Here is a 144,179-nt window from a genome sequence, read left to right as displayed (position 1 = left end):
TGTGTGTGTGTGTATGTATATGTATGTATGTATGTGTGTGTGTGTGTGTGTGTGTATATATATATATATATATATATATATATATATATACAAACACACAAAGATGTGTGTGTAAGCATATACATGCAACATTACACTTTCAGCACAGCTCCACACAGTTTGTCTGTGTGCATATATATGTGTGTGTGTGTGTGTGTGTATGTATATGTATGTATGTGTGTATATATATATATATATATACATATACACAAACACACAAAGATGTGTGTGTAAGCATATAATGCAACATTACACTTTCAGCACAGCTCCACGCCGTTTGTCTGTATGTGTATATATATATATGTGTGTGTGTGTATGTATATATATGTATGTATGTATATATATATATATATATACACACAAACACACAAAGATGTGTGTGTAAGCATATACATGCAACATTACACTTTCAGCACAGCTCCACAGAGTTTGTCTGTGTGTATATATATATATATATGTGTGTGTGTGTGTATGTATATGTATGTATGTGTGTGTGTGTGTATATATATATATATATATATACACACACAAACACACAAAGATGTGTGTGCAAGCATATTACATGCAGCAATACACTTTCGGCTGCTCCACAGTTTGTGTGTGTGTACACACACACACACACACACACAGATGTGTATGTACACATATAAATACTGCTTCACACTTTTGTCAGTAACACTGTAAGTGTGTGTGTGGATATTCTGCACTTTCCTTGCCAATTATTATTATTATTATTATTATTAGACCTTGGCATCACCATGGGAGAGGTGCAGATCCCATGTATTCCTTCATAGCAGAAGGGGGTTGGACTGGATGGTCCTTGAGGGTCCCTTCTAGCATTTCTTGTTGAGGCTGGGCTTTTTTTCCCTTTTGTGTGTGTGCCTTCAGGTTTTTTTAAGCATAGGAATGTTTTTTAAACCTCTGCCAAACTTCCTTTTGACATGGTAATTGAGTTTGAAATGCAAAGTAATTAAGCGTAATTATTCGCCTTGTCTTTTATTGTCATTCAGAGAAATCTGTGAAAAATATTTCGCTAGTTGCTGAAAGGGAGAGAAGAAATCACCCTTTGAAAGAGAGATTTGTGGAACGAATATTTTTTTAAAAAGTTCTCCTCAAGCTCTCAGTTAACGAGGAGAAAAATATGAGTTTCTCCAATCACTAGGAAGAACTTCCTGATGGTCAGAACTGTTTGACAGTGGAATAAGCTGCTTTGGAGAGTGGTGGAAACTCTTCCTTTGGAGGTTTTTAAACAGAGGCTGGATGGCCATCTGCTGTGGGTGCTTTAATTGGTGTTCCTGCTTGGCAGGGATTTGGAATCGATGCCCCTGTGGTCTCTTCTAACTCTATGACTCTATGAGCTTTCATGGATAGAAACTCACTTTTTTCTGATTAAGGTTTGAAAACTGACAATGGCCTGTTACAGACAGCCAAAATAAAGCTGCTTCGAGTCACAGTGGAGCTATGCTGTTTCAATGATGCATGCGTCCTAAGAGTCCAGAAGTCGCACCAAAGCCATGCTCCATCCCTAAGGACTGGAGCGTGGCTTTGGTGCGGCTTCTGGACTCTTAGGACGCATGCATCATTGAAACAGCATAGCTCCACTGTGACTCGAAGCAGCTTTATTTTGGCTGTCTGTAACAGGCCTATGTAATGTTTCATTTTGCCAGACTTCAAAGTGACTTTTCATTTTCTTTTTTTCTTTCTATATCTATTCTTACTTTTTGTTTCTTCAATATTAATAATTTTTCTCTGTATACATCTATTAATATTTTCCTTTGCTTTCTTTGACGCATTTATTCAACCATTTTTCTCTCTTCTTCAACAGTTTATTTAACATAATAACTCCTTGGTTATTACATGTTACATAAAATAGATCAATATCACTTTGAGGAAGCAATACATAATTTGCTGTCTTTGACCCTATACAGACCAGCACTTTGTGTGGGCCTGTGGGTGCAGTTAGGGTGCAGCGTCCACACGCTGTATGTCCTAACCCCATCCCAGAGCACAATTTTGGTGTGCGCTGGTCCACACAGTGGACACCATCACAATGCCCTTCCAGTGCTGCATCCACATGATGCAGCATTGAAGCGGCATCATAAAGCCACACTACCATCCTATGGTGTCCCTTGGAGGACAGGACACAAAAAGGAGACGCCATTCTCTTGATAACTGTCTCAAGTAGGGGAATTTATGGCAGATTTTAAGGGCTTTCAGATTTAGCCTGTGTCCACTTTCAAATAGCCAATCAGAAACCAAACATAACAAATCCAAGATACAAAATAGAAGAAAAACATGCTGAAGACACACAGAGGTCTTTCAGCCCTTATGGAAAAACCTATTTTAAAAACATGCTAAGTGCTTTATTTGGTTTGACCCAAGAAGGAAATGCACCAGTACAGCCAAAGAGAAAACTCACTGCAAAAAAGTTATTGTGGCCTTAATATGGTTATACAACTGTAGTCCCATATTGTTAAAATATTAAATAAAGATTTAGAACAGAAATCAATACTGCAGTTCTGTTATTGGCAAAGGATGTGTTGAATACCTCAATCACAGAGATGAAAATATAATCTGTAATTGATGCTTTATGATAGAAATATTATTCCCCACTGGGATTTTAGTTCTTGGAGAAAATTACTGATGACATAAACAATGGGCAAAGTCTTTGCCTAATAATGACTCCTTACATTAACAATTCATACAAATTATCTATGGTTGGGAACCAGGAAACAAAGAAAAGCACCTAAGTTTTAATGAATCAACATCTCATACAGTATGTTCATGTGTCTGCACATACGCACACCCCCCCCCAAACACCAACCTGTTATTCTTGATAGGGGTAAGGTGTGGGAAGTGAAAGAATTTTCTTTAAAAAGCTTCCCTTTGATTTTGAAAGAAAGAAGAAACATACCTAGTTATTTTTAATGTTTTATTCATGTGTACACACCCGACTGTGGTCATCATTGTACTTGATCAGTAGTAAGGCTCTTTTACTTCTTCTTATAGCCTACCTTTTATCCCTTTAGAGAGAGGAAAAGAAGCCTCAGTCATCTTTTGAGCAGAAATCAGTGTATAATCACATTGTGAAAGGAAGAGGGATTTTGGGAGTGTGTTTTCCCTTGTGGTACATCCAATAGAACCCTCAATGGCAGTGATATGCCCCAGCTTTCTGTATGCCATTGTGCTGTGAAGCTGTGAAAAATACTTTGATCCAGGTATTCAGATGTTCTTGTTAAATAAGACAGCTATGATTTTGTCACAATATATATTTTAAATAACGCACTTAGATATTCACTGTTTGATTCCCTGCTCAGCACTGGAAACCCACTGAGTAACCTTGAGCAGGTCACATACTCTGTGTCCCATAAAACCCCATGATAGTTTTGCCTTAGGGTCATCGTAAGTCAGAAATAACTTGAATACACACAACAAAAATAGATATACTGAATATAAACACAGACACACATTCAACATCCTGCAGTATAGAAGAAAGATATTGCAGAGTAGACATCAACTGATATAAAGTAGCATGCACTTTGTCTTTTATTTGAAACTCATTGTTTTCTTTCTGTTTTTTGTTTAATTGCTGCTCTTTAAAATATATTTATACTAAATAGTTTTCCATTGAAGTGGATTAATGCTATCTTGGAAGATTTTTTTTTTCTCTATAGAATTCACAGAAGTCAGCACTTTCTGCAACAGGATTCCGATTACTTAGATAGAAAATTTTTAATGGTTTTTTTAAAATCATGGATTGTGCTCAGTCCTGACTACACCGTTAACATCATGAACTAGGAAGTGGAAATTATTGAACTTCAGCTCAGCTTTGTCATAATTTGCTGTCAGGAAGTCCTTCTTCATCTTCTCTTTTGTGGCATTGCAAGACTTCTGCCATGAACATTTTCTGTCAGGTGCTTTAAAGTACCATCTAGTGCTAGAGGGATATATCCTCCAACTGTCCTGATTTGACAGTCCTGATTAATCCTTTGTCATCCCATTTTTGGCTGCTTTTAAAATGGCACAATTTCTACCTCTTCCTCCACTTTCCCCATTTTGTCCTCAGCGTACATCAATTGCTGCAAACTCAGTTCAAAAAGTGCAAAAGTTGTTTGCACTCAATTAACTCAGCCAGGAGAAGAGGAGAGGAAAGGGCAGAATCTTGCCTTTCTCACTGTGCCCAGGAAAAATGTAAACTGCTTGTAGCTTCACCTGGTTTGTGTGTTTTTCTTTATTAACAACATTAAGCATCTTGACCACATTCTGATGTTGCTTGGCCACTCGTCTCCCAGTATTACTCTCTGAAATATTGGAAGGAAAGAACCAATGTTACATAGTGGCTTAAATGTTGGACTATGACCCTGGAGACCAAGGTTCAATTCCTAGCTCAGCCATAAAACCCACTGGGTGACCTTGGGCAACTCACATGGTCTTAGTATCAGGGGAAGGTGATGGCAAACCTCTTCTGAACAAGTCTTGCCAAGAAAACCCTATGATAGGTTTGCTGTAGGGTTTCCATAAGTAGGAAATGACTTGAAGGCACACAACAACAACAAAGCAGGCAGTATATTTAAACTGTAGGAACAATATTCTTAGAGGTACTCTGTCATTTCCTGTCCCAGCTCATTCCAAAAGAGTCATCAATCTTATTAGTTTCTCTGTATGTCTTATAGAACAAAAATATGAGCTGAGGCCTAGTAGATCAGTCCAAAGGCCCATCTGGTCCACCATCCTGTTTCCTATAGCAGGCAACAAGATCCACAAGCAATAGAATTTCTTCCAAATGACATCATGCAGATGGGTCTTCTCAGTAGTGATGACACCCACTCTTTCTGGAATTCTCTTATCCCGTATGGTTCAAGAGGCAGAGATGATGTTCAGCTTTAAAGACTTACACCCTAGCTAATAATGTGTTTTTGCATTGGTTGTTGGGGTGGTTAAACTATTTATTTTTAGAATGCTTTCCATTGCCTTATATTGCACAGGGAGTTTTATGGAGAATTCTTCAAGATTTTATTATATCAGGCAGGATATAGGCGCTACAATACACACAAACAAGATACCGTTGGGTAGTCCGCAAGCAGGACAGGAGGTCAATAACCTGTTTTTACTGTTGTTTCCCAGGAACATGTATTTGCAGTGAGATCCTATCAGACAAAATGACTGGTAGACACTGATGGCTTATCTTCCATCAACTTCTTTAAACCACTTGTAAAAAGCCTCCCCTTAAAGTAAACATGTATCTTTCAGCTTGATGAAGTGGCCTGTGCTTATTTGTGGCTTGATTTGCTACAGCTCTTACAATTCAGTCAAATCAAAATCACTTTTTGCTGCTGCAGGTATGCAAGCAGCACCTTCATGGCAAGTGGCTATTATCTCCATAACTCATAGATACAGGAATGCTGCTTAAATTCACAGCTGAACATAAACATGAGCTCAGGAGGGGAGAAAAGTTAGTTTCAGGAACTTGCCAGAAAGTGAATGCAAGAAGTCTGATATATTGTAATCTACTCTTGATTCCTGCAGATACAACTGACAAAGAAATAATGCAGAATGCTTCAAATTAACTGAAATTTCTCTCATTCTCTCTCTCTCACACACACAGAGATACACATGCACTCACATACTACTTGTACATAATTTCATTATCTGTCCAAAAGAATCTTGGTATTAATTTCCTAGGATTTGCAGCAGGAAAAATATGCAAAAGAACAAAACATTCTGCTTTCACAATTATAAATCAATACCTTTTTATTACAGAGAAGGAAATGATTTGATGTTTTTTTCTTTGTACATTTCTTTAAAACTCTCATAGCCTTGTATACAAAAGTGCAGTTTCAGGAAAATATTGACTCTTTTGGGATCACCTGATGACACAATTATCACAATAAGTCTTATTAGTCTTATGATCAGTGCAGCAACTGCTGCAGTTGTACAGCTTACCAACAAATAGTAGGGTAAGGGAAATAACAGGCATGGTGGCTTTCCCCAGTCCAGAAATTCTAATGCATTACAGTTTAGGACAGAAGAAACTACCATCTCCTGTCTTTCTTTCAAATTAACAACAGTTCAGAGACCTCCTGCCTTGATCTCTGTTTAGAAACTCTGTCCTTTTTTCTTTAAAATATTTAGTTTGAAATGGGTTTGATGACTGAACGAATCCCCCAACAGTTGTAGATCCTGATATAAGTAAAAGCAACCAAAGGCAAAGACCTTTTAAAGAAAGAAATCATGGGAAGCATTGCTATAGGTCAGCCTTAAGTGTTCATTTATGCCTTACTGCTCTGAAGACCACAAGCCAATTACGACAAATGAATTAGTTTCTGTGATAGTAAGAGATAAATATCCCTCACAGACTGCTTTGATCACAGACAGACACAGGGTTGCCTCTGATCAGTAACTACCAGTTAATTCTTTATCCGGGGAAGACAAACAATATAAACTTCACAGAGAATTGGTGACACTTTGATCTAACATGAAGGCACTATTTTACTTATATACAGGTTATACAGTCAGTACATATAATCTGGTTTTGGTTCCATTCATGCAGTGTGTGATGAACCTATTAACTCAGAAGTAAGCCCTACTGAGCCCAATAGTATACATTTCCTAGCAATACTGAGCCCACTAGTATATATTTCTGGAAGCTTAGGGTTGTATCATGACTTGCTACAGAAAATAATTTATAATCAGTCTTTAACTAGTGCTTGCTTATCACCACCTCCATCACAGGGACCATTTCAAATGCACATATAACCCCTGGACCTAGAAGAGTGGCTGGGAAACTTCAGAGCTTATTCTCATGTTAAAATGGGTCTGAACAGACAGGCCAAAATAAAGCTGCTTCAGGTAACTTTGGAGGTATGCTGTTTAAATGACATACACATCTTAAGAGGTCAGAAGCTGCACCAAAGCTGTCGCCCAGTCCTTAGGACTGGAGTGTGGTTTTGGCGCAGCTTCCGGCCTCTTAGGACACATGAATCATTTAAACAGCATACCTCCAAAGTGACCCAAAGCAGCTTTATTTTGGCCTGTCTGTTCAGGCCCAATATTCCCTTTTTTATATTGTCCCAATAGTCTATTTACCCATTTTTTTCAGCAGCTTTTAAAATGTTGCAGTTTCTCTCTTGTCCTCCCACTTTTCTCCTTGCCACTTAAATTGCTCCAAACTAAAGTGTAGAAGTAGTTTGCATTCAGTTAACTCAGCAGGAGAGAGAGAGAAGAAAAGAAAAATCAGAGAGGGCAGAATCTGCCCTCCCTATAAGACTTGGGCAAAAGCAAACTGCTGCAGCCTCTCCAAGTTTGTGTATTCTTCCACATTAATAACTTCTGTTATCTTGTCACTTTGGATACCATCTGGGATCCAAAGAAAGCAGGAGTATAAGTAAAATCAGGGTATAAATTCAATAAAGTAATAAAATAGATTTTGAGCACAGACTGATGTTACTTAATGACATGTGCCCTGGTTTTCATCCGAAAAATGTTAGAGGGTATGCTTTTCCCATCTTATAACTTTACTCCCAAACTTCAATGTCAGGGTTCAGGCAAGAGCTGCACTTTTTGGGATATCCTCTTTAATTACTGTTTTTAGGTGGTTATGTACAAGAAGACTATGGTTCAGTTAAAATTAGTGGGCTAGAGGAATGGATCTTGTACAATGTATTATGAGTCCCTTTATCTTCCTCCCCAGAGTTTGAGCACTGGTTTGCTTGCCTTAGGAAGCTGGGAATGTTCAAAGTAGAACTTCCCCAAATGTATAAACTGTGGACAGTGTAGCAATTCCCCTATTAGACACCAGAGGCCAGCATTGTTCTGTTCATTTAAAAAGTGAAAACTGATTACAACCCGGTAAACTAGAGTCTTTGTGATGAATTTAGTATTTAGCTTTATTAATTATAAATCATTATTAAAAATATTGAAGATTATTCAACAATCAATGAAAGAGGGGCAATCTGCTTGTTCCCCTATACTGACAACCTTGCTAATAATAATTAGATACAAAAACAGACTAAGGTCTTTCCCGCTTCATGCTGGATCTTCATTTCCCAATTCTGCTAACTGTCTTGATGACATTGCAATACCGGCTACAAGCAGGGTCTGAGGACAGTGTATCACAAACAGGGATGGAAATAATATTTTTTTAAAAAGAAAAACATTAAAAATTGTAAAACAAACAAACAAACAAACCACCTTTGCCTTTCAGTTGTTGAGAACCCCTTGTGAGAAGAATCTCAGCCTGGCAAGAATCTTTGCAGTTTGGTACTAATTCTGTGCAAAATCCACGCATGGTTATTTTGTGGAGAACACAATATTTTTCTGCATAGGAAATGATATTTCTATGCAGAAATATCATTTCAAGTGCAGAAAATGCTGCTTCCTGCTGTTTTTTGCACAAAACAACTGCCTGCACTTTTTGTGCAGAATTAGTCCTAAATTGCAAATAAGATTTGAACATTGCATAGTTTTCAGGATTCTTTGGAATGGAAAAAAAATTGCTAAAATTTCTCTTTGCTTCCTTGAAGAAGAAATTACATCCCTAATCACAAATAACTAAAGAGAATCTGCACTTTCCGAGGAGGACTGCCCATAAAGCCTCACATGATGTTTGTAAAAAGACAGGTATCCTCTTGCAACTCAAGGCCACTTAGTCAGTTCTGAATCATTTTATCAGTAACCCACTATTTCAGCTAGAATTCCAAAAGAAGTGCACATTTCAAGACACTTGAAGAAGAAAAAGTAATTTAAGAATTAGGCATGATTTCATTACCATCACCACCAATACCAGATCCATGCTTTTATCTCAAAGGCAGCAATGTTAAATATTCATTCAAAAGCAGTCTAAGCAATGTAATGTTTTGTTTTAAACGGAGGTAATTCTGAGATATCCCTCAGCAAATTGAATGAATGAATGAATGAATGATATTTTTCAGAAAATAAATTTGTATTCCCTCATGACTAGGTAAGGGATCATCCCCCAGCCTAAGAAAACTAAACTTAGATTATTCAAGCCAGCCATGAAAACACTATACAGAAGCAAAGAGACTTCACAATAATGGGTTAAAACCCATTGTCCCCTACCAGAAAGGGCAATAATAATAATAATAATGATAATTCATATAATTATATAAATAAGGACACAATCCCTGTCAACCCTGGCTAGTATGTCCATGCTGTCTAGGAACATTCGAAATTGTAGTTTGAGACATCTTGAAAGCACCAGTTCAGAGATAGCTGGTATAATACTTACTTGTGGTTATAGTGGCAGAAAGTACCAAGAAGTTTATTAACAAGCTTTCCCTCTTTCAGCATGAGCTTCAAGTAAGAAGGAAAACGATATTGGATTAGGGTTTTCTCAGATCATACCTAGCTCAGCTGGGGAACTAGGGTTGCATCCACACTGGAGAAATAATCCAGTTTGACATCATTTTAGCTGCCATGGCTCGATGTTATGGAATGCTGGGAATTGTAGTTTGTTGTGGCACTAGAGCTTCTCAACAATCAATAGTTCCCAGAATTCCATAGCACTGAGTCATAGCAGCTAAAGTGGTGTTGGACCAGATTTTTTCTGTAGTGTGGATGCAGTTGTAGGGCTGAAACAGACCAGCCCAAAGGGGCAGAGTGATGCCGCCCCTGAAAAAGCTGGGTGGGCACTGCAGCAACCACATGCCATGGCCCCACTCCATCTTTTTTCTGGGTCAAAAAGAGGTGGCAAAATGCTACTCCTTTTTGTGCCAGAAAAAAGGTGGCTTTTCTGTTACTGCATCACCTTTTCAGCACTCCTGCACCATGTGGTGTATGAACACCGCACCATGGGAACACCTCAACACTGCCCACCGTCTGGGTGGATGGGTGCCACAACACTGGCATTAGGGCATGTGTCACCCATACGCCACTACCCCACACTGCCCAGAAGCCAGTGTATTGTGCCTGTCTGTACTGGCTCTAAGTTTATTGGAAATTAAGTGGATGGAAGTTGTCCATTCAACTCTATATGTTAATGGTACAATGAAATAGAAAATGATGTACTGTTACTTTAATGAAAGAAGTAAGTCCATAGAGCCAGTTGGATAGGTTCTGTTGCCTACTCATATGGCACATTTTCCCCCTGTGCCATGAACCCAAATAGCAAGGGAGTGTACATGAAGAGGGCTAGACTACAATGTTCTCCAGTTCAGATTTACCAAGTTGTTGTCATTCCCTCAGCTTTAACTATATAATATTATCAGCAGTAAAAGTTACATTCTAGTGAACAATGCATATTTATATTTACCTCCATAAGAAGAAAAACAAGCCACAAAGACTCCTAGGCTGAAAGCTGTAAAATTAACTAATGCGATTAATGGATTACTTCTTAAAATGCATATTACAAATGTGGATTTTTAATCAATGATGCCCACTAGGGAAGGATATTTGCTCAAGGCACTGTTGTAAACATTCAGTCTGTGTCTCTGGATGGAGATATCACATGAAAGAAACTGCCCCAACCACTAAATTATCTATTAATTTTGATCCTCACATATCCTAATCAACTATTGCAGTTGTGGGGGATAGCAATACCTGTCCTAATATACAGTAATACTTTCTTGAACTGATTAAGTGATTAGGGCACAATTCATAATCTGTTTATTCTAATTTATTATTACTAAAGCAAAAGCACTGTGCAAGAAAAACAAACAAACAAAAACGGGGGAGATAAAGCCAACAAACTGTTATCAAACATATATGTATGTGTATTTCATCTGATAAACAACCAATTCCTGTGTACCGTTTTGTGTTCAAATACTAAGGGCACATTTTACATCATCCAAAGGAGTCTAGTTACATAGGAAATATTTAAAAAGGCAGAAGGCATGGAAAATAATTTTGTAAAACTTGAGATTCTCAATGAAAACATCCGTTTTACACCTCTAGAGGCTCATTATTTGTACTTAGAAAGCACAACTGTAGCAATTTGATATGACTGTAGCTGCCATGGACCCATCCTATGCAATCCTAGGTTTTGCGATTCTATGAGGTGTTTTGCTCTTCCATCTGTTTAGTTAAAAGAACTGTGCAAAAGAATTCAAAGAAATTCACCAATCAATACATTCCAGGATTCCATAGGATAGAGCCATGCAATGACAGTGGTATCAAACTGCTATAATTTTGCAGTATGGTTTCACATATTGTGAAACAAATTGTATTTTTCTTTTGATGGTCATTCATTTGTGAGTATACTGCAGAGGGGGAAAATATGCATAAAACCATAAATACATTTTTAAAAGGCCATTCAATAAAAATGCATACCACTCAGGGGGAGGGGGGAGCTTTGACCTTAATTAAAAGGAGAAATGTTCAGAAGAATGTGCACATTAGATTGTGCCCAGAAATGCTTACCTATTTTAAAACATGGCAGAATAAAAACAAAACCCCATGCTAGAAACCTCCATATGAATTCCCTTACAAGAACAAGGAGGAAAAATGTCTTACAGGTCTATATGAACCATGTAAGACCTCAGAACATTCATTGCAAGACCAGGACAATTGGAAGCTGGGCATGCAGAAAGAGGTTTGACTCCTGTACTTTTAAAAGTCATGTGATAAGGGCAAGTTCATCAGGTAATAAGAATCACCTGTTTGAAATGCCACCTTCCCCCATATAACTATTAAAGGTATTCATTTGCTGTTTAGAGAGCCATCATAGCGGAGTGGTTTGAGCTTTTGGGGACCATGGTTTGTTTATCTGCCCTTCAATGGAAACCCACTGGAAGACCTTGAGTCTCAGGAAACCCCATGATAGGTTTGTCTTAGGGTTACCATAAGTTGGTGATGACTTGAAAGCACCCAACAATGAATTTGCTGTATTTCCCACCTTTCTCTCAAGACTAAGGGACTCAACAGACTCCTCCTTTGGAGTGGCCTGCAGCTGCCCCTTTTCTTGCTAGATTGGGGGATGTAGCAACTACATGCCACAACCCTGATCTGGCTTTTCTGCAGCACAAAAAGAAGCCGCAAAAAGCAGCTCCATTTGTGCTGTGGAAAGAGCACCCTAGCCGCTGCAAAAGTGGATTTTCACTGTTTCTTTGGTGCCGCACATTAAGTGCTGCTCCGAAGATGTAATGTGACACCATCTGCCAACTGGTCAGGTGGGAGGCATAGGGGCAAAGTCGGGATGGGCGGTGTGCAGATACCATTCCCTCACTCTGCCCTGAGGCTGGCATATTATGCCAGTCTGTACAAAGCAGCTTACAATCAAATTAAAATAGGCACAGAGAAATTTAGGTAAAGTAGCGGCAGAAAAGAAGGTTGTGTCTTCTTTATCATTGTGCTTCTATTTTTCATCTTATTTCTTGTAAGCATCATAGTCATTGCAAGAAGTTCCTTTGCTAGACCTCAGAGATGAGCAAGCATAGATTATGCCGAGAAAATCACAAACAGTATGGTTTTTAACATTCCTGGGTTGTTGTTCTCTCTTGACTTGGGAAAATCTATCCTTGCAGGGCTTCTCTCCTTGGGGGATCTGGAAAAATGCTTTGGCTCATTTTCTTGTTAGTATTATTCTCATAATTACCAGGTTCTTCTCTCTGATACCCCAAATACCTGCCATAGCTACTTGGAGCTCAAAGAAAGAGATTCTTCTCTTGCTCAAAGTTCATATTTCTGTCATCGGACCATGACATTCAAAGAAGTTTCTTGTTTTAAATCACAACAAGCCCAGGCATCAATAAATCCCTTTCCTTGGGCTAGCTAAATGCACTATGGACTTTTTTAAAAAAATCTTTTTTAGTATTTTCAAAGTGATTTCGCAGAACACACCCTTAGGAATAAACCTTAGAGAAATAACTGAGAATTATATCCCAATAGGCAAGTGTAGGAAAAAGCTCATAATTTCTTCTCTGGTCAATATAACAATAATTTTAGTACAAGTACTTTGTGTGTTTTTTATTAATCACTTTTTTATGGCTATTCGATCCTGACACTTAGCTACATAAAGATGTCTTACATCAGGGGGACAGTCCAATTGTTTTTGACTGCAATTCCCAGTAGCCCTAGTCAATAGTGAAAATTGCTGGGAGCTGCAGTCCAACAATATCTGAAGGGCATCCACCCCTGGATTAGAAGGATAAATATGGCACAATTCTGAATTATATATGTCACCTTATGATTGAGGAGCACAAACTCTATTCATACTTTGGATATGTAGATCTGTCAGCACAGTTTTAAGTGTCTTTTCACACATAAACACTGTTTATATTCTTAATTGTTTAATTATAGTTTTTGGAAGGGGTCCCCTTATACTTACTTCCCAAAGTATATTTAAGGTAGCGCTAATAAAATCTAAAAACAATACAACCATTACTATCTTGTTCTAAAACAACTACTACTATGACAAAACACTCAGGTCATAGTTTTCCATGTCTTACCTGTAGCCCTTTCCTATAGAAAGTGGAAAAAAATACAGTTTAGTTATAGGTCAGCCTTGGAAGAGTTCCCATCTGATTCTAAATTACAGAGTGCATCAGAGGAGCAATTTGTAGTCACATTTTTAATGTTCTGGAATGGTGTTGCTGTTCAGATAGACTAAAACGCCCTGTTTTATGGAGAAGTGTGCCTTTCTAGGGTACATTAATGCAAGGAATAGCAAACAAATTATCTACTTTGCTTAATTACTACCAAAATTGAGTGTGTTTGGTTGGCAACTGTTAAAAGTCCATCTGGCCAGAGACAAACGATGACCAGGAACTGAACTTGGCTTGACAGAACACATTAACTGCAGCCTCAGAAAGGGCCTCATAAGCATTCCCTAAATAAAGCAAAAACCAATTGCCACTGTGTGAAGAACTGTACACAGATATAATAAGGAATGAAGACAGGAAGGATCAGGCACGTCCCATACACCATGTTTGCTTCATTGCATTGGGGAAGATGAAGGGAAAGGGGAGTAATCTGAATGAGCCTGCAAACCATTTCCGACAGATGGGAGTAATTAGACCATGATTTTCTCCTGAGGTTAAACTTTTGTGTCTTGGCTACATTGTGTAGTCAGGCTTATATTTTATGAAACTCTGAACCAGTATCCACCGAATAAGTTTCAGGTTTATTATGTAACTGTTCACAAATTTGTGACATGTTTGCTGGTTCCTTTCCTTCATCGAAGTCTTCCCTCTATCTTTTCAGCTGTCAGCAATGTTAAAGATTAGCTTCTTACATGCAGCAAAATCCCTTTTGTCTTCCCAGGGCCCTCTGGTGCCTGTGTGATTTCTGACAGAGGAACAGACAGAATACATTCATTTGCAAGAATAGATGCTTTCCTAGCCCACAGGTAACTGGACAAAGATTCTTCAATGAAGAAAGCATCTTCTTCATGATCATGTCTGCTGCCTATATTAAGTGAGATAACCAGAAAAATAATTAGTATGTAACATGAGTGGCTTAAGTTGTAGAACAAGTGGGGCTGGCTCCCCAGGGGTGTAGTTTTGGGAAATCAATGGAAATTCTGCCAATCTAATGAAATTTTCCTTTAGTCCCCAATTTCTAGGATTGCCCAAGAATGAGAATTTGAAAATTGTTTACATCTAGAACTCTTATGTTTGCAGTATCTTGGTCACTTTGTCCATTCCTTTTCTTTAAGTGCCTCCACTGTATTTCTCATTGCTCAACTGAAGTTTTAATTTTCTTTCTTTTTTAAAAAATTAAATGTATTAGTCTTAAAAACACATACATACATACATACATACATAACATCACATTAACATACTTTATCAATAAACAATATACTGATGTCAATCAAGCCTAAAGTACAATAACAACTACTAAAAGAACTACAAAAAAGACAGTAACTTCCTGCTATCACAGTTTAACCTGATTGTCATCTCCTTCTTTAATATCTGTTCTGTCTTATCAATAATTTTCCCCTGATCTTAATATCATGACTCGTGATCAAAGTAACATCAGATAATAATAGCGTCTCTTTATGCTGATCAGGATTTTTTCTTTTTTCCTTTATGAGTTTTGCCTAGTGACTGTATCAGTCTTTACTACCTACGAAAAAGAGAGAAAGCAAAACAATACATTGTTTGTTAAAATAGTATACCATGTAGTTTTTTCTCTATTTATACCATTCACCGTGCTATCTCCAACTACCTCTACTATATTACCAATTCCTTATAATAGTCTAATCTTGCCTCTTTTATTCATTCAATAATCTTTTGAGAGGCTAACTGCAGCTTTACCCCAGTTTTTTTCTATATAATCAAATACCTGTTTCCACTGTTCCAAGAATTGTTCTGATTTTTCATATCTCATTTTCCTTGACAATTTATCTAGTTCTGAAGTTTCTTGCAATTTCAATAGCCAATCCTCCACTTTTGGAATTATCTTATTTTTCCAAAATGTTGCGTATACTATTCTTGCAGTGCAAATCATATAGAATAGCACACACCCAAAATTCTTTTCTAGGTCTTCACTGACCACATTCAACAGACAAATTTCAGGTTTATTTTCCAGTTTTATATTTAATATTCTACCTATTGATTTACATATATCTTTCCAAAATCTTTTTGTACACCACATAAACCCACCACTAAAGCAATATATTTGATCTGTCTGGATAAGCCCTACATAAACCCATTAACAAATTGATCAGGATGAAGGGATGTTTCTGGGAAAGAGAAAATATTTTCCCATTTCAAATTTAGTGGTCAGCATGAATATGCGTACAAAACTAAAATGAATCCATTTGAGGTTTTTTTAAGGAAAAAGAAAAGTCTGTGTTCTCTATTTAACATGCATTAATGACAGGATGGAGTAGTCTGAAGAATATTCTGAAATTTAAAGTAGAATCAGTTTGATACATTATAATAAGTGGAGTCAACTTACATGCTTGATGTTTTCAAGAATCTGTTGTTCAATAAACTGTATGTTGTCATTATTACTTACATCTTTGACCAAGTGTCATTTGGTTAAGAACTGTGATCCTGGGATTTGCAGTTTATGGTGGGGTTTTCTCAGCCAGAGAACTCTACTGTCTCAACAAACTACAAATCCCAGGATTCCATAGGATGTTGCCATAGCAGTTAAAATCTAATTATGTAATGTGAAAGGGCTCTGGAAAGGGTGATCTGTCATATAGTGACTCTAAGCATCAAACCTGCTATTTGGCTGTTAAGTGTCTTCAAGTCAACTTTGACTAATGTTAACCCCATGACTGAGACATTTCCAAGTCCCCCTGTCCTCACCTGCTTTGCTCTGGACCTTCAGGCTCAGGGCCATAGCCTCCCTAATTGAATCTATCCATCTAATATACAGCCTTCCTCTCTTTCTACTACTCTCCACCTTTCCTAGCATTATTGTCTTTTCCAGTGACTTCTCACGATGTGGCCAAAATACAACAGCCTCAGTTTGGTCATCTTGGCTGCTAGGGAGAACTCAGGCTTGATCTGCTCCAGTACCCATTTGACTGACTTTCTGGCTGTCCATGGTATCCTCAGCACTCTTCTCCTGCACCACATTTCAAATGAGTTGATTTGCTTTCTATGTGGTTTCTTCACTGTCCAACTCTTGCATTCATACATGATGATGGGGAGTACAATGGCTTGTATGATTCTAACTTTCATACTCAGCTGTGTATTTTTACATTTTAGGATCTTTTCTCAGTTCAATGGAATTAACTCCATGCAGGCATGTATAATAATACAGTCTGAGGTTACAATCCATTATCACTTTAGCTTGAACAAAGAACCACTGGACTTACTGGGATGGATGCAGAAATTATTTCAAAAATATTTTTTAAAAAATGCATTAATTCATAGTGATGGGGAGTACAATGGCTTGGACTATCCTTACTTTAGTGTTCAGCTTTATATCTTTGCACTTTGAGATCTTTGTCCAGTTCTTTCATAGCTGCCCTTCCCAGTCCTAATGTTCTATTGATTTCTTGATGGCAATCTCTGTTCTGATCAATGATGGATCCAAGTCATGGGAAATTTTTGACTATTTCTATTTCTTCATTGTCTAGACTGAATTTATGTAATCCTCTGTGCTCACTATTGTCCAGCATTAAGCCTGCTTTTGCACCTTTTTCATGCACCTCATGATCCATAAAGGGGAAAGACCTGCAAGTACACATCTGCATCCAAGTGATTACATCTGAGGGATTCTGGTGCAAATATTTAAAACATGCCAGAAGAGTTCATTGAAACCTGTCCAAAGACAACATTTAAAGCAGACATTTCACAGGCAAGGAACACTAGGATGAAAATATGGCCGGTTCTTTAAGAAAGCTTGCAGTCTTATGAAATAGTAAGTCGTAGCAGCTTTCATAAGCATAACCACTGAGCAAGACAGACACTCAGAAAAACACAATTTGCCCATCAATGAGTTGCATAGAAAATCAGTCACTTTCCTTTTTCTTCATTTGATACTGCTGTTGTCAAATAGTCAGGAGCCAGAGACACTTGTTGATCTACTGCAAATCACCTGGAGATGTACAAACACATTCCAATCTATATTCTGCCCTGTCTTGTAATTGAGAGATTCTGTTTCCCAGTGCAGCACTTGTTAGGGCTCTGTATATTTCAAACAAAATTAGAAAGAGTATTAAAGCAATTTGGGTTGCTCCTGCCCAGCTTTGAAAGATCTTTTTCCAAGAAACTTGATGATACCATAAGCATATTTCTGGAAGTAATATGGCATACTCATTCTTTCATTGCCTAATTGATGGTCTAAGAGCAATTGCATTTATATCTGGTATGTAAAAAACAAAACAGTCTTTATAACAGTCATATATAAGAGCCACCATGGTTGAATGGTTTGAGTATTGAGATAGGACTCTGGAAACCAGGGTTCAAATCCACGCTCAGTCATGGAAACCTATTAGGTGACCTTGGGCAAGTCACACTCTCTCAGCCACAGAGAAATACAGTGAAAAAAAACCTCTGAAAAAAATCTTGCCAAGAAAACCCAGTCAGAGTTTCATTTTAGGATTACCATAAGTTGGATGCAATTTGAAGGCACACAACAACAACAACAAATGTACACTAAGAAAAACTTATGAAAGGTTGCAGCCTATAAAACTAACCAATAGTTGTTCATCATGTCCATTGACAAACACAGGACAATTACTTAACTATCTCCATCAGCATCCCACACAGCAACCAAGAGAATATTAAAGAGGAAATTTCAGATCTGTAACTACATATACAGACCCACTAGCCCTCTACACAATATGAATGAAGTTTTTCCTAAAAAAGAAAAACAACTATGAGATGTAGTTTGATTCTCTAAAGAAAGAAAAAAAAGAAAGGAACTCTTTCTTTTACTACAGGTCCTAATGGCCCACAACAGAAATACTGCCACTGGACAAAAATATTATAAATGGGGATTTCCCCTTGAATGGTTTGTTGCTTGAGCATTCCCATTTCTTCCCAGTATAAGTCCTTTCTAATTGTGATGTGTCTGAAAATCTTTGCCACAATCTCGCAACTTTGCTGGGAAAATGCCCTTTTAATCCAGGCTTAATTCCCTGGTGGTGCAGTGATTAAATGCCTGGACTGCAACCACTCACTCAAAACCATAAGGTTGCAAGTTGGATACCAGCGAATGAGCTCAAGCTCAACTCAGGCTTGCATCCTTCTGAGGTCACTAAAATGAGTATCCAGATTGTTGGGGGCAATTAGCGTACAGTTGTAAACTGCTTAGACACTGTTAGTTCAGTATGAAGTGGTATGTAAATGAAGAAGAAAAAATAAATCCTGGCTTTCCCCATGTGTGATAAAGTCTTTAGCCACTACGGATGTGGAAACCCCATATACCAACATCCCACACCAGGATGGACTATGAACCATCAAGAATACCACCCTGAATGGGGCTATAGCAGACCAAGCCACCAAACTCTGCCACTTTTACTTACTCACAACTACTTCACTTTTGCAAATAATATGTACCTTCAAGTCAGTGGCACTGCCATGCATACTCTCATGGTAAGACAGTATGCAAACATCTTCCTGGATGACCTAGAACCATGCTTCCTCAGCATGTTCAGCCAAAAACTTCTACAGTTTTTTAACATCTTTGTAGTTTGGAAAGCAATCACTTAAGAAGTTCCACCAGAAATTCAGCAGTGTCCACCTTACTTGAGCATGGAACAAGCAACACGGAGGAAAATTCACTTTCATTGCACCACTGTGCAACTGCACAATGGGCTTCTAAGCACCATGCTGTATTGAAAACCCACTGATTGCTACACATGCCTTCAGTTTACACCCAGAACACACTAACAAATATATTGTTTACAGCCATGCCCTCTGATACAACCGCATCTACTCAGACCCACAAGACAGTGACTCAAAACTGTTGGATTTACAACAGTCATTTCTTACATTACAATTCCCACATAAGGGGGTAAAGAAACAAATTGATTAGGCAATATTAATACCCAGGAACCTTTCACTACAAGATAGATGAAAAGCACAAAATGATAGAAGACCCCTAGTGGTAACCTATAGTCCCCAATTGAGATCACCCCAACACATCATCAGTGAGGTACAAACAGTTCTAGAGAATAGCACAGCCCTGTCACAAAGTCTTGGAGGCAGACATTTAGTGGCCCAGTAATAGCCTTCAAATTTTAAATAACTACTCTCACACAAAACAGGATGCGTAACATGGATGGTAATACAGGGACAAGACCATGCTACAAACCAAGATGCCAACTCAGTCCCCACATCAGCTGTGAAAGCAGTATTTCAGGGGCCAAATAGCATAATTCACAACTGAAGAGGTGCATATACTTGTCATTCCTCCAATGTGATATATGCTATCCTATGCCAGAAATGTTCGTCTATACTCTACATTGGACTAACAGGACAGTTTATGTGCAAGAGGATTAATGGACACAGATCTGACATTAGAAATGGCAGTACCCCAAAATCAGTTGCAGAACATTTTAACCTTTCTGGACATACAGTAAGAGTGATTTATAGGTTGCAGTCCTTGAACAAAGAAATTGCAAAGGAAGACTAGAAAGAGAAACTGTTGAATTGAATTATATTCACAAATTCTAATCCATTGGCATGAAGAGGCAATGGCTTCATGGTACACATCATATATTAAGAGTTCTCATTACTTCACATCTTTTAAATGATTTTATTTGTGAATCACTTTGGGTCCCCTCCTGAGAGAAAGGTGGCACAGAAATGAAATAAATAAATAAAAATTAGGTGGCACTGAGAACTTCAGCGAGAGAGTTTGGAATCCTTGGAAACTGACTTTTGGTTAGCAGATTTATTGCTTTCACACATCAACATTAACTGACCACTGTAAAGATCTGAAAGACTTGTATCACCTTATGGGCCCTTTGAAAATGTAAGGGAAGGATGATGATTTGCCTCTTTCTGAACCATATTACATTCCATCTCATTCCCACTACTGTGTAAATATGCTTTATACCTGAGTATTTATTAACATTCTGTACTGCATCCAAAGGAGTGTGAATATATTCACAAAAGCTGATATGAAAATAAAAACCAGTTATTCTTAAAGGTGCTATCACATTTATTTCTTTTTCCCCTCCCTTCCTTTCTCCTTTTTATGTCACCTTAAGTGGATCTATACTGTGACATTTCAGGAATAATTAAAATGTGTTTCAAAGCATGTATGCTATTCAGTGTGTAAAGGGTTACAGGCATTTAAGGAGCTGTGTGGCACTGTTGGTGCAAAGCAGCAGGCAGTGCATCTTGGAGATATCTTTACTTTTTTTCTTTCCCACAGAACAGAGAGAGACCATTTAGGAGCCCTATCGTTGCGCAGCTAGATTAAATCAGTCTCAGCCCATTACTTTAAATAATCAATACCCATAAGTACCAGGCTGCCGTCTCTCACTCCATCATGAAAGTGGGATGGCTACAGGAGGAGACGTGTAATTATAGACATTTTCAAGGTTCATTTTTAGGAAAATTAAACATCTAACATTATGACACTTGACAGGCTGCTTCTTTCAATGGTACTGGCACGTCCTACAAATACAGACTAAGGCAGATCAGAAAGAGGCAGAGAAAAGGCAATTTCTTCAGATCTTTTAACTTCTACCTTCAATATTCCAATAAACTTAACAACGTAGTGTGCACCCTATTGAAGACAGGAGTAAAAAAAACAAACCTATTAATTGTAATAGAGCAGAGATGTAACCAGAGAGTTTGACTACTATGTACCTTTACACCTCACTTCTCCATGGAAATATTTACCTTAGAATTTTTGTTTCTTCTTTAACATCATTATTGTGGCTTGGGCTGTGGGAGAGGTCACTAAAGCCAACCTGTGAGAATCATCTACAATAAAACAAATCATTGTATTGTAGGCAGTGGCACAAAGGATAATTCAACCACATAAACAGGCTTTGTTTCAAATTTTCAGTAGTTCAAAACCCCATAGGTTTGGAATGGATTTCTTCTGTAGCCGTTTTCTAACACAGTTAAAGCATTTGGCTCTTGTTTCACCATTACTATTACTCTGATGTAAGAGGAGATGACAATTCACATGGAAAATACCATAAAAATAATGGCTATGCTATACACCATAATTTATTATATATTATATGTATGGCACTCTATATTTCCTTTTATGTGCCTTCAAGTCAACTGCAACTTATGACAACTCTATCATGGGGGCAAGATTTTCTTGGCAAGATTTATTCAGAGGAGGTTTGCCATTGCCCTCTCATAGGAATGAGATTGTAAGGCACACCTAAGGTCACTCAGTTATTTTCATGGATGAACAGAGGTCTTAACACTGGTTTCCTAGTCCAATGCTCATATCACATCACCATTCTGGTTCTCAGCACAGTATAAAGTAACTTAATTTAGTGTTTTCTTAGGATGATGATTATCATCTTCATGCAGTTTAATTATCTTATTATAGAAATTAAGGTTCATTTACATTAGGAGTAAAATATGATTTGAAGGGTTAAACTTGGCCTTTATTTATTTATGTATTTAGGACATAACTTGAGGGAAAAGCAACCCCCCTTGGGTACACTTTTTGTAGTATCTATTTTAACTTTTGTAAGATCCTCTTGAGTTCTGGAGCTGAGGGAAAAGATGAGAGAGCTATAACACATACTTCTATGCTGTTCATCGTTTTCAGTCAACCCTTCTCTAACTTCAGCAGTATTGTTGGTTTTGCACCAAGAAAGAGAGACTAGACACTGAATTATGGGTTAAAGGTGATGGCCACAACTTTATTATATAAAATCCAAATTAGATCGCATTTGCAGGAAACATGGCAGCTCAGAGTAGGGAACAGCAATAGCAATAGACGCTTCATTTACATGCCACTTCATACTTCACTGATCAGCCTCTAAGCAGTTTACAATTGTTAGCTATTTGCCTCCATCAAGCTGGGTACTCATTTTAGTGATCTCAAAACGATGCTAGGCTGAGTCGACAATGAACTCGCAACCTTGTGGTTTGTGAGTAAGTGGCAGCAGTACTGGCATTTAACCACTATGCCACCCATCTGTACAGGGTGCTGCCATTTTGATGCCCTCGTCATGTGAGGGAAAATAGATGGGATGCAGAACTTTGTGGATTCCAGACCAATATCTGCTCAAGAAGAGCAGGTGAGAATTGGGGTGCAATAAATTAACACCTGACAATGCTGGCCAAATTTTTTAAATCTGTTGCATGTACAGTCTGTTAAAGGTGAGCAAAGCTGCAGATGCCCAGACCTGCAGATTAACCCTCTCCACATGCACATACCATCCATCTTGATGTCACAGGGCTTCCTACTTTCCAATTTCAACAATATCTTGCATTTCCCCCCTCCTTTCCCATATCTACCAGTTGTGATATAGCAGTATACACGAGAGTCTAACAACACAGAGAAAATGCATATCTACCATGTTTCCCTGAAAATAAGACACTTTCTTATATTTATAGTTTCTTGTGGGTTTTTCGGGCTGTATGGCCATGTTCTAGAAAATTTTCTTCATGACGTTTCACCAGCATCTGTGGCTGGCATCTTCAGAGAATGCTTGCCTGGAAAAAAAGTGGGTATATATATATACAGTGTGAGCCTGGCAATGGAGGAGTGATTTGCATGTGTATTGTTCTGTGCTGATGGTAGGCTGGCGAAATGTTCTGTGCTGATGCTGGCGAAACATCAGGAAGAAAATCTTTTAGAACATGGCCACAGAGCCCAAAAAACCCACAAAAAACTATGGATGAAGGCCGTGAAAACCTTTGACTTCACATTTCTTATATTTATTTTTCCTCAAGAAGACACACTATGGCTTATTTTCAGGGGATGTCTTATTTTTATTTTTATTATGTATGCCCAGTCCTCCTCTCCCCCCCCCCCCTTGCCTTTCACTATGTGTTATTTTTGGGTATGACTTATATTGTGCAAATGCTTAAAAGTCCTGCTTATTTTATGGGTATGTCTTATTTTGGGGGAAACATGGTATATAAAGAAAATCAATAAAACCCCAGGAGTAGCCGCCCCCCTCAATCTTTCATATCATAGAAAAATTCCTTCCTGGCCCCTTAAGGTGACCATACAGGAGAAAGAGTGGTATGCTCTGGAGAACTAACTAGTAGTCTAGGGTCAGCCCTGATTAGTACTTGGATGGAAGACTGCCAATGAATACCAGGTGCTGTAGCCTATATTCCAGAGGAAGTAACTGGCAAGATCACCTCTTGAGTATTTCTTACTTAAGAAAAACTTATGAAGTTCATGGGATCTCCATAAGTTGACAGATGACACACAAAGAGGGACATTTTATGGTTTTGGAAATTATTATTTTTTCATTGTATACTTATCTTGGAAGCTTGCTCAGAGAGATTTTTAGTCCTAAAAGGCAGCCTACATGTAGTTCAAAGAAATAAAGCAGAATTTCCAAGTACTTCCATCTTATATGCATAGCTGGTAATGCAGTTAGACAATGAAGGCCAGGAATGAAATTCTCAGTTGTTATCTCCCCCCCACCCCCCGATCATTTTCTCATAACTACAGATGTTGAGCACACCCTTAAAGCAGACAAGAGCAAAACAGGTGGAGGCATTTGTCACGAATGAGGAATAAAATATAATTGACAACAAGCAATATATCAAAAAGGGAATTGGGCAGAAGAGGCTACTAATGAGTTATCGGAATTCTCTATGGACCCTCATTGTATTCATTCCTTGATCAAAATGAAAGTGTAAAAGTGAGTTTTTAAAAAGAATTTTCTAAAATCCTGTAGGTGTCTAAAATCCTTCCTGTGCAACTGTAAGTGAATGTTTTTTAAATGAAGAAAATGTACATTCAGAATCTCTCCAGTGGCATCTTAGAATAACATTTTCTGTTCTAATTATGCCCTTTCTCTACTGCAACAGTAACAATAACACTGGAACATTTTAATACACATACTTCCTATTTTAAAAAAATATTAGAGGTAAAGACAAAATGTTTTAAGTGTACTGGCTGTATGCTGTAATAATAAATGATTGATTGACTGAATATTTTAAGATGAGTACAGCACAGTTAAATTGGTGCAAACTGAATGAAATCTTCTGAATTCATTCTGATTTTTTGTTCAGTTCTGGAATTTGCGCAAAGATTACTTTTGAAAATCCTTCAGCCACCATCACCAGCACCATAATTAATCATACTTGCTTAAATTTAGTTTATACCCTTCTAAAGATGTACTGATCAGTTTTAAAATGCAACTAGCTTTCTGAAGGATCTCATTATTGTTCCAGGCCTTTGTTGTTTAAAGTAGTGGCCAACAAGATCTGGTAAGGGGCTTCTGCAGTGCTCTACTTCCACACCCCCCAGCTCTCACCTGCTGCTGCAGAAAAAAACCCTCCTGCACAAAGCTTAGAGTGATTATCCTTTCTCCCAGTCTCATCCAACCAAGACTCTGTAATACAAGCCAGGTTGGCATATCCATCCAGAATCAAATCCTGAATGGCACTTGTTTTTCCATTCAGTGGCTTGACATTCAGCAGAAGCATTTGCAACCCAGGGGAGCTGTCACTAAGGAGTTTATTGGATTGACTTTGCCCCCATGATAGAAGCAGGATGTAACTTTAAGAAGGCAAATCTTATCACATTTCCCCATCACCAGGGAGTACACAGCCTGTTTGCAACCTGGGTTTCTGCTGCATCTTTTCAAGAATAGGAAAATCCCATTCTTGAAAAGATGCAGGAGGAGCCCAGAGAAGCCCAGGTTGCAAACAGGCTGCATGCTCCTCAGAGGTGGAGAAATGTGTTAAGATCCATGTTTTTACAGTTACATCCCACTTCTAAAGCCAAATGAAACAAAGTCCTAAGATTACCCACACTATTTAAGCTGGGGGAGGGGCAGTTTGGGAGCAAAAAGCACCCTGGTATGCTCCCCTCTTCCATGATATTATAACTGTATCCTCCATCCATATCTCCCTTTGCTCTGTATGATTCCAATGGCTGCTCACTGAATCCATGCAACCTCTCCCTGCTCTGAGGTTCCAATTCAACTCTGTGTGACTTTTCTAATCATACAGCATAATTGTAATCTCTTTGGGACAACATGAAGTCAATGAATATTCACTTGGTTAGTCCAAAGAGATTAGCATAGCCCAGGCCTGTCCAACATAAAAGCATCACCAAATGTTTGATTAAACCACCTGTTTTGACTACATAGCTCATGTCATCCAACTATCCCAGTTTCACAGGCACAGTTCTGATTAGGCACATAACAACAAGAGTGGAATCTTGCCCTTCCCAGTAGAAACCAAACTGCTGCAGCCTCTCCTAGTTTATGTATTCTTCCTCATTTATAATCCTTTTCATCTTGATCACAAACTAATCTTGCTTGTCCTGGTTTTCATCTGTGAAATGTTGGCGAACATGGTAGTCTAATATCCTTAAATACTGAACACCCCTGCATATGCTGCACTGCATTTTGGGGTCCTCATATTTGGATATCTCAAATTTGAGATAGCATGCTTTTGAGAGATCAGTGACCTTTCAGGGAAAAAAGGAATTACTTCTCTAGGCATGTGCATATCCAAGCAACAAACTATCGAATCTAAAGTCCTTCATTCTTCTCCCAAATATTCAGCATTTCCTCTTGAAACCTGAGATAAAAGAGCTCTTCCCACCTAAAGCAATAAGCCATGCTCTCTATGTGATCCCAGCCCAACTGCTCTATCAATCCTTCCCAGGGCCATCCTGGTCCCATTATTGCTTTTGTTAATACCATCAACCACTCCAGAATTCCTTTGTAGATTTCTGGGACAAATATTTGGCTTTTGTTACCTGGCTAGATAGCCCATTGTCTCGGGCTATTTTTAAGGTATATATCCTCAAATGTTAGGTGCTTCATACACAGCCCACCATTCACACCCGCTCACACTCTGTCCATGTTCTGTGTCACCCTCAGACCCTCCCCATCTGAGTAATTCCAGCCTTCCACAGTCTTCTCTTCAGACAGGTAATATAACCCCATTGAAACCCCTAAAACCTTTCCATTTCATTTAGCTCTGTATGCTATGTGTGTATGTGTTTGACTTGCTATCTCGTGTGTGTATGTTTGCACTCTGCATATTTTCTAAATAAAGATGCTTTACTTTACCAAGAATCTGGAGTCTTCCCAGTTAGTTCTGGTATCTATTGGTGCTACCTGCTCTAAAGATTACCCAAGCCTCTTGCAAAGCTAATTTCCCCAACATTCGATGCATTGGTGACATGCTGCAGGGTCCCCCAGTTCCCCCAACTTATTCTTTGAGTAACACTAATATCTCAAGATCTCTCCAATCTAAGAAGCAATCCTGTAACTTGTAGCCAAGGAAACATAATCTTTCTCAGTGGTAGATACACAATTTATCTCAGTAATTAGTAGATAGTGAGAAACAAAGCATTATGATGAGTCTTTTCTGCTTATGATCAGTCTTTTGCAGATTGATATAGACTAAAGTGTTTTCAATGATCCTGAAAAAAAATACTCTCTCACACACTCTCTCTCTTTCTCTCTCTCTCTCTCTGCATTCTCCACAGCAAACTTCCTACATAACAATTCCATTTTTTAGTTTGCAAAATGGTTTACATGATTTCTGTTCTATGACATTCCTATTGGTTTCATGTGCAAGCCCACAGTAAATACAACAGATTTAGACAAATGTAAGAATGGTGAGGATGGATGCAACCTGAAGCACACAGAGAGACTGATCATCTTTCAGTTAAAACAGAGGCTGAGTAGGAAGCCAAGAAGGCAAAGAAGGGTGAACAGTTATAACTTGGGTGTTACTGGTCTGTGGTTTATTTAATAAGGAGCAAATAGCTGTTTGTTTGTGTTTCTTTAGCTGCAATTCAAAGCCTGCCCAAAGGAGTGCTTGAACATGATGAGATAGTTCAGGCAATTTCTTAGGGGAGGATATGGCACTTGAACAAATTAATGATACGTGGAGAATGCTTACAATGGCACAGAGGTAGATTGAAAATAAGTAGCAGAAAGGTTATAACAGAAACCCTGTTAGTTGCTCCAGTACAGAATGGGTATCTCTTGTCTCAAATAAGGTCTAGCTTGAGCACCTATTCTTTATTTCAAGCAACAATTATATGTATTTTTATAACATATAACATATTTTTATAACATAAATATCTGATAGAAAGCCAGAGACAAAGGATGCCCAGGAAAGGACCTAGACACTGATGGTGAAGAATGTTAATGAAATGCATTTCTAGAAGAAAATGGTAATAATATAGATTTAAAAGACTGAGGATACCTGAGATCTTCTACGAAGACTCATTTACACAAATCTATTTCATTTTATATTATGCCCAGGTCATAGTGTTGTAGTGGATGTTGGACTAAGAATAAGGAAGCCTGAATTCATCTCTCTGCTTGGCCATGAAGCTCCCTGGGCAACTCTGTAAATACAGTAAATAATCATAGCAAAGTTGAAAGCTGTCCATTATGTAGAAGATGTGACGGGCAACATCCAAAAGATGTCACACATGCATCTTATGTAACCATATGAAGCCCATCAACCTAACCATATGGCCACAAAACCAGAACAGTGGCTGCAGTCCAACATCCCTTAATGTATCATAAATATCTCCACGCAGAGATATGTTATACCAGCACTACACAAGGCCCATTCAGAATAGCTATATTTCACAACATATGTCAATGATGGTGCTGTGCAACCTAACAGGCAATGTCAATGCACAATACTGCTGTATGTAACACTCAGCAAACTACATCTGTTGCACCACGGCCAATACTTCATCCTACATGCATAGCATGTACAGCACGTCTACACATTATGCGGGCTCGCAATACACAGACTTGAGGTCACATGGAGGGCGAGCCCGAATAAGGTGAATGGGTTGTGTGCCTGTGGTGCATGGCACACCCCACTCAAATGAATGGGACTTGAGCACACACAGGTTTTGCCTTACGCAGGGGGGTGCAGATCCCCTGCGTAAGGTGAGGGCACACTGTACTGTATATGTCACTGAGAGGATGCCAACCAATGTGACTACTGCAAACAAAATTGACTGAAACGGGCTGTGACTGAGAACCAGCTTGCTTTGTGTTTCCTATTAGTGGCATGTGCTTCAAAGTTCAAGATTTTAGGACTTATGTTTTCTATGGCTGAGGGTCCACTCTTTAGACCTGCTATATCATACCAGAATTTCTAAGGGGAAAAAATTAAACTAAGAATTAAACTAGATGAGATAATTCATATATTCACTCCATTTTCATTTAAAAGCATTACAATTTCTCCCTTTCCAGGTTCTTTTCTTCCTTCTTGATTGTGATAATACAAATGAACTAGAAACAGAGATAAAAGGATGGGTGAACCATAGCAAGTAGGATAAGTAGTAGAAAAAGGGAAATGGAACTCTCTTTTGTCACTATTAATATTGTTGTAAACTGACCATGAATCTTTTAATTATGGGGCAGCATATAAACATTATATGCAAATTGAAAAATGCAATTGGCCACTTCCTCTATGCACTGTGCATATATATGGGGTGGATATGTTGTTATCAAGGACCCTTTCTCTCTTTGTATATAGCACTATGATTCCAATAACAGTTGTGTTTCAGCTTATGGAATCCTGGGATTTGCAATTTAGGGAGAAATACTTAGAATTCTCAGCCAGAGAACTGGCAGAACACAGACCGTCCAAAAAGGGCGGTCTGCTGCTGTCTTCTTTTCTGTTGGCGGGAAGTCACAGCTGATATACCGCATGGCTTCCCACTGGCAGAAAAAGAACCCTCAAAAAGTGGGTTCTTTTTTCGTTGCGCTTGCGACGCCCAAGTGCGTAAATGGCGCACTTGTGACATCGCAAGCATGACACAACGTGCGGATGCTATGCGCCATTTTGATGACGCCGCAATGTGCAAAGTGCCAGTCTGGATAGCGCCCCAGTGACTCATCAAACAGCACATCCCAGGATTTCATAGATGCAGCCACAGTAGTTGAAGTGGAATCATAATGCATAGTCTAGCAGGCCTATCCACATGCTTTTTAAAAAGCATCTGAAGTATATGTTTCAATGTATGCAATGACTGTATTGGTTTTATATGCTGTTTAAATGATGTTATATATTTTAAAACTGGTGTTATGTGTTTTTATCTGATGTTATGTGCCCATCTATTGATGTATCTTAATCTGTTGTTGTTCCCTGCCTCTATCCATAGTTGACATATGTAATGAAGCCCAAGAAAGGAAGAAGTGTTTCAAGATTATATTTAACTCTAAAATATTTCAGTTACATATTACCTTGCTGAGGCTGCTTGCTTCTATTTGAACTGTTTTTCTGATTCAAATGTTCTGTTACTGATGGAGTTCTTTTCTGGTCAGGGATTTCACTTTTATTCAAACTGCTATCCTACCAGGCACCAGTATGACATGAAATACCTGTCTTCTAGCTTGGCCTAAACATGGAAATAAAAATGAGCTTGAAATGTGAGTTACAATTTCCCCCAAAATGCCTCTTTGACATTTGGCCTGTTTAAAGTCATATTGTGAAAGTTATTGTTGCTCAGTTATTTTTGAGAATAAATAAGTAACATAAAAGAACAGCGCATATGGGAAAGAAGCTGCTTTGGGGCCCAGGGCATCAGAACATTTGAGCCCATAGATAGAGATAACACAATCACATATTTTGTACCCTGAAGTGGCATGCCATCTACAAATAAATATTAATATGGTCATATGCACATACAGTCGAAACGTCTGTGCCTATCTCTTCAGTAAATGTGTGTCAATAAGGTTGTGCATGACTGCAGTTGTAGCTTTGTCACACAGCAATATTTTCAGATCTTTACATCTAAAGCAGTTGACCAAAAATGTTTTCATTGTCCATTCTAATTATGTGCATTAAATTATACAATAATTTATGATGTAATAAAGCATTCTTTATTAATGTGCATGTCTACTCAGAAGTAAGTTTCAACGAGTAGAGATGTCATCCTTCACTAATTTTCTTCTTGAAAGAAGCAATGCATAATTTTAGCAGTTTTTCTTTTGCTACCAGAAAGTTTCCAAAAACTGCTGTTCTCAAAGACTTTTGCAGTTCTAGACTTATTCTGTGCAGAACAATTCTATTTTTCTACACAGAAATGAACAGCCAGAAATACAAACAAATGGGTCCTAGAACAAATCAAGCCTGAAATCTCCCTGGAAGCCAAGATGATAAAGTTGAGGCTGGAGTATTTTGGCCATGTCATGAGAAGGCAAGACTCATTTAATGCCAGTAAAGGTGAAGATACAGAAAGAGAGGAAAGTCACATACTAAGTGGATGGACTCTATTAAGGAAGTCATGAGTGTGAATTTACAGGACCTAAGCAGAGCAGTGGAGGATAGGGAGTCTTGGAGATGTCCTTATCAACCGGGTCACCATGAGTGGGGATTGACTCAAAGGCATTTAAAAACAACAAAAAACTGTCAGGAGTTATATAATAATGATGAAACCAGAAGTGGATTGAGTCAGAGGTAAAAGTAAGTAAGACCACTGCCTGCTTGCCTGCTTGCTTTTTGCCTGGCATCTTATCTTCACATGCTTCCATTTCATCTCTATGTTCCTCTTCCTTCCCACATGGCCATGGGTAAGGGAGAGATCATGCCTACTGACGACCAAACTATTCACTTTCAGGGACTTAAAAAACCAAACAAATGCTATATGAGATCTAGCTTGACTCTGAGGGCTACAGGCTGCTTGCTCCTGGATTAAACAATTATAAGGAATACTTTAATAAGAAAAATTATAATGAAATGAGTTTGTTCCCCAAAGAAATCAGAAATTGTAATATTTGCAACAGTCAGAGAAGCAGAAGTGCGAGGAGCTAACAGTGTATTGCTTCTCATGGAGATTTGGAGAGGTGCCCATGATAACACCAAAGACTAGGCCCAAGTGGCATGGTAACCATGGAGATCCTAAAGTAAATTACATTGAGAAACAGCTTGGCATCCACATGGGATGAAAGATGCTGTTGGGTGTTTGTGTGACTGCTGTTGTGGAGTCTTAACAGATGTAGATCTGTGAGGCTCCTTTAATCTCAAGAGTTTCTTTAGTACTTCTGTAACTGCTTGGGTGTTCTGATTTGTGCATTCCTGCCCCCACTTTTTTAGCATGGACAACAGTATTTTACACAGTGAAATAATAACAACCACCATATAGTGTTTTGAAAGTAAGTACTCCTGTTTTTAAATGAAATGCCTGCAGCTAGATTCTCTGCATACAGTGAGAGCCATTTCAGATTTAAACCAGTGAAAATGAAGGCAGAGGGATAGCTCTGATGACTTTTAAATTCATTCAAGGCTGATCCATCTGCCAGGGATTTCTCTCTCTTCTTTCTGGAGCAGGAATGTGCACTGCTTGCCAAGACACTGATTTGGTGGGTGGAGATAGATTTAGCCTGTAAAAATGTACTTTGCTTAACTACGAATCCATTTCCTGAACCCTGTTACAACACTCCCACAGATCAAAACTAGCACTTCCTCAAAGCAGAGACATTTACATGTAAGTATTAATGTTTTCAAATTATGTCCTGGGAAGGAAAAATAGAAATCATCTGTCGCTATTTGAAATCAACAGTCTTACACTGTAACTTTTCCTCACCCTCGTATTTTGATTTAAAGTTCCCTGACAGAGCAATCCAGGTCATGTTTACACAGAAGTAAGTCCCTCTATGTTCAATGGCGCTTGCTCCTTGATAAACATACAGAGGATTGTAGGCCAAACAGGCTGTTTTGAAATACGATTTTATCCACAAAGGAAGGCTGTGTATGAGCATGGCTAACCGAAGGTCTGATTCTGTGATGAACAAAATCGAGCAGTTCCATTTATGTTATTGCAAAAAAAATTAAAAGCAGAACTGGCCCTTTTGTTTAGAAGAATTCCTAGAAAAAGTAAACAGCATGCACTGCAATTATATATTTGTTGTGAATAGACTTCACTGAACTCAGAGAGGCTTACATCTATGCACATCTATTTGCAGGCCTAAACTGCACAAAATCCCATAGTATAGCGCTTGGAAAAGTTTTATTTTTGAACTAAACCTTCTCAAATTATGCTGGCTGGAAAGTAGAGACAATCCCCCTCCCCCCTGCAAGCCCTTTCCATGCTCTCCTTCACATATTTGGATCAGCAATGTGTGACTTACATTACATTGCCATCCATGTTATATTGGAATGCTAGTGAAAAATTCATCTATGTTCTCATGGGAAGAATATTTGATGCACATTGTAGCTAAAACAGAGAAATAAAAGCCACTGTTAGGTCTATAAATACAATTATTACACACAATCCAGCATATATTTACTCAGGAATAAGTTCACTGGATTGTTACCAAAGCTTTGATATTTTATTCCAGGAAATTGGGAGAGCTCAATGTTTTTTTCAGATGTAAATGACCAAAGAACATAAAACATCTCAAATGCCAAGTGGTTTGAATTTTCCAGTTTTCTCCACAATACAAAGGGGGTTGGTTGGTTTGAGCAAAAGAATGTGTAAACTCTGGCAGTACCAGTCCTGAGAGCTGTGCTGAATATTTCAGTCCTGTTTACAGTTACCATTATCACATTTGTTTCTGATGTTGGTTCCACTGTTTTGAACTGGAGTTTTTCCTCTATTCTTGATCTTACAAAGAAATTCAACATTTTAAGCAAATTATGTAATGCGTGAATGCATCCTGTACAGTTTTGGAAGTGCTGGTGAAAATGTGAAACCTCTCTATTGTAGCCTCTACTCCACACAGTAAAGCTCAAGGAGGTCATGTACAGCTTTTGACCCATCAAGCTCACTGCATGATCAGTTAATCTGGAAAGCGGGACCACAAAAATGAGGTTTATCAGTGGAATGTCAGATACATGGCACTTGGTTTGTCTTTGGCTATGTGGACTACAAAGTCCATACTTAACAAGGAGAAAGAATAAACTATATGAACTCAAGCCTGTTAGAGACTGCCAAGATAAAGCTGCTTTGAGTCTCTTTGGAGGTATGCTGTTTAAATGATGCATGCATCCTAAGAATCCGGAAGCTGCACCAAAGCTGCACTCCAGTGCTTAGGAATGGTGTGTGGCTTTGGCGCGACCTCCGGACTCTTAGGACCCATGCTTCATTTAAATAGCATACCTCCAAAGAGACCCGAAGCAGCTTTATTTTGGCAGTCTGTAACAGGCCAAGGTATACATTTATCCAGTCTAAACACCATCAGTGACTACAAAAAGTAAATGTCAGTTATATTACTAGTGAAAAGTCAATTCTAGTAGCCGCTCTCTTCCTCTAAACTAAGCAATCACCACAGATTTCCAATTATCCCTTGACCCATTTGTATGAATGCTGACAGCCAGGTTGTCAATAAACCTCTGCACACATTGGGGGGTTGCAGAGTAGGGAATATTGCTGACCAACTCATTAATAATGAGACCAGACACAGAGAACTGGGTTATAAAATGGGCAACTTTATTTAACTCAACTTATTTAAACTTATTTCTTCGAGAACTGCAAAAAACCAGGGGGGAGAACCTTGTGTAGGAACAGCTGGCAGATGGTCTGCTCCAAGACCAATTCCCCAGCTTCCAAAGGGCGAAAACACCTGTGCCCCAAGGGCAATCCATACTTTGGGTTGCTCCCCGGCCGGCATCCGGAAGGCCAACCCAAGACTCCCCCACTTAACTCGCCAGACTTAAGTGAGGGTTTAAATCTCAAGCCAGCCCCAAGGCAAGTCTCTTTCCCTTCACGTTTACTCGCAAGACCTAAACGTGATTTCCAGAGACCTAGCTTCACCCTTTAGGAGGGTGCCGAGGTGTTCACCGAAACATCTATCTCCCCCCGCCTATGCGTGGAACCTATTTATGACCACACCCATGCCAACTGTCAAAGTCCTCAACCAACAGTGTGGGGTAGGTGAAAAAACCCTTGGAAAGGGGAGAAAATTCCTACCCGGCCCCGAGGCGACCAGAATTAATTTTCACACTGATGTCGAGGTGGGAGGGTGGGCCAGCGTTTGAAGCCAAGTGAGAGGAGTTTGGGCAGGGAAGCCCCAAGCAAGCTAAACCCCTTCCCCTCCTCTCCCAACAGCCAGCAGAGCATGCTGTTTTCCTTTAACATGCTGGTCTCTAATGAGAGGCCAGCAAAATCTCCTCCCCAGCCCAAATGGTCGGGGAGAAGCATTGCTGACCAACTCATTAATAATGAGACCAGACACAGAGAACTGGGTTATAAAATGGGCAATTTTATTTAACTCAACTTATTTAAACTTATTTCTTCGAGAACTGCAAAAAACCAGGGGGGAGAACCTTGTGTAGGAACAGCTGGCAGATGGTCTGCTCCAAGACCAATTCCCCAGCTTCCAAAGGGCGAAAACACCTGTGCCCCAAGGGCAATCCATACTTTGGGTTGCTCCCCGGCCGGCATCCGGAAGGCCAACCCAAGACTCCCCCACTTAACTCGCCAGACTTAAGTGAGGGTTTAAATCTCAAGCCAGCCCCAAGGCAAGTCTCTTTCCCTTCACGTTTACTCGCAAGACCTAAACGTGATTTCCAGAGACCTAGCTTCACCCTTTAGGAGGGTGCCGAGGTGTTCACCGAAACATCTATCTCCTCCCGCCTATGCCACAGATAAGGGGCAAGCGTCCGCTTAGCCCCTATCCCCCACAAGGCTGGCCAAACAGCCAAAACCCCTGCTTGCAGATCTCGAAGAAAGAGCTGGTTCCCCACTTCAAAAACGTGGATGCCATCCGCTCAGTAGAGCTCAGGCTTAAGCAACATGATATCATCGTGAACCAGGTAGAAACCCAATCCTCCATTCATAGCCTTGCAGATCTTATTGTTGGCCCTTTTACAGACCCTACTGTAAAGGCGTGGATCACCTCCACCGCCCGAAACTTGGTGTGGCAGCTTTGCCGACTCTAACAGCATAACAAAATGCCATCTCTCATGAATGCACCGCATGTCATGAATGGCTTGACAAACAAGGGCCCTGCCATTGAACAAAACCAAATCATTGCCTCCCAAATGCATCTCCAAAACAAGAGGGAGCAGAAACTGGCCTTCACCAAAGACAGTAGCCCGTGCCACCACAGGACACGTTTTTCTTTCCATTCAACAATGGCCTTATCTGATAGCCCCAGCTGGCTTCCAAAATGGCACCTCCTGGCTTGGCGGACCACACAGAACACCATGATGTGTCCGCAGATCCACACATGGTGTCTCATCACAGGGTGTACTGCATCTGAAACAGATCATACAAAAACACCATCAATAAGTCAGAGGTCGCAAACATGACCCATAGACCTGAGATTTCATCGACCGATCCTCTGCATATCTCGTTGATGTACGCCCAAGGCAGCCACTGTAGATGCAGCCCCTATACAAAAGGAGTATGTGGCAAATACAACTCCGTTAAGGCATAAACAATTTAATATTCTTGCTGGAACTGAACAAAACTGGAACCTGGTGATTGGTAGCCCATCCAAATAGCATAACAAAGGGCCAGGGGTATGTCCTTTAACTTGTAGGAATTTGTCTAAAGCTCTAACAGGACAGAGCTATTTATCACTGAATGATAGTAGTTGCAGCACCTTGTCATTTTTTGCCTGGTCTGATTTGGAGGAATGGATAAAAAGGAAAATAGACTGCTCGGATAGAGTAACATCTTGAAATAACAGGGCCTTATTGGAGAAATCTTGTCTTGAAGCTACCACTAGCTCGCTTATCCTCAGCATGCCAAAAAAGGCATTTAGTGCAGCTGCATGGAAAAGCATTGCCTTATAAGAGGAAGTGGATAGAGATGGCCAAATAACACTGAGACCCTTTAAAATATTGGGTGACAGAAGCTTGTGTGGGTCCTTAGTTATTATAGCTTCCCTGTACCATCATTCCAGTAGCTTATGTATCCTAAAATCACTTGAAGTACCATGGCTGTAGCCAAAAGGTTATAGCCGAAAGCCTGTTCTGTCTAGACAAAACTGTTAATCCTTTATCATGTAAGGACACACAAAACTGTAAGAAATGTATAACAGACACAGGGTACCGGTCAGCCAACCCTGAGCATCTTTGGACTGTCATAAATTCATTGGGCGCCCCAACACAGGTTTTCTTTGATGCAGGCGTCAATGACAATCCCAAAGCCAGAACTAATTTTCCCTGCCAATATTCCATATGTCCGTTAGCATCAGGTGTAGAGAATCTGCCACCTCTGGTGTAGAGAATCTGCCACCTCTGGAGCTAGTTGCCTGAATCGCTCCATCTGCATACAAGAAATAGAATCAGGAATCTCATTATCAATTCCAGGGAGGCTGCGAAGAGAATGTTATGCGACAAGCAATGCAATGTGAATGCACATTTTAATCTCATGACTTTATGTGATCTAGAGGTCAGTGAACTCACTACTTGTCCAAACACCATGTTGTCACACCAGAGTTGGCCAACTCGCTTGTCCATAAATGTACGACAACTAAAATGGGGAACAATTGCAAGAATGTTAAGTCTAAAGTAATATCTGATTCTAATTATTGCACAGGCCACCTGTGGGCATACCATCTTTTCAAAAAGTGGACTAGAAAGCCTATTGAACCTGTATTATCAGAAAATATGTAGCTGGGCCTCTAGCTTCTTAACCTCTCTCCAAATGGTTATACCACTGAACTTATCTAAGAATAGATCAAATGGTGGATAGTTTGCATCAACCTTGTCCTATGGTAAGGGTGTGAAATCCCACCAAAGGCATCACAGAGGCATCTTAAGAAGGCCCTACCTGGGGCCACAACCCTAAAGTTGAAATTAAAGTGGCCAATGAGCTCTTGAAATTCCCTTAGTGTTGCCTTTCTAAGGGAAGCAAAGCAGTTGACCCTCTACCAGCATTGGTTAACCATATCTATAATTTTACCTAGGAAGGTAAGCTATTGGCATGGCCCTCTGTCTTACTTTGGTGAGAAAGGAACCCCCAACTCTCCAGCTAATGTTTCAAAACACTGTAGTAATTGGAGACACTGTCCAGAGCTAGATGCCCCCGTGAACAGGAAATCATCTAAATAATGTATAACCCCTTTTAAGCCCAATTTGGTCTTAAACACCCATTTCAAAAATGTGCTAAACATTTGAAAATTTGAACAAGACATTCAGCACCCCATAGGAAGTGTCAGATCCATATAAAATGTACCACCAAAACTAAAACCTAACCAATCAAATTTGCCTGGGTGAACTGGCAACAGGAGAAAAGCTGAATATCACATTTTGCCAACTCTGCTTTCAATCCGTATTTGTTGACTTCCCTCATGGAAGTGCCAAAGAGATATATTTAACAGTAGCCAATTTGTGTGGAATGGCATCCTTAACACAGTCTCTCTTGGTAAAAGAAAGATGATGTCAAAGCTGGAATTTCCCCAGTGTCTTCTTAGGGACTATCCCAATGGAGAGACCCACAGGTCTGGAACAGGAGGTTCCTGGAAGAGTCCAATCAACCTATCTTCGGAACTTCCTTGATTATCATTTATATACCAGGTCTCCCATTTGCCTAACTAATTTTAAGTTAGGAGCCAGAAAGGGGGACGAAATATCACAAAAAGGGGATCTTCAAACCATAAGTAAAACCTTTTAACAAGAACAATGCAGCCTCTCTGATGGGATAACGTTTCAGCCAGATAGAGAAGGTATCAGCATCTAATGAGCTAGGTCCCTTTTGTAGCAGGGGTGGCAGGGCCACCTACCTTTCTCGTATCTTGGTCCTTATGTCCCATTTGTCCCCTTATCAGGGTGCAGTTATTAAAGGATTCATTCCCTCCACACAATGAGCATTCATGCTTAAACCTACAGGGCTTTCGGTTACAGACACCCTGTGAGCCAAACTCCCAGCATAACAGTTTTTGTTGTTGGCTTGTTGGTCCTGAACCATGAAAGGAAGACAAAATAGGCGTTTTCTGGACCAGATGTCCACTATGCAAGCGCTCACCTTGTGTAGGCCTAGCAGAAGGGGAAGATGGCACCCCTGTAGCCATGGAAGTCCCAGGTATGGGGTTAGGCTGTGATACAGCCTGCAACTGGCCTGGACCCCGTGGTCAAGTGACCAGTGATGAAAGAAACTGTTGCTCAAGTTCCTCACCTGGTGAAATGTCTGAAACATTACCATCCACTGTAGTTCGCTGACCCTCTGGAAGCCTCCTGACACATTGACTGCGAAGAACCCTCATCTTGGGCTTGTAACTGCTCAAGGGGAGTAAGACGAGAGCAAACTTTGTTAAATAATCTCTTTTGTTCCAACATCACAGCTGACATATGCCCAGAAGATGCATTTGGAACATATTCCACCCTCTCAGATTCCAAAGCCTGCAACCTGGATAGCACTGAATCGCAATAAATATCTTTATCACTATCCTCCTCTTTGGGGGCAGGGCCCTTCTCCCTCTATTCCTTTCTTTGGAGCTATTAGCAATTACTTCAACTGAGTAAATGATAGTTCCTATTATAAGGATGTGCTCCAAAAAACAAAGGCCATACTGAACAGAACAAACTTGAATTGCATAATATATCACCCATCCCAACATTAATGAATGTATATGTTTGTGTCACCAGCCATCCTTGTATTTAACGGTGGACTCCCCTCCAAATATCATCCATACTGGACCCAGCTTAGCATAAAAATTAATTTGAAAATGGCTGATTAACACTTGACATGTGGAACTGGGGTCCCCTGAAATTGTATGACGCCCCTTGTAGAAGCACAGACATCCTCTCAACAAGGCTGACAATGTGACAATAATAAATGGCTGGGGAAATAATAATAATAATAATAATAATAATAATAATAAATGGCTGCCACACTGATAGTAATGGAGGGTAGCCAGCACAGAATGCTGTTATAAAGGGAATTAAGCACCAGCTGCCCTTGCGTTTATTTGCAGACTCCCTCCCAAAAAATGTCCAGGCCAACCTGGCTTAGCATGAAAACTTTATTCCCAAATGACTGATTAGAGATTGTTATGCCAAACTAGGGCCCCCTGGAGATGCATAGCACCCTCACTGAGCCACAGGCCTCCCCAGAAGAAGGCTCAAATGCAGCTATATAAAATGGCTGCCAATAGAAAATGGCTGCCACACTTATCAGCAGCAAGGGAGGCAGCCAGCACTAATAAAACACCAGCTGCTCTTGTGTTTATGGGCACACTCCCCTACAAAAACCATCTGGACAAACCCAGCTTAGCATGAACCTTTTTAGCCTAAAATAAGACTCAGAGGTGGCATTGCCACTTCTTTCCTCTGAAATATAGCCTGCAGCACTGCCAGCCTCCCACCCAAATACTAACCAGGGCAGACACTGCTTAGCTCCCAACATCAGACAGGATCTGAGTCCTTTAAGGTATTAGTGGAATAGGTCTGATTGAGGATTGTTATGTAAAGTTGGGGCCCTCTGCAGTGGAAGGACCCTCCTCACTGAGCCCCAGGCCTTCTTCCCACAACAAGGCTGCAAGGCAGCTATATGAAATGGCTGCCAATACAAAATGGCTGCCAAGCCTCAAACCAAATGGCTGCTACTGAAACTATTAACAGTGGAGGAGGGTAGCAGGCACAGAACTGGAAGGGGATATTCTCTTATTCCGCCAGAGGCCCAACTGAGGGCTGCTGTGAAGAAGGACCCAAGCCCCCTTCCCAGCCCCATCACTTAGCCTCCAGAGATCTCTTGTCCTGCCAAGGGCTTCCCACAATCAGGCCAGCTGGCTTCCTGCTGGCTTATCCTGAATCAAGCCGGCTTTCAGGCCCCTCTTCTCCAAGGCCGGCCAAAGGAGTGCTGGGCAGGAACAGGCATCTCAGGCCTCCTTCCTGCTCCAGCGTTTGAAGCCAAGTGAGAGGAGTTTGGGCAGGGAAGCCCCAAGCAAGCTAAACCCCTTACCCTCCTCTCCCAACAGCCAGCAGAGCATGCTCTTTTCCTTTAACATGCTGGTCTCTAATGAGAGGCCAGCAAAATCTCCTCCCCAGCCCAAATGGTCGGGGAGAAGCAATTTTGTGCTTATTCACTGCAGTGTCTTTGGGTGTTGTTTAAATTCTGTTGGAAATCTTGCCTATGAAAATAGGGAAATTGAAAGGTGGGATCTTTCCAGTTAATAATAAACGCTGCTGTAATAACATTGAGTGCTGCTTTCTGTGAAATTCTAACCTTGGTGCTGGCAAGGGGAATATTGTTTCAGGAAAATTCTTACACATCAATTGGAGGTGTTAGACAAGTAGAGAAGATGATGACTGAGAGGCTGGGTGAAGAAAGAACCCAGGAGGAAGAAAAAATGTAGGAAAAACTCAGTCAGAGCCTAAATGAACACATGTATTCTGTCAACAGAAAACACAGCAAAAGAAGGACCACTTGGAATAGGCTGATAAGCTGTGGAAGGGGAAATGGCCAAGGAAGCAGATTTTCGTGTATACTAGATGGAAAAGCATAATGGATGTAAAAGGGAGATTGCTGATGGTTGTCAGGGCCATGGACTGGATGAAAACAATTGGAAAGGAAAGTGGGAAAGATTTAGAGATGAGGAGAGCTGCACACTGTTGGTGGTGAGTAGATAGACAAGGGCTGAGTGTAGAACCAGAGGCCAGAGGAAAGCTGAAGAAGCAGTTGTGATACAAAGTGATTTTCCCATATTAACTTGAATTAATCAAACAGTCAAATATTTTGATAGAAATAACTAGCTATTTGTTAAAAAATATTTTATATGAGTATAAGTAAAATTTGGAGTAAGTGCTTCTCTAAATCATTGTTTAATATATAGCAAGAGTAACATCTTTAGGAAGAAGACTGCCCCAATTTTTATTTAATAGAGTCCATTTTTTACAAGTTCCCAAAGAGGGGTTAGGATCAAGTTAAAGTAAAACAGAATACTAGCTTAATAAAAAGAAACATGCACTCCCACCCCCAGCCATCTTAATATCACCTTGAAGGTTCAGTGAAATTAGCCATTGAAATAATTTCTGATAGGAATTGCTTATATTGTTCTAATTTAAAACAGTGCCTATATTTACAAAGGCACAGTACTCCGAGCTTTCTGCTGACTGGCGAAAAAAAAGAAGAACACAGCCATTTTCTGCAGTCAAGATCTCAGTGCAAAGTCTGATAAAAATACTGATATGCTATTTTGACAAGTGCTTTCCCATTATGTCTACTTGCATAATATTGTTTGGAAGTTATATATATCTAAGCAGCTCACATTGACCTAAGTGAACTACTGGCACTATGCTGTATCATGATATTTCCTTTTCTGTGTTTTGTAACACCAGGGTGACCAGATGTCCTCCTTTTCTAGGAATGTCCTACATTTCAACCTTCTGTCCAGGAAGATTTTTAAAATGTCCTCCATTTTGAGCATGACAGAAGCATGAAATTACATTTACCGTATATACTCGACTATAAGTCGGCCTCATGTATAGGTCAAGGGCAAGTTTTGGAGCCAAAATTATGGATTTTGATCTGCCCCATGGAGAAGTCAAGGGTAAAACTTAGGGCCATGTAAGAAAGGATCTAAAGGATGAAGCAAAAGAAAGCAATGCCAAAGAACATGCAAAATTCCAGAAGGCATAACTGTTTGTACTCATCATAAAAGCTGGATAGATGAGAGAATAGAGGAAGGTCAGTGCTTCCAAGACACATTATACTTTGCCTTTCACCAATGCATGGTTCCTTTTTTAAAATAAGAGTTAAAGAACAGTACTAACATTGACCCATGGATAAGTCGACCTCTGTTTTTGGGGTCAATTTTTTGACTAAAATTTCTAGACTTATACCTGAGTATATACAGTATATTAGTATTTTTAGCTTTTATTTTATGTCCTTCGTTTTTCTTAAATGTCCTGCATTTTGTGGTATGTTGTCCTTTGCAGTTATGACATTTAGTCATCCTATGAAACACGCCCATATCATGCCCAAATAACATTAGTTTTGTTATTTTATTAGTGGTTTGGAATCAGCCATGACTATGAGGAGCTTGCTCTCTGATCACAGCCACTATGTTGAATCTTTTCGTCTGTTCCTTGAGAATTCAACAGAACATCAGTGCATGATGGAATTCATTCAGAAGAAGCTGCCAGGCATAATATCCAGGTAAAAGCACCCAAAAGACCAACATTTGATTCACTCTGTGAATATGACAGGTGTCTGTGTGTGTTTATGTGGACAACAGAGCTATTTCGCAAGAACGTCTGCAGAATAACACACCGTTGTTTTCAGCTCTTTTCCTTTTTTTCTTTCTGTGGTACTAGCTACTGCAAATATGAATGATCAGACAGTCAGGTTCCAGAAAAATAAAAATAAAAACCCTTCTCTTTGAATAGATTTACTTGGCAGACGACAGATCTCAAAGTTTCTTCACAAGGAAATAATGCTCAGGTGGAATAAATGTTGTAATTAACTGCTGTCAAGTGGACTTTGACATATGAATGAGAGACTTCCAAGTCACCCTATCATCATCAGTCTTGCTCAGGTCTTCCTGTGGCTTCCTTGGTTGAGTCTATCCACCAGTAATATGGTATTTTTTTCCTACTTTCATCTGCCTTATCAAGCATTATTGTCTTTTAAAGTCACATATTCTCATGATATGGCCAAAGTATGACACTCTCAGTTCAGTCATTGTGGTTTCTACAGATTGCTGAGGTCTGATTTGCTCTAGGACCAATTTATTTGTCTTTTTAGCAGTCCACATTATCCATAGAACTCTTCTTCAGCAGCACTTTTCAAGTGAGCTAATTTCCTTCCTATCACCTTTCTTCATGCCCAGTTTTCACAACCATCCATAGAAACTGGAAATATAATAGCAATAACAATCCTACTTTAATATTCAGTTATGTATCTCGACACTTCTGGATCTTGTATAGTTCCTTCATAGCTGTCCTTCCAATTCCTAGGTTTTTGTTTTATTTTGTTTTGGTTTTTGGTTTCTTGACTGCAGGCTCCATTTTTGTTAATTACTGAGCCAAGGTAATGGAAAAATTTAAGTATTTCAGCATCTTCATTTTTTTCAAATTATGTAACTTATGTGTGGACTTTTGTGTTTTCTTAATATTGAAATATAAACCTGCCTTTGGATTTTCTTCCTTGACTTTTTGCAGTAAACACTCCAAGTCTTTCCTATTTTCATCTAGAAGTATGGTGTCCTCTGCATATCCTAATCTGTTGCTGTTCCTTCCTGCAAAGTTCATGTCTCCTTGTTCTGAGTGTAATCCTGCGTAATCTCTATGATATATTCAGCCTACAAATGAAACAGACAGGGTGATAAAACGCAGCCTTGCCAATTGGAAACCATTCTGTTTTTCCATATTTTGTCTTGATAGTGCCTCTTGTCCTGAATATAGGTCAAATGTTGTGGGACATCCATTTCTTTAAGAGTGACCCAAAGTTTTTCAAGATCTACACAGTTAAAGGCCCAGCTATTATCTATAAAACACAGGCTTATTTCCTTCTGAAATTCATTGGTGCACTCCTTGAATGAATTCAAGGAATTGAAGGAACTCAAGGTGCATTCCTTGAATGAATTCCACTATGTAATATGTTTGCAATATGATCCCTAATGCCTCGTCCTTTCCTGAAAGCAGCTTGGACATCTAGTATTTTTCACTCCATATGTGGTCAAAGTCTTTTTTTTGAGGGGGGGGGGGTAGAATTCTGAACATGACTTTGCTTGCATGGGAGATCAATGCAATGATCCTGTGGCTACTGTAGTCCCTCATATCCCCTTTCTTGAGGACTGGAAAGTATATTGAGTATTTTCAATCTGTCAGCCCTTGTTTAGTTTTCCATTGTTTTTGTTGACAGATTTCAATTAGAAATAGAATAGATTCTGTCTCCATAGTTTGAAAGCAGCACTTTTGGTAAGCCAACTGTTCCAGGGAATTTATTTCTTCCAAGTGTTCTGAATGTACCTTCCACTTCACTTTCTAAAACTGTAGGTTAATCTTCAAATAGTTCTTCCTTGAATGAATTCTAATGCCTTTATATTACTTCATGGTCATGAAATGTACACCCCTGCTGTTTGTATAACAGCATCACTCTTGGTTTACATTTCTCTTTGATTTCTCAGAACTTGTGGAAGAGGTTGCTTGGGGTTTTTTTGTTGTTATTTTTTATTCCTCTGAATTGATAACTGTAGTAGTTCTCTTTGTTGCTGCACACAAGTTACTGAACAGTTGCATTCCAGGTTCTAACACTATTTCTGTTCCCTTTTACTTTTGCTTCTCATCAGTGGTGTACACCTGGCATGGATCATTTTAAACCTCCAAAATATTTTCAGTAATAATATTAAAATACAACAAATAATTATGTTTCTGTCACTGTCACTGCTACTACCTGACTCTTTGGGGCACTGGTGAAGTGACAGGCTATGAGCAGGGGTGACAGGGTCAGCTCCATGTTGGATTGTTTCACCAAAGGGTTTTCATGGTAAAAGACATTCAAACAAAGTTTACCATTCCTCCTTCTGTGCAGTAGTTAACAAGTGTTAACTAAGGTGCCATTCTGAAATCCTTCATCAGTGTCACCCTCCACTACTGCTGCCCAGTAGCTGTTTGGTACATTTGTTCTGGCTCCTCAGCAAAAGTCTGCCTGACATAGGAGACCATACTGCCAGCATAGTTTCTTGCCTCACAGAAGCACACAGTCTCATTATTCCAGAAAGGTATTGCCATGATGGGGCTTGGCACATATTTTTGTGCAAATAAGCAGCAGTAAGAAATCATGTCATTCATTATTGCTTGGGTTTTAGAAGACATTTGATAATGTAGTTATTAAATTCATTGGTTATCTCTTTTGTACACAGTTTAAGTAGTGCTTATTTTTTCATTTATTTATTTCCTTTGTAGGTCCTCCCTATATTGTCTTAATGTATCAACATGGAAAAGCTAAAGAAACCTATTGGCAGCGTGTTGACCTAGGGACTGAATGTCCTTGCCAGAACTGATTAGTGGTAAGAATCATGAAGCCCTCCAGTTTCTGGATTCCAACAACCTCCAGCTTTCATTATCTTTGGCTCCCAGTGCTAGGACTGGTAATCCAACAATGTCTGGAGGGCTGCTTGATTCACACCCCTTTTCTATATAAGAATGAGAGCCTTATGCATTACCAAAATTGGCTGAGATGAGGTAGGCGAGGTAGAAGTGGCTTTCTTTTTACCTCTTCACATGATAACATAGCACTTCTGTTTCAGAGGGAGATGGTTTAAAACCATGCCTTTTCTCTAGCAGATTTTTCCAGCATGACAAAAGGCACAGTATTACGACTGTCTCCCCTGGGAACAAAACAGAAGTGCTTCGAGAGCATATGGAGAGGTAAAAAGAAAGTCACTTCTTTACCACTGCATTGCGGCTTACTTTTGTAACATGATAAGTCTCTGAATGGCAACGATTTACATATAAATGAGGATATTAGTGCAATTAGGAATACCACTGAGATGTGCCATTAGACATTTTCCATGTTTGCCAATACAACCTACCAAAATTCAAGCTTGCAACTCTTTGCATAGGGTCTTTATAAGTCTATCCTGGGATCATTTTATTTGGCAAAGAAAAACGTTTTGATTACCACCAGACTGTTTTAACAGATGTAATATCTTTTTCTCTTAGTATAGGTGATGGAAAATCCCAAATAAATGTGTTAAGTGTTGGGGGTGGTTCAGGTGAGTAAAAATATATGAAACAATATATTCAATAATTTGAATTGTATTTTATTAGTATGGATATTATATACTGTAATTCAGTCAGTTTACCACTCATTTTCTCAGTGAGAACAAAGAAGAAATTGCAAGTAAAGTAGCCAGTAACAGAACTGCCTACAATATGTATGACTGATTGGGAAAACAAATACATAGAATTAAATACAACACACTTTTATATGGGCTGAAATTAATGATCTTGGAGTACATAATCCTGCGTAGGACTGGGATGTTATTTTTTAAAATGAGGTCCATCTGTGATCCCATATTTCCTGTCCTGTCCTGCAGATATTATGTTGTAATACTTTAATTTAGCTATAAGAACAATATCTGATATCTAAAGCACATTGACATAAATTGAGTGATTTGGGTGCTGGACTAGGACTCTGAGAGACCAGGATTCGGATCCCAGCACAGCCATATAGATCCACACCAAGGGTGACCTTGGGTAAGTCATATACTTTCAGCCTAAGAGAAGGACAGTGGCAAACTTTTGAATAAATCTTACTGAGAAAACTCTAAGATAGAATGGCTGTAAGCCAAAGTAGGCTTGAAGGCACATAACATAACAACATCTGAATCAATGGGACTTCTGTAAATGTTCCTTTACAGAACTGTTCCTGACTTGTTTAATGGGTCTGCTCTAACTGGGATTAGCAACTGAAATTAGCCGATAATGGCATCGTTTCAAAATGGAGCAACTGAACAGCCATCTGCCATGTGCCCTGGTAGTGCAGTGTTTAAATGCCAGTACTGCAGCCACTCACTCACAAACCACAAGGTTGTGAGTTCAATCCCAGCCAGGGGCTCAGGGGCAACTCAGCCTTGCATCCTTCCAAGGTCACTAAAATGAGTACCCAGCTTGTTGGGGCAATGAGTTTACAGTTGTAAATGGCTTAGAGACTGCTTAGTGTGGTATGAAGCAGTATATAAATGAAGCTGCTATTGCTATTGCTATTTCTGTCAGTCATGGATGTCCAGGAACACGGTATTCTATCCGCTGTGAATTCTGTCTTCCGATCAGTTTAATTGGTTTATCAGTGGCAGGTGTTGTTAAGACAAAGGGAACAGGTTGTAAGGAATGCTGCTGTCTGACTATAAATGGCTACAAATCCTAATACAATACCAATAGAGACCAGGGAGGGGGAGACATTTTTTAAAATTGTAACCCCAGATAGTGTGGGCCATGGCCACATGGTTGGAGGATTATATATAATGCAAAAAAGCAATTTCCCCCAAACTGTGTGAGAATGTCTTATTGCCAGTTCATGAAGGGAACATTGTTGGTTCATACCTCTTATCTTGTTCATGCTGCCAATTCCTCCACCCCATCACAAAAGACATTCACTATGCTATAAAATAGCAAATGTTCTATAAACGATCAATTTCCTTGAAAAGTTTAATTGGAAACTTAATGGTGAACATAGTGATAGCCCTTTTAAGGTAATTGTATTGAAGACTTTAAATAATTCCTATACTTTAAAATTGAAAGTTGTTGATAATTCAGGCTACTACATCTCTTGCTCTAAAATGCCCCAAAGCACTATGTTTGCAGTAGAAACAACTAAGTGAACTCAATTAAGGTTGTAGATTAAACTGCAGAACAAAACAGTTTGGGTGAAGGGGTAGCTCTAAAATAATGAAAGGATGGTAAGCTATTTATTTGTGAAGGGGTGAAAAATACAGCTCAGCATAGGAAATGTGAAATGCTTTTTCTTTCAATCTGGAGGACCAAGACAGGATATATATATATATATATATATATATATATATATATGGTTTATTCTGAAGTTATGGAGAGAAAAAAATAACATTAAAATGTATTCTGCATACAACAAAAATATTAATTGCCAATTTCACAGGATTAGATTTGGCTGTATCTTAGTTTGGACAAGTATTGGTATGTCGATATAGAAAAAACTTTGTCAATAGACCAAAATAGACCTGATATTATCTGATATTCAATTTGCCTCCAACAAGGTACCTGAATAGACACAACCAAAAAACAAAACAGGTGTGTATCACATTTGATATAAAGGAAACATGTACAGGTACAAGGATTTCTTTCAAAATGTTTTGAAGTAATATCCTAGTCTTTTCCCGGATCTCATCCATTCTAAATGGGAAGGTGGTGGCATAAGTTCCATCTTAAGAAATCATTTTGTCCCTGGGGTACAGATAGCTTGCACTCAAAACAGAACAGTATCACATCGTGTTGTGTAGGCCTGCTATATAAATAGTAGATGATGAAACTCAGAAAACAAGAGGTACAATCCTAATTTAGTGCTAAAATACATGGATCCAAATACAGAGTTCAAAGAGTTAGGAACTTTTAAGGTGAATGAAGGCATCCTTTTTGGTTTCTACCACAATTATATTGTTTTAGTTTCAGATTATTTCAGGTGAACATGAAGAATTTTATGACTGTTGGTGAAGTCTTATAAATATTAAACTGAAATAGCACTCTCATCCGCTCACAGCAAGAGGTTTAAGAGCTGTTCATTGCAGCTTATCATTGACAGCTGACAGTGGTACCACAAGAGAAACAGGGATCCACCCATTCTCAAGACCAAATGGAACAAGTGCAACCCTCATAGATAATGAGCATCAGGTCACATAATGCAAACGGAGTGTCTGGCAATATAACACTATGTAGCCACCACTATCAGAAGGTTCCTCTTAATTGAAGCATACTTGATGACCATAAATCAACAGATAGGTATGAAAGAGTTGCATATGCCATAGGATACACCACATTGCCCCATAGCTAGTAAAGGTTTCACATCGTACAGATACAGTGGATACTACATGATGATCATGCCTTGATTAGATTTAGGCAGAAAAAAGCATCCCTGATGAAACTATTGTTCGCTCTGTATGCCGCCTTTGTCTGCTTTAAGATTGATTTCTGTCCTAACCAAGTGTCTTCTTTTTGCTTGCTTTGTCTCTTTTGTTCAGAAATATATATTCTTTAAAAAATAAATAAATCCAAGGCTTCCATTACCTATCATTTCAGCTTGCTTTCTCACTGAAATCACTTCACTGCTGAAGATCATTTTGCTCACTGAAATCTTTTTGATTACCGAATCATTTTGTTTGCTAAAAATCACTTTGTGAAGTTGCTAGCTGAAATTACTTCATTACAGCCCTTGAGGCTTTCCTAGAGTCCTTTCTGCAGAACAACAGCCCATTTTTGTTAACCAAGGTCCAAAATACACTGCAGAAATAATCCAGTTTGAGGCTGCTGTAACTTCCCAGGCTCAATGCTAGGGAATTCTGGGAAGTGTAGTGTTTGTGAGACATTTAGCCTTCTCTGTCAGAGAGCTCTGGTGTCACAATAAACTATACTTCCCGGGATTCCCTAGCACTGAGCCAGGGCAGTTAAAGAGGGCTCAAACTGGATTGTTTCTACCGTGTGATTTGGACCCAAGTTCCCATTTATGTTGGAGAAGAGAGGTCCACACTTTTCCTCTGTCCAAGTTGTCTTTCTTTAAAGCCACTGGCAGAGTTTTCGATACTATAATTTCATCTTTGTCAAGCACCCAAAGGGATCTAATAAAGGCACATTTCAGGCCTTCCTTTGTCTTCTCAGGGTCATTTCCTTATACATGGTAGTCTTAGTCACTGTTAACCACTTTTCTATAGTGTAGCGTATGAGCATTAGGAAGGATTAGCTCTCCTTGAAGGATGTTTGGAAACTTCAACTGGTCCAAAGAATTGCAGCCAGACTATTAACTTGGATTGGTCACAGAGACCAGTCCTATGTGACAACAGCTCCACTAGCTGGCAGTAGGATTCAAGGCAGAATTCAGAGTTATGCCTATGACCTATAAGGCCCTATTGAGCTTAGTTTCAGACTATCTAAAGAATTATGTCATCCTATATGAACCCATGGCCTTCTCTCAGTCCTGCTACATAGACATTTATTTTAGGAAAGTAAGGAGAACATTCTGGATGATTGGTCCCAGGCTCAGGAAATCCCCACCTAGGGGGGAGTGATTGACTACCTTATTGTCCTTCTGCTGATGACCTTTCAAATTTCAAAAGGCAAGAGCTTTGCTTAGTGGGTGGTTAATCTTTGCTTCTTAATGGATAATTTTCATTTTTGTTAAAACTATAGATATGCTGAGTTTTTAAAAATGACTTTTAGTATATTTTTATCTACATGGGTTTTTTTTTACTTTTATTGCTTTGTATTTCATAATTTTGTGTTTTGAATTTTAGCTGTAAGGAAAACAGAGAAACAATTATAACTTTAAAAAAAGGGAGCCAAGGAAATAAGCATATTTCTGGATGTAGTTCCTTGCTGGAATGAAATGTGCACATCACTCTTGTATAATGATGCCTATTTGGACATGACATCCTATATAATCCCCATGCATACATACATATATGCTGCAGCCTTTTGGCTAAGATCAAGTGAAAGAAGCACCTTCCTAACTTCACTGCAATGCAGCGGGAAATGTGCACCTGCAGCCATTCTTCTTGATTACGAATCATTTTTGATAACTTTTGCATTACCTGTACTTGCAGCAGGGCTGCCACATGTTTCATCTGCCTAGTTATGCAAGCATTATAGCAAGTGTTTATTAACAGGCTGCCATTGGTCGGCCATGACAGATCATGGGCAAATTCCTAGTCAATAGTGGGATGTGACATGGTTGTTATGTAGCTTTACCATTCACTCATATGCCATATATTATTTGTAAAATCACAGAATTATAGAGCTGGAAGAGACTGTAGGAGTCATCTGGTCCACCTACTTGCATGCAGCAATAAGTTGTTGTCATCTAAAGTAGATTAATGGTTCTATCTATCTATCTATCTATCTATCTATCTATCTATCTATCAGCAGCTTTCTCATCACTTCTTTCTCTTATTTGTGTTCCAGGAGAAATTGATCTTCAAATTCTAACAAAGGTACAGGTTAATTATCCTGGTGCTGTCATTCATAATGATGTAATAGAACCAAGTGCTGAACAAATAACATGCTACCAAGGTATAGTTAACTCTGCATCTTATTTCTTTCTGTAGTTTCTGGTGTTTTAAAACTGAGTAGAAGTCAAAGCACTTGTCCTTTATCAAAGGGCTGTCCTAGAAAGATATAGTAGCATAATGTTATTAAGGAACATTCATTTGTGACAGTTCCATTGCAAGGAAATGTGGCAGGGGAGGGCAACCCATAATAAAGCATTACCCCTGCAACTTTGACATTGCCAGAAATGACAACAAAAGAGCCAAATAAAACTGAAAGTGCCCAGAAGTCTACATCAGGTTTTGAAAAACAGGTATTCTTCCATGTCAAATGTTGCAGGGGTTCCCTGCAACCTATTTAAAAGCTGAATTGACACTCCTAAAGGAGCTTGCAAAGGGGCAGTCAGAAAAATCCTCAAGGTCTTAGAAAAAGACCCCATGGCTAGACCCTGAAATGTAGCATAGCTATCCTATGGTTCTCATCATGGCAGTGACCCAGAAGAATTCAATCCCTTCTGAAGTAAAGCAGTATTCTCTGAAGATGCCAGCCACAGATGCTGGCGAAACGTCAGGAAGAAATTCTTCTAGAACATGGCCACACAGCCCGAAAAACCCACAAAAAACCTGTAGGGGCTAATTCTTTGGGTGTATTTACACTGTAGAAATAATTCAGTTTGACACTACTTTAAGTGTTGTAGCTCCATTCTATGGAATCCTGGGATTTGTAATTATACAGGGTCTTTAGCCTTCTCTGCCAAAGAGTGCTGGTGCCTCACAAAATTACAAAGTCCAGGATTCTTTTTAAGGATGCCAGTTAAAGTGGTGTTAGACTGCATTATTTCTAAAGCAGAGATGCACATTCACTCCTTCTTCCCTCCCTTTCTTCCCATTACTTGGACTCAGGATGATTTACAAAACAATAATGACAATACAGATTATAATATTTACAGATACTGAGCTTCCTACATGGGTATAAACACACATATGCAATCACATCACAGTATTTATTGTGTCGTTCTGATAAAATAACACATCTATTTTGCATGCATGTTCATAATGGGATGTGGTGATTAACTGTATACATGAGGCAAAGAAGAGACATTTCCATGTAAGAAAATAGTTCTATGTGAAATGGGCTTGAGATATACTGTCTTCAGGGCTTTCAAAACCTCCTTGATAGTTAACCCACTTCTGCCTTTTTGACATAGAGAAGCCACACTGACAGGCATTAGCTTTCTTTTCCTACTCTTCGTTTCCCTGATGTCTCCTTGCAGACTGTCTAGCGATTAAATAGAAACAGACTGAGCCAGATTATTTTCAATGATGATATGGATTACTGCTGAATGATGTCTGAGTTTAAAATAGCAAATTAGATTTGAACTGTGGTCACAGAGGCTAGAGACTGATAAATGGAAGAAGACTGAGTAACAGCTGCAGCATTCAGAAGTGGTTGCCTATGTCCAATAGGGAATGCAAAGATAAGCACACTTGGAACATTTCTCATCTTATTTCACCCAGATGTATCCTAATCGGAGCACTGAGGAAAGTAACACTTTGATTCATTCTGTTAAGTTGGTGCTATAACAAAGCACAGGCTTCTGAATGCTTTGTGCATACAAAGTTCTTAGAGCTACCAAAGGACTTGATGTGTCTCAGACAGTGAAGTCACCACTGAAATAGGATCAAAGTAACAATGATAGAGGGGCCTCTTTCTTTCTCTCCAAATACTTTCTGCACAAAAAGACAGCAACATCACTAAAACAGTATTCAGCAAGGCGCTTCGGGTAGCGGAGGCAGTGAGTATCGTCTGTCAACTTGGTAATGGGGGAGAGAAGCGTTGGATTGGGGGGCTGCCTTCAGAAGGCTTCAAAATGGAGGCACACTGAGCTTAGGTAATAGGCATAGGATTGCCAGTTTATGTAGGATCATCCCAGGCCTTGAGGTTTTTGGGCCAAAATCTGAGACCTAAGGATAGCCCCTGATGATGTCATTAAAAGTTATTCATTAAATACAAACCACAGTTTATCACAGTTTGTCATTCAAACACACACATACACAGAGTTTCCTCTCTGGAAATTAAGACAGCAATAGTAGCTAAAGGAACTGTTCTCAGATCAAGATGAAATGAGGGGAGTATTCCTTCTCACTTGCTTAGGAAGATGGGATAAGGAACATTCACTGTAGGCTACTTGCTTCTAACCAGAAGGTATATGCAGAGCAGAGCAGAGGGTGAGCCCTGGTGTTACAAGAACTGGATGGAAAGGAGGCAGCCAGGTAAACCCATAGATCCCTCTAGACAGTATTCAAAAATTGCAGCAACATATCAATTAGGCCTTGAAAACTGTAGCAAGCTGCTGGTCTCTAATTAAGGCCTGGTACAGATGGGTATTTTGAATCATCCTTGCAGCGAACTGGGGCTAGATGAGGCTGCACATTTACATGCCCAGCAGCCCTAGTTCACGAGGAGGCCACCATCATTCCTTGCCCCCATCTACATGGGTGGTGCCATGATGGCGTGAGCATGGTGCAACACCCAAACTGCACTGGCCGGAAGTGATGTGATCGGGGGCGCCAATTGCGCTCCTTCGAGGAAGCTGCTTTTGGCAGCTCCTTTTTGCTCCCAAAAGGGAGCGCATCATTGCCTACCATTTGGTTGCTGTGACAACGATGCGGGGCAAAAATGGGCGTCACGGAGCCGTTCGTCTGTCGAGTCCCTAAGTCTACATTTTAACCACCTTAAGATATTTATTCTATCTTACTGATCAAATGCTATCTTTCTTCTGTTTACTTAAAATCTGAAGTGGGCATCCAAAATCCAATTTGTAGATATAAAAAACAAAGTAACAAACATATTTTTTCACATGCTGAACTCATTTAAAGACATTGGAGAAAGTGGAAATGGAAACAGATTCTGAATGTCATAAGACCTGTGCAGAAAAAAATGCCCTTACTTCTTTCACATCTTGGTTTGCTCCATAAAAGTGAGTGAATCTGCTAAGAATGAAAAGAAACAGCTGGCAGCTCAGGATTAGTCTCACCACTGACACCAATGTCATATTTTTAAAATATATGGCTTTCAGCTACTTGAAAATTTGATATGGAAATTTATTCCATATTTGCAGTCAAGATAAACTGTGAAACTATCATATTTTAGAACGTGTTGCAAAGACATCAAGCCTTGAGAACATAAAGTTTACTTGGCACAAGGAGACTTCACTGGAATACGAAGGTCGAATGAAGGCAAGCAAAGAGATGAAGAAGTGGCATTTCATTCACATGATCCAGGTAAGAGGATGAATAGTGTATTGCCACTGAGCTGTTGTTGGGACATTACATTCATGTATTACTTTTCATGTATTATATAGTACTTTAGCGTCATAGTCCTGCTATAAACCCATGTATTTTATTATGTTTATTTGCAAAATAATTTTCTGTATATACATCTCTCTCTCTCTCTCTCTCTCTGCTTGTTTGCTTTCCCCCCTTTTTTTGTAAATAAAAAAGTCAGACATATAAAATGCAAAGGGTAGACAAATGCAAGTGGTATCTAACAGCCCAATAAAAAAGTGGGTTTTCAGACACATAAAACTGGTTGTTGTTGTTGTTGTTTTGTTGTTGTTGTGTGCCTTCAAGCCATTTCCAACTTATGGCAACCCTAAGGTGTACCTGTCATGGAGTTCTCTTGGTGAAATTTGTTCAGAAGAGGTTTGCCTTTGCTTTCCTCTGAAGCTGAGACAGATTTGTGCCATACTGTGTCAGCAATGCCCTTCAGCACTCCACAATGGGCAAACAGGCCAGTCCCTGCACCAGATGATAAAAAGAATCATAGAATCACAGAGTTGGAAGAGACCACAAGGGCCATCCAGTCCAACCCCCTGCCATGTAGGAAATCTCAATCAAAGCATCCGCAACAGATGGCCATCCAGCCTCTGTTTAAAAACCTCTAAAGAAGGAGATTCCACTACACTCCGAGGGAGTTTGTTCCACTGTCGAATAGCTCTTACTGTCAGGAAGTTCTTCCTAATGTTGAGGTGGAATCTCTTTTCCTGCAGTTTGCATCCACTGTTCCGTGTTCTAGTCTCTGGAGCAGCAGAAAACAAGCTTGTTCCCTCTTCAATGTGACACCCCTTCAACTATTTAAACAGGGCTATCGTATCACCTCTTAATCTTCTTTTCTCCAGGCTAAACATCCCCAGCTCCCTCAGTCGTTCCTCATAGGGCATGGTTTCCAGACCCTTCACCATTTTAGTTGCCCTCCTTTGAACACGCTCTAGTTTTTCAATGTCTTTTTTGAATTGTGGTGCCCAAAACTGGACATAATATTCCAGGTGAGGCATGACCAAAGCAGAATAGAGTGGCACTGTTACTTCTCTTGATCTAGACACTATACTTTTATTGATGCAGCCTAAAATTGCATTGGCCTTTTTAGCTGCCGCATCGCACTGTTGACTCATGTTCAACTTGTGGTCTACTTGGACTCCAAGATCCCTTTCACATGTAGTCTCATTCAGCCAGGTGTCCCCCATCCTATATCTGTGCATTTTATTTTTCTGCCCTAAGTGCAGTACCTTACATTTCTCCGTGTTGAATTTCATTTTGTTAGCTTTAGCCCAGCTTTCAAGTCTATTCAGTCATTTTGAATTTTGATCCTGTCTTCTGGAGTATTAGCTATTCCTCCTAATTTGGTGTCATCTGCAGACATAAATGAGACATTAGAAATGGGAATACACAAAAACCAGTGACAGAACATTTCAGTCCCCCTGGGCATTCCGTCTCAGACCTCAAAACAGCAGTCCTTGAACAAAAGAACTACAAAGGTAGATTGGAAAGAGAAACAGCAGAATTGGAGTTCATCTACAAACCACCGTCCCTCAGCAATGGGTTGAAGAAAGACAATGGTTTCCTGGTTCACTACACACACTTCAACACTTTCTGACCCCATCCTCCTGGGGGTGCCCTACATTCATCTATTCTCTTCAGCACAGGCTAGTCCCATTGCAAAAGTGAATCTGCCAGTTCATCTCCATGCAAAAAGGCTAGTTTTCAATGCCTTTGTGCACTAACAACCATAGTTAAACCCGGATCTGCCACTTCATTTCCGTACACAAAGGATTTCTCATTTGAATTAACATTCTCACATACCAATGGCATATATATGTTTGTGCCTGGCTTCCACTCCACCAAATGCATCTGAGGAAATAGACTGAAGTCTATGAAAGCTCATGCTGCCAACTTCTTTCTGTCAGTTAGTCTCAAAGGTGCTACAAGATCTCTCTACATACTGATTCCACAGACTAACATGGCTATATCTTATGTGGAGAGTCTTTCCCCCCATTCTAGTAGTTTTCCAGGGGCATAAAGGCCTACAAGGGGAGGAAGCTTTGGAAATTCCAAACCCACTCTCTTCCTCCAGTACCAGAGGAATTCAACTGATCACAAGTTTTTTCCAACTGTCTTTAAAATGCCACAAGACTCTCTTGCTCCTTTTCATTTGAATGTGTGAAACTGCTGTCCTGGGTCAGCTACCCAGTTTACTCTATCATATTAAGCTGGCATGTAATAATGGGGAAACTCTTTCAGAGTCAACACACACATTCCTTTGTTGTTATTTCTGTTCACTTTATGATTTTTTTTCTGGAAGACATTTTTTTACAAAAATTACTTAGGGTCATACTGCAAAGTACATGACACTGAATGGCTTTCACTCTATCTGCGCTGGAATTTCTGTCATATTCCTCTGAGCTACAGCACTAGAGCTGTCTAAGCAGAGAAATTCCAAGCATTCCACTAGACTACAAATTCCAAAATTTCACAGTATGGAGCCATGACAGTTAAAGTCATATGAAACTGATATAACTGTGCAGTGCAGATTAACCCTATGTGAACTATGGATGGGGAACTGAAATGACGTGAGAAACAAGGTGCTTTACCTTCACTAATGGGCCTCCATGGAATGACCTGCAGGGTTGTGGCCATATCATCAGATGTTGTTGTTGTTATTATGGTTATGCTTTATTTATATAGCGCTATAGATGTTGAGACAATGTATTGGGTGGAGCTCTTCTTTCTAGCCCTTCAGTCGAAGATCCAATGTTACCCTTTCTCTTACTCTTTATCCTATTTGACACTAGCTGAGACCACAGCCAGCTTCTTCAGTCATTTTTACCACAGAGGGAAATAGGAGGAACAGCAAAGCTAGGAAGGAAATCTTTTCTGTCTTAAACCACATATTGGAATTAGTGGGGATTTCCTTCATGCTACCTTCTAGGAGTGGGGTTTCAGTCAGGGGCTTGTCTGGAGACCTCTTCTAGAGAAAACCCTCTCACTTCTCATCAAAATGTTTCTTCCAGTCACTGGCTGTATGAATCCACCAGCCTAGGTAAGTGTTATTTTTGGAATGGAAAAAAAAATCCATGCCAGCTCTTAAAAACTGTGGACATTTTAAAGGAATCAGAGAGCCAACATGGTTTACTACAACTCAGGAGACCAGGGCTCAAATCCATATTCAACCATAGAAACCCACTGGGTGCCCTTGGGCAAATCACACTCTCTCAGCTTCAGAAGAAAACAAGGAAAACTCCCTGGACAAATCTTTCCAAGAAGACTCCATGACTGGTTTGCCTTGGGTTGCTGTTAGTTGTAAATGACTTATAGCTACACAACAGCAACCATAGGAATCAGGGGCAGCACCTTATACCATGTATACTACTTTTGGAAGTAGTAATGGTAAAACTGTGCATACCTGAAGCCCATTGGCCATTGTCACTAGAATAGCCCCATTGACCTAATTTTTGAGTGGTGTATCAACACTTTTGTAAACCTCATCAATCCAATGGCTCTATTCCAGTTGAGACAAATAATTAGATTCAAGTTAGTACCTGCTACATTGCCTTAGCTGTCTTGAGTGGGTTGACAGATTAGAAAACATTCATACTATTGAAGAAGAATGTGTGCAAACTTTGCTGTAGAAAGATAAATGGAAATCTGTCATTTGCATTATCTGGTGCACCTGGATGAAGCATGGGTAAAGAGATTTTTCAGTTTGTATGTATTTGAATTATTTCTCTCTTACAAAAATTTAGAAAACACACGGAGATATTGTTTGCACACCCAGTTTACATTAAAATATTCTTATTTCTAGATGCTGTATTATGTAAAAGACATCCCAGCCACAATTGAATTCTTTCACAGCCTCTTAGAACCTGGAGCAAAACTCCTCATTATCCTTGTTTCAGGTAATGATGACTACAAACTACATATTTATGCTGTGCAGGGAGTGAGAGTTTGGACATGCATGAGCTTCTGATTGACTGTGAATGGGTCTGTTCCCATTATAGGTCAGTATTCTGATTTAATAAATATCTTAACTATTTATGTACTACTCTTCCAATCTTCTACACAATATGTATCACACAACTGAAGAATATATATTTTTGTCATCAGTTAAAAACTGGATACTAATTTTCAATCTAGAAGAGATCCTCAAAGGAACATATACATTAATATCATACATAATACTTTGAATAGCAATTCAAAGTATTGGTTACAACCTATGAAGCCCTATATGTCTCAGGTCCAGGCTATCTAGCAGATCATATCTCTCTGTATGAGTCAACCTGGGTTCTGAGATCATCAGTAGAGGCTGTTCTTTCAGTCACACCACCATTGCAAGCATGGTTGGTGGGGACAGGAGAGAGGGCCTTCTCAGTGGTTGCCCCTTGACTCTGGAACTCCCTTCGCAGGAAGGCCTGAATGATCCCATTCTTGTTGTCCTACTGTTCACAGGCTAAAACCTTTTTATTCAGACAGGCTTTTACAACAGATAGTTTTTTTAAGTGAGTTATGTACTAACTGAATGGGTTTGAGAGCCTTTTATCAATTGCATTTTATTCTTTTAATGTGTGATGTAATACTGTAATACTTGAATTCCAGTTTAATGCTCACTTTTTGTTTGCCTTTAATTGTATTGTTCTTTTAAATTGTGGGTTCACCTTGAGTTGTAATTTTGGGGGGAAATGGGCTACAAATCCATATAACAACAACAACAATAACAACAACAATAGTAACTAATCACAATGAAGAAATCTAATATTCAGAAATAAAGCCCAAAGTTTCATGGAGTCAGCATCTCAGTAAATTGGTTTAAGCTTGCAATCTCATGGTGGTCCTTCAGACATAAGTACCTATTTCCATTCCAGCTGCAGAACTGAGTAAATGTGCAATGTGTACAGGGAATACCTTGGATCTGAACCCTGTATAAATGGAAAGAATATTCAAAAATGTTGAATGTTGAAAACCCTCATAAGAAGAACTGGACTGATAGGAATCTTTGCGGTTCAGTCTGTGCAAATTATAAGCATGATTGCTTTGTGCATAAAACTACATTTTCTGTTCACAAAACAACATTTTTTTGCACAGAAAGCAATATTTATGTGAAGAAACCTTCTTCTTGTACAAAAAATGCCATGATTGGAGACTTGTTCTGTGCAAAATTCTCATGTGGTTGATTTGCACAGAAAACAGCATTTTTGTAGCTTTTTTCTGTGCTGTTTCCTGGACAGAAAATGTTGTTTTAGGTACAAAACAACTATATATAAATGTTTCACAGTTGTGAATGGGATTGGTAACTGTGTGGTTTTTGAAGCCTTTCTCACAGCAGGAAGAAAACTGATAAAAATTACTTGTGTCTTGGAAAACTGATGAAGAATTAATGAAGAATTAGTTCCCTTTTACTTTGGTCTACAGTATCCAAATCCAGTGTTGTCCATCCAGCTATGTAGTTTGTATTAGCCTCAGAGCTATGTTACCCAAGTCAAAAGAACTACTTCCCCAAGCCCCTGATTCAGAAAGCCATTATTTTGGAGAAAAGCAAAGAATAAATCCAATAAATAAATAAAAGAAAGTTCCTTGAACATTCTAGGTGCATTCATTAAAGCTGACAGATTTTCCCACAAGGCTATACCCCACCATTTTTCTAGATTCAAGACTGGAGATGAGGCTCCCAACAATTGTGGGGTTAGTAGAAATGGCTAGTGTGTTAAGTTGAAGCATGTCTGTAGTTGGTACACAACCTGGAATTGTTTAGGGAGTCCAATTGCCCTTAATGAATTCATTAATCTGCTACAGAGTTTTCAGAATGGCATACACTGAAACACTTGGCTGCATGTGGCATTACGCAAATAGCTACTATGAAACTCTGTTGTGCTATTTGTCTGGCTCATTTCCCATGTTTACTGCCCATTTTGTTTCATGTTGTGAGACTCTATGAAAATGTCATTTTGGATGGTTTTGTATTTGACATTTGAATGTGGAAGTTATGATCAAGTCAACTGAAAAATGGAATACCTAGAAAGTGGTATTAATGCATTCATTTTGATACAGTACTGAGAGAGAGTAAGGCAAACTGAACATTCTACATGCAGCCCAATTAGTGCCATATAATGCAGATCCTATGGGTACAACCAGCCAAAGTTTAACATGCTCAGGTTTCATTGATTTCACAGCTTGAATCTGTTCTACTACTCGGTTATTTAGTGAGAGTGGAAAATCAGGTTCACATAGATGAGAGCAGAGATCAAAGAGAGGGACAGGTTTATTAATTTTAGATTCAAACCTACCATAAACATCCAACTCATGGGTGGCCCTCCAGAACCTGCTGGACCAGAACTCCTATCACCCCTAGTTAGCACAGTAATTGGAGAGATATAATAGGACTTATGTATGCATTCATGTATATATGCATGCATGCATGTGTGTATATGGAGTGTTTATATCCTGCCTTTCAGCCAATATGATCCTCTGAGCAGCTTACAAATTGTTATTTTGACAGTTCACTGGAAGGCTTCATATTTCCCACACCATTTTATAAGGTGGCTACCTTAGGACCAAATACAAAGGACCCTAAGGACGAAGTACAATTGTGAATGGCTCAGTGGCATATTTCTAGATGAATATAGATGATTCACTCTAGAAACATAGCTCCTCACACTGTGCATGGTGACAATGTCTTTGGTCTCACATTTCTTGTCCATCTTTGGAACCACTGTCCCTCATATCTTTATACAATGAAAGCTGGCATATCTTAATGAAAACAGAGCTAAACAGAGCACATTCTTCAGATTATGAGGTGAAATTAGGCTTAATTTTTCTGTTTAATAGCATTTGGATACAGATATCCAGGCACCAAATCCTGTCTGATCTTGGAAAACTAAACAGGGTCAGCTCTGGTGAGTGGCGTCACTAGGGTTGGTGTCACCCGGTGTGGTAACTCATGGTGTCACCACCCCCCTTGACCTCCTCTCATTTCTCACCATATAGAATTCTTAGTAATCCTGTTTTGTACCAATGTCACTCGTAAATCGTAATTCCCATATACTACTGAATGTAATGCCAATAGTTCTGAGATAAACAACTAATAAAATTAAAATTATATCTTCAAATTACAATAACATATGCACAACCTAAATGTATGTATATATACACAGTGAAGGTTAAAATGTGATGTTGTTAGAGAAAATTTTAAAAGAATAAACATTTCAAAAATCATTTTTTTAAAAAATTAAAATTTTGAAATTTGAAATTTTAATGTAAAAAAATCTGGAGCATTTTAAAGGGAAGCAAATGAATGCCATGGTCTGTTTCTGCCAACATTTAGGTGTTTGAGGAGCGGTGGTGTCACCCCCCTTTAGGATGTCACCTGGTGAGGTCCACACACACCCTCTTGGTGATGCCACAAGCTCTGGTTAGTATTTGTATGAGATCACCAACAAATATTAGGTGCTGTAGGCTCTGTTTCAGAGGAAGGGACTGCAAAACCACCTCTGAGGATTCCTTGCCTAAGAAAAGTCTATGAAATTCATGGGATCACCATAAGTCAACAGGTGACTTGAAAGCTCAGGCACACATACACATCCAGGCACAAACTGTAAGTTCAAACCAGTTGCAAAATGAATTTGAACTTTCCAATTGTAATTTCCAAGAATGTCTTGAAACAAACAAACAACCAAACATGCCAGTGCTGGGCAAACTGACTACAGACCGATTTAGATTGTTTTCAGTCAAAATAAGAGAATTTTAAAAATGAAAACACAATCCTAGAATACATAGCTGCAATTTGTCTTTCATTCCAAATCAGGCTCTGTGCTCCTGACACTATCTATCCTCCCTTGCTGCCATTTTATATATAAAAGCTGGAATTGCATGGGGTATGTGGATATCTGAAACCGCAATACAGAATAGAAACTGCAAGTCAGTTAAACACCAACATGCATATGAATGTGGCACTGCCTATTGGTATTAAGGAGTTCCTCAGCTTGAGTTCTGATTGTGAACCTTGTCTGTCCCAAATCCCTTGCCTAGGTAAGTTTGGATGAAGGAAGCAGCAAGAAGATTTTGTGACCCACAACTAGCAATAATCCAGAAAAGCAATGATAGACAAAGACAGGAGTGAGTTCAGAAGCTATCAAAGCAAGAAGAGGGCTAAGGGGGAGGAAACAGTTAGGAGAATAAAAGTACTAAACCGAATGAAATAGACAAGAAACAAAAGAAGCAATCTCTGATATAACACTCCCTCATAAGTAATAAATGAAAACAATATTCTCTGTCAAAGTCCTGTTGCCCTTCTGAAGCACCTGTTCTAGTCAGTGGAGCTTGTCTGGGTGGGTTTGCATTCAAAGTAATTTCCAAAATAAAATAAAAGGGGGGATTAATGATAACATGGGAGTAGAGGCAGAAAGTAGGAAGCCAGATATGAAAAGTGGACAATGGCTCAGATCCTCCTGCATTCTGGTTGTCAATGCGACTGGGAGCAACTGTGAAGAGCTACATAGTGTTGTTGTTAAGATAACCTCCTCCCCACACTCAGTTCACAACAAAATCATGGAAAACAAAAGTAGTGCCATATGTTGCATCTGCGGGGAGTGATTATAATAATGTGCCAGTCAGGTAGTGTATAATTGCTCCGTTCAGAAATGACACTGAGTCACAGAACACTGACACCAGCACATTGCCTGCAATTAGTGCTTTGCATTCATTTTCCACCAGGTGGGGAGAGGAGAATATGCACCAATTTGTTGTGCGGCATCCATTCGGAACCGCTGGAGTGTTTATGTTTCAGAAAAAGAAACTGTTTAAAAATATACAGCTTTCCCCCCAAAGGCAGGCAAATGGCTTTATTAGCAATGGGGATTTGCAGTCATACCTTTCAGCAAGCCCTCATTAGTCTTGAATGTATTGCTGTGCTACCCATTGGGGCTAGTGGCTTCGGCTTTTTGTAAATGATTCACATCAGAAATGCTGAATCATGCCACCAAGGGTACCAAGTAAATGGATTAGCTTCCCACTGCTTCTGTTAATATTTTCTTTGACTCTCTGCAGGATCTTATCTGTGTACCTTATGCTAGCCTTTAGCAGATTTTTACAAGGATCTTTCCCATGTCACAGTGGGATGCAGACTGACCAACCCAAGGTTGCCACATGTTCCTTATTTTTTGAGACATTCCTTAAGCTAGAAACTTCACAGAGACTCAGAACATAATAGATATCCCTTATCTGAGAATGTCTCAGAAAAGAAACCAAAGCTCGGTGGTACATTGGGTTACTTGCTTCTTTCCTGCGTGCCTTAAATCAGTATACAGTACTTGTCAGTTGGCTGCCATTTCTTGTGGCTCAGTGATATGACTAGGCAGTGGGCACTTCTGTATTTCAGCACTTTTGAATGTATTTCAGCAAGTTACTAAACCTTTAGTCTTGACTAAAACTTATAGCAATTAAACCCATTTTAATTAGTCGTGACTGATGGTAAAACTAGATGTTAAAAAGAAATACATACAGTGGACCCTTTTTATACACTGGGGTTTGGTTCCAAGATCCCCCGTGGATAACAAAATCCGTGGATGCTCAAGTCCCATTAAATATAATGACATAGCAAAATGGTGTATCTTATAAAAAAATGGAAAATCAAGGTTTGATATTTGAAATTTATACTTTTTTGAACAATTTCAAACTGTGGATGCTTGAATCCATGTATAAAAAAATCAGTGTATAAGAAGGGCTGACTGTATTCCCTTTGGTTAACCCATTCTCCTCCTATAGTGGGATTTGCTAGAAAGAGTTTCTCAAGAGTCAGACTTAATTGAACCCCTTTTTACCTTCTGATGACTTATCACAAAACCAAACATCCTAGATGTTAGATCTGTAGCTGAAGGAAAATCATATGGTATGACAAAGAGATGTCTGCCACTACTTGGAGGAGCATCTGTGCAAAAATCTTGCAAAACTTATCATTTAGTTTGATCCTGATGCTGTAATTCTGAGCATATTTGTACAAAGGATATTCACTTCTTAGGAAACATACAGAAGATATTCTGACAAAATAACAGGCTTAAGCCATACATAATTGGCAGCTATAACATCAGAATGTTTCTGTATGCATACAATTCCTGCTTTGTGATTCAGCACCTCCCCCATAACAGACAAGTTACTAATTAAAACAGACTATATTGGCATATGCAAATAATCTTTAATATTAAGGAGATTGTCACACTGCCTTTCCTCCCAGCCTCAGTGTGGACTGAAACTTTTGAAAACTTTTTTAAAATGGGTGTTATCGCACACCTCTATGCCCAGTCTGGAGGCATTGCATTGCGTACAGGAGAAGTACGGATCAAGTATGGGATAACATGATTGGGTACACAATGCCTCTGGACTGGGCATGGACATGTGCAATAACACTCACTTTTTAATTTTTTTCAAAAGTTTCAGTCCACGCTGAGGCTGGGAGGAGAGGCAGTGTGGTAATCTCCTATGACTGGTGGATCAATCCTACCTGTTTTTCAGCTTCTTTGATACCCTATAATCTTCTTGATTTGTTACTTCATATTGGACTCTAAGATGTGTTTTTCTCTCTCATTTATATTTGTGAAATACTTAAAAACACATTTCCCCGTAATTTGTGCATTTCTTTATACAATTTATCTATTTTACACAACTTCCTACTGTGTAAAGTATGTTTCTTCGTATTTTTCCCTTTTGTGCATATTAAGCCATTCTCATTTTTAAAATGTTTGCACTGCCTTGTGCACACTTATTTCTCAGAACTACTCCTCTCCCTCCTCCTGCACACCTCACAAATGTGTGATGCCCATTGCTAGTTGTACATTTTCTCATTACATGTCTCTTGAGGTTTGAAAATGATACTGTCATTGAGACTATTATGCAATTTCTATCCATTCCTAGTCTCTGGGGGTGGGGTGGGGGGCTGTTTGCAACTGTGAATAACCTCTGCTAGTCAGGGCTGAGTGGGCAATGTTGGATAAGAGGCACTATTGGCCTGATCCAAGGCTCTTCCCCCCTCCCCCTTTAGTATTTTTGGCTGTGCTCATATTTGCCCATTTCCTGAGACACAGATGGAATTATTTTCCTATAACTCAGATAGGGTTTAAAAAACAAAACAAAAACCTTACATTTTTCAGAATTAATCAAGACAAAAATTGACATATCCCAGTGCTATTCAGTGTTATAAGAAAGGGTCTCTGAAAAACTACTGTCTCAAGCATTGGTAAAAACCTCAAAAGGCAAAAGTTCTAAGTCGTTCAGCACAGTCCAGTGTATGTTTACTCTGAAGTGAATCCCACTATGATGAATTGAGATTACTCCTGACATAGACTTGGACCCTGGCATAGAACTGTGAGCATAGAATTGCATCTTGAGGATACAGTGTCTCCCACCACCCCTCATAAACAGTGCCCTCCCTGTTCCTATGTGATCCAGGAATGACTGGCATTCATAAGACACCCCCCTCTCCCCATCTTGATGATATCCCAGGGAAGAATCAAATCTGAAGGCCTATTGACATAATTATCCTGGAATACCATCTCCTGATATTGACTTTTGATTTGATTGCGGATTTGAATGTGGAATCAAAAACGGAAGAGAGTTAAACTAAAGTCTATAATCTCTGGTAAAATCAGAGGCTCTTGACTAAACCAGGGAGGGGGAGAAGAGGGTTTTTTTTTTTTTTTTTTACAAAAGCTTTTTGCACACTCATGCACTCCAAGTAAACATGCTGTCCCTTCCGTGACTGAGGGAACTCTGTTTTCTTTTTCTGTGCTATGGAAATGTCATTGCCTAAGTGCCTGTGGCAAGATAGTTTTCAAAGAAATAGCCATGTTAGTCTCTTGCAGCATGAAATGGAGGAAGGAAAGAAGAGGGAAAAAATAAAATGTGGCAGCACCTTTAAGACTAACTGGCTTTTGTTTTCACATGAGCTTTATGGATATAAACCCAAATACAGTACAGAATGATAGTAAATGCTCAGGTATAAAGCATATTTACACAGTTGTGGGAATAGGATGGAATATAAAAGGATCCAGAAAAATTATGATCTTTGCCCTAAATTTTCAAAGGGCTGCACTGACCACTGTATCAACTGATCTCTCTATCAACACTAGCTGAGGCCGAGATCTGAAAGATCTGTATGACATTACTCAGCCCTTTGAAAATGTTGGAAAGTTGATTATCAGTAAATAAACTTTAAACCAAACAGATCTTGTTGTTTTTTTTTGAATGCAGAATTAATAACAACACTCCTGGGTGTTAAGACCCTGTCTGAATGGTTGTTTACATAAAGTATGTAACCCTGCCCATCGTATTTTCCTTTGAAGTTCTCGCCCCATCACTTCAATCACATATGAAGTAAAATGATAATTCTCATACCCTGATCAAGCCGGTGCCAAATTTCACAGCTCATAAAAAAGTTGATTCAAAATCCCATATGTTTAATGAACAGTGATGAGCTTTCTTCACATTCCTACATCCAACCTCTATGTTTGGTTTTATACTGGAGAGCACTTGGGAAGGGATTTACGAAACAACTAATTTTTTAAAGCACTATGTACATAGGTGATAGTGATGATACTGGAAGGAGGAGGAAGAGGGGAGGAGGAGGAAAGCATTATTTAACCTTTCTTTGTGATTTATCCTGCAGGATGTAGTGGCTGGGCCAGGCTTTGGAAGAAATACGGCTCTCGTTTACCTCTGAATGATCTTTGCTTGTATGTTTCCTCTGCTGACATTGAAGAGATACTTGATGGAGCTGGGCTGAAGTACCAGTCCTATGAGCTTCCATCCCATATGGACATAACAGATTGCTTTACTGAAGGAAACAAAAAAGGGGAGTTGTTGCTTGATTTTTTGACTGAAACTTATAATTTTAGTAAAACAGCCCCTCTTGACCTAAAAAATGAAATTGTTGATGATCTCAAAAAGCTTGAATATAGTGAAAAGAAAGGTGATAAGTATTTATTTAATAACAACCTGAGCGCAATTGTGATTGAATCCTAAACTAGGTTATCTGGATTTCTCCAGGATAACCAGTTAACAAAATGAATGATTGGATAACCGGTTAAATATCTTAATAGGAATATCTGTGCATAGGATAGAACCATTTCTGGCTTCTAATCATTGCTTAAAAGCATTGCTATGTATTCAAAATATTATGTGTTAGTGGCTTACTAACAGATGCATTCATAACTTGCTGAGTCACACATTGCCTTTATCCCTGTGCATTGTCTCTTGAGCTGGATATCGTGTGGAAGATCATTAATCAAAACTTGAAAAATCACAAGTCTACATGTCTCTGATTGATGAAAAAGGTGCTATAACAACCTTGAAAAGAAGAATCCCTTTTGGCTGCTTTAGTGGTCCCTATGATTTCTAAGCTCTGCTAGTATCATAGCAGCAAAAAGATTTCAAAAGGTGAAATATTTAGATCCACTTGTGTGGCATATAAGTTATATTTACATATCTAGAATTCTTCTGTCAGGGCTGGAGTAGACTTAGATGGCATGACAGACTATTGCACCATTGAAGAACTTTAAAATGGTTCTATGTTTATAAAGAAAAGTGTTGCAATGTGGTTATACTAGAAAAAAGAGCTTTTTCCCTCCTCCTGAACAGAACAATGTAATTATGTGCCAATTTGCATGCCCTGCCCTTCAGTGGTAGGTGACATTTCATATGGAGGTGACATTTTCTATCTTGGAAGTTCACAGAAAGGGACACTCACAGGAGAGGAACAAGGTATTGTTCTGTAATATAATAAACATCAATTCAGCTAGTTGATCCTGGTATGGCTTAACCCATTCCTTTGGTTATTTCTTGTAAATTCTGCCCATTGAAGCTTCAATGTTTTAAGACCATGAATAGGAAAACAACAGGAAAGAAAAAGAACATACCATAAGGCAGGGGTAGGCAATCTTTTTGAGCCGGTGGCCGGGTTGCTGTCCCTCAGACAACTGGGGGGCCGAAGCCAAAAAATAAATAATTAAATATTTTTTTTAAAAATTTAAATAAATAAATAAACCAGGAGAAATGTAGGACAAAATTTTTAAATGGAGGACACTTTTTTAAAAAAAAAAAATGGAGGACACGTGAAAAAATTTGCTGATTTTTAAAAAATGTTAATATAAATGCATGTTTCTGAGGCTTCTATAGACAATTGCCCCTGCGCACAAGAGGCCAAAGGCCCCGCTGGCAATCGGCGGCAGGACCGAGCTGGGGCCAGTCCCAAGGCCTTGCCGGGCCGCATCCGGCCCGCGGGCCGCAGGTTGCCTACCCCTGCCATAAGGACATAACACTGGATAATATGATTGTTGGAAGTAACAGAGTGATGCAATTATCTGTAATGAGCTTTTTAAACAAGGATGCCACAATCTCATGTTTCAAAAGTAATGAAGTGAATGGGAATAACATGTATATTGTTTTAATGAATAACATTTTGTAGGTATTTTGTTTAAGTTACTTTTAAAAGGCATTAGTAGAGGTATTTGGAAGTGGCGCTTTTCACATTATCCCATTCTCTTTGAAGTATTTTTTTTAAAAAACAACAACAAAAAAGTAAAGAAAATGAATTTATTATGGAAAGAGTAATAGGAAGGAAGAAGAGCATCTATCTCATGAAGACACAACATTGGATAAAAAAAGAACCAAAAAAAGCAACAGAGCAATGGAATGAGTTATTTGTTGGCAATACATTCCTTTTGTGAGAGTTTCATGGTGTATCATATAACAAAATACTTTTCAATAGTAACATTCCAAGCTGTTGATAATGGTCTAAATCTCATTCCGGACTTCAACAGAATCAGGAGGGGAGGAGTGATCTTTTCTTTCCACAGAAGCCTACCTCCCATGAACACAAAAAACCTGAGGGAAACTCTCGTGAGTCAGATATCGTGTGGCATTGAGAACTCTTATGGCAGAGGGATGGGGGGAGAGTATTGTGCTGGTATTACACCAACTTTAGATTTAGCACAATATGAAACTAGTCTGCATTATAAACTACTATTTCTCATCTTTAGCCCTTATTCACTTAACCATGTTCTCTAGTGAGGAGTGTAGATACAGGGAAAAGGCAGATGCCTCCCATTTCACTGTCTCCCTGCTTTGTTGTGTCAGTAATCAAGATTTGCATGTTTTATTTTGCCCATGATGTAAAATCTTTCCAAAGATAGAAAGAGAGAGAGAGAGAGAGAAGACAGGATGATGGCTTCTGTATAGTCACTTGATTGACTAATGTAGGGTAGTTAAAGCTATGGCTCATCTACTCCATTCCTCAAAATGAAACATGTGTTGTTCAGATCAGTGTATAGCAAAAGGATGTGATTTAAGATGATCCCTTGGCAATGACATTCACAGTTTTTGCACAGGCAAAATGACATTAGTGCTTCCTGTCAGCTTCCCAAATGTAGGAAGAAGCGGATTAACGTGTGAGCAAGCTTATATGTGCTTCAGAACAATGTGCAATTTAAAAGGTATGGGCCACATTTTTGCCTTGAATGTGTTGAATTTTGTAATGTAGTATTGTTAACAGACACAATCCACAATTTAGTGCTAAAATAAAAACTACCTGTTTTCCAGGAGCCTTTGCTGTTCCTTCTGCTGTATTACACAACAATGAACATGACCAGCTCTAACCTTTCAGAAGGCATTTATTTATTTATTTTAAAAGGTAGCAGAAAGTTATGAACTCTGTGGGATGCGATAAGGCCTGCTCAAAGGTGCAGGATGGAGTTGTGCTTGGGCAATTCATCCCTTAAAATCTTTGGAAAATACATTAACATAAGCAGCTGACACATTTATTTTTGTCAGATGATTTCTGGAGTTGACAACTTTGCTGCACCAAATATCAAAAAGTAACACATTTACAAGACTTTTCATAGGATTATGATAGATGTGTACACTGAAAGCAGGATTGGATTCAACCCACAGTTTAACTATTCAGCAGGACTACTAGGTTTTGTCTTCTTTGGATGAAACGGCTCAAGAGAGATTTAAAGCATCACTGTAAGACAGCATTTATATATATGTGAGTAGGAATGGACAAATATGTCATTTTTTGCTTTTTTTTTCCCCTCCACTCCATTGATTTTTTTAAAAATATAAAAAACATCAGGTTCTTTCCATAAAACGTAATGAGGTGTTTGGAAATTTTGACAAGCTGTTATTTAAAGAAATGGACCAAATGAAAATTTCAAGTATCTCTGATGGTCAGATTGTACACAAAGAGTTTTTTTCAGTAGGGGGAGAATCACATTATAACTCCATGCCATATAGCTGTTAAAGCTGGGGAACCTGTCAGACAAAAAGAAGAGGTTAACTCCAGTTCAGCACAACAAACATGACTGATTCAAAGCTAGATAAGACAAGCACTCTAAAGACTTTGGATGACAAAGTGGTCAGCTTTACGTTTTGTCACATTATGAATTTTTAAACCTCATTTGAATGCATTGTCATTGCTAATAGGATGCTTGTGAAGATGTCTGAATTTCTGAAAATTCTCAAAATTAATACCTGGTGGCACAGTGATTAAGTGCCTGTACTGCAGCCACTCACTCACAAACCACAAGGCTGTGAGTTCAATACCAGCGAAGGGCTCAGGCTTGCATCCTTCCGTGTTTGCTAAAATGACAACCCAGATTGTTGGGGGCAATTAGCTTACAGTTGTAAACCTCTTAGGGAGTGCTTAAATGCACTGGTAAGCAGTATAGAAATATACTTGCTATTGCTACCTGGGGCATGCAGACACTCTTACAAAGCAGCAAATATGTTATCCCAATGAAGGAAACCCTGTCACCTCAACTCACAATTTTCTCATCTTTCTTTTCAAAAATTGCAAGCTGCAGTGTCACAGACTTTTAATGGAAATGTTGTTTTACATATTAGATATGGTGGTAATAAGGTAAGGAGCTGGTGGGAAAGAGGGAGGAAATGGCAGTTGTTGGAATATCTAGGGGGATGAATGACTCATGATGAATTACTTTTGATAAATACAATTGTTATAGTTAAACAGAGAGTGAAAGAATGAGTGAATGGAGAATTTGGGTTGAGAGAGTTAGGATATGTTTACATGCACCAACTACACAGGTTTCCCACCACCCTCACTATAACCTGACAGAGTCAAATCTCTGGTTTGAATGTGATCTGTCTTCACAAAGGATGGCTAATTCCATACTGAATCCACGTTATCCCTGCGTAGATCAGAGTAAAACAATTTACCTTTTATTCCAGATTTTGCAGGAATATCTGGAGCACTCTGCAGTGACACTGGATGTTTACACAGGCACCACTGTGCCACCTGGCACTACTGCCAAGAGTTACTCCCCCTAAGGTCCCAATGAGGCACCCAGCCATGTAATCAACACTGGGCACCTTGGGTGACACACCAGGAAATGTGCGTAGACAGTTACCCCATGTCACTCTGGAGTGTGGAGGTAACGGGGGGAATCTGGTAGCTGCAGGGAGTATCCCAGAGTATTCTGATTGGTGTAGACAAGCCCTTAGTTAGGTTTAGGAGATTGTGGCGGGTTACATACTGCCATTTGGGACGTCCTCAGGATGTCCCAGTTTAAAAAGGGGGCGTCTCTTCTAGACGCCCCTACTCTTGTTACGGACTCTGTCTGTAACAAATGGCGGTGGCCGTTCCACACGGCCGCCGCCATATTGACGTAGTGGACGCTGTGCGTCCACACGTCGCACGGCGCTTATGATGTCGCTAGTGCACCATTGACACCTCGCGGCGTCATAACCGCACCGCAGGAAGAAGCTCCATTTTGGAGCTTCTTTTTTGCTCCGCGAAGGAGTCGCACGGTTTGGCTGCTGCGGCTCCCTTGCGGAGCAAACAGCAGCAACGGGAGACCGCCGCAAAGCGGCGGTTTGTAACCCACCAATGAGTGGTGTTTAAGAGTCTGCATTAGCTAGGAGACATGTGTGAGCAAAAGTGAAATATTTGTTTTAAATATATTAAATTATTCCCACTCTGAGAGAAAGGTGGGATATAAATCCTTGAAATAAATATAAATAAATAAATTTTTAATTTATTTCTAGATCTGTAAATGTGTTGTAACTCTGACTCATGAACATTTAGATCCTGTGCAGAACTGCTCAAGTACAATTAATAACTCCTTTGGCTTCCTAAGTGTCTCAGTCCTACCTGTTGGCAGAATGAGGCAAGTGCTTAAGGCATCATATTGTTTGGGATGGAATGGATGGATAACCTCCAGCTATACCTTTATTTTGGACAACAGAGATATACACGGATTTTTTATACACAGATTCAAGCATCCATGGTTTGAAAATGTTTTAAAAAAGTATAAATTTCAAATATCAAACCTTGATTTTCCATTTTTTTAATAAGGGACACAATTTTGCTATGTCGTTATATTTAATGGGATTTGAGTATCCATGGATTTTGTTATACACAAGGGATCTTGGAACCAAATCCCAGCATATAACAAGGGTTCACTGTATATCCCACAGAGTCTGTTCTATTGTACAGTATATCCCTTTGACTATTTACTTTTTCATGTGTTCCATTTGGTGGTGGACACTCCTCTACCACCAATACCAAAATAAAGATTCAGCTACTAGATAATTTGATTTTGATACAAGCCTCAGGCAGCCAAACGTCTGGGGCAGCCCTGTTCCTAAATTAATAATTCTACAACCATTTAAGAAGACTTAGAGTCCCCAGTTGTACCAAGTACCTTTATCTCCAGACTAGCTCTCTTTCATAGGGGATCATTAAGTTCATCATCCTAAACTTTGATGTATAAAATCTATTCTTCTGCTGTATAGTTACAACCAGCCAATTGAACAAATTAACTGACATTTCAAATGCTTTCATCACTTTGTCTTTCCCTTTCTTTCTTTCTTTTTTGTAATAGCAGCATTCATTTTATGTTGGCAGGTTGGGATGAGAATACACACACAGACACACACACAATCTTTTAAGATCACTAAGCTGTAGGACAGAGTCTTTATTTTTAATAAAAGTAAAAATGTTCAAATGAAAAGGATTAATATCTAATTTTACATCTTCATTTGCATGATGTGCCACAATTATCTTAAATATTTGTTATGGATGAAGCTGCTTTTCACCAACTTAGAGTTCTGCTTTCTCCCCCCCCCCCCCCCAGTGTGGAGCATGTTAACATAAATTGTAGCATAAATCTTTGCCTTGTAGAGTAGCAGAAGGCGCATATAAAAACCCATATCTTTACTGCACATATTTCCCATTAACCATAATCTATTAGTAATTGAAGTTCATTACCAATTCTTGTAGGCTTTATTGCTATCATGCTGCATGACATACTGAACCTGGCTTGCATAACAAGAAGTCCTTGCTGGGAAATATCCTATTAACAATGACAGTGCATTTGTCATTGTGATAATAAACCCAAGAGCTGCCTGTAGATTATAAATTATTGTGGTGCCATTTGCAATGCTGTAGTTTAAAGTTTTGTCAGCCCTTCCATTTTAAACCCCTGTTTTTCAGTGAGTTATAACTCAACCATAAAAAATCTGCAGGCTGCTGAAATTTGGCTTACAAGGTCTTGGCCCAAGACTGCTTTTAAAAAAAATCAATAAAATTCTAGGTTCACTCCCACTTATACAAATTATACAAACAGAAGTCTAGTCATTGAATGGGAAACTGTTCTCTTTATATTTGTGTAAACTCTTAATTCATGCTGTTTTTTAAAAGGGTATTTAATGAGTACAAAAGCACTGCTCCCATTCTGTAGTGGCCAGGGGCCAATGCAGATGTAATTAAATGCTCCTGGTCTTTTCGCTAGTTAAGAGACTGGCAGTCAGCCATGAAACTGGGCAATCTCTCTTCCTAGCCTTCCCCCTCCTGTTTGCTAGCATGGATTTTCTTGGGTGCTTGCTTGAGAGCTGTGACCTGTTAACTGTCATCTCTAATTACAGTTGGCAGGTTGGTTTAGGATTGGGGGCAGTTGTAGGTTTTTTTTTTTTTTTAAACCTTTCTCAGTTGTGTTTAGTGGAAGAGGCAAGAGAAGAGAACAACTTGCAGCCCTTTCCCCATCAGATGGCTAAGAAACTGGAAGCACTAGGCTGAAAGGACTTGGAAATCCCAGCTAGCAACTTGGATTCAGTAGGACTTACATGGTTTGTTTGTTTGTCTGTTAACTGTCCTTGAGGTGGCCCTGACTCATGACAGCCCTGTGGATGAGACATCCCCAAGACTTTCTATCCTCCACTGCTCTGCTTAGGTCCTGTAAATTCAGGCCTGTGCCCTCACTGATTGATTCTATCCATCTAGCATGTGATCTTCCTCTCTTTCTACTATGTTCCACCTTACCTAGCATTATTGTCTTTTCTACTGAGTTGTGTCTTCTCATGGTGTGGCCAAAGTATGACAATGTCAGTTTCATCATCTTGGCTTCCAGGGACAGTTCAGGCTTAATCTGTTCAAGCACCCATTTGTTTGTCTTTTTGGCCATACGCAGTATCCTCAGTAGTCTTCTCCAGCACCACATCTCAAATGAGTTTGTTAGCTATAGGACCTATAGTTGCTGTAGTCTTTTGCATCTCCTTTTTTCTTTAGATTGGGATGCATATTGATAATTTCCAGTCTGTTGGTCACTGTTTTGTTTTCCATATTTGTTGGCATATTTTAGTTATCACTAGAATTGATTTCATCTGTGTGGACTGTAGCAATTCTATTGGAATATCACCTGTTCCTGGTGATTTATTCTTCCAAATCTGTCTTACTGCAGCTTCTACTTGCTCTCTAGGATTTGGGGTTCATCTTCATATGATTCTTCATTCCAGGTGTTCATTTTTTCTTCTCATTTATATAGTTCTTCTGTGCAATGCTTCCATTTTCTTTTTATTTCTTCTTGATCTTGTAGTATGTTCCTCTTCTGATCATAGAGCATCCTTGCCCTTGGATTGACATTTCCTTTGAGTTCCCAGATCTTGAAGAAGAGATCTCTTGTCATTTCTTTTTAGTTGTTTTGTTGGACAGTCACATTCATGGTTCTGGTTTGATTCTTATCTCCATTTTCTTTTGCTTCTTTTCTTTCCATTACTGCTTGAAACATTTCCTCTGTTTCTTCTCTTACATAACCATTGTCAAATCCAATTACTTCTATTTAGAACTACCAATTTTTATTCCTACAGCCCTAAGAGCAGCCCTAAGAGTAGAACTTAGAAATGTTATTCATGGACTACAACTCCCAGAATCCCATGGTCATTGACCCCACTGAGTGGGGGATACTTGGAGTTGTCACTGAAAAAATAACATTTTCCCATCTTTGTGTAAGAATAAAAAAACCAAGAACAAGAAACAAGAATATGAAACAAAAACAAGTATCAAACAAGAATATGAAACAAGAACAAGAGACCAATTTAAGGAGTTTATCAGACAAGGGAAATTGGAAGTATAATCCAATGGCAATCCGAACGCAATCATGAGGTTTAACGTTATTGCGTGATAAACTACCACATGCAATTTTGGGCAATGACAAGCTATTTTCGGACAATGGGAAGTCAGTTCAAACACAATTTGGATTCACGTAAATTCGCTGAACTAGAGAATTCATGTGAATGCGTTCTGGCCCCACTTTCTTTTCATTCGAAATTAAGAGAAATTCCTCCCGTGTGATAAACTTGTAAATCTCACCACTTCCTTTATGAATGCAGGGTGCAATCCAAAATGGCTATATTATTTTCCTTCTGACCCCGAATGCAGTGTTTGCAATTGGGGGGGATCCTATGCCAGCTCTAATTTGGTGAAAACAAAGGACTGTTTTGAGAGGCCCTTGAGGGATTGGAGCAGTCAGAATATGGAACATTCAAGGTCTCATCAGTCCTGTCCCTGTCCCCACCCTGAATCGCCAAATCCAGAGCCTTCTTATCCTGCTCTCAACTCCAAACAATAATTCAGGATATTAAAGAGCCAGGGAAGCAAGAAGTATCCAATTTCAAAACAGCCCAGGGACAAGAAAGTTGTAAATCAGAGTCAGTTCCCAGAAGTCATGTTAGTGGAACTGATAAACAATCCAAGGGGCATAGATCCATTAAACACTTTGCAAGAGCCCAGCCATCAAAAGGAGAACTGAAGCTGTATTCAGCAACTTGGTGAGAGAATGAGGTTGCCTGTCCAACCAATACCTTGATCCCAGGTAGTATTTTGGAGAGCATTCCAGGGCTGTGCTTCTCCCAGTGGCTTGGTTGTAGCCTTTCATGCCATCTGTGGGGATGAGCTGAGTCAGATGCCTGAGCATCTTCCTTTCTCAGGGACTGGGGTGGGGGTCTCCACCAGTTCTTCTTCCTACTCGTAAGCCAATCCAACATGCTAAACAGAAAGAAGACTTGGCTGGCTATCAGGCATCTGCTGTGGCTCCTCCAAAGGTATGTACTTTGTTTTCTGAGGAAGATAACTCTCAAGGGGTGGGGGTGGAGAAATGGCACTTCTGCCAGCTACTGCCAGTGGGACACAGCTATGGGCATGGACTTAGCAGGAGTCTCTATGCTGGGACTCTCTCCCCGACTTGCTGGCAGAGGGGTACCTTCACCTAATGATAAACCTCACTAGCAATATGGATCTGGAAGTTAGTATTTCTCTGTAAGCTGCCAGCTATCACACTCAGTACCATTGCTGCCATGTCTGCAGTATCAGGATAACAGTTCTTCTGTATATACCTTAACACTAGGGCAATCTCAAAGAAAAATGGGATTTAAATGAGATTTAAATTAGAAAAAACCCACAAATGTGGGAAGTTTATCAAATGACATCACTGTTAACGTGAAATAAATCGAATTTAAAATTAAGGTAACATTGAGAAAAATGGCAGCTTTTTACTTTCGGAACTTCCCGAAAGTAAAAAGCTGCCATTTTTCTCCATTTTACCTTTGTTTTAACTTTGTGTTATTTCACTTTGGCAGTCATTTTCTGTGATAACTTCCTGCATTTGTGGGCTTTTTTAAAAAATTAAATCTCATTTAAATCCCATTTCTCTTCAGATTTCCCTAGTGTGATTAGATCCTATGTTAGGGTTAGGGCTGCCAGGTCAGAATTATCTCAGCACTTGTAATGTACATGGGGCAGGGCCTGGTAAAGTTATAAGGATGATGTTATAAAGAGCAGCCCCTGCCCAGGGATGTAGCCAGGATTTTAGGAAGGGGAGTCCAGACTAAGTGCCACCATTATAATGGGGCTTGGGCACAGCGGCACAGCAGCACGCACCATTCATTTTTCTAATGGAAGGGGGGGGGGTCCGGACCCCAAGACCCCCCCCCCCCCCGGCTACGTCCCTGCCCTGCCAATGCCATTAGGCAGGGCACATAAAACATCAATCACAGTTGCACGGAGTATGCTATTCAAAAAGGCTGGTATCTTCTTGGTCAGTGACAACTTGAATTATTGAATTAATGGCTAAATTGTTTGTTGACACATAGGTAAACCCAACTGACTCAGTGGCTCTGCTCTAGTAAGGAAGTAACAATAAATACACAAGTCTCAAAACCATGTTGAAAATATACACATTTTTCAAAGCAGAGCTCTTGCCCTGAAATTCCTGCCACTTTCCCTGACGATCAGACAAGAAAATCCAAGTCATAAGATCTGGGAACCCTACTTAGCACTGTTGGAATAATGAGATAATGTTGGGAAGTGACTTGAACATTCCATAGTGATATTGTGGCTACAAAAACTTGCCTCAGCCATAAATTCACTCCATGGCCTCTCTACCTCTCAGCTTCAGTCTTTCTGTCTGCAGTACATACGATAATAATACTTGATTTTGTTCACAGGAACGGTGTAAGGCTTACAAATTCATAAGGCATGTGAAGCAGCCTAATCACTAGAAAGCACTGTACAGATGTTGATTATGATTGGCACTGAAAATGCTGGAAACATTATTACGTGAATGGAACATCTAGCCAGAATAAACCAGAAGATCATGACTGAAATGTTTACATACATATTTATTTGTTTTGTTTTTCTCAGGGTGCACAGCAAATATCAATCAAACATGGGAGAGAAGCTTATTTCTCAAGCTACGCTGACAGTTCTACTCATTGCTGTCCAAAAAATGGGTAACTTTTCTAAGCTCTTCATTTGACTCTGCTTTTGTTTAGTCCTATCTATTGAATTAGTTTGTGCTACTTTACACTTCTGAACATATTATGATAATCGGTTGTTTTGTAAACCACTTTGAACAATTCCTTTTTCAGATGAAAAAATGGGATTAAACATCTTTTCAGTAAGTAAAAAGAACAAAACATGTTCCAGCATTAATGGAGATTAATCTTACATTTGAGGTGAGGAACCTGCAGCCTAGGTGCCATCTGGCTTTCCAGATGTTGAAGACCCACTCTTGTTCTCTGGATCTGAAGCTAACTGCTATTCTTGATATTCATTTTGTTGAGCTTTGTTTTGATATTAGTGAATTATCTTGCCTGACAGTCAGAAACTATTCAAAGACTCAAATAAATATCGTTTCCCCCCCTCCAGGTACCCATTTTCAATCATGAGTGCAAGCAAAATTCTAAGATTACCTCCCCTCCAGAAATGGAAGAAATTTTCTCACTGGCTATAACTAAACTATTTCTTTAGCTTAGGTCTATAAAGTGCATTCAGTCTTAAAATACAGCAGATGTTTTCGTTGGTTGCATAATATATTTTTGCAGCACATAATATAAGCATCTTGATTATATGTCACATTTCTCATCTCCAATTGTCCCCAAATGCCTCACAGTGTTTAAATGTGAAAACTACCTCACCTTACACTGAGGTGCTAAGATCTCTGGGGTGAAATCTAACAGCTGTTTAATGGCCCCTGGCACCATTACCCAACAATTTATGGCAGGAAGAAGAACTGAAATCTGTAGCTGAGACTGAATAAAGTTAGGGAAAGATACTGTAATTAGACAGTTGAAATCTTGGTGCTTGGAACTAACACTCCAAAGATAATTGATAAGTAGGTAGGTAAGTAAGAGCTCTTCTTGCTATCATGAGCAAGAGCTCCAAAAAGGAGATTCTATCTGGTCTTTTGTATGAAATCTCTCCGTGCTGATAATCAGAGGATCAAAATGACACACATTCGAGGGAAACCATGTTGGCCATACAGCAACATGCAACATAATCCAAAATCCACAAAACAGTGACATCTTTATCGGGCCAATTTCAGAGCATAAAATAGATGATGCAAAGATGTTGAAAATCATACAGGAGGGGGAAAAAGTTGACAAGGTTAGAGTCACAGGCCTACATTCTGTTTGAAATGTTAAGGTGGTACTGAGGAATTTCAAGTGACAGACTTTCTGGCTTTTAACAGATCTGTTGGGTGGGAAAACATTCTGATGATGGGGATTTTTCTATTTTTGAATTTCTGGGGCAGGATCAGTCATTGTTTAGAGATGGCTTATTGATATAAACCAGAGTGTTATCACTACAATTATGGGATGGCTGCTGCAAGGAATTGCTGTGAGGTGCCATAGTAAACTATTGTTTGTACAGTTATTGCCAGTGAAAGGAAAAGGTCCTCACAGGATTTTCTGCTTCAGGTGTACAAAGAACCTCGCTGTCCTTATGTTCTTTGTTTTCACTTTGATTTTGAATAGGATAGCAGCAAAGTATCTTGGGCCAGCACTCTGAATAAGCCTTATTCTGGTATTACCCATCTGAGCAGAATCAGGTGGTACAGTGGCTAGAGTACTGGGTTGGGATTTGAGAGATGCACGTTCTGGCCATGAAACTTACTGGGTCACTTTGGGCTTGTCACTCTGCCTTAGCCAGACTAACATTGTAGGGGTTTTGTGAAGATGAAGTAGTGAAGAAGAAAGCCATATATTTGGACTTCATCCCTGTAGAGGAATAGTGAGATAAAAGTGTGATTAATAAATTAAGGAACAGGAAACATAGATCCTACAGGGACACATATTAAATCGGCATCATACAGTTCCTCCTGGCCCCTCACATTTTCAAGGAAAACTTCAGCAGCAGAGAGCCTTTTGCATCTGTCTTGTTGTTATTCTGTCCCTTCAAGTCATTTCTGACTTATGGCAACCCTAAGGCAAACCTGTCACTGGGTTTTCTTGGCAAGTTTCTTCAGAGGGAGCATGCCATTACCATCCTCTGAAACTGAGAAAAGGTGACTTATCCAAGGTCACTCACTGGGTTTCATGGCTCAGTTGGGATTCGAACCCTGGGCTCCAGAGTCATACTCTGACATACAAATGACTAGGACCCTTGGAAACCAGGTTATATAAATCATACAGGAAGCTTACACTGGCCCAAAACAGGCTTCTTGTTGCAGGATTGAAGGTTCAGTACCACAGCCCTGCTATATATGAGTAATGTCAGAACTAAACTATAGAAACTATGTGGGAGGCAATATTGTGTTTTGTTTTGTTGCAAAACTTGAAGCAATTACTTTTTGGACCAGCTTTCCCACAATTCCATAGTGGGATCTTGGGGACTGGGAGTTGTACTGTCAAAATGTCAGCCTACAAGTTCTGTTTTCAGTAGGATTACCTTAGTTAAAACACATGTACCAATGGCATTCACTGACTAAAACCTAGAAAGGGCCATTCCTGTTAGTGTTGTATGTGTTCATGTGTTGGTTTTTGCTGCCTCCAGTAGATGGCAGGACTGAACCAGAATCGGCTATTACACCAACCGTCTGCACTAATAGGTAGAGTGGAAAACGTGGAATCTAGAAGCTGTTTAAGCAATTCATCTCAATAAGCTTCTGGTGTTACCAGTCCTTGGCTTTGTATCTCATCAGCCTGGTATTGTCAGGGAACAAGTGAAAAGATAGACCTTGTCTCTGTAAATAAAAGGAAGCAAAGTATTAGGAAGTGTGTTCAATCTTAAACAGGCAGGGACATTTGATCCAACCCAGAAGACAGGATTCTTTCAGAAAAAAGTAAAAACAGTTCTCACTTGAGAGGGTCTTTAGGTCCTCCTGAAATTTGTCCCTAAGCCTGGCATTGGAAAACTTGGGTGACAATACTAGCCATGTTCTCTCTCTTCCCCAAGTAGGCTTCCTATTAGTTAAAATGAGCTAAAGATGGGAATAGTCTGTACTATAGAAAGCTGCTAGTTAATCTCAAGGGAAACTTGAGATTGGAGTAATGGTAGTAAATTTGTCTGTCACCTTTCCTTGCCAACATTTTAAAGCAAGATGCTCTAACAATAGTACACTAGTTCAATAAGTACCACACTGGAAATGGTAGTCATATGTGGAGACTGATTACAACTACATAAATATCTCCACTTTCTAGGAAACATTTGGGAGACCAAGGAATATCTATTTTTAACAAAATATACTGAAACATATCATAGCAAGCCAAACAGCTAAGCTGTATTAAATATGATCAACTTGACATGTCTACAAGATCACCCTTAAAAGAAAAGACAGTCATAAGATTTTTAACTGAAAGGGTTTGTAGGAAAACACAATTTGTTCACTAATCATTCAGACATGTACAGGATTATTATTATTATTTTTCAGGAATGAAAACTATTCTGCATTTTAGCTTTCTGATTTAGAAACCCTGGATTTAGAAATGACATTCACTGTTGCTCTGGGGTTCAAGCTATGTGTAGAAACAACTGTATACCCCCTGCCCCTGATGGTTTATGTGGGCCATAAAAAGAAACAAATTGATCTCAGCTCACTTTCCTCATTAGAATATTCTGGAACATGGTCTATGAATAAGCAAACACCAAGTGATTCATGACCACATTCATTGTTGGTCCATGGCCAGAAGTGCTTTTCACTGACTCTGCTTGGTAAAATAGTCTCAGATCGTCTCTTGTTTATTCAGACCTAGCAAACCTCTTTTATGGTTTTATGACTTCAAGACTAACCTCTTGAAATGTGTTCTGCATTAGATTGGCTTACAAGACCACTTGGAAACATTTGAGTGAAACGAGTAGCAGGCTGACATTTGATAGGACTGTTAGCATCATGACACTGTTCTATCACACTCATTGACTCCCTCATTACACTGTTCTATCACCATAAGTAAAAAAATTGAAGAATACATCCAACCATATAACATTTAATTATAGACATAGAACAGAGGCAGAGAACCTTGTTTCTATGAATGGCTGTGGAACCATCAGAAAAACATTCAGGATCCAAAGCTGCTGAGGGAAAAAGCCATATCAGATGGTATTTGGGGTCTGGGCCCATAATGGGTAAGTCTGCAGCATTCAATAACTCCTTCTCTGACTCTTTCTCAATTTCACATATACATGTCACATGCCATAATTCCCAGCAAAATGACCCAGAAGACAAGAAGTGGATTGCAATGGTTTCCTACTCATAGGTGAGATCATTCAATAATGTCAAAACAAAAAACAAAACAGAATTGTGAGTCATATAAATTATATTCATAACTAGAGAGCAAGAGTGGGTCTGCTATATCAGGTGAGCCAAATGGCACTGAGGACAGCAGTTTTCCCACCCCAAATGAGATTTATCCACATAAGAGTGGACATGTTTATTTTTCAGTTATTGAAAAGGATTTTAGCACCTTAAAAAGGATAGGTTCAAAATGGCTCATACCAATATAAAAAGACTAAAACAACTAATCATTAAAATATATTAAGAAGCTACAAGGAGAGGGGAAAACCAGTAAACCAAAACAATCAGTGAATAAGGGCTATTAAGCAATAGAAATGCTTAAATATCAGATGTCTTCATTTGCTGGTAGAACAGAAGTAAAGATGGAATAGACTTAACCTCTTGAGACTGGAAATTCCATCAGAGAGCACTGCCACCAAAAAACCCACCATGCATGTTGCTCCCAACAGCAGATGCAAAAAGAGTTGAGCAGCCAATCTGAAAGGAATTTTGAATCCTGCATAAAACAAAAACAAAGAAATCCCCACATACATTTTTTCATGTCCTGTGGTCTAAAAATACACACAGGAAAGAATAACCCTGAGAAGGAGGAAATTGAATCTCAAGCCTGTTGGACATGAAAACAGTCATGTGGGATCCAGATCTATGAAGGACAGCAATGGCTAGTGGCTTCCTCATCAGTGAATCTGCTCTGTCCAAAGCGCTGAATCACCTGTGATAGATCCCTTTACCTAGGCTGGACCTGGGTAAACACTCTAGCCCAGGGGTCGGCAACCTATGGCCCGCGGGCCAGATCCGGCCCGGCAAGGCCTTGGGACTGGCCCCAGCCCAGTCCTGCCGCCGATTGCCGCCTGCGCCGCAGCTTCTGCGCCGTTCTGGGTGCCATTTTGAGTTCGGCCCCCCCAGTTGTCTGAGGGACAGCAACCCGGCCCCTGGCTGAAAAAGGTTGCCTACCCCTGCTCTAGCCCCTAAAATAATGGTCCCCAAACAGTGCCCTTTAAGAGATTTTGGACTTCAGCTCCCAGAAGCCTCAAGCTTACAATCTAATGTAAGGCTATTATTGACCAATAGTATGGTATTCTGGGAGCTGAAGTCCAAAATTCCTTAAAAAGCATAGTTTGGGGACCACTGCCCTAAAGGATCCTGCCACATACTCTGCCCTTGTTCCCCCAATTCCTGGATTTGGTTTCTGGGCATCCAGGTGTCTCAGTGTGGACAGGTTTGTGTGGTAGCTTTGTTTTCTTTATGTTAAGGATGACTGTCCCTTGATTCATGGTGAAAGAAGACAGTCTGAGAGTTAAAAAAATAACAAGATAAATAATGTGGTTTATGATATCATGTGGATCCTGTAAATGCTTTAACAACTTGAAGTACTTAATTCCAACCATATAATGCTATTTAACCAGAGTTATATTATACCTTGCCCTTTAACCAATTCAGATATTCAGTACACCTTCACTCCCCACTGACTTGTCCAACTGACCCTTCCACCAGTCGGCTCTCAACTCTCTCCTTGCCTCAGACACACACTCTTGCTTTTAATACCTCCCTATCCTTCAGGGTGACCTTGTGCAAGTCTCACACTCTCAGTCTCAGAAGATGGCAATGGCAACCCCCCTCTGAAGAATCTTGTCAATAAAACCCAATGATAGGTTTGCCTTAGGGTCATCATAAGTTGGAAATGGTTTGAAGTCACACAACAACAAACAACACATTCCCCATGGCTACCCTTCACAGTCTCTCTGAAGTATGATTGGCTGCTTTGAAGCCAAATCTACTTAGCACCTCCTCCACAACCCCCCACATCACTCTTTCTACCATAGTGTTCTCTTCATATGGTGAGGTTGTGAAGACATAATCTTGCTCTTTGGAGAGTTGCTGTCAAAGTCTCTATGCTCCTCTAGGTCAAAATTGTGAATAAAACATCAATAATGTTTGGAATAGTGAGAATGTGATGTGGTTGGATTTCTTCAGAAACTGTCTGACTCTTTCCAATTCATTGGTATTTACTCAAATCCAAGGCACACCCTCATTCTAAAGTTTGGGTTTGATTGGATGGATGTTTTGGGGCTGCCATGAAAAACCTGAAGGGTTGCATGTCCCTTGGCTGCTATTGTGTGAAGTCATTCTTATTAGTATCCCCACTCAAATTACTGGTCTCTTTGAATTACTGGTCTCTCTGAAAAGCACATTGAGATAGGGGGCTACATCCAGTGTTACTAGAAAATATTTATGCTTGTGCAACTACACTTCTGCTTTGCATTTCTTCACACCTTCCCTTTAAATATGCTCTTGAGGGGCTTGTAACCCCGTGGAGCAGATTCAGAAGAAGCATGGTGACTACAGCAAGACATAGAACCCATCTCACCACTGGTGTCCATTATACCGGCCAGTTGAAACCACTGGATAATATGAATGATCAAGGGCTCAAGTAGCATATCAAGTAAGGTAAATAAAATCATATTGATCTTTGTGCACATGCCCAATGTGCATCTCCTGTGTTTCTGGTGGCTTCTATACTGATTGTTCCTTTCATAAACGCCACAATTCCAAGACAAATTTGTCTACATGCTGTTGGCCAATGTGAGAGACAGGGAAATAATGTTGTAACAAAACAAAGGAACACAGATGCCATGGCATTCTCTTCAAATGGCTTATTGATGTGTGAGGTCATTCATCATAGATCATTTTAGATTTTCAGGCCAACTAACATAAAAGCTCACATCAAAGCAACTACAATATATTGAGATCCCATCTGTAAGTTCTAAGCCTTCCAACATTTGCTAATTACTCTGCCGTGCATTGTTGAGTACTTCTGAAAAATCTATAAATCCATTGATGCACTCTAAAGGTAAAATGTGTTAAATAAATGCAATTTCTGGCCCTGGAAAAAGAGAGGACCAAAATGCATAAACCTCAGAAGAAAGTATAATCTCGGTTAGAAGCAACCTTCATTTTGTAACAGTAGTTCCTGAAAATGAATCAATGTGTTTCAATGTTTATTGTTTGTTTCTCTTCAACAGAAAATCAATACACCTGCACTTATTACATAGGTTGTGAAATGATACAAAAGAAACACATGTATGTGGTATTTAGGTTTTCTTAAAATTCTGTGAATATTTGTTTTTAAGAGATAAAAGAACATAATATTATTTTGCTGTCACAGCTCAGATTTGTCAGAGAGACAATTTCCAGGTAAATACCTCTGAGAACACATCAACAAGGCACAACTGGCACGGACTTCCCCTGTTTGTGTAAAGCTTCTAGACATCAAACATATATTTCTTCTAAATATGGAAGCTCAACATAGTGGACACGGCCAATGGTTTTAATATGAATATAGCATGTTACATTTCAGGCTATCCCCCCAAAATTAGTTTGGAATTTAGTAGCTGCAATATTTTCCACAGCAGTCTTCTACATAATCATTTTGAGGACAATTCTCAGAAATCTTACATCACACCATACCTTTTTTCTCTTGATGCAGATATATATTTATATAAACTTGCACACATACATTTGAACTGGATTTATATATTTAGGCTGGTTTCTGATCCATATTTGCAAGATCATAAGCCAGACTTACAATCTTGTAACTTGGGAGATTCACATTTGGAGTTGTTAATGATCAAAGTTGACCCCAAAAACCTACCCCTTTCGACAGGCAGCACACCAACTGAAAGCTTTCACAGGCACTGCATATCAGGGCAGGGGGACGTGATTCAGAAATCTTTTGGTCACAGGACAGGTTGAGACAAGCAGCCGTGGCGAGATCCTGAGAGGTCTCTCTAGCTGCCTGTCTGAATGCACCCCATAACTGGGAGAAGACTGCCCAAATTTACAGCACCTTGGAAGCCCTATGGTGAGGACACTGCCTGGCTTGAGAAGTATGTCTTTGGGGATGATGTTCCCAAAACTAGCCACAATGATGGAACTCCACTGTTATTGATGCAGGTTCTTGGCCTTATGTTTGGTAGAGCAATTGATCCATGATTCTTCAACTGGGATTTTTTCTGCCAAAGGGTATGTCTTGGATATGCAATGTGTAACAACTAAACATTTCCTGTTTTTAAAGAAGTGAGTTTTAATTTTGTATCACTTATTTTTTTTTCTTATAGATAAATGTATCAAGAGAATATTCTCAGCAGTGTTTGTAAGATCTCATCACAAATGACTGACAAATGTAAAATGGGTGTACAGACACGATACAACCTATTCAAAGAGTGTTTTCACATGCTTGGAATGGAACATTAAATTCTGTATGCTTTGAAGTGATACACTAGAAAATGCTGAAAAGCAATGCAAGAAACTTAAAATGATTTATATATGAACCAGCATAAACACCAAATTTAAATATCTTTTCCAATAAACTTGCACATTTCTTTGTTGTGTATGTAAACTTATGCTCTTCTTGTTAGGCTTCTTGGTTCCTGCTTGACTGGTTGCTTGGTTGCTGCTCCTTTTGTACTCAGTCAGCCTGAGAACAGAAACTGAGCAGCTGGGTGAGCAGTGACCAAGAAGCCTCTTGCTCACACTGGCCTTTCAGCAAAGGTCAGCCCAGGCAAGAGGCTTCTTGGTCACTGCTTGACCAGCTGATCAGTTGTTGCTCCCAAGATGGGGTGCAAAGTAAGAAACTCCTCCCAGTGAGGAAAGAGAGGGGCACAGCTGGCTTCCCACTTTACTTCCCAGCAAGGAAGGACTTTTAGTCCAAGAGAGGCAAAGGACTCTTTCAAACAATTGACCCCAAATACTCCTCCCCCTCCTTCCCAAGACACTGCCTTCCTCACACAGCTTCAGGTCATCAACCACACACACAAACATTTTTCCCCATTACCTCACCTCTTGGCCTGTCCAATGAAAGAAAGCAGAAGCAGCAGTTCAGCTTCAACCTGCCATTGAACTCCTGGCAAGGTTCTCAAAGTTTAATCATGGTCACAAATGCTGCTTCTCCCACACCACCACATGCTCTAACTCTTCATCCCCACCATGATCCTAAAAGCTGTTGGTCCTCCTTGTCTTTGTGTGCCAGGGACTGCAGGGGTTGCAGATGGAGGAGAGTATGGGAAAAGGCCACTGTTCAAACTGTTTTCCACTTCTGCAGTGCTTGATATTGTCCTATGTGTGCCTTTTAATGTGTCTATTGCTCCCCTCCCTTCATAGTCTTTTAGAGATTTCTATGCCATGTGAACTCTTGTCCATTATGAACCATTGTCTATGTCAAGAGGAAAAAAAATATAAACAGCAAAAGCTTCTCATCATGTTACCATTCTCTGAATCTGGCCTTCGTTTTCTCTTTCTTCTTTCTCAAAATAGATAAGTCAGTAGGAAATTGTGATTAGTTTTAATGACAGGGCTTCATTAATATACAGTTGGCAATAGGTATGTAAAGAAAGCAATCAGGAGCACTGATTAGCCCATTGATATGTTGTTTTTGACAACTAGAATCCAAACTAAACTTTAATTCCAGGTATAATAAGTATGTACATTGAGTGGTCCACAAACTTTGAAAGTGATTTTCTGTAAGCCATTCACTGCCAATGCCTTTCCACTGCTCAGGAGAGGCTGCTGAATAGGGTGGCCATTGTGTGAGGCACTGCATGAGGAAATAAGATTTCCCAAAAGCATGCAGTGCATGATGTGGTGTGTTGGAGCCTTAGCAAGCTTAGAGGAAGTACAGTCAACCCTCCTTATCCACAGATTCTTTATCCAAGGATTCAAGCATCAATAGCTTGAAAATATTTTAAAGAAAATATAAATTCCAAATGAAACTTTGATTTTGCAGTTTTATATAAGGGACACTGTTTCATTATGCCATTGTACTTAATGAGACTTAAGCATCCACAGATTTTGATATCCATGAGGGGTCCTGGAGCCAACCCCCAGTGGATACCAAGGGCCCACTGTACTTCTGGCGGAATGAGTGTGGGGAGAAATCAGCTTCCTCTTGCATATGCTTATCTTTGGTTCCTCACAAATAAATAATTTTAGCCCCTCCTGTAAGAAATAGGACAATGAAATAAGTATAGTGATGCTTCATTATGAAATCTTCTTATGGTCATAGATTTATTCACATTTTTATTTCACAGGACAGGAAAGATCAGCATCATTTGGAACATCAGAATTTAGTAACTATGGATACATTCAATATTATGGTTGCAGATTCTGTAAAGCCTGACACCCTTCCAGCCCACCTTAAGAGCCAGAAGCCAGATCAGGTTCTGATAACAGAATCATACAGTTGGAATAGGGCACCAGGGCCATCCAATCCAACTGCCTGCTATGCAGGAAGACACAATCAAAGCACTCCCAATAGATGACTATCCAGCCTCTGTTTAAAAACCCCAAAGATGGAGAGACAATCACACTCTGAGACAGGATATTGCACTATCAAACATCTTTTACCACCAGGAAGTTCTTTCTAACATTTAGGTAGAATCTCTTTCCTTGAAGTTTAAATCAAGGTACATGGGAGATGATGTCCATCTTCTTCCCATCAGTGAGCGAGCAATGCTGCAACAAGGACTTGTGACACTGGCCCTGCTTCTAATTGTTTCAATCTTGTTCTCTGCCAGAAGTAAGGTAGAAGTATCACCTTCCTTGTGCCCTGATCTGAAGCTGAACAGATATCTTTCACTTGATCTGCCTGCTGGCTCTTAAGGTGGGCTGGGTGAGATCAGGCCAGGAGACATTATTTAATTGCACAGATGTAACTATGCAGTCAATGCACAACAGTAGTATTTTACTAAGGCAATTACCACACTGCCTTTCCTCCCAGCCTTAGAACAGGCTGAAACTTTTTTTAAAAAAAATTAAAAATAGGTGTTATCACGCTCCTCTGTGTCCAGTCTGGAAGCATCCCGTACCTATCTTGGCATCTCATACCCAATCCAAGCTTCTCCAACACTTTTTGATTTTACCCTTCTTTCAAAAAATGCCAGAGAAGTCTGGATCAGGTACAGGATGCCAAGATTGGTATGGGATGCCTCTGGATTGGACATGGAGGAGTGCAGTAACACCCATTTTAAAAAAAGTTTTTAAAAGTTTCAGCCTGCGCTGAGGCTGGGAGGAAAGGCAGTGTGATATTCTTCTTTAATCATCTATTTGTCTCATGAGGCTTGCACCAGCAAAGATCAGGTGGAGAACACTCCAGGGAGGCCTGTCCAGTAAAAAAAAGTTGATGAGAAATTTCTTACTTGCCTTAGTGTTTTAAAATGTTTAACCCACAGTGTTTTTTGTCTTTTGTTTTAGCTGCTGATGTTATTGATGTTTGTATTTTTTACAAATATTTCAAATGTAAATATTTAAAAATATTTTTAAAAAAATATTTAATGTAAAAGACAGGAGAGCAACAAGTCAGTCTATGAAACCCTGTAAGATTCTATGACACACACTTTAATAAAGTGTAGGTAAATCTCCCTACTCTGTTGTAAGGTTGCAAGTGGCAGGACAATTTTGTAAAACAACCATCCGGCTCCCATTTTATCCCTTTAATTAAGACTGGAATAGATTGTACATGACTTGGCAAACACCTTCTGTGTCTAGGTTTGGTAATGGGGGTTCTCTTATAGCCCAGCTGCTCTAAGCCATATGGCCAGTTTTTAGAATGTTGTATGACTATATATGCAAATCTATATATGATTCAAAATGAGTGACGGGGGCTTTGTGAAGGAACCCAGAAGGGATGTGAAGGGGTTAAAATTCCTAGTCAGACCATTTGTTGTTGGATGTATTCTCTTCTTGGCCTCAGTGAAATTGTTTCAGCTGCCTTATTTGCTATATGCAGAACAGCCAAAACAAGTCCATACAAGCTAAACAGCTGAGAACAGATGAAAATAGAGCTAATAATACAGTCATTAGGAAGGGAGCCAAGGCAGAAATTGCAGATGTCCAGTCTGGAAAAAAAAAAAGTTTTTTTAAAAAAAGAGGTAGATGGGGAGACAGTACCAACTGCACATTGGGAGTTTCTTTACAGTTGGAACAATTGCTATTTTGAGTGATTGGGCAACTGGAGTTTTTTTTTAAAAAAAAAATAATAGAGGTAGATTTTGTTATGAATACTAGGCAGTAATTTCTTTGTTAACCAGCCAGTTTAAAACTCCAGAATGGCCAGTGAATGAATTGTTAGAAGACTTGTATAAGCCCTATTGATTTTAATGGGTCTGCTCCAAATATGACTAGGAATGTATGAATACTACACACTACGTTTAGTTCTTGTTAATTGTCATCATGTCTAGTTCAACATATGGTGACCTCATGCCTGAGAGACTTCCAGGTCACCCTATCCTCAACAGCCCCACTCAAGTCTTGCAGACTCAAGGTTGTGGCTTCCTTGATTAAATCCATCCACCTGTAAATCCATCCACCTTCCTTTTTTCCTACCGGCTTCTACTTTAGCATTATTTTCTTTTCTAGTGAATCATGTCTTCTCATGATATGTATGATGATTCAAGTATGACAATCCCAGTTTAGTCATCTTGGCTTCTAGGGAGAGTTCAAGCTTGACCTGCTCTAGGACCCATTGATTTGTCTTTTAGCAGTCCAGAGTATCTGTAGAACTTCTCCAGCATCATATTTCAAATGAGTTGCTTTTCTTCCTATCAGCTTTTTTCACTGTCCAGCTTTCACAACCATACAAAGAAATGGGAAATACAATGGTATGGAGAATCCTAACTTTAGTATTCAATTATATATCTCCAGGATCTTTTCTAACTTCATCATAGCTGCCCTTCCAAGCCCCAGTCTTCTGATTTTTTGACTGCAGACTCCATTCTGATTAATGAATGACCCAAGGAATGGAAAATATTGCCTATTTCAATATCTTCAATGTCTACTCTAAAGTTATTGTTGTTTCTTTAATCTTCAACTATAAGCTTGTCTGTGCACTTTCTTCCGTGACTTTCTCCAATAATCTTACAGTTACAGCAATTTGATTCCACTTTAATTGTTATGGCTCCATCCTACAGAATCCTAGGCTTTGGCATTTCGTAAAGGATGTGGAATTCTCTGCTAGGGAGCTCCACTGGTATAGTTCATTTGTTGCTCTGGCTGAAAATGAATGCTCCACAGCTACGTGGTCTTCTATATCTATTTTTGTAAGTTGTTACAGATTGGACATGTTTTTCTATACCAAGGCATGATTTGGTTAAAGGGTGCATAGTAGAAATGTGATTCTGATAACTGGCACCAGCAGATGACTCACTTGTAAATTTAGGGAAGCTCTGGAATGACCTCATATGAGGTCATCACTACACTGTTGGGAAAAGTAGTGTTGATTCTTATCATAATACATTCATTTGCTGCAGTGATCTGAGGTCACCCACTCCCTGGCCAGTGCTAGTTTGTTTGTTTGCTTGCTTGCATTTTTTGGTTTTCATTTTTTGCTTCTGGGGAGAATTACAGTATTCTCAATATTGTACAATACAAGTTTCCCACCCTTGTTTTATTTGAACATTAATAATTGCATTCCATGGCTTTAGATAGCTTTTGAGACAGGAGTGTTTATTACCAATACAGTAGAAATACTCAGGATTTGGATATTTTGACTATCGTTAATTTCATGGTGTGCATTTTTTTAAAAAATCCCAGTACATTATGGCAAATATATCTTGATAGTGGACTGAGTATTCTGACTTTTGAAGAACTGGTAGAACAAACTTACCTTTAATTGCAGCACATTTTTAACCTGTTTGCAAATGGTTAATGAATTATTTGGGCAATAAATTAATTTGATGGTAGCCGGAAAACTTCCTTATGGAGAAGAGCTGTGGCAGATAATGCCAATGTTAGCTATAGGAAAGTACACAAACCTGAGGTTTTTTTTTAAAAAAATAAAAATAAATAAAAATAAGGCAATTGCTTGGAATGAAAGAGAAGATGGTGACTCTATTTTAAAAACAAGATTTATGTAAAATTCAAAACAGTTGCATTTCTTTCATCTTAACTGTGTTTCTTTCCATAATAAAAACACTGCACAGAAAATGAGGCTAAGCTATGCTTTAGATGTATTGACTAGAATGCTTTATCTCAACTTCTGTTTCTTTTAGATTTCTCAGGTGAATTCTATAAAATCCCTGGGCGCTTCTGGCTTTTTTAAAAAAATCTAATTTCTTAATCACATGTTCTGAATCATTATGATTTCCCTCAATATTTCCCTGCCCCTAGGGAAATACACTCTAAGCTTGTTCCTGGCATCTGCCTTCCTTAATTCCTTGTATACATTTAGACAGAGAATTTATTTAACATTTTTGAAATGCCCAATTCTTAAGTGATTTTGGCCTGCTTTGTTCAGCCTTAACTGAGAGAAAGTCTGGAGCATTTTAATTAACAACAACAGCAACAAAAGAAAGTTAAAGGGACAGTTTCACATAAATACTATTCCAACACGTAATAAAAAGTATTAACTGAGTTTCGGTAAAAGTAGCAATTGAAATATAATGAGAAGAGAGAGAGAGAGTGAGACGGAGTATGAAAACAGCTCTATCACTGTGGGATAGGAGAGAAACACTGGGTGCTAGTTGCTCCAGACTACTTTCCAGTTCACACAGCCTGAATAGGATAGGCTTAGTGATAGCTCCTCTATGTTAAAAATGATTCTACTGAATTCCTTGTCAGCTCTAAATAGGCCCAATTTTTAGTGCTGCTCCCTAGCTCTCTGAAAAACATTAATTGCTGCTCCCCTACATCAGATCAATTCTTCTATGGATGTTTTACTTCTGCTTTTGTTTTGCATTAATGCAGCTCTGGCAGCATTAACACTGCAGAATTAATGCACCTTGACACAGCTTTAACTGCCATGGTTCAATGCTATGGAATTCTGGAATTTGCAGTTTTGTGAGATACTTAGGCTTTCTTTGTCAGAGAGTTCTGGTGCCACAACAAACTACAAATCCCAAATTTCCATAGGATGGAACCATGACAGTTAAAGTGGTGGCATCTCTCTCTTTATTACAAAGGCAAGGATTGACTTATATTGACCTTTCCTTGCAAGTGATTATTCCTTTCTTTGGTACCAATCTCCTTTTTCAAAAGCCTCCCCCTCCTCCCCAATATTTTTCTGTCACTTATATTTAAGGCTATATGGTGTTCAGAATCTAAACTGAGATTGTCTTGCAAGATCAGTGTGATAGCTTGGTCTTTTTAAGAGCAACACACTGGTGAGTAGGCGGACTCCTCCAAGCATTATCTCTTTTCAGGATCTTGCAGGTTTAAGGTTTTAAAATTGGGCAATTAACCAAAGTGACTCCAAGTAAAAATAAGGTAGAAGGATACGTTGTTTTTGCAACAAAACCATTATTTCTTTATTAAAAAGAGAGAAAATGATAGCAGCAGAAACTAACAGAACAGTCTATATGCAATGCAAGCTGTTTCTCAAAGTAAAAGAGGAGAAACACAAAGCGAAAGCTAAAAACACCTTTTCTCCTAGCTAATCTAAAGGGGCTAAGCTTAAGGCGCTACAGGCAAAACACACACATGGATTTTCTTTGGCAGGTTATAGACCGCCCATTTGGGGCGGTCTGGACCCGCCCCTTTCCCCGGAGTATCGGGGCTTCAGTGGCTACACCGGCAGCCGCTGAGGCCCCGATCTGCCGCTTTTCAGGCTGCAGGGAAGCAGCAAAACACTGCTTCCCCGCAGCCTGAAAAGGGGTGTCCTTGGGGCTTCAAGCCCCAAGGACAGCCCGCAGTGGCAGGGAGGGGGAGAAAGGGGCCGCTTGGCCCCTTTCTCCCTTGCTTCGCTGGGCGCAGCCGTCTGAAGGCTGCGCCCAGCGAAGCAAAGCGGCGCCGCGGACCAGGAAGGTTAGGGCGGTGCGGAAGCACCGCCCTTTTGTAACCCTAGTGCGTGCTCGTCACGCACTAAAGTGCCGGTGTGTAACCGGCCTTACCCTCTAACATGAAGAGAAGTTTAGGATGGCTGAAGAGCAGAGTAGGGAACCACGTCACAGAGCGAAAGGTATGTGAGAGAGGTCCAAGAAATGGGTTTTTTTCTCTGTGTCTCTGTTTTTAAAGTCTTTACAACCTGGGGGCTGGTCTCCTAAGAGTGAGAGTAGCACCCCTGGGTGGGGGAAACATGATCTAAATATGTATTTGCAAAAGGGCAGAGGTGAAGTGCCCTTCAGGTTCTGATAATGGCTCTTAAGTCATCTCAGCAAGTAGAGGTAATGGGTTTCGTACACAGGACAAAGCCAATCAGTATACATATTTACCTTACATTGGAGGGAATACCAGTCCCAGCCAGTTCGGCAGATCTCCATTCCATGAAAGTAAGCAATCCCTTCCATTCCATGTCTCCATTCCATGGAAGTAAACAAGACAAGTAAGCACTGATGGCATTCAATCCATGCAACCGTTTCCTTCAGCGGGCGGGGGGGGGGGGGAATTTGGAAATTCTCAGTTTGCCTTTAGATTAAGGCTTGACTTTTCTAAGATGGACAAAGTGTCCAGGCCACCATCAGACCTAGTTTGTCTGTTATGAATTATTCAGACTCTGACAACAGTCAGCTTCTCTGTCTTATGCATGAAAATCTAACATTCATATTTATTGAGCATAACATGTAATAGTCCTCTGTATCCATTGCGAGCCTAAATTGTAATTGTATAGTGATTTCTCTCCCTTTTGACTGCTAGATTACTAAAATGGATAAAAAGGCCTTTAAGCCCAACCATGTCTACTTCTTGCCTTCTGTTATGTTCTCATTCTCTTGTTCATTCTGGTTCAGACCCTAAGGGCTCAAAAATTAAAAAAAAAATAATAAAAATTCATCAACACTTTACAGCTTAGAAGCCCAAATCTGCTGCTGTATGTGGCCTCCCTCCACCTCTGTCAGCTACTCCCTTCATAACTCCAAAGGACTACTGGAAATAACAACAACAACAACAACAACAACAACAAAATTTAAGCCATTATGACCACTAGGAATGTAATTCCCTGATAATTTTGTTCTCAAAAGAAGCAAAAAATAATGTTCATAGTTTGGGACTTATTGTCGGCAATATTTGTATGTGATAATTTTTCACTCAAAATAGAATTTCCTGTGCAGAATTTATTCTGCACAAGAAATGCTGTTTTCTGCACAAAAGAAGCAGTTTAGTATAGAATGAGCAAATTTTGTATAGAACAAGTTCCCAACTCTGAAGATGCTCATCAATTCAGAATTCTGCTCATTTGGGTTTCCCAGCATATATAAAAAATTATGTCTGGTGCTCATAATTCCTGTTCTCCCCCAGAGGGAAAGGGTTGGACAGTTCAGGGGCAACCACTGAGAGATGGTTGCCTCACTCTGCCTTATGGTGGATCTGATCCTGATGGATTATCTTTCTCCTTTTATAAAAGATTTCAAGGAAGATTAAAAACAGAACATGAGAAAGAAATCATAGCTGGCTCCCAGTGGGTTAGTCCCCTTTAGAATTGAGCTTTTGAAACAAATGTTGAATAGTGAGTAAACATGAAAATGTATTCAAGTCTTTCAGTGACCTCTCTAATCATAGGTATTAATGGGATTTAGGCCAATACTCTAAAACAACTCTCTAGGACTGTTGCCACACTGCAGAAATTAAGCAGTTTGACACCACTTTTACCTCCATGGCTCAATGTTATGTAATTATGAGTTTGTAGTTGGAGGGGCACCAGAGCTCTCTGACAGGAAAGGCTAAAATAGCTCACAAAACTACAAATCCCCAAATTCCATAGCATGGCAGTTAAAGTGGTGCCAAATCTTTATTTTTGCTGTGTGGATACACCCTAAAACAAAAAATGAATACTTTTTCAGGTAAATTACTATTGTCTTGACAATTAACCACATGAGAAGTGTTAAACATAAGCAAACCATGGCTTAAATCTGATTAGCATAGATCCATTGAATCAATGGGATTTATCTACATGTTGATTCACCATACTATAATTGTTTGAATTGGGTTGCCAGAGTGAAAACTGGAGGTGATTTCTATGACTTTAATGATTGTATAGCAGGGGGAATTTCTACACATGCTGCTTGTCATGCAACCAGGTAACAAAAACACCTAATGAAATTCCCTCTTCTATAGAATCATTAAATACAAGAACCCCCTCCAGGGGGTTGGCCATCTTAGTTTGAATGTGCCTAGATGTGTGTGTTCATTTGGCAAAGCACAGCTGGGATCCTCCCTCCCTTGGAATTTTTAAAATTATTATTTTTGGTCCAGAATGGCTTCTACTCCCCTTGTGATCAGGAGGAGCTGGATAAGAGCAGGAGAAGAGTGAAGGGATAAGAAAGCCAAGGGAAAGAGTGAAATGAGCGAAAGACTGCTATGAAGAGACCACAAAAATATGTTGTCATGTCGCCTGTCGATGAGCCCTCCTTATCGGAATCAAGACACCAAAGCCCTCTGCTAGTTCTTTCCACATTTATGACAAAAGAAATGGAAGGAAGGCAAAGCAGGAAGTTCATACAGCTAAGCTCTCGATTGACTTCATCCGACATAATGCTTTTTAATCACTCTTTGAACAAAAGATTTAGTTCTAATCCTCCTTTTGCTCAATTTGCTGTTTCTCATTTATATGAGATCTCGTATTTGTTTAATTCCCCCTGCATATTATATATTTTTTTGCCCGAAATAGGTTTGCATAAGAAGCAAATTGCTAATGTCTTCAGACAAATGAATTTCAAGGACTATAGCCTCCTTTTTTCCAGAGCTACCCCCTCTCTTGCAAGGTTTCTTCTTGGAGCATGGCAGGCAAAACACGTCTAATTCTCTCCCTCCCCCTTCCTTTCCGGTGTGTAATCTTGCATTCTCTTGCTGTGCTCTTATTGCCTTCATTGCGCTGAAGTGCTGTTATTGTGCATTTTGCTAACGAAAAGCATATGATAATTAAAGCTAGTTTGAATGAGAATGGAGTCTGCCAGCCCTTTCAATTATCCTTTAAATATGCACAATAAATGTGCATTTTGCCATAAAATGCACTCTAGGCTTATCCCAGATACACAGCCTGCACAGCTAAGGCTGGCACTTGGAGTGTTGCACCCCCTCTCCTGGACTGCAAAGTAGTTCAAGAATAGGATCTAGGTTCACATAGCAGGTGCTGGGAGAAGCAAGGGTAGCATTCTGCATACTGTCTGAGTACTAATTAGACCATATACCTTTGTGCTTGAGATATGTGAAGACACAGCCTCTGTTATCATGGCGAATAATATAAACTGGTGGTTGTGGTTTGTTTGTTTTTTTAAAAGTGCCTTGAATCTTATTAGTTAGTCCCATATATTCATATAATCAACCATCCTTATGCACAGGTTCTTTATCCACAGATTCAAGCACCCAAAGCTTGAAAATTTTCAAGTAAAGCAAACCTTGATTTTGCCATTTTAGATGAGGGACACCATTTTACTATCCTTTGCATTTCATGGGACTTGAACATCCATCAATTTTGATGTCCATGGAGTGTCCTGGAACCAAAACCTCAGCAGATACCAAGGACTCATTGTACAATCACTGATTGAATTTTTAGTTGATAATGTGGGTAAATCCCATTGTCTACTTTGGTTGACACTAAGAACAGGATTCTAGCCAGTCTGTACCAGTATTTTGTATCTTCATGGTTTATTCCATCGTTAACCACTAATGGTTGCTTAATGGTGTTGTCAATCCACAGTGAATGAACCATGGGGCTGTCTTCTCCCTTCACCTAGCTCTGTATGTCAATCTAATTTCTCTCTTCCATGGCCAAGCATGAACTACTTGTTATGCTTCCAGCCAGCTTCTGATGCCAGTGGAACAGCCTGTCTCAAGTTTTAGCCCAGACCATAAAGAAGCTAACCAAGGAACTGAACACTCCCCACATAAACAGGTTCAGAACCTTTAAAGTTTGGATTAAAACCCAGTGTGAATTCACGGCCCCATTGACAGCAGAGTGGTGTATCTGCCATGCTAGTAATAATTGTGAAATGCAAGTGAAGTCAAGCCAGGCTATGTCATTCAAGCACAATGAACACAATTGTCACCATGCCCTTAAGAACAGCCTGGCTTTCCAATTATCTCCTTGATACTTCCTTTCTCTCTGATAGGGGTGGACCATTATTGTGGAATGCAGGCCATAACTGACATCCCAGGAGATGGGGGAGGGATGCATTCCGACCACAAAAAAAGTCATTTTCCCTCAAATGCTCTCTTGGGGACCATAGAAATATTTTCACCTTTTTCTTTTTCTTTTTCTTTTTTTCTTTTTTTGGTCCTCTTCAGCCATTTTAGTCTCTTCTAGCTCTTCTAACTCACTTCAAGAATTCACTTTGGGTTCACTTCCTATCTTAAGCATCACTTAAGCACTACTTTTTGGACACCATTTTAACTGCCATGGCTCAATGCTATGGAATCCTGGGATTTGGAGTTTGTGAGACACCAGAGTGCTCTGACAGAGAAGGTTAAAAGTTTCACAAAACTAGAAATCCCAGAATTCCATAGCATTGATTCATGGGTGTTAAAGCTGTGCCAAACTGTATTATTTTTGTAGCCTGAGTCTTCTTCTTGTTGTTGTTAAGTTTTCAAGTTCTGGAGAAATCAGTTAGATGGAGAGGAAAATTTGTTAAAGTTGAGGATTTGGATTTGCTATTCTACTCCAAAGAAATCAGATATAGGACTGCTTTCTTTTTATGGTGTAATTTGGACTTTTATTGCTGTTCTTCTAAATATGCTTACTATGGAATATGACCTACTGAATATCTGTATATAAGGCTCTTGTAAGGGTAGAAAACTCCTCCAAAACAAAATGCAAGCAACTTAAAAGACAAAGAAAAACTTGTAATAATAACAAGATTTTTTTAAAAAAACACACAATATAGTACACAGAAAGAGGCTAACAACCAATGAGTAAAACATATACAGGAATAACTGTGCTGGTCATACAGTAAATCGTTTAAAGCTTTAGAGCTTTGAAAATGGACTTGGAAACAAAGTAGGACACTGCCAGTGCTACCTGAAGCTCACTAATGCTTGAGTAGTTCTATTCTGAAATGAAATTATTGAAAAAAGTGGTCTCAAAAGTCCCATCTAGCTCAGGCAAAAGCAGGATGGGGACCCAGAGAGCCCTCACAAGGGGTTTGCTGCATACAAGACTGTTAGAGAGTCTAGGGAAACCATATAACATACTCTAAGATGGGGGTCATCTTTTTAAACCTACGGCCTAAATTTCAATTTAAATGCATGACCAAGAATGGGAAGACAAAGCAAACTGGTTAAACATAACTCTTCCTCCGCTGAGCATATCTAGCATAGTTAAGTCTGTTCAGATCTGCTGATGACTAAGCCATAATGCAATAGGTTTCCTATCTAAAAAGCACAACTCAGTTCCATATAATGTTCTCCCTGCATGCAAAACACAGTTCCATTCCTTCACTGATAGAAGATAACAGCAAATCCTGAGACTTGGAGGAACTCTATTCCTGCTGTAAGATGACTGTTTCTCCAGAGAATGTAAAGGCCAATTCAGCAGGCCTCATGGTGAACTTTTGATTAACAAAATGTTCCCTACTCTGTTACTTATTTTCAGCAGCTGACAAAAATGGAGCACATGTTATGAATAAATGCATTTTGTCTTCATAATCTGAACAAAGTAGCTGCCATCCATTAATCTTCCAACTCCTCTTCTTCAAGTCTTTGTTGAGCTCCTATTATGTAAGTTCAGCAGAATTATTGCTTTCAAATGGTCACTTTTTCTTTGTTACCCACACTTTGATATATGCACCGAGACTGCAATCCTATACCAACTTGTCAGGAAGTAAGTGTTATTGAACCCATTGGGACATATTTTTGAGTAGACGTATATGGGATTGATACGTGACCACTTAAGATGCTTAATTAAAGTTGGACATACTATTCAAGTACCATATTAGGGGGTCACACTTGCTCTTTAAAGAAAATTGGTTCACTACTGTGTAAACTAAAATTTATCTAGGGGATGTTATGAAGTATTATCTCTTAATTAAGCAATTTACAGAAAGTAGATAAAATGAAACAAGTATTATAGCATCAAGTCTGATAAATGTTGTCAGATCTAGGGTAATATTCAAAATATGTGCAGGTACTACATTTTTCCATTTGAGCTAGTAGAGCAAATGCCCTCAAATCATGTGAAGAAAGCAAGGCTTTGTTGTTGTGTGCCTTCAAGATAGTGACCCTAAGGCAAACCTATCACAGGGTTTTCTGGGGCTGAGATTGTGTGACTCATCCAAGGTCACCCAGTGGGTTTCCATGGCCGAGTGGGGAATCCAACTCTGATCTCCAGAGTCATAGTCCAATGCTGAAACTATCACAAATCATGTCAGGAAGGTGAGGCTAGGCAAGTAGATTCAAGCTGTAGCTATGGTCTTTCCCCAAGAATGAGTGGAGAGCGCCAGGTCTTTTCAGTGTTCAGAAATTAAACTTACAACTGGCTTACATCTGGCAATGATCCTGTACAGTAAATCTATTTGGCTGGCCAGATGGCCGGAGATTTGAAACTTTTTAATCTCACACATAAAGCACGTTGGGAAGAGGATAGAAAATAAATAAATAAATACAGCATTGTGACAAAAAGCTTGTTTTATTGGTTTTGGAGCTATGGGTGCTAGAAAAAATGTGGGCAAAAATAATGTTGTTTTCACCACTTATTTTCCAAGCACGGCATATTCTGCCATGGTTCTCTCTCTGGCTTATTTATCACTGTTGAAAGGCAAGATTACTTATCAGAGAAGCAAAAAGTCAGAGAGCTGCCTTCCTTGCAGACTTCTTTGTATTCAGAAGTTGCAAAAGCTTTGAGGCTGCAGTCCTAGAAGTACTTACCTGGGACTTAAGCCCATTGAATTTACTAAGATTTATGTCTGAGTGGACAAGTATAGAACTGTGTAGTAAGAGTGTATATTCTTGTGTGAAAGCCAGTGTGATGTGGTGGTTTGATGTAGGACTACAACTCTGGAGAATAGGATTCAAATACCCTCTCAACTATGAAAACTTACTGGGTGAATTTAAGCAAGTCCCACTATACCCTAGTGGCGCAGTGGTTAAATGCCTGTACTGTAGCCACTCACTCAAAACCATAAGGTTGCGAGTTCAATACCAGCAAAAGGGCTCAAGCTCAACTCAGGCTTGCATCCTTCCGAGGTCGCTAAAATGAGTACCCAGATTGTTGGGGGCAAATTAGCTTACACTTTGTAAACCACTTAGGGAGTGCTTAGACACACCATAATTCTGAAACAAATTGATGGCAAACAACAACAGATTCTTCTGGTCTTTACTGTGCTATGGGGTAGTCAACATAGGGTCTTCTAAATATTTTGGATTACAAGATTACACACTATAACTCACTAATGTTAAAACCATTTCTTTATGATACTGTCTCACTAGGGTTTCCAGATTCATTTTGGTTTTTTAAGGCTAGAGCTCCGGTATCTTTGGCGGTTGTACAGTAGAGGGAATTTCAGCAGGTAGCTCTTGCATGCTGAGTATAAACTGCTCTCTATTCTATGCAGCTATTAAAGGTACCAGGCTGCTGTCTTGTCTTTCACTTTGCAAACTTATCTTCCATATTCATATGCTGAATACTACAACTAGTTAGGATGTTCGATTGTGTGAATCATTGTGCCCATTCTCCCTAACTCTATCAAACAGGAAAACAATGAAAATGTGGAAGGGAAATCACTTTTGTGTTTCTGATATACCCCCACTGTACTGATGGTTGGATCCAGATTTAGGTGTATGCCCCTGTCAAGGCTGAAGTGGGCTTTCCAGACCCTCCTCATTACAGGAATCTCTTCCCAGAAAATATGACACTGGGAACCTCAAGTAGCAGTGTAGGGAGGAATATTTTATAAGTATAGACCTTCTGTAGAAAGCAAACTGTGGATTCAGCCCAGAGGTCACCACTGAGAATAACAAGAACTTTCTCTGTAGGCCTGGGATGTTAAGAGATTTTTCTTTTCTGCATTTGTTCTGCCCTGGAATGACAGGCTCTGATTTTGTTTTCTGTAAACCATCCAATTTTTTGGTACTCACTTAAGAAAGCTTTCATCCTTTCTTTAGTTCTTTGCATTTTGGTTCTCTTTGCACTGGTTTCTCTGTTGTCACTTCTAATATTTTTCATTCTCTGCTGTGTTACTAAGTTACTTTGTTTTGTTAGTTTGAGATGATGAGCCAACAAAACAAAACTTTATGTTTGTACTTGTAGACTGAAGTCTTGTAAAGAGTTGCATGACCAAAACTTTGCCAATTTCAATTAGTCTTCAGGGCCTCTAACAGTTTCTGCAGAACTACTGTCTGTGTGCCTTAGAAAATTGGTGGGGAATTGCTGGCTTGCAGGTGAAAGCTTTCTTGGTTGGCCACATCTCCTGTCCTCAGCTAGGCACACATGTTCCACACCACCATAATTTTATTTCTATTAGCTCCATCAAATAGAAATCTGTAATGAAATCTGGCGCATGGTATGTGCTCTGTGAAAGCATTTTGGCATGTCCATGTCCCCTTCCTGACTCTGTTTCGCATTTCCAAAGTGTCTTTGGGTCCTTTGCTCTTTGGAGCTCTGGTACTCAATGATGTACATTTCAGTCTTTGGAAAGTTACTTTTAAAATGAGTTGTTATACTTGCTCAATGTCATTTATTAGAATGATTTATTGCTTTTACCTAATACAGGTTTTTTTAGAGTAACCAGAGGTTGGGAGTAATGTGCTACAGGCAATATTGTTACTTGTAACTAGTTACTTTTTGAAGGGGTAGTATTACCTTTTAAAAGTAATAGAACAAATAAGAGCTTTAATTTGTGTAACAAGTAACAGTTTTAGGTATTTTCAAAAGTTATTGATTATATTTCTTTAGAAGAGGCATTCTGACACAATGCTGTAAAATTGTATCACTCCAAAGCACCCCTAAAGTAATGAGTTAACTTTTTCTGTCATTGTCATGAGTAACAGAAACAGGTTACTTTTTAAACACAGTGTTTATTTTTTGTTTATTTATGGCATTTATACCCCGCTCTTTAGTCCTAAAGGCTCTCAGAGCGGCTTACAGATGGTTTTTCATATGGTTCCCTGCCCTCAGGCTTACCGGCTAAAAAGACATTACACAAAAGGAAAAGGGAATGGTGGCGGGGAAGGGGATCACTGTAATGAGTAATACAATGGGTTACTTTTGAAAAGTTACTTTCCAAGCTCTGGCAGTAACTCATTAAACTAGTTGTTATGTTGTTACTTTTTTAAAAAAAATAGTTCCTTTTTTAAAAGAAAATCTTTATTTTTGAAAATAGTTCCTGTTTTCTGAAGGGGGAAAATATATCTAAACCAGTAAGAAAACATCATTAAACCAAGGAGGGGGAGAGAACCCTCTAAAATGCCATTTGATTGCCTCCTCCCTCATAACAAATAAAAATTTGATAAACAGAGGATAATGTTACCCATTGTTACAATATTTTTCCAAAAGGATCAATAGGTAGATAATAATAATAATTTGTTTTATTTATATATCGCTATTCCAAAGATCATAGCGGTGAACAGCAAGTAAGCTAATTAGCAAGTAAGCTAATTTGCCCCCAACAGTCTGGGTACTCATTTTAGCGACCTCGGAAGGATGCAAGCCTGAGTCGAGCTTGGGCCCTTTTGCTGGTCTTGAACTCGCAACCTTGTGGTTTTGAGTGAATGGCTGCAGTACAGGCATTTAACCACTGCGCCACCAGGGCCCAGCATACTACTCCAACACTCAAACTACTGTACCATGCTGACTCTCAGCAGACCATTGGTCATGTTAAAGTGTCTTCATTGCCCATTCAAGATCTGGACATCCCAAAAACATTGCCTTACAATAAGGCTTGTTCACATATTGTTCCCAAGGGCCTGAATAATACATGTTTTTACTGGTTTTAAAGGTCTGGGAATGGCCCTGGACACATCTGCTCCTGAAAAATAATTATCATTGCTTCTTTGACTGAGCCCAAAGAGCAACACCACAACAGTTTTGTGAACATAATTACTATGTGTATCCTTTCATCTATCAGGTACTGACACAATAGACTAGTCATATTGAGGACCTTGTCCCAACCTCAGCAGAAATGCATGAAGGTTGTGGTGAACAGCAGAACATGCCAAATGCTGTTAATTGTACATTAGCTTTCTATTTGTTCCACTGATGGCACTAAGCCAAATCAATCTGACCATATTTGTCTGAGATCCAGCGAACAAGATTATCCATTAATCTGCTTCACAATGTCTCATCTATTGGTATGGACTCAATTTGTGCCAGTGTGGTATTCTGCCAAATTTGCAACTGTGAGAATGCTTTTAATAGGCTACTAAGAGAATTGAAATGTATGCTCAGTACTGTAAATTTTGGAATATACATATATTAGCCCATTATCATCTTTTTATTACACCACAATGAATTAGCATTGAGGTACCTGTCAGGGCTGTTGGCCAAGCAAATGGTTAGACAGACCTTAAGTGACATAATCTGCACTTGGCTAACATGGTAGAAGAGAAAGGAAGAAGTCAGCAGCATTATAGGCAACAGGAAATTCTAATATTAGCTCTTCTTGTTGCTTAACATTTGCTGGGCAAGGAGCTGTGTAGTACCACCCTTTGTCCACTTCCAGTGGTGGCACTAAAGTACAGAATAGCAGTTTCTCTGTTGAGCTGGTTAATGGTCTAGAAACTCAATAATCCAACTAAGAAAAGCAAGGTTGGTTGCTTTCAATCAGCAAATGGCTCTCAACTGGCTGTGGTTTAATAGGATTCTTCTTCACCAGCAACTGTGATGAGTGAAATCATACCTTTACTAGACATTTCCTTAAGTAGACACAGGCCTTTAATTAGTTGTTACTTCTAGCCTAGGGCTGCCTGTGTTACTGAAAATGGCCCTTTAACTGACTGGCTGTTCTTTTACAACTTGCTAATAATTATTCTTGCTTTTAAAAATAAAACAAAAAAACACACATATATTTGCATTTCATACACATGCACATGTGTGCATGCACACCTATACTGCAAATATAGGGGAAATGCAGAGCAAGCAGCAAAGAAACGTGGAGCATAAGCTACCACACTGTTAGCTGCTTAATCATGGGTCACTCTTGTTGTGGAATATGAGACTTATGTATCTCACAAGTAATTTGTCTCCACAAGCAGCAGGTGAGTAACAAACAGTTCCACCTCACCCCATCCCACCTCTCCCTATCCTCACCCTACACACTGGGTCTAGCAAAGGAATAAAGCTGCTTAGTCTTCTTTGTAAAAAAAAATACAAAGTAGGGTTACTTTCTAATACTAAAGGTTTCATAACATCTCATGGTGAGAGGCTCCATGGCATGCATTCTTCTTCAAACACAAAGGGCAGAAAGAGCTTGGTTGCTGTTGTGCCTTCAACTGTCATTTATGTTGACCTTACATTAGGGGTTTCCTGGCAAGACTTATTTAAAGGAGGTTTTCCACCATCTTTCCCTTAGGATGAGAAAGTATGACTTGTCAAAGATCACCCACTGGGTTTCCATGGTTGTGTGGGAATTAAAAGAATGGTTTCCAGGGTCTGAGGCTGGATCTGACTGCAGAATTAGTGCAGTTTATTGTTGGAAGAAACTTATGCATTCTCTTTCCTTGCATTATATAGATAGGTTTTTCTATTTAGGTCCCTCTCTCTTTAAACTGTCTCTGGCTTCATTCTCACCAACACATTTACTCTGGATAGAACTGGGCAGATCCGGTTGCCCCCATACCGAATCTGCTCGGAAACAAGTTCATACTACCCTTTACCTTGGTTGATGCAATTTGCCCCTCTGAAGTTCACATTTGCAGTACCACTTTAAAATGGAGCCTCCTCTGTTGTCAGTCAAATTCACTTCTGCTTTTGTCAAAGGTGACATATCCTACAGCCATTGGCCAACCAAATGGGTGCTTTCCTCCCTCCTTTTTCTTAAAAAAAGGGCAGCAGTGTGTGCATATTTTGTCAACTTGTCAAATTTAAAAACCTCCAGGTGTGTGTATGTGTGTTGTGTGTATTTCATAGAATCATAGAATCGTAGAGTTGGAAGAGACCACACGGGCCATCCAGTCCAACCTCCTGCCGTGCAGGAAATCCAAATCAAAGCATCCCCGACAGATGGCCATCCAGCCTCTGTTTAAAGACCTCCAGGGAAGGAGACTCCACTACACTCCGAGGGAGTGTGTTCCACTGTCGAACAGCCCTTACTGTCAGGAAGTTCCTTCTAATGTTGAGCTGGAATCTCTTTTCCTGGAGCTTGGATCCATTGTTCCGGGTCCTGTTCTCTAGAGCAGCAGAAAACAAGCTTGTTCCCTCCTCAATGTGACACCCCTTCAAATATTTAAACAGGGTTATCATATCACCTCTTAACCTTCTCTTCTCCAAGCTAAACATCCCCAGCTCCCTGAGTTGTTCCTCATAGGGCATGGTTTCCAGACCCTTCACCATTTTAGTCGCCCTCCTTTGGACACGCTCCAGTTTCTCAATGTCCTTTTTAAATTGTGGTGCCCAGAAATGGACACAATATTCCAGGTGGGGCCTGACCAAAGCAGAATACAGTGGCACTATTACTTCTCTTGATCTAGACACTATACTCTTATTGATGCAGCCTAAAATTGCATTGGCCTTTTTAGCTGCCGCATCGCACTGTTCACTCATGTTCAACTTGTGGTCTACTTGGACTCCAAGATCCCTTTCACATGTAGTCTCATTCATCCAAGTAACCCTCATCCTATATCCATGCATTTCATTTTTCTGCCCTAAGTGCAGTACCTTACATTTCTCTGTGTTGAGTTTATTTTGTTAGCTTTGGCCCAGCTTTCAAGCCTATTCAGGTCATTTTGAATTTTGATCCTGTCCTCTGGAGTATTAGCTATTCCTCCTAATTTGCTGTCATCTGCAAATTTGATAAGTATTCCCCCAATTTTTTCCTCCAAGTCATTGATAAAGATGTTGAATAACACTGGGCCCAGGACAGAGCCCTGTGGGACCCCACTGGTCACTTCTCTCCAGGATGAAAAGGAGCCATTGTTGAGCACCCTTTGGTTTCGGCTGGTCAACTAGTTACAAATCCATGTAACAGTTACTTTGTCTAGCCCACATTTTACAAGCTTGTTTGCAAGAATGTCATGGGAAACCTTGTCAAACGTTTGGGTCATTACTGATTATGGCAACCCTAAAATGACCCCCTCCTGGGGTTTTCTTAGCAAGATTGGTTCCGAGGAGATTTGCCATTGCCTTTCCCCTCAGGCTGCGAGTGTGTGACTCCCCCAAAGTCATGGTTCTCCACAGCCTTCCCTCTGAATGTCAGCCTCTAGCTTCCCCTTCACTTCCAGCCCAGCATTTCCTCCTCTTTAAAACCTCTTCCCTTCAAGCCCAGTGCCACCTCCGAAGCCCTTGCCTCCCCCCCATGCCATCGTCTTCCCTTCCCTTCCAGACCGAAGCATGCACATAATCTGTCACAATAATAATAATAATAATAATACCTCACTTCAGAATGCCATCTCTGCATCCTCTTTCTTTGCTTTCCCTCCGATTGCCACCCCAGAATGCCTTACATACATATATACATATGTAGCAAAAGCATTCACACACTGTATCAATTTGCCAAATTTAAAAGGAAACACAAGCATTCGCATATTCTGTCTCACACACACACACACAAAATAATTTTTATAAAATGCCACTTGCAAAGTGAGGTGCTGTGCCAGCAGCAAGGAAATGAAAGGGAAATGTAGCACAAGCAGACACATTCTATCAATATGTATCAACCTGTAAAACTATTCCCATAGTCTGTCAAAAATAACATTACAAAAGAGAGAGAGAGAGAGAGAGAGAGAGAGAGAGAGAAAGCTGCCTTCGAGAGGGAAGGCATGTTCTGCCCTCTGCCCTCCCTCTGACCTAATTCCCTACCCTGAACCCAACCCAATCATGACCAGGGCCAAGTTCACATTTGCCGGCAGCAGGGAAGAAATGGGTTTTCCTAAAAGACATGGGAAATAATCCACTTTTGGAAAAACTGCTCTAAAGGGGATTTGCCCTGGATCAGGTGTGAAAGACCCTAATTCTGGATTAGATGGGAACTTCCAGCTTTTAATCTGGGTGACAATTCGGTACAAAAGGTAGTCTGAATGGCCCCTCTATCTCAAGATTCTAAACTCTTAATCTTACAGTTAGTATGTGTCTCTAGCCTGACTACTATTCTTACATATTTCTCTCAGTCTTTCTGCTAAATATATAACTATATTTAGCTAGATTGTGATTTTGTTTTTGTTATGTAATTATATATTAAAGCCATTATTATTATTTTATGGAATAAGTCTTTATTCTTTAGGAAGAGAGACTTAAAATAATACTCTGACCCACACTTTTGTTGTTCTGCTGATGAAAGCTGAACTCTAACAAGTTTAACTTTCAGACGTGCATATTTTTGTTTTCTGTTAAAAAGGGTTAACACCCTGGGAAACTAAAGTTGCACTCCACATTATTCCTGCTTTAACTGCCATGGTTGAATCCTATGGAATCCCAGGATATATAGCTTGGTGAGATATTTAGCCTTCCCTTTCAGAGAGCTCTGGTGCCACAACAAATTGCAGATCCCAGGATGCCATAGCATGGAACCATGCAGTAACAAACTGCATTATTTCTGTAATGTGGCAGTAGCCCTAGTCTTACCCTGACTCTCAGCGAGAGCACTGCAGGCTACCAAACCTAGGATGAACAAATTCAAACTAACTACAGATTAAATGATGCAGGGAAAGAGTGGCTGTGCCTAAAACCAACAAGCAGAAAATGACTTGAATACATGCTATGCCTAAAATCTTAAGAAAGACAAGCAAGCTAGTGACTAGTGTGTATGGACATGCCAAAGTTGCTACCTCTAACAATTCCTACCAGATACATCCATAGTACTTTGCCAGTTTACATTGAGCAAGATCATAGTAAAACTGATTTTGTTGTTGTTCTAAAAAATAGCATTGCCAATAGATACAGTAATAGGGTTAAAATAACCATTGATTCTGAATAGATTCTTCATAATAAATAATTGATATTTAATGTGGAAACAGTTGGCATCTTGAGGGAAATGGGCACAATACAGACAAAATTAGGCACCTGGTTCCATTGATTTCAAGTTCCATGTTTCCAGGTCACATTAAAAGAAGTGGATGTGAGATAAGTTCCTGCTTGACTCTTCCTACTGAAATCAGTGGAATAAATATTTCACCTGTGCATAACATTTTTCAAGAATAACAAATGACATTAGATGCCATATTGTATACATCTCAGGAATTACAATTTATATGCTGCTGATTTTTCTATTTCTTTATCCATTTTTCTTAAACACCAGTTTAGTATGTGTTCAGCTATGACCATGGGAGGAACTAGTAATAGTTAATTACTTATAACTACTTTATTTTTTTCTAAGGTTTATTATTATTAAATGAGAGCCAGAATGGTGTGGTTTGAATGTTGACATGTATGATGTATGACAGATGGATGAATGGAAAATGGGTTTTGTACCCAAGCTAGCAGCCTGTTGCAAAAAGTAAAGATATCTTAACTATTTGGGAAATGTGTGTGTGTTGTGTGCCTTGAAGTGATTTCTGACTTATGGCAACCCTAATGCAACCCTATCATGGTGTTTTCTCAGCAAGATTTGCTCAGAGGAGGCTTGTCGTTGCTTTCCCTTTGTCAAAGGTCACCCAATGGGTTTCTATGGCTGAGTAGGGATTTGAACCCTGGTCTCCAGAGTCATAGTCCAACACTCAAACCACTATATGACACATACTTTTATAGTTAAATATAAATATAAAAGAAATATAAAACAAAAAGTTACTTTTTAGAATTGTAACCATGAGGATAACTATGTAGTTAACTCTTTAAAAAAAACTTCTGACTCGACTCTGCTGCAGTCCAATGAGTTTCAGTATTGCGAAGCCAGTCTCTCCTATTCTCTGTATGTCTCTAATAGCCCACACACTAAAACCCACACCCACATGTCAGCCAATGCCACCAGTATGACAGCATAGCAACAAACAAAAAACACAGATGCTAAAAACCATTTCTGTCTTTTTATATTATGTCTGACAATTATGCAGTTTAAAGAACCAAAACATGCTCATTTGAGAGTCTTGGATGGCTCAAAATAAACTTGAGCCAAATAAGGTTCTGGTTGATCAGAGAGCCAGTCAGTTGTAGAAAAAGGCTGTGGATTTTGTCATGCCCAATCTTTAGAGCAACAAATGGAGTGCCATCTGGATAGGCAGAGATGTGCAGAATGTAGTTCCTTTTAAAGAATGCTGGAACTGTCCTCAGTGTGATCTGGGACAATATCAATATGTACCTTGACCTTAGCATTTGTAAACTCATTCTCATTCTTCTCACTTGATACTTCATAGTTTTGTTTTCTCCCTCCACTGACGAAACTGAAGACAGGGGAGTTTTACAAGGAAATATAATGTCAATTTTGGGAATTTGGCATCAGCATCTTAGGAGAAAAATACATGTTATATATATTATAATGAGTGGTTGGGCTGGTTTCCAATCTGCTCCACACTGCACAAATACAGCAGTCTAATGCTACTTTAATTGCAATGGCTGTCTCCTTTGAAATCCTGGGAGCTGTAGTATCATGAAGTGTTTAGAATTCCCATCCAGAGAGATCACCCAAATACAAATCCCATAGTTCCACAGGATGCAATCATGTCAGTTAAAGTGGTTTAAAAGAGGTATAATTGTGTAGTGTGAGGTCACACCTTAAAACAGACAGGATTCCTCCCATTCATTTGTCTTCAACCATTTTTTCCTGGTCAGGTGCTTATATATATATATGTATAGGAAGGGATGTTATATACTACTCTTCAATGTATTTATCCCAGAGTGGTTTACAGTCCAAGTTACAATAAAATAACAGTAAGCTATATGCATCAAACCATTTGAAACAATTTAAAAATAACACCTCTAAACATCCTTGAAAGCAGCATTGAAAACTTCATTTCCGGTGTTTTAAACACACTAATAAAATCTCTGTCCAGTACTTAAAACACTTGTAGCCAAAGTGTGGTCAAAATGGCAAAAGTCTTTAATAAGCATAGGATGCAGCACTTTTCTTTTGCCTAAGCCTATTGGAAAGGGCACAATTTTAACCTTCATCTCATCTCCCTCTTCAGAGTTACATGAGCACAAATTACTTTTGCACTTTGAACTCAGTTTGCAGCAAATGATCTAAGATGAGGGCAAAGGGGGAAAGAGGGAGAAGAAGAGAGAAACAGGGACATTTTAAAAGCTGGTAAAAAAGTGGGAAGACAAAGGGTTATTCAGAACTGTCCCTGCCAAACTGGGACAGTTGGAGAGTATGATTTTGTTGGAAAGATCCATACTTACTGAATATTAGAACGGTCAAACCAATAACTCTTGAGTAAAGAAAGGTTTATTGACTAGATTTAACAGTTTATCGCTTGGCTTATTAATTCAGCTTACCTCTTCCGGCTTAAATTTCAATATGGGCTGCATCTTGATCTTATCAAAAGGTTTTTGCCACTAAATTTGCTGCCTGAATACAGCCTGGGTCCATCCTCGCTTCCAGGAGCACTCCAGCGGCCATTGGAGTTTATCAGACAAGGGAAATTGGAAGTATAATCCAATGGCAATCCGAATGCAATCATGAGGTTTAACGTTATTGCATGATAGACTACCACATGCAATTGTGGGCAATGACAAGCTATTTTCGGACAATGGGAAGTCAGTTCAAACACAATTTGGATTCACGTAAATTCGCTGAACTAGAGAATTCACGTGAATGCGTTCTGGCTCCACTTTCTTTTCATTCGAAATTAAGAGAAATTCCTCACATGTGATAAACTCCATTATCTGAAGCCAGAAAACTTGATGACCAAAAAAAGTTGCGCAGAGCACTCCTGGAAGTGGGGATGCACCCGGGCTGTATTTGGGTGGCAAATTTAGTGGCAAAAACCTTTTGATAAGATCAAGATGCAGCCCATATTGAAATTTAAACCGGAAGAGGTAAGCTGAATTAATAAACCAAGCAATAACCTCCTTACTGATGATGGCAGTTCTATTATAAAGAAATGGTATAAAGAGTTTGCCATTTCACTTCACTACTGCATGAGAACAGTCTCAAATGGCTATTACATGAGCTGTAAGATGATTTAGGGATTTGTGAAGTCTCCCATTTTTTGAGGTGCATTTTAATAAGCCCCTAAATTCAGTTTCTGGGCCTGTGTCTGGCAAAGGCCACTGATCTCTGTAACTAGATGGGGCTTTGGACACATCCACTGCCTGAGCATCAGCTGTGGTGTGGTTCAAGTCAAGGCAGATGGTAGAAAATTGGTTCCCAGAATGTTTAGCAAACATGTCACAGCAGTCCACCAAAAGCTTCTTTCACTTCAAACTGTAGGCCAAGCTTTATTATGGCTAAATCTTGGCCTTCTTGGGAAATTTCACCTGGATAAATGCCATAATACTAAGAGTCATGGTTTGGGTAAAATGCTACGCCCAGTCTAAAACACCTTTGAATCATAAAAAATATTAACCAGTTTTTAAAATCTCTTCCATAGGTGATGGGCTATTTAAAAGAGGAAAAAAAGAAAAAGAAACCAATAGTCACCCTCCAGTTGCACCCCCCCCTCCTCCTCCTCCTTCTTTTAAAACCTTTCAATGGTCTAGAACAGAACTGGGGTAAATAATGTTTAAATGGTCAATCTTCCTATCCCCTGAGTCATCTATAAAATGGAGAGTTTTCCTTCCCAGTATGAGGAGTCCATGGGAACAGAGGTTCAGAGCACAGGGTTGTCTGATCTAAGAACCTGGCCCAGAGACTCCAGTTTTCATGCATCATCTCCAGGAAAGAGACAAGAGAGAAATTCTCATTTTGGAGAGCTCAGCTCCAGGCAATCTCCAGCTCCCCCACTAGAACAGCTTACTACAGTTTCCAAAGATTAATGGATTTGCTGCTGCAACTTGCAAATACTCTCCAGGGGCTCCTGGATTTAATTAGCTTCCTCCTTTCCTCCTAGTTGTTGCAGCACTGCTTTGTTCTGTATCCACCTTCTGTCTAGATGAAATGGTTCTTATCCCATTTACCTAAGGAGCCATTGCATCATTTCACTTTTCTCTCAGAACTGTCCCTTTACCACAGATTTCTGTCCCAGGCTGCTGTCACACTACAGAATTAATGCTCTTTGATACTGCTTTAACTGTTATGGCTCCATCCTATAGAATCCTGGGATTTGTAGTTTGTTGCGGCACCAGAGCTCTCTGACAGAGAAGGCTAAATGTCTCACAAAAAAACTACAAACCCCAGAATTCCATAGCATTGAGCCATGGCAGTTAAAGCAGTGTCAAACAGCATTAATTCTGCCGGATAGATGAAGCCTCAATTTTCAAATAGAAAAATATGATGTGTGTGTCCGTGCGCACACACATGTGTATCTGCACATGTTTTAATGACAAACCATGAGCAACTGTGACATCACTAGAGGTTGTCCCTAGGTCTCAGCTTTGGCTTGGAAACTTCATGGTCTTGGAGGATCCTGAACTGGCTGTCCCATCAGAGCACTGCATCATTCACCAAATTCCAGGGGAAGCAATAATGGAACCCAGGCTTTTAGACTTTGACCACTTTGTTCTAAACCATCATCACCACAATATTAGCTGAATGATTAGCTTAAATTTGGATTTAGTCAGATTCATGATACAGAGTACTAAAGTTAGAATTGTCCCAGCCACTATATCCAAGCCATTACCATGTACTGGACAGTGAAGAAGGTGAATAAAAAGAAAGTTCATTTGAGATGGTAGGAAATATGTACACTGTTGACCAAAAATGTAGTTTGGCCATGATATGGGAATTAATAACAGTTCCCCATATCTAGATCATCATTTTCCTGCCTTGTTGAAAATGCCATGCCAAAACTGTTGCACCCCCTAAGTGTTGGATGTTGATGGAATAAATCAGAAACATCATTATCCTTGTTTCATGTGACACTGTTAGTATAACTGAAGCATAGCTCTCACATTAATCCAAAGTCATTCAGAGCAGTCAGTAGGCCTGCTCACCTCTCCTCTCCTTTCCTCTCCTCGCCTAACACACTGTTAGTGGCTCCTACTCCACTTTTCTGATTCTTCTTCAAATTGCACCTCTCTGCTACTTCTGGATTTACTTCTGAGGCCTATACACATTGGTACAGTCCCAGAAATTATGAATTTCTAAGTAGCACCAGGAAAGACAGCCTCAGAATGAATGCTGATCTCCAAAAACAATAGGCCTGGGTAGATCCCAACACCACATTCTGGAGACAATCCCTGAGTGCATTTACACTGTAAAAATAATGCAGTTTCACAGTTGTCATTACTCCACCCTACAGAATCCTGGAATTGGTAGTTTTGCGAGGCACCAGCACTCTTTGACAGATAAAGCTAAAGACTTTGTAAAACTACAAATCCCAGGATTCCATAATTGGAGGTACAGCACTTAAAGTGGTGTCAACTGCATTATTTATACAGTGTCGATGTAGTACCCTCTGCCAGTTTAGACAGAGTGACTATGAAACAGTTATTCCATAGACTAACAGAACTCCCAGTGTTTTTCTGCTGATGAACACCAAGTATGTACAGCCCAAACTGGATCCACACGTAGGGATATCTGTTGGACTACAACTCCTACTCCTTGGTGGAGCTGGAGCTTCTGTTAATGTTGCATCTTGAATGCAGATGGAGAAAGTGGAGAAGGATCAACTCCACAGATTGTCCAGCTATGGACCCTTTCTCATTACATTGTTATAGCCCTATATGATATTACTTTAACTCTCATGGCTGCATCCTGTGGAGTTCTGGGGGTTTGTATTTGAGTCACAGGATAATATAGGACATTTCTGGCTAAGAATTCTTAGTACTGTTTGCTAAACTGCAAATTCCAGGTTTCCATAGGATGTTGCCATGGCAGTTGAAGTGGAATCAATTGTGTATGAAAGGCCCCTAGGTTTTGGTAGGTCATTGACTAACTGCCTTTTTTGTAAGAAGACTAAGCTTAAGAGAAAAGTGGTACAACAATAAACTGGAACACATCTCAGCATGTATCTTTTCCAAGCAATGTTTGAAGTTGGGATTTGTTACACAAATCTCCCCACTGCACCAAGTTTCCTCTCAGTCATGAGAAATTATTTTTATGCCCCTAAATTTGCCCAGATGGTCACTATGAGTGAGTAGTAGACAATCTGAGACTTTGCTTGGAAGAAATTGTTTTCTAATGTGCTTTTCTCTGACACTGACTTTTTTGTACATGTTTACCACACTGCTAGAATAAGCTGCTTTTGTTGATTAAGCTCTCTGAATCCTAGTTTAAATCCTATCAGAAGGATCATCTTTTGGGATGTGCTTTTAATGTTCATTAACTCTATTTTTCTAACATATTTGCTGTTCATTTACATAGGTCTTTCAGGAATCTTCATGTTTTTTCTCATTATCCAAATTCTTCTGAGGCTACAATCTCACATACTCTTATTGATATAAAAAAGCTGCCTTGAACTCTGTTTTCTTACTTCTGCAGAAACACACAGTGGATCAGTACAACTTGATCTACAGCTAACACATGCAATTCAGATTTACAGTAAATCCTTATCTCCTTCTTAGGCCTTCATTCCACATGTGATTCCAGGAAATTATATCAATAGATATATTATAATTGTGATTCAAAAAGACAAGTTAAACAGGATAGATGCTTCATCTGTGCTCTATTTATTATTCCTGTTTTCATTTCTCCCCCTGCCAAAACCCCTAGACCCCAAATCTAATTTTGATCTTTCTCTGTAGCAAAATACATTGCATTTCTCCTAACCCCCAATGTTCTATATTTGTGTTCCCTGAACAGACACCACATGAACAAAAGCAGCACGTAGTCTGTTTTACACATATCCTCCAAAGACAACCACACCTTTTATCCATTCCTAGGGAGCCAAATGTGTCATGATTTGTTGTTCTGTGTCAACTAATGGCAACCCTAAGGTGAACTTATCACAAGGTTTTTTGTTTTTTGTTTGGTAAGATTTGTTCAGAGGGAGGTTTGCCTTTGTCTTCCTCTGAGATGAGAGAGTGTGACTTGCCCAGGGTTACCCACTGAGTTTCCATGGCCAAGCAGGGATTTGAACCCTGATATCCAGAGTAATAGCCCAATGTTCAAGCCACTATACCACACTGGTTCTCTTTTGACTAGGCTGTTCCATTCACATGTAAATAGGGACTCTTCAGGGAAGAGAGAAAGTTTCTGGAGCAATGCAATACAAAGAGGTAAAATGTGTATGGACAGAGAGAGTGTTCTGGAAGGTTCTGTTCAGTGACTCCCTGACAATACTGGGACCAGGAAAGGAGAAAGTAGCTGGAGATCCCCTTTCCATGCTCTCTTGTTGGCATGGTGATCTGTTTTGTGTTTTTGCTCTGTTTGTCCACAGAAATGAAGATAGAGGAAGGGCAAGACAGTGCAGTGTACTGTCAGAGTATCAGACCTGTACTTGGCCTATATGAGGACCCAAATTCCTTTGTTCTGTGTTTGGTCAATAATCCATGGTGACTCCACATCACTCTGAATTCTGACTTAGCTCTGACTTGTCACCAGTTCCCATCCCACCAGATGGCTGAGTCCAACGCTCCAATTGGATCATCCAGAGTCACCATATCTTTGGTAAATATCACCATTAGAAAGCCTATCCCAATGCTAACTCCTTTATTCTTGAGTTGTTGTGAGAGTGTGTGAGTGAATGCTTGTCTTAGTGTGTGTTTTTAAAATAAAGATACCTTTGCCAATTTAATGTCTCTAGCCACCTCCGTATAAATTGAGGTACATTCCAGGCTGCTGTAACACAGCCAAATTAATTGAGCTAATTAAAATTCCCCAGGTACCAGGTTATGAAATAACATACTACTACTGTCAGGCTCCCCTAACTTGTGCATTTGCTGTTAAAGTGGTTTGAGGAGCTACATATGGCTCCTTGAGCTATTAAGGGTAAAATGCATTTATATAAAAATAAGTAATGTTAATAGTAATTTAAATACAGCCACTCCCAATTTTCTTTTTGCACAAATCTTGTGTGAACTCTCTTCCATTCCATCAGTAACATCTGACATTAATTTGTGAAAACAGTCTAGCATGAGTCGAAGGCTTTCAAGGCCGGCATCCATAGTTTTTTGTGGGTTTTTCTGGCTATGTGGCCATGTTCTAGCAGAGTTTCTTTCTGACGTTTTGCCAGCATCTATGGCTGGCATCTTACTCTGAAGATGTCAGCCACAGATGCTTGCGAAACGTCAGAAAGAAACTCTGCTAGAAAATGGCCACATAGCCCAAAAAACCCACAAAAAACCCCTACAGTTTAGCATGAATGTTGACTTTGATGCCATACATCCAAGAGTGAAATATTTTATGGATTCTGACATGTTTACAGATGGGGCTATGGGAGGGTGAGTCCAAGATAAAGGGCAGGACTAACCCATGGTTCTTCAACAAAGTGAACAAAATATAGTGGACTTCCATAGTAAGAAGTTCAGCAGATTCTTTCAAATTAGTTATTTCATTGCTTTTAAAAAATATCCATCATTCATCATGTACTGACATTCAGACTCAACAAGGGTTGTACATAATTATGTTGTTTTTAATCATGGCCAAATATAACACATAATTTTATTTAATTATCTCCTTGGAAAAAACATCTCAAGGCCAATTGGAGCTTTGCAGCGAGACCTGCATGAAATAGCTATAGCAAGTACATTTCTATACTGCTTATCAGTGAACTAAGCACTCCCTAAGTGGTTTACAATGTGTAATCTAATTGCCCCCAACAAGCTGGATATTCATTTTAGTGACCTATGGAAGGATGCAAGGTTGAGTGGACCTTGAGGCCACTTCAAGAGATTTGAAATGTCTTTCAAATAAAGGAAATGGCATCACGAGGGGGTGCTGTGGTGCAGCTCACACTGGGTTACACTCAATCAGGCCCTCCTCTGACTGCAGGGTGAGAAGGGGCGAGTCCCCCATGACTGGAAGGTCACCTCATGCTATAAAGGACATCTTCTGATGGACAGAAGGAGGGAGGGTTAAAGAAAAGAAGAAAGAAAGAATGTTTAACTTGCCTTTTCTTACCAAAACTGGTGTTTCTCCAGTCCACTGGTTTAGACTCACCATGCTGCATGTTGTGTTCTTATTGTTAACTATAGCAGCGTACCTCCAGGGCCACAACAGAAGTTTCATGTGCAATTTTGGCATGAACAGTGACAATAACTATTGATGAATGCCCACCCAAAGAACTTGAATGATTGGCCCCACAGGATTATGTATACATATTCACTTATTCAGCACCCCACCCCCATATGTACCAACTGGCACATAAGATGTTAATATTTAGCATTCTTGGCATTCTCAACAAAGATTTAGAACATCCCTCTGGAAAGTATATTTCTATTGATATGCAGATAAGCCTGTGTATTTGAGACATGTTATCAAGGTTAATTAGAAAAATTATCTCATTGAAACAACACCAAAAAAATCAGGTATGTCAAATCTCTCTTCCTCAAACACGCTAATCTTCTCTGGCTCTGTTTCAAATGTGACTGTGATCCATCAAAGTCACTTCTTTTGCTTTCCCCAGAGATCACCCAAAGTTTAGCAGAGTTTGGCAATCTTCACTTGTGCCTCCTGTATTAAAGGAAAACATTGTTTTAAGGAAGCCGCAACAGCACTTTGAGGTGTACCCAGTCACACATGTACACATGAATACAAACATGCATACATTTGGTATGAGGAATAGTAATGACTGTCATTCATTACTGCTACAGTGAAAATGAAATGTTAATTCCTAAACCTGTGATGGAAAGTGAAAAAATTAGTCAGTTACAGAACTTTGAAGATTTACTTTTGCAGATTGCAACTTCCAGACTCTCCGAGCCATAAACCCTCCTTGAGTTGTACTTCATAAAGAGTAGCAGTAGTAGTATGGGACTGGGATGTGTAACCATCCAAAGGCCATGAAACTCATTAGGTGGACCTGGAGTAGTCATTTTCTCTCAGTCTGAACTACTACACATGGGTCTTGTAAGGGTTAATTGGAAAACATAATCACAGAAGCCCTCTTTGGACAGAAGATAGGATATAAATGTAACTAATAAATTAATCAATGTTGAAAGGACAGGCTGGATGTGGTTGTGTGTGATTCAGTTGTACATTTGGCTTAAACTAAGCCTATCTAAGGAAGGTGCAAGTAAAATCCTCTTTCTTCCACCTACCAATTTAGAGTTGGTTCATGCATTGACTGGGTATAGGAACTCACTCCACAAATTGGGAGGGGAGTGTTCCAGTCATCAGCTGTCTATGATAGGGTTTAACATTAGCCATGAAGTCTAATAGCATAATTGTATGTGTGTTAATAGAATGACACTAACCTGACTGGCAAGGAATAGAATGGAAGGAGAGGTGACTTAGACACTGCATCCTTCTCATCTGTTCTGAAAAATGTGGGAGCTCAAGTACATATTAGTCAGTTAGTGGTCAGCTGCATTTGCCTGTATCTGCACAATTGCCTGTACATGCCACCATTGACTAATATGAGCAGAGTAATCTGCTGGAGCTGTAATCCTCGGATGGCCTACTGTAGTTAGTTGAGAAAGTTGGTTCATGAGTGAGAATACATGTGACTCAGTGGATCAGGAAGAAGGCAAAAATAAGTCAAAGTGTTACGGTAAACATACTTTATTTGATTATTATTTAGGTGATTTCTGTCTCAATTTCTTCCAGCAGAATTTGTTCCAAAGCATTGAATTTTACCCTTAATGTTCCTTAACTGCACTGCTGAATTTTGAGCCTAGACAGAGGAAAAAGGAGATGGTTTCCTTCATCTTTTAAACACATGCTTGTAGGTGCAGTAATAAATAATAATACTAAATAAAACTTTTATTTCTAGCCCGCTTTTTGTTAAGACAATCAAATTGGCTTACAACATTTAAAATACAACAATATAAACAAGATATCCCTCCCTCAAAAAGAATTAAACAATTTAAGATTAAAATCACATAAACAATTAAAACAATGGCAGTGGGCAGAGTCGTCACGTATGTGTGGGGGGTCATTATATCGCCAAGTAGTTTATTCTGAGAAGGGTTGTAAGAACCTACAGTAAGGTTGTAAGAATCTACAAGTGCAGTTGGGTTGTAAGAATCCACACTGGTGACTTTCCTTCCCCAACCCTAGATATCCATCCTATCACTCACCAGTGTTGTCCCTTTGACTTCCATATAGAAAGAGAGGGATTTGCACTCTGTGTTTCCTTCAAGGGTACAAAACTGGTGACTATATTTGTAGCTTCTGTTTTCTTTTGTTTGATGAATCCTGTCCTCTGTGTGATCTCTGACTACTGAAGCACAGTGCCTTACGGATGCTGGCCAATGAATGCTGAAGTGCCATCTTGAGATCAAAAAGCAACAAAACTGTCATCTGCCGAAATCTATTTTTGTATTTTGCTAGAGGGAGTGATCGTAAAGAAAGAAGACAGTGTGGGAGGAAGAAAATTACTTATCTGTCCTCTCCCCCACCACAAACTTTGATTATTCCTGCTCAAATGTCACCTGTTCTGTTGCACTGATACTATAGATGCAAGACTGAAAACAAATTACATTACTCTCCAGTGCATGGAAACAAAATGCCACTTTAGCCCAGAGTTTTTGTTAAAATTGCCAGTTCGTAACCAAAATGTGTGTGTGTAAGGGGGTGGGGGACCAGCAATGTCAATGCTGCTGAGGGTAACATAAAAAAAAATAAATTGTAGGTATCTTTCATATCGTTATGCTGCATTTGGAAGCCAAATGTTTCTTTTGTATTCACACTGATTTCTCCTCTAGAAAGGATATATATCTATCATTGCTGCAATATCTATGCTCACCAGAACCTTTCCTGTTTTCATCCTTGCAGGCAATAGTTCTGGGACATGGGGAATACTATTATCTCCATCACACCAGCAGAGAAGTAAGATTTAGCAAGAGATCAGCTAATTTCCCTGAGGCTATACAGCAGCTATTCTTGCCCTCTTTATAGCCTGGACATGGCAATGCCAAAAACAGCTTGAGTGATACACCCTCCATTTATTTAACCCATCTGTAACAGCAATCTGCCCAGAAATTGTGGTTGCTTGCATTCACATAAAAGATTGGCTTGTCCCTGCTAAAATCTCAGTCCAGTGCTGCCTCTTGTATGGCTTGACAAAACACTTGCAAGATCCTTTTTGCCATCAGTTATTTGCAGTGAGAGCAACTATGGAAGTTGCTAGCAGAGAAGGAAGGATTCAAATATTTTATTTCATACTTGGACACCCTGCCTGCCTAGACCTGATACCATGTAGTCCTCAAAACGGTTTTTTTTTAGGCTTTCTGAAAGTCATTAGTAAAATAGTCTTCCCCTTTCCCAGCAGTCTGCTAGACTGGGGAAGGGAAAGAGAAAAAGAGAGAGAAGCAGCAAAGGGAAAATAACAGGATCACCTCTTATTGTCTCTTGTCCCACCCACTGATGGCGTCAACTCAGAGTTTAGAAAAATTGCATTTTTGGACAAGTGGTCAAGTGATCATACTAGCTGGGGGAAAATTCTGTGAATTATTATTCCAAAGACTAACTTTTCTGAGCTCTGCTTCAGCCCCACCCACAGCTGGCATGAAGCCTCCAGCAAATTACTGCCATGGAAGTGAGACTGCTCTAGCACTGGCTAAGGATCTACTAAAAGTTCTGATTTAGGCTTTCACGCCTTTATGTGTTAAGTTAGCACTAATAATGGTCAATGGCCAGTGTGTCACTCACGTATGTCCTAGTGTCAGGCTACCAGACAATAAGATACAGCGGTGGTGGAAGCCCTATTCAGGCTATCCTCATAGTTCCAGGCCTAGGGCTCCTGTCACTAACATTGCCCTTTAATCCTGAAGATCCTTCACTGGATCTGGTATTCAGGCCTCAAACAGTATAGAAATGTAAATGCAATTGCTATTTACATCTCCATCTCACAAAACCGTATTCAGATCCCTTTGTTCCTATTTTTCACTCTATCTCAGACTGTCCTAACTTGTTCTTTTTCATCCTGCTCCAATCTATAGCTTTAACAGACTAGCATCAAGTTTTTACATATTTCTTCACCTCCATAGCTCCCCTTCACATCATTCTGAAGATTATGATTTGCTGGTTCTCACCAGGCTTGCTCAGCTTCTCACTTCACAACAGCAATCTGTACTGTACCCTAATGTTAGGAAGATTTCACAACCAGAAGCTGTTGGTGGCTCCCATGTCAGTGGGGTAGCGAGTCAATTCCATTTTTTGGATTGCTTTAGAATCATAGAGTTGGAAGAGACCACAAGGGCCATCCAGTCCAACCCCTGCCATGCAGGAAATCCAAATCAAAGCATCCCCGACAGATGGCCATCCAGCCTCTGCTTAAAGACCTCCAAGGAAGGAGACTCCACTACACTCCGAGGGAGTGTGGCGGGTTACAAACCGCCATTAAAGTACGGACTCAGTCCGTACTAGGATTAGGAAGGTGCGGTGCTTCCGCACCCCCCTAACCCTAGTACGGACTGAGTCCGTACAAAATGGCGGCTCCCCTTCCACAAGGGGGCCGCCATGACGACGTCACGACCGCACCGCCTCTACACGGGGCGGCGCGGACGTGACGTCGTAGGTCCACGCCAGGGCACCTAGGGCGCCCTTTCCGCGGACCAGGAAGGAGCTCCGTTTCGGAGCTCCTTCCTGGTTTGCGGTGGCGCTTTGCTTCGCTAGGCGCAGCCTTCAGACGGCTGCGCCCAGCGAAGCAATGGAGAAAGGGGCCAAGCGGCCCCTTTCTCCTTCTCCCCGCCGCTGCGGGGTGTCCTTGGGGCTTGAAGCCCTAGGGACACCCCTTTTCAGGCTGTGGGGAAGCGGCGTTTTGCTGCTTCCCCACAGCCTGAAAAGCGGCGGATCGGGGCCTCAGCGGCTGCCATTCTTGCAGCTGAGGCCCCGATACACCGGGGAAAGGGGCGGGTGCAGCCTGCCCCAAATGGGCGGTCTATAACCCGCCTGTGTTCCACTGTCGAACAGCCCTTACTGTCAGGAAGTTCCTCCTAATGTTCAGGTGGAATCTCTTTTCCTGAAGCTTGCATCCATTGCTCCGGGTCCTAGTCCCTGGAGTAGCAAAAAGCAAGTTAGCACACTCCTCAATATGACATCCCTTCAAATATTTAAACAGGGCTATCATATCACCCCTTAACTCTTTCTTCTACAGGCTAAACATCCCCAGCTCCCTAAGGCGTTCCTCATAGGGCATGATTTCCAGACCCTTCACCATTTTGGTTGCCCTCCTTTGGACATGCTCCAGTTTCTCAATGTCCTTCTTAAATTGTGGGGCCCAGAACTGGACACAATATTCCAGGTGGGTCCTGACCAGAGCAGAATAGAGTGGCACTATTACTTCCCTTGATCTAGACACTATACTTTTATTGATGCAGCCTAAAATAGCATTGGCCTTTTTAGCTGCTGCATCACACTGTTGACTCATGTTCAATTTGTGGTCTACTTGGACTCCCTGATCCCTTTCACACATAGTCTCGTTCAATCAGGTGTCACCCATTCTATATCTGTTCATTTCATTTTTCTACCCTAAGTGCAGTACTTCACATTTCTCTGTGTTGAAATTCATTTTGTTAGCTTTGGCCCAGCTTTCTAATCTATTAAGGTCATTCTGAAGTTTGATCCTGTCCTCAGGGGTATTAGCTACACTTCCTAATTTGGTGTCATCTGCAAATTTGATAAGTATCCCCCCAATTCTGTCATCCAAGTCATTGATAAAGATGTTGAACAGCACTGAGCCCAATGATTAACCAGATATTCCTGTACTATCTCTTTGCTCATTCTGCGCTGAAATTCCCCTATTCTGTCTTCTGCTCCTTTATCCTCAGGTTGAGCACCCTTTGCCTTTTCTGAGAAAACTGAGGCAAAGGAGGTGTTGAGTAATTCTGCCTTTTCTCTGTCCTTTGTTAGCATTTTGCCATCTTCTCCACACTGCAGACATATCCAAGAAAGCCCTTTTTGTTGTTCTTAACCTCTCTAGCAAGCCTGAGTTCATTCTGTGCTTTAGCTTTTCTGACTTTACCTCTACATGTGCTCGCTATTTGTTTGAATTCCTCTTTGGTAATTTCCCCATTTCTCCATTTCTTATACATGCTCCGTTTCAAACTTAGCTCAGTTGAAAGTTTCTTAGTCATCCATCCTGGTTTCTTGAGACATCTCCCATTTTCCTTTCCAACTGGAACTGTTTGAAATTGTGCCTTCAGTATCTCCCTTTTAAGAAACGCCCATCCGTCTTGAACTCCCTTCTCTTTTAATATTCCTGACCATGGGATTGCCCCCAGTATTTCTCTAAGTTTACTAAAATTAGCTTTCCTAAAGTCTAGAATGCATGTCTGACTATGCCTGGCTTCTCCTTTCCATTGTATAACAAACTTCAAGAGAACATGGTCACTCCCACCTAAGGATCCCACCACTTGCACTCCATTAACTAGGTCATTCCTGTTGGTTAGGATCAGATCGAAAACAGCTGATCCCCTTGTTGCCTCTTCCACCTTTTGGACCATGAAATTGTCTCCAAAGGCAAGTGGGGAATTTGCTAGACTTTGAGGATTTGGCTGAGTTTGACTTCCAGCAAATATCAGGATAGTTGAAGTCACCCATTACTACTACATCTCTCTTTTCTGACTGTGTGGTCATCTGTTCTAGAAAGATATCATCCAATTCCTCAGTCTGATTTGGGGGGTAGTAGACTCCCAACGTAACATCCTTGTTGTTTCCCTGCCCTTTAATTTTTATCCAGATGCTCTCCACCTGGCTTCCAGGACTGATGTCCTGGATCTCTTCACTGGTGTAAATGTCCCTGACATATAGTGCTATTCCTCCTCCTTTCCTGTTTGGCCTGTTTCTTATGAAAAGATTATACCCCTCTATTTCTACATTCCAATCATGAGACTCATCCTACCAGGTTTCCGTGAGGACTATTATATCTTATTTGCTTTGTTGTGCTAGGAGTTGAAATTCATCTTGCTTATTCCCCATGCTCTGTGCATTTAAAAATACTTTTTGTGTTGCTAATGGACTTTAAATTTTATTTCCTGGACTTTAAAATACAATGCCTCCCAGTACCACATGACCAGAAAGTAGTGGCTTGCCTATCTTTCTTTACCATCTTAACTCAGAACAACACCAAGAATATCTTGACCAAAAGCAGGCCTGTGACTAACGACATCACAAAATAAATAAATAAATAAATATCCCCCTCCTGTATTAACACCTTTGCCAGTGGAGCTTTGGAAACTTGCATCGTGTATTTCATGTGTTTTGGTTGGCCCCATAAAGGTATCACTGCTTTGTGGATTTTGGATATCACTGTACTTTGATGTATGACCAACATGGCTACCTCTGAATATGTTTCATAGTATACTGCATTCAGCTTCCATCCCAGTATACTATTCAACAGCATACTCCAGTTGAAGGTATGAAAGCCAGTGTTGTTGGAATTTTCAAGGTGCATTCTTGAAGTGATCATATAACAATGAACAAGTCCGACATTTTGTGAGTTATGCACTAGCGGAGTTAAACAAGTTGCTGGAGTAATGGGCTACAGTTTTCCTACTTTGCTGCATTTGTGACATAAAGAACCTCCTTCTCACTGACCCCATAGGAGACAAGGGAATAAATCTTCCTCGTGAGCTATAAACACTGCTTCCTGGAGTGTGTGTTCCAAATGAATTTTCAGTAAGAGCCTATCCCTCCAGTCAGAATGTATTTGTTTCGTAATGCAATGATTTCCCTTTGTCCCTGAAGAGAAGTTAACAAGATGTCAATTAATCATGCAAATGAGAAGAAACAGATATTGAGTTGATTATTCTACCTGGAGCTAAACTATGTGACAGCCAGATGTTAGTGTTCTCCATACAGCATGCTTCTTTGAAGCCTTTGCAACCTGTGACTAGATTATGTGCCCTGAAGCAAATAATTTACATGCTTCAGCCCCTCTAAGGAGAGGATGACAGGAGGCATCATTTTCTTCCTTCTCTTGTCTTTGTTCCTTGTCATTTTCACTGAGGTTGGGGTGCATCACTTCTCATTTAAGGCCTGCTATATCTGCACATTGGAAGGAGTAAGAACCAAGGTAGTTCTTGATTCAGTTCCTTGTTCTGCAGCCATTTCTCTGGGTCAGTGGTTCTCAAGCTTTGATGCTTCAAAGGTTTTGGACTTTAGATCTTAAAAACTATTCCAGCATGCCCAATTGTTGGGGATTTTGGAGTTGACATCCAAACCACCTGGAGAGCCAAAGCTTGCAAATTATTTTTGTAGGACAAGAGGAAACTGAGGACATAGCAAAGAACATGCCATGTATGTAGCACATGCTTTGTATGGAGAAGGCCTCCAAGGTCTCATGCTTGGTATCTCCAGTTCGAGGATCTCTGATAGAGCTGGGACAGACCACTGTTTGACAGTTAGGAAATTATCACACACACCTTATCCCATCTTTCCCCTGATGGGATACATGAATGTTTAACTGCCAAAGATGGGTCTTAATACATTCTCCCATGGCTGGGCGTATGCAGCCCGTATGTAACCCGTGCTTGTCCCATGGTTTTTCAAGGATGGGATTTTCACCTGTGGGTGGGTGTATGCAGCCCTGGGTTCCATAAGGGCTGCATACACCCACCCACAGGTGAATGTGGTAAGACCCATTTTCAATTGTTAAACTCACATGTATCCCATTGGGGGAATAGATGGGATAAGGGGCATATCAGGTATGGACCTCTGCTAAATGTTACCAATTCACTTATTGAGAATATGACAATTGTCTATGTTTTTAAGAAGGGGTGTCTGCAAGAGTGTCTGCCTATGTTTTTAATAGAGGGGTGATCTTGGCAACCTTGTGGATGAGACATCTCTAAAACTCCCTATCTTCCACGGCTCTGCTTAGTTCCTATGAATTTATGTCTGTGACTTCCTTAATAGAGTCCATCCATCTAGCATGCAGCCTTCCATTTCTATTTTCCACCATCTTTGATCAGACGGAAAAGCGGTATACAAATAAAATTATTATTATTATTATTATTATTATTATTATTATTATCTTCCCCAGCATTATTGTTTTTCCCAATGAGTCATGTCTTCCCATGGTGTGGCCAACGTACCACAGCCTAATTTTAGACATCCAGGCTTCCAGGGAGATTTCTGGCTTGATCTTGTTACTATACCCACTAGGAGCCCTCTTCTTTTGATATACAAAGCTGGGGAACTCTTCTATGACCCTGATTGTGGAAGCCTTAACCAGAGAATAACTTTTGCACATAGGCTAGCAAACAGGAGGTGCATTGGGGTTCCCTGATGGTGGACTAATTCCAGACAATCTGATGAGATGTAGAAGCTCAGATCCAAGAACAAAGGGCTGCAGAAATGGTTAAAAATAAAGTCCAGGCCATCTTGTGTGCTAATCCTCTCCACGTGGAAATGCACAGCTATTGCCCCCATTCACACCCGAGTGTTATCCCTTTTGGGAAACTGTCTCAGAGTAACTCAATTTTTTTTTCAAAGAGCTTCCTGAGTCCTTCAAAACCCATTTCAAAGAAACTCAAAACCATTTGGTCTTTTCTATACCTTGGATTCTGTTCCAAGGCATAGTTCCACTATAAATATGGGCACCCTTTCTTTGTGTCTTTGGTTTAGTCTAACACACAGGCAAGATTCCTGCTGGTTTATCAGGCTAACTCCTCTTTCATTCTTCACCCCTAGTGTGTCCCAGGAGTGATCAAGTCCTCCTCCTTCTCTGAACCAGCTGCATTGGAATCAAGATCCATTTGGGTGTAGTATCACCCTAGTGAAGCCTTCTCTGTTCCAATGAAGCACCTTTAATTTCCATCTTTCTTGTGCGCATGTGTGGTTGTTGTGTGTGCTTGTGTGTTGATCCCCCCTCAAATAAAAACTCATTGCATTTGGAGACTTGCCTCTGGATTTCTGCATACTTTGGGACCCCATAAAGCTGGAATAGATCCCTAGACCATGTTGTTCTGGTCACTCTAAATCTACTCATTTGGGCTCAGTGTTTAATTTCCCTAAAAATTCATATTGGGGGTAAAGCATCCCCTTGGGCATGCTTGTATTGATGGTAACAATCTGTTCTGGGACCCTTTTGTTTTTCTTTTTGGCTGTCCATGGAATCCTCAGCACTCTTCTCCAGCACCACATCTCAAATGAATTGATTTCCTTCCTATATGCTTTCTTAACTGTCCAACTCACACATCCATTCATGATAATAGGGAATACAATGGCTTGTATATAAATATGTTCTTATAATTTGGTAATATGATGAAGCTGATCAGGTAGAAGATTCAGGATGTTATGAAAAGGCAAATCTTAGTTACTTGATTTGACATTATTGTAGTACCAGGGATAAGGAGAGGTATTTATGGGTTTTTCCTGCCTTATGTGACAGTATAACTTGGCTGGATTTAATTCCGGTTATCCTTTTCTGTGGGTGGAGGAGACTGGTATTTGCTTCCCTACCTCAGGCAGCAAAATGTCTTGAATTAACATTATGTACGCAATCATTTGGTGGCATTTAAGAAACTGAAGATTCCTATTAAAAGTTTGGTGATATCTGAATCAGAGTGATGTCCCAAGCAGCCTCTACACTACACAGTAACAGAAGGAGATCAGACCATGATCATTTGTGACAAATTCTTTTCTATCCTTTTTTGAGAAGGTAATGGGGAGCACAACTTGACTAAAATTGGGAGAATAAAGATGGGCATCTGCGTTTTATTATAGGCCTCCCTTCCTGCATTTTCCTTCAGAACTCACGCACCAGCTCCATCCAGTTAGCATTTCATTGCTATTCCAGGAGGCTGTCTACTGTCTTAGACGTCAGGCTGAGGGTCTCAGGCCACCAGTTGAATTGAGCTTTTCTCAAACAATGAAACTTCTTTGGCTTCAGATGATGGCTAATTTGTTGGATCTGGGTAACTAGTGGCAGATGCAGCTAATAGGAACTTCAGGAAATGGGCCACCACCTCATCCAGAATTGGGGCACATCAGAGAGACACCCCCATCTTTTGCAACATGTAACAAGAATGAAGGGCCACCATAGTGGTTTGAGTGTTGGGCTAGCACTCTGGAGGTCAGACTTTCATTCTCTGTTTGGCCATAGAAACCCACTGGGTGATCTTGGTTAACTCTAAGCACTCCCAATTCCAGAAAACCCAGTGACAGGACCTTTACATTGCCATAAATTGGAAATGATTTGAAGGCATGCAGCAGTAGCAGCAGCAACAACAACAACAGGAATGGGAGAAGCATCAAAAGAAGTAACCTCTCTTGTAGAGGCTTCGAGGTCTGGTAGTTACACTCTCCCAGTATCTGCTGGGAATTCTTGTAGTTCACAACTGTTCTTTCTACCAGGTTTTCTGTATTCTTCATTCTCGTACGTTTTATTTTTGATCTTTGGAATGCTTTGTGTTTCACATCCCTTGGCTTCTTGTGATTCTGTAATGACTGAGATCTAGCTAATACACTTCTTTTCTACATTGGTGAGCTCCCTTGATTTCTGGACTGGTATGACTCAGCTGTAACAGTTTCCACTAGTATAGCCTGCCTCCAGTGGCACTTGCTACCTTTAAGCATAGGACAAATTGTTCATTCAGGGGTACTTTACAAATTATTCCTCATGCCATGAAAACTAAGTTTTCTGTCACTCTGATGAATTTAGAATTTTCTGGAACAACGCTCTGTTCATATCTGGGGTCTAAATAATAGACATCTGGTCTATGAGAGGCTGTTTTTCATCTTGAACTGTGATTGGAACTGTGATAACGGTTCATCAGTGTGGGAGAGTCCAGTTTACCACCCTTAATTCATTTAAACCATGCATGAAAAGGACTACAGAGCCATAAATCTGAGCACTAATCCAACTGCTGTAGTGTCTGTCACTTGCCCACCCATGGACTATAACCCAATGAGCATGTAGAAAGGTCCTACACATGTACAGAGGATTTCTCTATGTGGTGACTCATTGAATGTGTGGACAGTGTGAACATTAGTCATGAGGCTAGGACTATCTCATGTATTCTTATGCATTTTTTTAGCACATGAGGGGGTTTGTCAGAATGATTGCTATCTGATAACCCTTTTCTGTCTGTACAATTTAGTACCTTGATGTACTTTTCTCTACCATCCCCCTTTTCTTTAACTCGTGCTTATAATTTAAAGTACTTTCTAATACTAATTTTAAAAGTGTTACTAATACTATATATGAATGTTTCATATATAGTTGTATTATTTGTACTCTAAAGCACCATCTGAGTGAAGGGTATATTAATTAAACCCACACTGCTTATTTACTGAAACATTTCCATTGGGTGATGCTCAGCCCTGCAATTAGCATTACAATATCTCAAATGAGAAATTCATTCATTCAGTGCTTTAAGGGGGTGATCCTGTGCTTAATTGGACACAGGTAAATGTTTAAATCAATGGGCCTTGATTGGCATGGACAATGGTGAGCAGTACTGCAGCCTACCTTTGGAAAATGCAGTGAATTTTAAGTTCTCCTAGATGATTTGTTTCATCTGTACAGCAAACAGAATTGCTATAGTATTTTCTAAGACTACTAGTCAGCTGTCTCTCCATTAGTGCTCTGTAATAAGTTGAAAATGAACTTCTAGCTTGAAATCCTGTAGCACACAATTCTATTATGTACTCTGTAGTTAGAAAATGAATGGGCCCTCACTGAATAACTGTAAGTACCTTTATATTGGTAATTAAAATAAGACCTAATTTCATGCACAATTGACAGTGCATAAGGTACTTCCTTGATATCCAAAGCAGCCCGGCGTTTTATGAAGCTGCATATGTATTTATGATTGTTTAAGATTTTGCTTATAATGAAACTCCTTGAAGGATCCGAATAGTACATTCTCCATTTGCATAAAGACAATAAAAACTCTTCCAGAAGCCATTTCCCCTTCTATAAAAAGTGGGAACATAGCACCTTAGTGGCACAGACATCTGTTACTTTAGCAGATGCCACCATGTAAACTCAGTCAAGCAATGAGCTGCACCAATCAGAAACTACCCAAATGGCATCTGAATCGAAATCCAGGAGGTGGCTGGGAATCCTGAAAAGAACTTGTGATGAGCTTCTCTTTGAAGCTGCAGGCTCCTCTTTCAACAGCTGCCTTTTCCAACCTGGCAAGCAACTTGCTCATTTTGGCTGTTTCGGTAATGTTTTCTGGTAGAAGGTGTCATTCTAACATTATTGAATTGTGGCAGTATACAACAGTTGTGCATCATTTGGATTCCTTGTATATCGATGCTGGTTTCAGGCAGAAGGATAGGAGTATAAATTAGAGATGGGTGGTGGTGGTTAATCACATTCTGTGGGGCATACATGGCTGCAGCTGACCTATGCCTCCTCTTCCTCAATGCTTGTCTACCACAAAAACTCAGGCCTGTTACAGACTGCCAAAATAAAGCTGCTTCGGGTCTCTTTGGAGGTATGCTATTTAAATGATGCATGGGTCCTAAGAGTCCTGAGGTCGCGCCAAAGCCACACTCCATTCCTAAGCATTGGAGTGCAGCTTTGGTGCAGCTTCTGGATTCTTAGGATGCATTCATCATTTAAACAGCATACTTCCAAAGAGACCCGAAGCAGCTTTATTTTGGCAGTCTGTAACAGGCCTCAGTAAAAAAAATACACCAAATTTCAGCCAGGATCCTACTTCAGAAGACATAGCTTGCAGAGCTATAGCTGTGATGTTTCTCAATGCTAACCTCCAAAATCCTACCTTTGAAACCTCACAGACCCTCAAAATACACCCACTTCCATGGCACTGGTAAGCAGGACAATAAGTATTGAAGTACCTAGAATTTTATCATGTGGGGCATGCTGAGAGAGGCAGCCTCAGAGCTCTCTGTGGTACCCTGTTGGGATTCTGTCATGGTTGTGTGTCTTGACAAGGGAACCATTTACACCATACAATTTTAGCACTATATTCTACATTAACTGCCATGGCAACATCTTAGGCAATCCTGGTATTGGAAGCTTATAGAGGGGCATTTAAAAATTCTCAAAGAGCTCTAGTGCTTCACAAGATCTCAACCCCCAGGATTCCCTAGGATGTTACCATGGCAGTTTAAGCATAATGCAGCACTATATTTGTGCAGTATGAATTGGCCCCATGACAGGAATGGACATGCCATTACTGCCATGCTCTCCAGACCTTCAGAAATGGCTGTACTGAGGGGGAGCGGAGAGGTTCAAGGGTAGAATGGGAGGGGGGGATATTGACCATTGTGATCTGCAACAACAGTAAATGAGTACTGAGAAAATTACAATCTCCTAAGTGTTGAATGAGATAATACTACTGTTTTTGTAACATGTACACCAGAAGTCTTGATGCCATCACCACCAGACCTAGAAATAAAGAAGTGAGACCCACTTTTTGGGACTTAAATGAACAACAATCTTTATTAATTTTACAGAGAGGAGCTTCATATTCAAGCAACCATTTTATCTTTTCCCTTCAGCAAGGCCTTGAAATAGCCAAAGCAGATGTGTGGAACATATGTTGCCACAGGTGTTGGTGACTTAGCACTCCCAATGTCCCTCCGCATTGGCCAAGCTGTTGGGCCAAGCTTGTGGGAACTAGACTGCAACAAGTCCCCTGGGCTAAAGGTCTTCACTAAAGGATGGAATGATTATCCTTCTTCCATCCTTTATAAGTGAGTTCTTTGGGCTGATGGCCAACAACCAGTCTTTCCTCTATGTATGAAGCTTCACAGGGCTCATCTTTACTGTGGAAAATGGTAGACATAACCACATGCCTTATGAATGCCAGTGAGCTGTGGTTCATATGAAGTTCTCATCCCTCTCCCTTCAAATCATAAAGAAAGAGGTATGAGGAATATTCTCTTAATCCCAAAAGGGTTTGCACCAAATTAACATCTTCAATTTGACCCCCAAGTCCACATTGTGCCTGTCAGCCACCTGTCCCAGTACTGTCCCTAACCAGAGTCAGGTCCAAGCCAATATTGTGCTGGTGATTTGAAAAAAAATCCACCTCAGGACCAGCAAAGCTCCCCGGAGAGGAGGAGTCCCCCGCCCTCTCCTTCCTGGGCCTTTCTTCACCCAGAAGGACTCTCAGGAGTCCCTTCAGGGTGAAGAAAGGCAAGGCGGGAGGAAGAGGCCTCGGCATGGGCCCAGTCCTCTTTGTCCCGGACCTTTCTTCTCCCTCAGTGGGCTCCCTGGAGTCCTTTGGGGTAGAGGAAAGAGAGGCAAGGATGAAGAGGCCTGGACACACGCCTGGTCCTCCTCTTCCCGGACCTCCCCTTTCCCTCAAAGGGCCTCTTTGGAGCCCTTTGAGGGAAATGGAAGGGAGGCAGGGAAAGGCTCGGCAGCCATGGAGGAGAGCCCCAGGTCTCTCCTCCAGGGCTTTGTTTTCCTGAGACTGAAGGGAGTCTGTGGACTCCCTTCGGCCTCAGGAAAATGAAGCCACCGAGGAGAGGCCTGGCCTAAGCAGGGAAGGTAAGCAGGGAGGGAAGGAAAGAAGGAAGGAAGAAGGAGTAGAGAGGATGGGAGGGGAGCCTAGGGACTTTTGTCCCCAATGGCTTATCCGATGTCCTATGCTTCTTCGTGAGCGCGCCATACTTAAAGCAGCCTACAATCCAAAAGAATATGAAAACGAACCCAGTTTTGGCTGATGGTTCTGTTTTAGTGGGATAGTAAATCTACTCTGGGTTTTAATCCAGACTTTAAAGTAGATATGCAAGCCTCTGAATATATTGGATGTTTGGACCCAACCACGAGTAGATTCACCATCCCACTGATATAGAAGCCACCACTTACTAGTGCCAGCACCTCATTCAAGCCCATCAGGCCAGTCACAAATCCTTCATGTAAAGGTGATCACATGGGATCTATTTTATATAATAGGTATGTGTACTTTGAATTGCCATCCCACCAAACGTCCTTAAGAAATGGTGGTGCAGTGGTAAAATGCCTGTACTGCAGCCACTCACTCAAAACCACAAGGTTGCGAGTTCAATACCAGCAAAAGGGCTCTAGCTCAACTCAGGCTTGCATCCTTCTGAGGTTGCTAAAATGAGTACCCAGCTTGTTGGGGGCAATTAGCTTACAGTTGTAAACCACTTAGACACTGTTAGTTCAGTATGAAGCTGTACATAAATGAAGCTTTTTAAGAAATGAGACTTTGACATTTTTATTTTAGGTATCTCATTCTCTCCATTCTGTCCCTTGATTTACCAAGCGATATGAAACAGATGAAAGTGTGTGTGTGTGTGTTAATGGTACTGACAGTGATATGAAACCAAGATGCTACCTTCCCCTGTTAAATAAAGCCTGGAATGTCCACAGCTGATAAGACCTTACTGAAGTTTGCTTCCACTTTTAAATCAGCACTTCATGAAAAGCATTAAGAAAAACTATTAGAGCACTATAATGGATGGCAATGGAGTTTTATATGCTACACCTTGAAATAAGAAACAGGATTCTCAATCACTTGATAACCTTGAAACTGCTAAGGTATCAAATTGCTATCATGAATATTGTGCAGGAAGAGAAATAACTCAGAAAGATGCCTTTGTGAATAACAATCCAGGGGAGCACTACATTTTTATGGGGAAAATAGACTGAAAACACAGTTGTAGGAAAAAGTAAATCTACATGAATGCAGTTAAACAAGCAATGCTACATTTTAAAAGGTGGTGACTGGTCATTATTTCTGTTTCCTAGTTTTTCTGTTGCAGAAATGATAATGTTACCAGTAACATGTCTTCTTAGGGACGGAAAAGATTTTCCTTTCCTCCACATAAAAATACAATGGCCATCTCACCCCCTCCATGCTGGAGGCGTTGGAGCTGGGATGGGCTGTTTACTGCCCTCCCATTGATTGAGACCAGGATTTTAAACCATGCCATGATAGTGTTGCTATGGCATACAGGCTCCTGGGGGCATGGTTGGGGCAAGTTTGGCACATCGTCTCCAAGTACATCATTCCTGAGCAATTCAGTGACCCACCCACCGCTGGAATAGTATGAAGCTTACTTGGTCGCCTAGGGGCCAGGTAGTAATTTTTTCTCTTTTCCACGGGCTTTTTGCCTACCCAATACTGTTACTAGCAGAAATATGGGAAATTGGCTTGGGTGATGTCTAAATAACATTAATTTGTCTTAAAAGATCTTTAATTATAATTGGATTGAATTAATATTTGATTTTGGCATGAATGTTGGATTGGATCTTGGTGAGCACCTTGGACACTGTACTAGGTGTAAGGGATATTTCTGGAAACACCTCTACAGGCTTTGCGACCTGGAGGGTGGTAGAAAGAAATGGACCTTGGGTCTGGCTTGAAGGAATACCCCGATTATAATCTTTGCAGATTAGAAAGGGGAATTCTGGTTAGACTTCCTTTTGCGAGCTGCCAACAAACAACCCAACTTTTGGATTGTCTTTGAAGGCTCAGGTGTGATCATCCTTGATAAGCTGGAGAGGTGGTCTGGGGCAAGACACCGGATGCAGCTTCTCCCAAACTTGGTTTGTTAAGGTATTATTTGCAGTTCCATTAAGAATTTAATAAATAGGTCAGTAAATGGCCTTGTTTTACCCCATACATTTTGTGTCTGGTCTCATTTTTCTAAGGGTTGGGTAGCAAATAGCTAGAGGAGATTACTTGATAACATTGCTACTAAAAAAAGTTTGCTAATTTATTTATTTCTTTTTGCTCCAACTCTCAAGGCAGTGTACAAGGCTCCCAACCCCGTTTATCTCACAAATTTGTGAATAGGTTAGGCTGAGAGAAAATGACTCACCCAAGGTCACCAAGTGAGTTTCATAGCTCTGATTCAGACTTGTGCTTCTCAGCTCCCAATCCAACACTATGGTGAAAGTGGAGGTGGAATAGACAGCAAGTGTAACCAAAGTTAAACAAAGTTGGTACTGTCAATGCCAGAAACTCCAAATCCTGAAAGCTGGGCCAAAGCTAACAAAATGAAATCTGATGTGGAGAAATGTAATTGCACTTAGGGCGGAAAAATGAAATGCATAGATATAGGATGGGGGAAACCTGGCTGAATGAGACTAGGCGTGAAAGGGATCTAGGAGTCCAAATAGAGCACAAGTTGAACATGAGTCAACAGTGTGATGCAGCAGCTAAAAAGGCCAATGCGATTTTGGGCTGCATCAATAGAAGTATAGTGTCTAGATCAAGGGAAGTAATAATGCCACTCTATTCTGCTTTTGTCAGGCCTCGTCTAGAATACTGTATCCAGTTCTGGGCATCACAATTCAAAAAGGACATTGAGAAACTGGAGTGTTTCCAAAGGAGAGCGACTAAAATGGTGAAGGGTCTGGAAACCATGCCCTATGAGGAAAGACTCAGGGAGCTGGCAATGTATATTCTGGAGAAGAGAAGGTTAAGAGTTGATAGCCCTGTTTAAATACTTGAAGGATGTCATATTGAGGAGGGAGCAATTCTCATCTTTAAAACCTTCAGCATGTAAGATCCTGCAGAGAATTAGTGCATGGAAGAGCTTCCCCACTCCCAAACTCATAAAACCAGCACTGCTCTTAACAGTACATGGCAAATTTCTGTAATCTGGATAAATGATATACAGCTCTTCATATGATAATGCCACAGAATATCTCCCCTGCAGATTCAAAAGGTGACCCTGGAGACTAAAATATCAAATTCTGGTGTATGGATATTGAGATCAATCATTTCACCTGAAAACTTGTGTATTTTTTAATTGTAATGTCTATTTTGATGTATTGTCCAAATATTATGCCTATGAATCAAGGACAGCACACCACCATATTGCTAAAGAAAACCATTATTTTGAGACCTCCACTACCTGCAGTCAAACAAAGAAATATAATTTCTAGCAAAGGCCAAGAATCAGAGTTAGATAGTAGGATTTTCATTCTATGTATTGGACATTGATGAAAGTCTGATGCCAGGATGTGATTTTGTTCCTGCTGATGTCATTTCACTAAATGTAAAATAGATCCACATCAGCCTCCAGAGAGTTTCCATTATTGCCTTTCAGTTATGTGATAAAAAGGTCCACTGACTTAATAGGAAACCTGGGCTGTGTTCAAAAGCAAAATAGTGCTTTCGGCCGGTGGCTTCTTCAGGTGCCACAGCCTTCTAAGATCATTTGACAGCCATGTGAAAACTCAATGTCTGAAGTGATTCATCATTGTGTCAGGTTGTCCTGCTCTTTGTCACAATGACTGACAATAGGGGAAACTTGGAAATAATACAAAGATCCTATGTTCACTGATAGTGCCTGCATTGTGATTACAGAAGAAAGTAAAGAGAATGTGAGAAGAATCTTAATTTCCCCCTCTTCCCTGTGAAATGCTACTGTTGCAGGAAGCCCCTCCACAAGTTATATACAAATAAACAAAACAGAGTTACCTAAATTTATGCTAAAGAAATGGTAATACTCAGCTTTAAAGCCATGTAATGATGAAGTGGCACTCAGCTCTGTTTCTGACAGATGAGAGGGTGAGTAACATCTATGACTAGGGAAGGAAAACACCTAAATACATCAAGATATCTAAAAACTGAAAGTAAATAACATCATCCTGACGATCCCATGACCCCTGGTTATTGATGATGCAAGCTAGGGCTGATGGGCTTTGAACAACCTCTGGAAAGGTACACATCCTCCCCCTATGCCTTGAGACACAATTGGTCTAGGTAGAGTCCTGGGCCCTCTTTCCAAAATCTGGTGCCTCCAGGAGTAGTGATTTACCTTTTAAACTGTCTGTCTCTCATACACCTAACCACAAACCAAAATAAAACAAATACCTGTTTGGGGCAGTCTGTGTGACCCAGGATGGAAAACTGGCCCATCAGACCACTTGAATGACTCACCCTTGTCTTAAGAAAGTGCTATGGTTATGGCCCTTCTCTCAGCACTAATTCTTCTACTTCTTCTTGAAAATATTCATGGCCTGCTCATTTTTTTGTGTGTTGGTTGGTCTTGTACGTAAAAATGTGACTCAAAGCTGGAAGCATGGCTCCAAATAATGCCTCTTTGCGATCTACATTTTTGGAACTGTTGACTGGAAACCAAAGCTAAGACACTTACTTATGATACAGGCTACTCTGAGTCTTATTTGTTAGAATGGCTAGAAGAATCCAACGCAGACTCTGAAACAATAGTATGATGTGTTCCAACACAAGGCTTGATACCATAAGGTATTGTACACAAATCCAGCAAGCATGCACTGTGTTTGTTTTTAACCCTCTTGCAATAAAATATACACACACACATGCACATGCACACTTGAACTGAATTATTATTATTATTATTATTATTATTATTATTATCATTATTATTATTTTCTTATATCCCTCTTTCTCCCAGTATAGGGACTCAAGGCAGTGAACAACAACTTAAAACAATACAATTTAAAAACAGTACAACATTAAAATATATAAATATAAAATTTAAAAAACAATTAAACAATTTTAAGAGTTAAAACAATTATGAATTAAAATGTAATATATTAAAATAGAAACCTTAGCATTTAAATTTATCAGCGTGAAGAGGCCTGACAGCACAAGAATGTCTTTATCTGCTGACAAAAAGATAGCAGGGATGGAGCCATGCTGGCTTCTCCAGGGAGAGAGTTCCAAAGCTTGAGAGCAGCCACTGAGAAGGCCCTCTCCTTTTTCCCCACCAAACCCACCTGAGAGGGTGCTGGGCAGAGAGAAGGGCCTTTTCTGATGATCTCAACACCCTAGAGTCCTGGTGGCACAGTGGTTAAATGCCTGTACTGCAGCCACTCACTCAGTACAAGCCAAAGACTCAGGCTCAACTCAGGCCTGCATCTTTCCGAGGTCACTAACATGAGTACCCAGCTTATTGCAGGCAATTAGCTTACAGTTGTAAACTGCTTAGAGAATGCTTAGTGGTATGAAGTGGTATATAAATAAAGCTTCTAGTGCTATTGGTAGTAAGCTCATAAAGGGAGATACGGTCCTTCAAATAACCTGGACCCAAGCCATATAAGGTTTATAGGTCAAAACCAGCACTTTGAATTGTGCTCAGAAATGGATCTGCATCCAGTGGGGCTGTCACAACAAGGGAGTTGTATGCTCCCTGTAGCTAGCTCCAGTTAACAGCCTGGCTGCAGCTCTTTGAGCCAACTGAAATTTTGCAGGACCTTTCAAATGCAGCCCCATGTAGAGCACATTACAGTAATCCAAATGGAATGTAACCAAGGCATGTACCACCATGCAAGGCACAGCCAGCTCTAACTTCTACAGGAACAGGTGCAATTGGCACACAAGTTTTAGCTGTGCAAAAGCACTCCTGTTCATCACGGATACCTGGGCTTCCAGGCTCAGCACTGAAACCATGTGTACCCCCAAACTACAAACCTGAGTTTTCAGGGGGAGTATAACCCCATCTAACACAGGCTGAATCCCTATTCCCAGATCCATCTTATGAATGATCAGAAGCACCTCTGTCTTGTCTGGATTAAGCTTCAATTTGTTTGACCTTATCCAGTCCATTACAGCAGCCATACACCAGTTTAGGACAGAAAGAGCTTCCTTGGAATTAGGTAGAAAGGAGTGATATTGAAAGATATCATCAGTGTACACATGTGTACACTGTACATCATGTGTACATCTTACTCCAAAGCTCTGGACAACCTCTCCCAATGCCTCCATGTAGATGGTCAAAAGAATAGGGAACAAGACTGTACCGTGAGGGACCCCACAGGCCAATGGCCAATGAATCCCCCAGCACCACCTGAGAATTTCCCTCCAAGAAATAATGGAGCCACTGTAAAACAATACCTCCAAGCCCTATCCCAGAGAGATGACTCAGAAGGATATCATGGTTGATGGTATCAAAAGCCACTTAGAGGTTCAGTAGAACCAACAGGGACACACTCCCATGATCCAGTTCCCTGCACTGGTCATCCACCAAGGCAATCAAAGCTGTTTCTGTCCCATAGCCAGGCCTGAAACCAGACTAGCATGGTTCTAGATAATCCGTCTCATCCAGGAACTCCTGGAGCCAGAAAGCCACTACACACTTCATCACCTTGTCCAAAAATGGAAGGTTGGAGACTGGCCTGTAATTGTCTAGTACCGTGTCAATGAGTTGTGAGGGATTTTCTGATCCCAGTGAGAATTCCAATAAATGGAGAGATGTGACTGGGTACAATATAACCTTATTGTTTTTCTTGATCCCAAAGAAAATTCCAACATATCCTTCAGTGGAGCAAACTTGCTGATAACCAGAGCATGTCACTTCTGCTTCATGGTTTACTGGGGGGTGGGGGTGGGGGTGTCTCCTTCAGACTGATTGAGAAGTCCCTGACTCTTTTCCCTGTTATTTTTCATTTTACACTGGGTTAAAATAAACTGACCAGGGGAGCTGGTATAAAAAAATCTCTAATCATACTAGGAGGTGACAGAAAATAGTCTATCATGTATGGATCTCCAAAATAAAATGAGAAAGCAATTGGAAAAATCTGAAACTTTCTGATCTTTTTAGGCCCTATCCAGATGGGCCTTTTGGCACGTCCTGGTGACATACTAGGGTTGCCTCGGGGCATTGCTTATATACACCCAGCAACCCAAGTATGTCGCCAGGATGTCAAAATGGCGGAGCTCTGTCTACATGGGCGCTGCCATTTTGATGTAATGGCCACGTCATGTCCAAACAGTGTGGCACGGCCATTACGTTTTGGTGCCGCTGCAGGGCGCTTGTGGCACCCTTTCAGCAGCACCAGAAGGAGCTCCAAAATGGAGCTCCTTTCGCTGCTTATATTGCTGGTGCAGCCTTTACATGCCTGTGCCAGCAATACAAAAGAGAAAGGGGTGAGCGGCCCTTTCTTTCTTTCCCCGCCGCTGTCAGGGTGTCCTTGGGGCATGAAGCCCCAAGGACACCCCTTTCCAGGCCGCGGGGAAGCAGCGTTTTGCTGCTTCCCCGAGGCCTGGAAAAGTGGCGGATCAGGGCCTCCGGGGCTGCTGCTGTGGCAGCTCAGGCCCCAATCCATCGGAGAAAGGGGCGGGTGCAGGCCGCCCCAAAGGGGTGGTCTGTATCCCACTTTAGTTAATCTGGATGGCCCTTTGGTTGTCCCAATATATCATATTGACTAGGACAAGAAAGTACTCCAGTAGCAAAAAGCAAGAGATCTGATGCGATGATACTTGTCCTGGCTGTTTTGTTTGTTTGTAAAACAGCAATACCATCCTGTCCAGGGCAAGCAGCTATAATTTGGGAATATTATTAACAGTTGTTAATACTCATGTGACAATTCTATAGAATGTCTACTTTGTAGATCTACTTTTGTTTGCATTCTGTAACAAAATTTGTAATTCCCGGGGAATATAATGTTCTATCCTGATGTAGGAGCGTTAAACTGATTTCTGCATGAGCTCTGGAGAGCATTTGATTCAGGATGAAAGGATGAAACACTCTACATACTCAATATCAGAATTGCACAGTTCTTGACAAGCACACCATTTTTCAAAAGAAACACGACATGAAAAAATAAAAAAGCACTTCCATCAAAATATATACGGTAAGTCTTTTTAAAAAAAAATCAAAATGTGAAGCTAATGCTAGAAGAGGATATAGATAAAATCAGAATCCTGGTGAAACAGGGTTTTTTTAAAAAAATCTATAGGATATAGTTATCCCTGGGTATAAATTCTCCAGAAAAGACAGAATAACCCAGATCAGAGGTGGTATTACACTGTTAAGTGTATAAAAACATAGATTCCTATAAGCTATAAATTCTCCCAGTAACAACCAAAATCCCCATGAGTAGACATTTTAGGAGAAAAAGGATGAAGCAAAAATAGGGCTATGCTATTGAATTCCCCCACCAAATTCTGACAATGATATTGAAATGGAAAGATAAATCACATGGACAGGAAACATAGAAATAATATTCACAGTGATGGACTTCAACTGCCACCCCCTCTCAGGTCATTTGAAGGGGATGAAAATATTTATTTTGCTTTAGAACAGTTAGCCATAGCGAGAGGTTATACCTGATTTAATTCTAAGCAAGGTGCAAAATCTAATGCAATAAACAGAACATTGTTTCAGAAACCTCTTTGATACAGTGGCTGAAACATAATAAGAGTCACTCTTTTTCACTTCCATAAGTTTCTCCAAAATAAGGTTAGTTACAATGAATCTGAAACCTTATCAGAAACCTTACTTTTTAAAGGAATAATGCAGATACTTTTTAAAGGAATAATGCAGATAAAATAATCACTGGCATAAATTGTATGGGGATTAAAAAGGAAAAATATCATTCTACACAGCATAAAGCTAGTAGACCTTGGAGATATAAAAAAACAAGCTAAATACATAGCTCAGTATTAATTCCAAGGTCCAGTTACAGTGATTTACCATTTGCCTTGGCCCTTTAGCTAAATCTGGAGGAGACATGTGAACATAAAATCTAAAATAAATTTACATTAATGAGCTATTATGTTCATATTCAATACTAAAGAATATGAGGTGCTCTTTAAACACTAGTGCATACTGGAGATGTAGGTCCAGAACACATGGGCCAAATAAGGTGGCTTCCAGGTGCTTTGGGGGAGTTGCATTCAAATGGTGAACAGCGCCAAAGTGGCTGGAAGCCTCTCCCTTGCTGCCATGAATCGAGAGCTGCTACAAAAAGGAGCAGAAATAATCCGGCTCCTGGCATCACCAATTTGAGAACACAGCAGCAGCCCACTTTGGATGTAGGCCATGTGGTCACTGTGTTCCTGGCATGGTTGCAGCCAGAGCAGCCAGAGGCCGCTCCTCTGGGGCCAGCTGCTTCACCATGTAGTTGCTAAAGCTGTTTTCTTGTGAACTGGATTTCCCTGTCCTTGAATTTATTGAACCCCCCCTCCCCCCGCTGGCCTTAACCAAAGAAGGATTTGAGGGCCACCTCCCTGGGAGATGCCTTCTTATTCTATGAGCTTTGATCCCTTGCAGTTAAACACAGCAGCAATGTTCCTCAAAATGTGGATTTATTTTGATAGTGTCACCACACCTTGTCCTCATCCCTCTCCCCACCTCCTCCTCCTTCTCTTCCTTCTCCTCCTTCTTCTTGGCTGATGTTACAAGGAACCACACAGGATGCTACCTAGTCATAAACTCAATCAAAACAGGATTACATCTACAAGCCAAAGAAGTTCAATTAAGGAAATAAATTATATTCTAATTGCATTTAATTTTGTCTAGTGATGTCCTAGTGCCTTCCATCTCCAGCTTCCTTAAGCCAAATGGCTTGCCCTTGTGTTC

The 144,179-nt window shown here is 39.9% G+C and overlaps 1 protein-coding gene across 2 annotated transcripts; it reads left to right on the top strand.

Annotated features, from left to right (window-relative positions):
* Positions 1 to 31,955: 31,955 nt before the first annotated feature.
* Positions 31,956 to 70,060, top strand: LOC149313897 (histamine N-methyltransferase-like). Of its 2 annotated transcripts, none has more exons than XM_089523320.1 (7): positions 31,956 to 32,016; positions 42,433 to 42,579; positions 46,089 to 46,141; positions 51,069 to 51,176; positions 54,306 to 54,436; positions 58,293 to 58,386; positions 67,137 to 70,060. In XM_089523320.1, exons 2-7 carry the CDS (start codon positions 42,449 to 42,451, stop codon positions 67,490 to 67,492), a joined length of 873 nt encoding a protein of 290 aa, XP_089379446.1. In that variant the 5' UTR covers positions 31,956 to 32,016; positions 42,433 to 42,448; the 3' UTR covers positions 67,493 to 70,060. The 2 variants fall into 2 exon arrangements, with proteins under 2 accessions (XP_089379446.1, XP_089379445.1); XM_089523319.1 differs by lacking the exon at positions 31,956 to 32,016 and adding an exon at positions 40,992 to 41,039.
* Positions 70,061 to 144,179: the final 74,119 nt, after the last annotated feature.

The sequence above is a fragment of the Sceloporus occidentalis genome, unplaced genomic scaffold (genome assembly GCF_023333645.1).
Source record: "Sceloporus occidentalis isolate IW3139 unplaced genomic scaffold, rSceOcc1.0.p SCAF_4, whole genome shotgun sequence".
Classification (NCBI taxonomy): domain Eukaryota; kingdom Metazoa; phylum Chordata; class Lepidosauria; order Squamata; family Phrynosomatidae; genus Sceloporus; species Sceloporus occidentalis.
The sequence above is the reverse complement of the archived record's forward strand: the minus strand, read 5'-3'. Positions and strand labels throughout refer to the sequence as shown.

What these genes read in the sequence shown, in the direction of transcription:
- LOC149313897 (XM_089523319.1), top strand. Translation starts at nt 41,014, where the DNA reads ATGAGGAGAGCTGCACACTGTTGGTG. An exon ending in CTGCCAGGCATAATATCCAG is followed by an intron (nt 42,580 to 46,088) that starts GTAAAAGCACCC and finishes TTTTTCTCTTAG; the next exon opens with TATAGGTGATGGAAAATCCC. An exon ending in AAGTGTTGGGGGTGGTTCAG is followed by an intron (nt 46,142 to 51,068) that starts GTGAGTAAAAAT and finishes TTTGTGTTCCAG; the next exon opens with GAGAAATTGATCTTCAAATT.